At 40.4% G+C, this 144179-nt stretch overlaps 4 protein-coding genes across 4 annotated transcripts; 3 read left to right on the top strand and 1 right to left on the bottom strand.

Moving 5' to 3' along the window:
* Positions 1-2846: 2846 nt before the first annotated feature.
* Positions 2847-3812, top strand: LOC149277981 (olfactory receptor 10A7-like). Its single transcript, XM_089502475.1, has one exon. The coding sequence runs from the start codon at positions 2847-2849 to the stop codon at positions 3810-3812; it is 966 nt and encodes a 321-aa protein (XP_089358601.1).
* A 30881-nt stretch (positions 3813-34693) lies between these two features.
* Positions 34694-49194, top strand: LOC149277980 (protein NDRG2). Its single transcript, XM_089502461.1, has 15 exons — positions 34694-34756; positions 34853-34894; positions 37324-37429; positions 38052-38172; positions 38351-38413; positions 38504-38564; positions 40426-40512; positions 40807-40863; positions 40949-41052; positions 41158-41202; positions 41281-41332; positions 42666-42713; positions 42826-42861; positions 47137-47188; positions 49049-49194. Exons 1-15 carry the CDS (start codon positions 34694-34696, stop codon positions 49192-49194), a joined length of 1083 nt encoding a protein of 360 aa, XP_089358587.1.
* A 13845-nt stretch (positions 49195-63039) lies between these two features.
* Positions 63040-109246, top strand: LOC149277979 (rho guanine nucleotide exchange factor 40-like). Its single transcript, XM_089502474.1, has 23 exons — positions 63040-63090; positions 64794-64956; positions 70912-70966; positions 72741-72786; positions 80249-80446; positions 81207-82926; positions 84015-84200; positions 84326-84440; positions 85526-85622; positions 86573-86683; positions 88260-88346; positions 88879-89006; positions 90255-90378; positions 90743-90951; positions 91075-91150; positions 92236-92322; positions 96074-96304; positions 98463-98633; positions 103054-103231; positions 107987-108103; positions 108184-108357; positions 108562-108617; positions 108902-109246. The coding sequence occupies exons 1-23, from the start codon at positions 63040-63042 to the stop codon at positions 109244-109246; spliced, it is 4725 nt and encodes a 1574-aa protein (XP_089358600.1).
* Positions 109247-113184: 3938 nt separating this feature from the next.
* Positions 113185-115472, bottom strand: LOC149277978 (tubulin polymerization-promoting protein family member 2-like). The gene is made up of 3 exons (XM_089502473.1): positions 115303-115472; positions 114576-114723; positions 113185-113352 (listed from the first exon to the last, which is right to left on the bottom strand). Exons 1-3 carry the CDS (start codon positions 115470-115472, stop codon positions 113185-113187), a joined length of 486 nt encoding a protein of 161 aa, XP_089358599.1.
* Positions 115473-144179: the final 28707 nt, after the last annotated feature.

Below are 144179 nucleotides of genomic sequence, written 5' to 3'. Positions count from 1 at the left end.
ATTTAAACAATTTACAGATATGTGTGGGTGGGTGTGTATATGTCTGTGTGTCAATAAAGGTATATTTTAACAAACAACACAGTAGACTAAAAGAGCCGACTCTTCAACAAAAAGTATTTACATTAATAATTGATTATGAATCAGCATCAACCCACTGACAAAATGTACGAGAAAAAAATATATACTTTTCATTAGTGTTTTGTTTGAGAAATATAAATAGTATTTCCCCCTAGACAGCCAACAAAGGTTTTCAAGTAGACATTTATATATATGACTTAAAAATAAATCAAATAAGTTAATGTGCATGCACACACGCATTCTGTGCATTATTGTTTACATTCCTTAGTGAGTATATAACAGTAAGAGGTTACTGCAAGCTTTCATAATAGGAAGCATAGTCAGACATATGGACTATGGAGAGCTGCAGCCAAATGACATCTTCTGTAAGTAGTAATCAACTGAGTAGAGTGGCTGTTTTTTCATATGAATATCTGTTGGAAATATGATGAAATAAACTATTAAATATGTTAAAATTTTTATGTGCGCATTTTAAGTGTCAGGTAGGTAACAGGGAGTAATAAAATCTCCCTGTTTCATTTTTTTTTCTTCAGATTGACAGATAAACAGAATGCTTCAAATACTTTGCTAATTTCTGTAAATTCTCTGGAAATAAGCATTTGTTCCCTTTGGGTAGCATATTACTTTGGAATAAAAGGGGTTTTAGAGACGACTTTAATTGTTGTAGGACTCAGAGCAGGCCTCTCCACAGTGCCTACTAGCCCATTCATGGTGGTACAGTGTGATGGAGGTAGAAGTCTGTTTGGTCACCAACACAATTTTACACACCATGGATTCTTCCTTCTGGGGTTTGCAATTTCTAGTTGCGAGGTCAATGCTGCCTGCGGCACAGAAATCTTTTTTGGCTTGCACCTCCACCTCAGACACTAGCAGTTGTTAAGGGTGACCAAAAAAAAACAAAACAGCTGCAGTGGGAACTTAATGTAACCCGGAGTCCAGAGCTGATGACTTTTTTGACATGCATTAAAGACATGTAATGCATATTAAAAATCCATGTGCTGTTATTAGAAGCAATATTAGACGTATGACAATCTGTAGGTGCTTTTATACCTAAATCAGGAAATCTTGATATGATCTATTCTTCATATGAGAATAATCCAAACTAGTAGTGTTCAATTTTCATTTGGAGGATAAGTCTATGTGGATAGAATGACACTCTGTGGCAGGAACTGCTGAACCCAAACTACCTGGCAGAACGATCTCATCAGCAAATTGAGAGATCAGCAGCGCAAGCAGATAGTTCTGCACTATACGTGGTGTTTCCCAGATCCTTAGCCAGCTCATAAATCACACAAAAAATGAGATCTCTTAGGATGTTGTAAATTCTAGGATATTTTAAGCTGCATGGCATTTAGATTAATAACTCAACTTGTCCTTTCATTTCCATAGTACACAGAAGGAGTTAAGATGGTTTATTGCAGAGCAGATTAATAATAGGGAGAATGTGTCTGTCAAATGCCCCAGGACCCCAAGTGGCAGGGGCCCCCATTTGTTGCTTACTTGCTGCAGTGCAAGCAACAGAGGTATTTGCAGAGACACAGTAAAGCTCATTTTGAAGTCACATGCCAGCAGTCAGTAAATGGAAACTACATGGCTTGTAAGGAAAAGGCAAGGGTCGGCTACTGTGTCAGGATCCCCCAGCCATAAACCTGCAGCTACCTGAAGAAAGATCTTCTGCAAGTAGAAGCTGGGATCAGTGGTTTTGGCAGTCAGTGTGTTTGTATGTGTGTATGTATTTGTGTGGGGATATCGCTGTATGATTGCATAAGGCAGTGTCTATTGTGGATATATATATATGTGTGTATGTATATTATTCCTTTGTGTCAGCAGAACAAGGACAGAAGCCGCTCCCATGCCTTATATTATTTATACTGATTTATTTGATGGGTAATTTCTTATGTGTGGAAATTCAGTTAGCTAGTATAACTTTCATGCAGTTTTGTGGGAACTTTTGCCTGTGGCTTCATTCCTGTTCCCTCAAGTATGATTATATTGTCTGGTGCTTTCCAGTCCCAGTGAATTGTGATGTGGCTGTCTGTGGGTAACAAAAAAAAAAGAACCACATTCGTTAATGGGAGACGTAGTATACCTATTGAACAGCCAATGGATTGCTAATGCACTGTGTGTCTGTGTGTGTGTGTGTGTGTGAATGTGTATCCTCCCGTTTTATTGGCAGATGTAATTTAATCTTGACATTGCCTGAATGCTGCACAATGCATTACATGGTCAAATGGCTAACGATCTGATGAGACATGTTTGAAACTTTAGAATCCTGATGCAAAAAGAAAATTGTAAACCTTCTGCTATTCACATAAAAGCAACAATTCACATCCAGAATAAATAGCTCTTATTTATTATTATTTTTATTATTATTATCTTTTATTTATCTAGAGCCAACAATTTACGCAGCATTTCATACACTTACATATATTTAAGGGGTATGACAAGACAAGAATTGACAGACTAAGACAAACCGATACATTAGGTGGAGCGAGCCCTGCTCACAAGCTTACAATCTTGAAGGATTGGTGACAAATGCATTGGGTGCTACTGCTATGCTCTTAAAAAAACTTGTTTAGCTGTAATTTTAGTTGTTTTTCTGATAACTGGAGAAACATTCAGAGGTATAATTTTACCGGTTGTGGACATAGTAATGATGGTGATATCTGAATACACTGTGTACTTAAAATGTTGATGTAATGCACTTTCAATGAGAATAACAGCTGACCAGTTTAACAGCTCTAAATACATCTCTTTAATGTACTCAGATGACCTTCGTAAATGGTAATGCCTTACGGAACCAGTCTAACATTGAAGAATTTATTCTCCTGGGCTTCACAAATTTTTCTATAAAGATCCAACTTTTCCTATTTATCCTCTTTCTGTTCATCTACATCTTCACGTTATTGGGTAACCTTATAATCATATCAGTGACTACTCTGGACTCCCTTCTCCATACTCCTATGTATTACTTCCTTCGTAATCTCTCCTTCCTTGAGATTTGTTATATTACAGTCACCTTGCCCAAGCTGCTCCAAACTTTTGTGGACAAAAGAAAAACCATCTCTTTCTATGGATGTTGTACCCAGATGTACTGTTTTTTCACTCTTGGTGTTACAGAGTGCTTTCTTCTTGCTGTTATGGCTTATGATCGTTATGTGGCCATCTGTAACCCCTTGAGATACTTCTCTGTAATGAGCAAAACATTATGTTTAAGATTAGCAACAGTCTCATGGGTTTCTGGTAATCTTATATCTCTTGGACAGACCGCCTCCATCTTTAGCCTTCCATACTGTGGCCCTAATCTCATCAACCACTTTTTCTGTGACATCCCACCAGTCCTAAAGTTGGCCTGCACTGATATTTCTGCAAATGAAATTTCTGTTTCAGTTACTGGATTCCTTGTCCTGCCTTTGCCATTTTCCCTTGTGCTATACTCCTATGGGCGTATTATAGCTGCTATTCTCCGCATCAGCTCCAACACAGGCCGCAAAAAGGTCTTCTCCACCTGTGCCTCACACTTCGTATCTGTCACATTGTTTTTTGGGACAGGAGCATTCACTTATGTTCGTGTAAAGACCAGCAAAACTCCAGACAATGACAAACTGCTGTCCCTCCTCTACAGTGTGGTAACACCTCTACTTAATCCCCTTATATACAGCTTAAGAAATGAGGAGGTAAAGGGTGGCGTGAAAAAACTGCTTCATCATAAGGCTAGTGTCGAGAAGGTATAAAGTTGTACAAGTATAACCTATGGAATGGATGGAAAGAAATTAATTACGGTACACATAATGTTAAGTATCCCACATTCTCTGTGTCATTTTATTTTATCTCAACTATAGTTCTGTGACTATTGTAGACACTTGATCACAAGTACAAATAATTAAATTAAAAGGGCATTTTCACCTAAGTACTATTTACTTTTATTTTAAAGCATATACATTGATTAATGCATTGTGCTAATAGAAAGGCAAGTGTGTGTATATAAAGGCAGGTTTTGGATTTGCAATGATTCCGACATACAACATACTGAATCATAGGCAAATACTGTGCCGCAATATATTGCGCTTAACCTGGATTGGGTATCGCATGATGATGCCACAAAAGAGGGACAGACACAGACTTTTAATCTCTAATTAATAAACTTTAAATATGTAGCCAATGTCACCTAAAATTATGTGAAAATCCACAGCAGAAAAAAGGCACAAAACCCAGCAGAAGATCAGAAGCAACTCGGCAAGAACATAAGCCATTAATAAGGGATAAAGAAATTTGTAATTAAAATGTTTAACCTTAAACACTTTTCGTATAAATAAGGTAAGTCATATTTTTTTTCTACTTTCCACTTCATATATATTCTGTGTGTTCCAATTTGAGTCAGTAGAGCAAGGTTTATGGCTACACACCTGATAAGGAAAAAAATATTTCAAAGATTTGATTTTTTATTATTACTTTATTACTTTGACAGTATTTCTGATATAAACTTGCTTTTTTATTTGCATATACTATCTATATTTTAATGTATAGGTTAAATCAATTTGGTGGGATAACCCACAGAATTTTGTCTACTCGAAAGACACTGTCTCATACTGTGTAGGGTGTGGCATTACCTTTCAATGGTTAGACTCGTTTAACCCCTTAATGACAAAGCCCGTACATGTACGGGCTCAAAATGCATTGTTTAGTGTTTAGGGACCACCTATATGCAGGCACAGTAAGAAACAAAGTTCTGGACTATCTGTATTTCAGCCAATCCTTTTTGGTTCTGCACATATATTTGCTTTTAGAGTGAATCACATGCACAGTAAGCAGCAGACAACAAGGGCAATGCCTCTGTTAGAGTGTTTCAGACATGTTAATTAATGTGCAACAAATGTGAGTTTGTACCTGATCAGAATATCAATGTGAATGTTTCATTATAGTGCTTTACTCTGGGTGATGGATTGTGTAACAAAACACTCTGCTTTCTTAGTTTGCCTCAAATCTAAGCAAAAAGGATTAGCTTCAATGAAAACATATAGGGTATAAGAAAACAATCTTTCTAATGGAAGAGGGTTATTTCTCAGTGCCTGCTTACGATCCTAAATCCATGACATTTCAGCAATTCCCACAACCTGGAATTCTACAGCCCAAGATCAATTTGCAAGCCCTCTTGCATTTTCCTTGCCTGGACAGCCGAGAGGTGGATAAAAAAAGGGAAGCACTCCAACTAGCTTGGCGCCATAGGCTGTAGCATGAGTTTGCTACGTTGTTGGGTCAGCCTCTCACATGGCCACTTCTCTGCATATTTCAGTAAGCACCACAGTGTGGCTGGACAGGTAAGGTAGGTGGGTGGGTGATTGGTCCCAGGGTGGGTGCACTGCTTCTAACCACACACCCCAACAAAGGTGTCCAAACTCAGGCACCGGAAACATGTAAATTGTTACTGTAAAGAAATCAACATTAATTAATGTCATCTTTGTGAACTTCTGTAGCTCTTTTGAAACGAAAAACGGTAAAAAATGTAAAAAAAAGACGCGGGTCCAAATACTAAAGGGAAATTTTAAACAAAGAATGCCTATTAAAGTACTTAGTAAGTGCAAACCTGTTAGGTGCAGTTTGCACCAGTTACGTGGCTTTTATTAAAATTAATTTAATATGCATTCATTGTTAGGCTCTTTGGGACAGTAAGCAGTCGTTTTAATAAATGGACAATTAAAACTGAATGGCAGCATCAAACCATTAATTGTAACAGTCAAATGAATCATAACAGAAATTAGTATTGTGTGTTTTACTGTCAGCAGTTAAGATAAACAATTGGATTCTTTCTTTGGGGAAAGTTCTTTGCTCTTGTTAAGCTGTTGTCACACAAGTGAAATAACAGGTTTCAAAGCCAGTTGAACCAAAGAGAATACCAAAGGCAGAGTGGATTTAAGACCACCCCCTGCTCCGTCCTTCCCACCCAGGCTTTTGGCATTTCACACAATGAACCAGTTCATAAGATGTTCCGGCTCCACAGATCCCTTAGGACAAGGTTAAAGTTGGGGAAGACACAGAAATAAAGATGCATTGTTCTCTTGTGGACAGTGTACAGAAAGAATATCATAAACACAATAGGTTCCTGTCCTGAAGAGCTTACAGTCTGTATTTCATAATGCAAGGACAACTATTTTCACGTAACCATTTAAGTACCAGAATTAAACTAAGAACATATTATAATATTTAGAGTGGAATCGACAATACATACTGCTGGATGCCACTCTACAAAATGCATTAGTTACCCATCAGACTATATATTTTCTTGGATGCAATCCTACTGATGGGAGTTGTAGAGGGCTTGCTTTAGAATAAAATTGTATTCTGCAAAAAGCAAGTATACCTCTTGGATCTATATAATGGATGGCTAAATATTAACACCTAGGTAACTGCATCTCCCTGTTATTATTGGGCTTTAATACTATTGCTGGTCACAGTCTCAGCATCTCTCTCATGGCAGTTAAGTGATGTTGTTGCAATGAGCCCCATACCCAGCTAGGGACAACCCTGCCACCGGGCATTTGCACTGTTTGCCTGATGGTCAGTCTGGGAATACTTATTCATACGTATTCAAGGTGTAACTTCAGTTATGATGGATCATTAAGAACAGTAAGTGACAACCTCAGTTGCCATAAATGAATCATAAATCTCACTATGAAAATCTGAGAACTGCATTTGTAAACTTCTTTCTAGACATGGCTAATACTGTTGCGTGTAACATGCCTAGATCTTAAATACAGTAGATTAGCTACTCTCTCTTAACCAGTCAACTGGTTGGTTAATCCCACAAATGTCAACAGATCAACATCTTACACATGCATTGAGGTTTTTAAAATAATTCATTGCAAAGTATACATCCCAACATTTCAGATGTCCAAAGAAACATATATTGTTTTGTGGTCTGCAGTTAGATGCAGTGTTTAACGGTTTGGTTTTTTTTAACTTTCTTATTCAGAAATTAAATGTGTACCGAAATACATAGTATAATTATAATAATTTGCAAGTAGGGCGAGCACACTGATATTTAGAGCAAATAGCGTTAACATTAAAAGTTTCCATTTTTTTTTGTAGAGTAACAGGTGGAAGACATGAGGACTGAAGGAAGTCATCAAACAAGTGTGATCAACTTCAAACTTCACATTTGGTTGTCTAGCAGATAAATAAACTTTGAAGCGAAATTTTAAAAATTGTCTCAGTCTCCTTGTCTGGGGCAAATAGAAGAATATAAGTTAAGAATTTATTTATTTGGCTCCAATTATATTGAGAAGTATCTTATAGTAGGCTGGAGTCATGCCTATGCTGTTAGCAGTTTCTATACACCTACAGCTTATTTTAGTTATATAGCCCACAACACAGCCCCCATAGACTACATTAGAAGGTGCTGCATGAAGTGCAGGAACGTGTCATATGCAGGCCCTCCCTAAAAGCACGACGCTCCTGTTAAGGCAATACAGATTCCAACGAGAAAGGAGCGGCTGAATGTAAATGCATCACTGCTCTGGGCTCTTCCATATGATTGAAAAATAATCAGTGACAACCAAGGGCACATGTGGGTCATAGAGAATATTTGAGTCATGGGCAGTTGCTCCTTTCCCTCCTAAACAGGGATACATAGCAGGTTTGAACATGGGCCTTAAATATTACATGACCATTACAATACAACTACAAAATAAATAAAGTTATAACCACCACAATAAATCATTTGGAACATTATTACTAAACCTTACTTCTTGATGAAAGCGAGTATTGCTCAAGCCACAGGGCAGGCCAAATGGCACAGTATCAATGTTTAAACTGCATTGGCACAGTTCTTTGAATAAAACTGATTACAATGGTGAAAGACATTTCAATAACCTATGGCAAACCCATTTTTCAATGATAAGTGTAAAACGTGCTCAGTTTAATCTATGCAACTGTCCAGACTGCATTTTGCCTACACTCCTTTCAGAAGAATTTTAAGGTTAAGGTTATGTGGAACAGTGGGGTTCTGACCAGCTTAAGCTAGTAATAACAGAAAGCTGCCAAGTAAGCGATTCTAACCCTCTTAACATTGAAATTAGATTTTTTTTTAAACTCATAAATGTACTGTCATTCATGAATTATTGACAATCTATAAACAATTGCGGGTGATATTAATTGCTACAAAGTAATATGAGAGAAGATGAACTACAATAGCTTTTGAATGGAGATCCACCCGCAAACAGCATGTGTCTGTAAAATAATACATTTTAGATCTCATGAAGGAAAGCTTCTATAACACTTAGATTCGGATATTGATGCATGAAAATATTAACATAAACAATGTTAATATACAATTAAGTATAATTAAAGATAATTACCGGTGAATAGAATTTTTGCTAAGCTATGGCACATCTGCAGCTAAATACAGAATGATCACTTTGTTACAACAAGACAGCTATTCAGGGCAACGCCATTCCTATATGACCCTCTGCTTAGTAATCAATGTATCTAAAAATCCCCAGTTTTTATGTATATCTCAGATACACAAAACTCACTCTACAGGTCACAAAGGCTTGAGTTTAATACATTAATATGACGCTGCTGGCAAGGACATATGTCTAATGACCTTCTCTCCTCTTGCTCTACCTTCCTCATAGAAAGATTTGTGGGGGTAGACCTCCAGCAGAGGGCAGCTGAGAATGCACTTGATATACAGGAAAGTAAAGTAAACTGAATACATCATCAACTAATGTCAATTACAACTAAACACCAAAGATTTACATTTAACATCATGACAGGAAACTAATAATACATTAACATTAGCGCTTGATTTTAGAAGTTGGCTGACATGCAGCTTGGGATCTAACAGAAAGGGAAGAAGAAAGAGAGAGGTGAAATAATATGTAAATAACTTTACATATAAGTTCTTTTATGTAAAGAGGCAGAGTTATGGCTTATAGGAGCCCAGGGGAGGGGGGTCAAGACAAAGGAGTGTACACTTCAAAAGGTAAATACTAAGATTTGGCCAAAAAAGAAACAATGTCCCTAAAATACATATTTGGTACATTTAAAGGAAAACATTGATAATCATTGAAATCATACAAAATATGAATTAACAAACTTGCTTGCAGATCTAGAAAAGCAATCCAAATGTGGCTGAATACTTTTTGAATTCTGCAGGGGCCAGGTTTCAGTAGGTGGCCAGCACAAAGCTTGGGATGTAACAGAAAGGCTTTTGAATCCTGCAGGGGCCAGGTTTGAGAAGGTGGCTAGCAAACAGCTTGGGATGTAACAGAAAGGATACAAGTGAAGAAACATTGTTAGGGCCAGCATATAAAGGGGTTATTTCACTGATCCCAGGTTCTGAGTGGTATGTGTAGTAAATATGTCTATTTTACTAACAATGGTGTGCCATCACCTATATATTTTATATATTTAGACTTTCCTTTGCTGCCTTGGAACAGAAACCTCTTGATGATCCAGCACCATCATTCTTATGCGTTTAGGACATTTTTGTTTTGGTGTGCCCAGTACTTTAATACCTACTCACTGAGTGCAGTGCCAAATTTCCAGTGTCACACTTCACTTCCAGACACTTAGCCCTTTCAATTTGTGATTTGATTTTCTTATCTTATATAGGAGGGTCATTAAAGCAGGGATAAAAAAAATACATGATGCAGGACATTTTCAGTATACATTTTTACATTTTATCACAATAATGTTAAAAACCCAAAATGTACCAGTATCTTGATAGAACCTAGCATGTGCATTATGTATCATGTGGGCACACATGTAAGATGTATCTAGCACTGTCATAGTCACTTTTAGATATTACATATTTCATATAAACAAATAATAATGTGCGCACACTCTGTGTGTAAAGCAACGGAAAAAAATAATTAAGAGAGCACACTGATTCCACTATTTTATAAAGGGTAAAGGTCTGCCTCTCATTGAATTTCGATGATTTAAGTAACATATAACAATCTGTATGGTAGTAGCATAACGTTTTTACAATCCTGTCAAGCCTACAAATAAATCTTCCACAATTTGATGCAATTACATACTTATTTCACAATATATGTTTAGTTGTGGAGCAATATGATCCCACCCTAACAGTTAAAAACCTAGATTCCCCACCCTAGCAACATGCATGACCCAGCCTGTATTCTCTGCAGAATACTAGTATGGAGGGAACCATGTTAACTAACTATCCCCAGCCTTGTTTCTTGTACATGCCTTTTATAGGTAATCCCACACAACATATCACAGTGATGCATTATAGTGTGTGGATATAAGAAAAACATGATTTCAATAGATATGAAGAATAGTTGCTGTCACGGAGCTGGCTAGTCCGATCGACTACCTCCGCTGTCTTGTGCTCCCTTAGCCTGGGACAACACACTTTCCCCGGTTCCCCAGTCACTAGCCGAGACTCAGTGTAGGGTAAAACCAAACAAAGACTGATTTATTTTGGACACACAGGGCTGGATATATAACATAAAACAAGATATTGGGACACAAACCGCCCCCTTAATCTGCCTCTCAGAGACAACAGGGGCAGTAACGGGATTAACAATACAATGGGGGGGGGGGGGGGAGACTGATTTATACAACATTAAACTGAAAGAATGGCGGTCACTCCCTGGTTGCAGATCCTGGCTGTCTGCTGGAGATAATCCCCTCAACCAGTGATGAGATGATACTGCTGGGGGTAGCCACAGAAGCCTTTACAAACCCAGGGCCCATAGTCAATAGGGAGGAGGCTGGCAGTCAGGCCTCTCCAGTGGTCCCAGTGATCGAGGCTTCCGTCACAGTTGCCTACATGGCTATTTATATGTATACATACATCACGGTTCAAAAATGTTGTGGGTCACTTAGAAATGTCCTTGTTTTTGAAAGAAAAGCTAACTTTGTTCATTAAATAACATCGAAAACTAATCAGGAATACAATGAAGGCATTTGTAATGGTGTAAATGACTATTATAGCTGGAAGCGGCCAATATCTTCATAGGCGTACAGAGTCTTCTTTATCAGCAACCATCACTTCTGTGTTCCAATGGTGTTCCAAGTTTAAAATGCTAATTGATTATTAGAAAACCCTTTGCATTTATGTTACAGCTAGAAATTTCCTTGTTTTCCATAAACCAGCTATGTGACCCAAATGTTTTAACAGTGTTGTATGTATACATACAGTATATATATATATATATATATATATACCTTAATCTAGTTTAGCTCATCAACTAAATGTGTTCTGCCCAGGTACACAGTAAAGTGTCACTTTGCTATACTAACCTTGTGAGATAAAGAGCACAAATGTTAATATGAAACACAAAACTCAAGTATGGTATGCACATACACATACGTGGGAATTCTCACTGTCTCACAAGGTAGGGATGTAGGGGATATACCAGTGTGGAACTGTTTAGGACCTAAGGCTTCCCAAAGGCTGTAACCACCCAATAACAGCTCTACCAATAGGGAATATAAATACACATAAAAGAGCCATTTAGGGTGGGTGGCAAAACCTAAATCTTGATTGTTCACAGGCATAGAAGGGACCAATTTCACATGGATATTTTGTAAAAACCCACCTAAACCTGAGACCCATGGACACACATCTACCCTAACTAATGGTAAATTCAGCCGAGGAGGTATTCTTTTTTAACAGTTGGGGAGTCACTGTGCACAAAAAGTTATATCAATTACTATTCACTTGGAAGTAATATGGCTGTTGCGGATTGAGAAAGATTTTTTTTTATCTTTTACTCTTGCGACTGTTAAAGTGTTTGTTTTTGCCCAAAGGCAACTGGCAGTCTCAATAACAATGTAAAATTAGCTGTGTGAATCTTGCAACACATACCTCTGAAGGCTTCCTGACATAATAGCAGGATCAAGCTGTTACACAGGATATTTTTTCTGCACATACATGTATGTACACACTGTAAGAAATTATGACCCTCTTACAGGGATATTCTTTTAGGGAATGTGTGACGAATAAAGCACAAATACAAGCGTATAGAAAAATGTATATTGATATTGAATTAGGTTACTGTTACAGGTTATAAAACATATAACATACACAAAACATTTGATAATTATCCAAAACAAAAGGGATACTTAAACAAATTCTTGGGAATTCTGAGTCTCCTGACCCAGAACACTTCTGTTCACTGCGCTCTCCTTTCTCCGAATCTTCTTTCTCTGTCTCTTCTTTCTCTCTTACTCAGACTCTTCTTTCTCCCTGACCCAGCACTATTGCAACCCCTAACTATTCATCCCAGAATTCCTTGTACCTCCCAGAAAGTGGTTCACCCAACCCCTCTTTCCAGAGATTTCCTGTATGACCCAATTATGGAGGAGACAGGTAGTCTATGCAAACATGCACACAGTTATGTTAATATACATCGGCTATGTTGGAGCCTTTGTTCCAAACCCTTTGTAATGCATTACTATGCAAATTACCTTACATTGTAAAACCAGATATCTCACCTTATAGAAACCCAAATACAGGGCCGGCCGAAGACTTAACGCCGCCTGGGGCGAAGTTTAAAACGCCGCCCCCCCCCCCCCCCGCCGACGCCGGGGGGGGGGGGGGGGGCGGCATTTTAAACTTCGCCGACGGCATAATCTACGACCCCCCCCCCGGTACTTACCTTTAAACAGTCCTGCGGCGAGTCTCCCTGCTCTGCCACGGTGCCGGCTTGTAATGCTGAGCGCCGGAAATTGACGTCACTTCCGGCGCTCTGCATTACAAGCCGGCACCGGGACCGAACAGGGAGACTCGCCGCAGAGGAGAGAGAGAGAGGGGCGCCGAGCGGGTAAGCTAAAACCACTCGGTGCCCCTCTCTCTCTCCTCCGCTTCAAAAAAAAAAAAAAGCGCTTGGGGCGGCAAAGTGCCGCCCCTTCTAAAGTGCCGCCTGGGGCAATTGCCCCAGTCTGCCCCATTATAGGGCCGGCCCTGCCCAAATAGTCCCGAAAACATTATGCAATAAATGTAGTATCACATTTTAAAGGCACCCTTAATTTCTTATAACACTGCCATGTATACTTAAACCGACAGTTGTGTGATTTCTCGTTTTACATTGGTAATAGCAGCCTGTTATGGTATAGTGTATTAAATTTGACACTACTTAAAAAACATGACATGAAAAATTAAAGAAGAGAAAACTTGATTGAGCAGGGCCCTCCTCACCTCATTCTGGTTTATTTTTCTGCTATTCTCTTTCTCATCACATCTCCTTTTTATTGACCTACTGATTTCCACTTAATTTACACCTGCACTTACTGATGTGCCTTATGCCATCGTATGAACCCTTCCACTCAGAAGACATTGGAGAATTTAAACTGTTAATTTTCCTTAATCCCATTCCACTACTACTTGCTGTATTATAGTATTTACTAGTTTATACAACTTTTATTGCTTTATTCCCACTGTCCCATCTGGCCCTGCTCCCTTCTCTGGGACAGTGTGTAACATGTATTCTACATCAACAAGCTAACGACATTATTGGCTAAATTCCAATTTCTTCTCTGTACATAAGAAAAAACTTGGCTTGCCTCTTCTGCTGCATGTTCCTATTATTATTTGATGTACCCGATTTGTGACCTTGACGTCTATCCAGACTTTGAGCTACATAGGTGCTGGCAGCATCTTACTGTCTCAATGGTAGGTGTTTCATTAAAATGTTGTCATTGTACTGCTTTGAAGTTCATTGTGCATATTCCATTATTTTCACTTTTTATATACTCACTTTACTACATTTTAAATTGATTTCAAGGAAATACATTCGATATTCGATATGTCTGGTGCTCTTATACATAACTGCTTCCAAGTTCTTTTTAGTGACTGCCTCTAGGCATTGCTTAGACATACAAAACTCTATTGCCTTGGTACTCTCCATCATACAATTTCCCCTTCATTAATTGTTCCACAGCCCTGTTGAGAATCCCATGTGCATCAGGAGCCCGTAGCTTTGCGAAGCACTGGCATATTTTGGATGGTTCAGCACCAGCAATCCATTTTTTCTACTGCTTCCATATCTGCCAGGAAGGTATAGTAACTTACTTTTGTTACATAAACATTAATTGGTGTCACTTGGTTATCGCTGGCCAGACGATGGTCAATGGAGTTAAACTCATAAGAAGAGCAATCACATAAAGCATCATGTAAGCTTTGTTATAGGAATACCGTTTTATTTCTATAACTCTTACAACTGTTTGGCATAATTTATTTACTATACTGTATATTCAAAGTGTATCACACAAGTACCAAAATATAACGTTGAGAAAAGTGAAATATGTTAATTAGGACATTAAATTTAACCATATTTATTTTGTTTGTTGTTAAATGTTACACTTTAGAATCACACTCTCACCCCTTAATCAGAACTTCACACACTACCTGTCTTAGTCTGCACAAATGAGGTGTTTTAGTAAAACACTTCTTGCTGAGCGCTTTAGACTAAATTAAGATTTTCAAAACCTTAACTTGAAGTAAATAGGCAAATACTTAACCAATAACAGTTGGGCCTTTGAAAAACTGTCCAGTTTTCTCTAAATATACTATCAAAACCAAAGTCTTTTTTAAGATTATATGTATGGATTATAATGGTCAATGGTGGACAGAGAAATTTAGAAAAACTTGTTAAATATCTTTAGGTGTCAGGACTCGGGTGATCAGGTCGGGTAGGAGCCCATGCGCAGGGGATACTTGGGGTTCAGTATGTAACCCACAATGCATGATTATGCAAACAAAGACACCACAAGCAGAATTCCAGGTAATGTAGTGTATTTTATGTATAACAGGACCAGCAAATAAGGGTAATACAGTCAAAGCAAGAAACCAGACGTATGGCAAAATAAATACCGGTAATAAGTCTTTTGACAGGGAGCCCGCTTGGAAGGGCACGGAAAGGCACACAGCCCACTTGGAAGGACACAATAGCAGGGAGTCCACTTGGAAGGACACAATAGCAGGGAGTCCACTTGGAAGGACACAATAGCAGGGAGTCCACTTGGAAGGACACAATAGCAGGGAGTCCACTTGGAAGGACACAATAGCAGGGAGTCCACTTGATCAGGACACAAAACAGGGAACCAGGAACAGTACAGGTGCAGAGCCACAGCGGGAAGGTCCATAGACTTCAATACAAAGACCCTGACTGAAGGGCAGGGCAGGTTCATAAAGGCAGGGTAATCCAGATAACAAGGCCCAGCTGGATGTATGGACTAGGGCTCAACCCAGGTAACAAGGCACACCTGATCCCAGTAATTGAGTTCTGAGTGCTCCAGAGGGCGGAGGGTGGCCACTAGTGGTAGCGGAGTTCTATACAACAGGTATGAAAAATCGATGGTTCAGGCAGTGAAAAAAGTGGTTCCTGACATTAGGGTTTTATTGTATTATATTTTTAAAGGCATGAATGATTGCTTAAAACATTGGCATGAATTGAATGGCAGACAGGTAAATGCAATGCCGTGTCTGCTGCCAAAAAATCCTTCATGCATTTAGAACACAATAGGTTCATTAGGTGCTTAAGAAAATTATATCCTTAGTTTAGGAGGGAGAGGGTCACGCATATCCTGGTTGGTTATCTTAGCTAATCAAGGGGTGGGTGATCCTGTGTATAACCTAGAAGGTGGGTCTGTTCAGAGATCGCTAAGGCCAGGAGAATATGCTCAAATATAAAGACTTTTATAGTTAGAGCATTGTAGAGTAAAAAAGCAGTGCTGTTGCCTGACTCGAATAAATGGAACCTATTTTAAATCTCACCTATTGAGAAGACTCAATGCTTAAGCAACAGTGGATGTGGCTGTTAACCCCCTTGCTTTCTTGCCCATGCTTACAACATCATACAGAGCAGTAATCAAGACTGTAAGAATATTCAGTAATCAAGACTGTAAGAATATTCAGAACTTCCTGTCGAGTTACTGGTCATGACAAAAGTATTAATTCTAAGCACCCAATTCTTCATTTTGAATTGGCATTGGTCAGGTAATGTTAACAACAAAGGTTGGGTAGATTTTTATGCCTCTGGAGGCTAGATAACACATGTGCCAATGCTAACACCAGGAGCAGTTTTGGTAATGGTTTGAATTGATGCTAACATGTATTGTTTGTTAAATCAACCAAGATTGACTGAACCATATACATTGTAAAAATTACAAATACAGCCACAAAACAATCAACATTTTACTTATACATGATGTGTTGTTTACTAGGGTACATCATTTCTAAAATAGTACATCACCAACTGGAATAACATGCTGAATGCTTTTGTCTTATTGAATTCGCTTTATCTGTTTCTGGATTTAATACTGTGAGGAATGATTAAAAGGTTTCTCCAGCACCTGTTCCTCTTGATTGAAAGCATGTCATTGATTATGTACCATCTGCCCAAGTCATCAGGCGCAAGTACAACAGCAGGACAGTGGAACCTTAATGTTTTATTGAGTAGATAGCTTCTTTGGGCAGAACAAGGATGGTCTATAGAGTTTGTAAGCAATTGAGAGCCAATCCATTTGCACATTTATACATTCCCAGTGATTTCTATCCTAGTGGCTGGGTGCAGAAATCCGTAGGGTTCTCCTGAGCATTTTATATGCACTTCTCTGCAGGGAAGGGGGAACATTTTTTTGGGGTGATGGGTGTTAGTTAAGTAATAAAGAAAAATCCCTGCCTGACTACAAGCAAAGCATGTCATGTTCATAAAATTTCCTTCCAGTAACAGAATTATATAATTAAATGTAACATAATAATATTTAATGATCTGAATAATTAAAATCACAGGATCATTTTTTAAATGTTTGTGAGTGTAGTGGCTTAGTGTATAGTGTTGGAGTGAGGTCCATAAAGACATGGTTTGGTGAGTTTGGCATGGAAGAACTTGACTGGCCCGCACAGAGCCCTTATCTCAACTGCATCAAACACCTCTGGAATGAACTGGAACAGAGATTGTTATCCAGGCCTTCTTGTCTGACATCAGTGCCTGACCTCACAAATGCTCTACTGCAGGGGCGTCCAACATGCGGCCCTCGAGGGCAACTGATCTTACGCGGCAGCCAGGGCAACCGATCTTACGCGGGCCGCACCTCGAGCCCTGCTAGTTACCAGTGGGAGGGTCTTTTGTACTGCAAAGAGGAAGCAGAACCCAGCAGAGTTCACGTGACATCACATGACTCTGCTCCAGTCCTGCTTCCTCTGTGCAGTACCAGAGAACGCAGAGGGAGGCTGCGCCCCCTGCTGAAGTCTGTGAGCGGCATCGAGGAGCTGCAGTGCAGGTAAGGGGGTGGGGAGGGTGTTTGAATGAGTATGCGTGATTTAGGGAATGAATCTGTGAATGAATGAGTATATGAATGAATGAGTGTGTGTGTGTGATAGCATGGATGTGTAAGTGCTGGAAACTAGGCATGATGGGACTGTGATTGCTGTTGGCAATCACACTCTTATCATGCCAAGTCAGCCAGTACATGCTGAAATCTAGCTATCTGCCCCCTTGCGTATTGATGCTGCCAGCAGTATGGGGTCTGCACATCACTTACAGCCACCCTGTACCAGCATGTACTGGTTGAAATGGCATGATAGGAGTGTGACTGCTGAAAGGTAAGTGCAAAGGGGGGGATAGGGTAGATAATAGGGAGGGAGAGGAAGGGTAGATAATGACCCCTGGCTTCGGCAGGGGGGGTGGCATTTTAAACTTGGCCCCAGGCGGCATTATGTCTTGGGACGGCCCTAATTACAGGGCTGGGATCACTTTTAAAGCATTTGAATCACATCACAACATAATTCTCTTTTATTCCCTTTAACCAGTGGGCCATATAATGTAGTTCTTAATGACGTGGCTGTATCTTTGTGGTCGTTGACATGTTGTAGAATAAACTTGGGGCCAATCAGATGCCTCCCTGATGGTAATGCCTAGTGGATAAGTAACTGCCTGTACTTTTCAGCACTCAGGAGACCATTAATTCTAACCAAATCTCCAACTCCATTTGGAGAACCTGGCAAGGAACCCCCACCATGCTTCACTGTTGCCTGCACACTCATTCTTGTACCTTCTTGTTTAGCTTTTTATCCCTTTCTGATGACTGTTTAAGAAGAAAATTAATCAGAGCATTATATAAATACTTTCAGATCCTTGCCAGAATCACCAGAAGTACCTAGCAGCCAACAATACTGGCTCCTCAGAAAATATTCTACCTTTTTGAGCTATTAAACACAGTTACACAGTTTTGTTACCTATAATAAAAAATTCAATGTAGGATTTGGGTTTCTTACAGTTCCTATATAATTGATGATTGAAAAACTGTGCTTGGCAAAGTTGAATATTTATTCTAGCAGTAATCTGATTATATAAAATATCACGGTGTGGTTCACTATATTCCAACTGATTAGCACATATGATAATGCAAACAGGATCTGTGTATCCTGTTTAGCAGTACTATGTTATTGTAGTTTCAACCACAACATATTAGATTTATATTGGATTGCAAAAACATTTCCATTTTTGTGTAGGTTTTTAGCCTACAGAACTCCTAATGGGAAGATCACTGTTATACACTCCATTTGTTGCTTTTATTCTACATAGCTACAAGGCACTTGTGATCCTTAAAGGAAATGGACAAACATATCTCCAGCCAAGGAGCTTGTGGTGGGGGAAAAATGCAAATGCATATAGAGGATTCCAATGAATCCCCCCCCCCCCCCATGTATTTGCAAGGGGACAGAAACAATAATTTAAAATCATGTCACATCAGCTTCCACCAGAGCAGAGTCAATGCTTGTCATGCATGCATTATTTTATTTCCCATAACTTGACATTGGGGCTTATATCGGATTGCTTCTGTCAGCCCATGTATACACATTTCATGCTCTGGATGCATTTTAGTATCCCACGTATAAACCTTTACCTCTAAAACATATTTAAAATTTACAGTTTCTATGTGAAGTTACTATCACAAATATCCTAAGTTGGGGAACCATTTTAAAACACGAGATGCAGCAGCAAGATAGCAGCTCTACTACACAGCACAAGATAACAGAGATAACAGAAGATAACATAGGACATGCTTACATAAATTCATATATATATATGGAATATGTGTGTATATATGTGTGTTTTATATGTATATATGTCTGTGTATATGTATGAATGGGTTGGGGCAGAATAGAAGTTAGAAAGAGGATGAAAAATGTAAAAGGCAGACAAGATAGAAGAAAACAAAAAGGGAAAGAAAAGATGGAAAGGTGAAGAAATGATGTCAGAAGTGGAAAGTGAGGTAGAAAAAGCAAAAGAAATTGCCAACGAAGGAAGAAAGAATAAAACAGATGAAAAAAAGACTGCAAGAGTCAGAAGAAGCGCCTGCTAAATGCAGGAAAGCCAGACAAGGTGCCATTCCTGTATAATTATTCCAGGGCCCAAAATTCCTTAACCTGGTCTTGGGAAAGAAGTACTTGTGTAACAGGCCATAGCAGACGGGGTTGAATACAATACATTGACTGCTGTTAGGAACTGTTATGGAAAATTCCAATGGGACATAGTTTCTTTTATATACACCCAATGTATTCTATCAAACTCCCTCTTGGCATTAACCCCTTAATGACAAAGCCCGTACATGTACGGGCTCAAATTGCATTGTTTTCAATGGGTTTAGGCACCGCCCATTGTCCTTAAGGGGTAGAGACGCGAGGACCGTTTGGTTATTAGAATCCCGGATTATAGAAATTAACTAGCATTATCGGATGCTTGGTGCCCTATGACAAATCCTATTTGATTGGTATTTACTATGTATGGGAGTATTTTGTTTAATCTGGTGCCCAGAATTATTTATTTACTTTACGTATATGCACATATATCCATGTTGTATTCATGCAAGGTCTCAATTACTATTATTGACTCTGTTGTTTATTCTATATATGGTGCAGAAAAGCAAGTTGTCATGCATTTGTCCACAATAATATGTGTCCTGGGAAAATGTGAGCCTGCCAATACACTATGATTTAATAAATTCAAATCCACAGACTGGAGTAAAAACCCACTGCTTTGCCAGGAAAGTAGTCTGTTTACCAGAAGAGCAACTAGGAGCTGCCATAGCCAAGCTAGAAATAAGCGAGCAAGCTTCCGCTCTAGGCAAGGAAACTCCAATGCTTTGATTAACGATGCGATTTAAATAAATAAAGCCTTTATATTAATAGCATGTGTGCTGCTAAATGCCAGGTTACTCAGAAATGATATACATGAGTGTACTTTGTGACACCAAACTAACTCAATCCAGAGATGCGCTGTGACAACAGCACAGAGACACCCTAATTATAACTGCACTACTTAAAAACAGTAGTGTTAACCCTAAGGTTACATGATGTTTTGTCCCTTACCCCTAGACACTGCAAACAGTCCTGACACTGGTTCAATGTCTGTGTAATTCAGTATTATGCGTCCTTGGAATGACCTCTATTGCGACATAAGGCAGGAGAGATAAAAGCCTAAAGGTTTTTCCCCAGCCACTGAAATGTAACCCTTCTCTGTCAGGAGGTTTGGTTAGAGAAATGCTAATCATTGTGATTCCATGGTCACTCTTTGTTTACGGCCCAAATGAGCAACATCTGTTGTTGTGCCCTATATTTTGTGCTGGTCCTGGGCTCACATTTTCTTTCTTTGGCTCAAATGGGTGCAATTGTTAGCACTTGGTAACACTATAGTATTGCATTTCTATTACTTTACTACACAAAGTGCCAGCAGCCACTTTTGTTTTATTACACTATGTAAGAAACAGCAATCGAGAATTAGATACTTGTGTTCAACCAGATACTCAAGTAGGTACAATATTAAGGGTGTGCACAAAAGCATGTACACACATTTCTGCATTTTATTTGTATGTAAAATAATACAAAATATGAACATAATTTTAAGCACACAATTCTCTACATATGAACAGGTAGTTGTTATTTGAGAATAATTAAAAGTACATGTGTCCCCATGCTAGCATCGTATTCAGGTAAGGCAGACAGGTGGCCATGCTTCCACACTACAACACAGGTATCCCAATTTGGACAACAGGGATGTTGGGGGTATGCACTCTAATGCAAATTAGGAGTCTGCAGGTGAATTGGACTTTTAATTAATTTCCTGTTACAAGGGGCCAACACCAGCCTTACTTACTCACTAATTGAACTATGCTTTATGCAAAGTTATTTCCTCCCTTTTGCAACATATGTTTCCCAGGGTAATGATCAGCCTGGACCTATTGCATTGAAAGGTGTATCTGGTCAAACATGGATACATTAGTTTTAGGGTTGTGGTTAGACATGTGGCTGGGGTGAGGCTTTAGCAAGACTTTTTTGTGACTGTGTGCCTACTGATTTTTAGGTATTTTATATACACAACCTTCTTTATTTTACGTTTCTTTACACATCATTGTGGCTTTAAGGGTTGTAGAACACTATGATGCATTTATACCCACCAAACATTCTGAGCACCTAGAAGGACATCATGGGTGAAAAGTACAGAGGGATTTGGGGCCCAAATGGGTATTGTTCCTCTTAAAGAGAGAGACTTGGTATCTTTATATATAATGCATAATGATCTCAGTGAGTTAAAAAACTCAAATGTATGCTTTAGTGAATAAAACCCTAACACAGAATGCCTGTGTGTAAGCACTCACTTCTACAATTAATAACATTAATAATAATTAGTAATGCAAGCTCACAATACACACAACCAGATATATGGGTTTAATAATACATATTCAAACTTGAGCACTTGCACAGCTTTCACTCATGCTTTCCTACATAAGACTTACATGCCATCAGGCAAACAAGGGTCCTTCCTTTGTACATCCCTTCCATGTACAAATATACCACATACTACAGAACTGCACAATATCATGTATACACACCCTTAAACATATTGTTATACATGCTAAGTTTGGGTACTATTCATATTCATTGTACAAAGTGATTATGCATTATGCATCAACAAAATGTAGCTCACATTTGTAATTTTCAAATGACGCATTGAGTTTCTCCAAAGTAGCATACACAGACGGACAGATAAACACTGTTTCATGTGATCGTACTGTTCTGTGGGGATGTTGTTTGTCTCGCTGTAGTGTTCCCTTTGTCACTTCTCTTCTACCCCTCCTTCATCCCCACTCCCTCCCCATCTTTTTATGTCCTCACCTAAATGATCACTTCACACCCTCCTCTTCTGTCCTAGATTTAAGAGGGTTGGCTTCATTCCCTGTGGTAACTTGTTGTGAAACTCAAGAAAGAGAGACTGATGATTCTCTAGTAAAGTCTCTAGAAAATTCAAAAAAGATCTGGCAGAGACAGACAAACAGAACCATGGAAGTCAACAGGTCTCCACAGACTGTAAGAGTGAACCAGGAAAGAGAGATACAGGCAGGAGAACAGGTCCACCAATTGTCACAGAAAACTGTCACGGTCACACAAAGGCATTTAATGTTACAAGGTCAACAGACTGAAGAATTAATGTGTATCTAATCATTAGATAATACCCAATTCAATTTTTGTGATGTCAGTTTTAACCAATTTTACTAGAGTAAATATATATTACTTTTTTTAATTGTGGTGTTAGATTAAAGCCTTTTTCCATCATTACATTTGCTATGCCCTACCACTGTCTCTTTACTCCTGACACATAAATCAGAGTCCTATTGGAAATCAAAGACCAAAATGCCTTGAAGGGAAAATGAGCCATATTCACTTAGTGTCAGTCCTCTCCCATGTACCCTTTTTGTCCCTCTCTTTGTGGCCTCACAACTCTGGAAGATGTTCATGAGAGTGATCCTAATTCTTCGGCCACGATTCTTGGTGTTTGTCTTCTGGAAAATGGACACTGGAAATGTCGATATTGAGTTTGCTGTGATGATGTGAGGTGGAATGAGACAAAATAACACAACACGCGCTTAAAAGAAGACTGAAATATATTATTCAATAGACAGTAAATAAAGAAGCACTCCTATGAGGTATCTATAAGCAGCCTTTAAGAGTCTGAGAACTGGGAGAGGCATTCTTAAGTATTTCTCAAGAAAAAAAAGCATATATCAAATTTCAAAGGTAAGGAATTGTGGACCAGTGCATGTATATCTCTCTATTCCACACATTAAAGGTTCTTTTTTTTTCCATTTCTATGGCAACAACCTATCCGTGACTGCTTTTATGTCATGTGATGATTAAGTGTTACTGGCAAAATTACAAACAAGAAAAAAATACATAGTTAAGAGAGTATCTCTAGGAAGGGTTTGAACAGTCAACAGCAATAGGAATGATGTTTCAAATGCTGCATTCAGTTACAAAAGTGTTAAATTGAATGCAGAAGGTGGGACACTACCACTAACTATACTACTCTTTTTTGTCTTTTGCCTTCATACTTGTGAACTGTCTCTTTTAGACTCGAAGCCAAGATTTCACAGTTGGAAAATAACAAGAGGGAAACAAGCCAGAAAAGGAGAAAGGGAGAGGGAGAGAAAGAGGCAGAGAGAGAGAGAGAGAAAGAAAAAGAGGCAGAGAAAGACAGTGTATGAGAGAAAATTGTATCCCAAATGTATTTGGGATACTTTCACAGAAAGCTAATGAAATATAATTGATACCAGTGCAAGCAGAGCAATCAACTATTACATTCCATATGTTGCTATGGTGACTGCACAATTTTAACTGCCATGTTCCATAATTGATCTGAACTGTTAGTATACTGTTTTAAAAATTTAACTTGATTAAGTAAATAAGGGGGAAATATACAGAAGAATTATAATAAATGTGTTTATGCCATTCACCCTTTTTCCCAGGACATGTTGTTGACTACCACCTATGAAGTGTGTCCCTGCATTATGCAGGCTATATAAACTTGATTATATACTCCATATGCTGCAGGGTAGCAATACCGTGATGGTCAGCAACATATAAAGGTTAGATGTATCCTGGGGAAAAAATGAATGATATGACAACCCTTTATATAGGTAATGATAAAATGAATGTATGAGAAAGCATGCAACATAGAGAGAAGAGAAAAATAACAAAGTGCCATTACATAGTCTCCTCTCTTTTCTGATACACTCCCATCCCCTGGGTCCTTACTACAGGTGCAGTCTCGTTTAGACGGGCTGTGACCACAACTAGAGCCCATGCCTAAGATGATAGCCTTGGGGCAAGAGCAGAAGCCAAATCAAACAAGCGGAGGAAGCAGGAAAAAACATTATAAACCCAGCCTGACACACATACACTCAGATTTATGCACTGTAAACTATTAAGATGCATGCATGCTCATATACAACCTCTCAATGTACAGCCGTAACATACAATACCACATGGTTCATTTGCAAGTACACTAATCAATACATTTATACACTATAGAACATTGTCTTGTCAGTAACACACACTCATCCGCACACAGGCACTGCAAAACACTAATGCACACTAGCGCACATATTAATATAATCACTTATATACATACAGATTAAATATTCCTTGCAAAGCACAAACCCACTGCTACACCGAGTGTTTTTATACAGTAAGTGCAGGTATTTTAACGTAAATTAAAATGTTTAGATTACATGGCACAGAGTTCTTGAGCATTCTTCATGACAGCGGCCTGAAAAGTCAAATGGTACAGTAGGACAATATACAATGAACAACTATGAATTGTCCTGCCCACCCTTTTATTATATTGGGTTCACTCATTCTTCTATTCCTCGCGAAGAAACATTTAAATGTCATTCATCTAAATGTCTTTTAAGATCTGTAGGTATTCCTTCACTTGCTGCTAGCAAGTACAACAATGCAACCATGTATTGAAGGTTTCTTATTTAACCCAGCCAAAGATAGTCCAAGGAGCACTGATGGCACATTCAACACTCAGGCTAAATGAATGGCAGCTATAATATTTGTGTAATAAATAACAAGAGAAGGCAACCTTGGACCTCGACAGAGAACTGGTCTGCTACTGGACTGTACGATCCCAAACAAATATTAAGGGCCTTCACTCCTCAATGTAATCTATTTGAAGAGTTCCATACTTACATTACATAAGTATCACTGTTCTGTTGGATCATGCTCACTTGATTTTGTTTCTAAGAGGACACTTTTCAGTACAACATAGAACCAGATATCCCCGTAGGCAGACAGCAAGGCCTATGTGTTTGGGTGATATAGGAAGAAAAAGTGAGACTGTCCTAACGGTATCCTCAACTGTATCTAAGCTCATAGCCCACTTCATTTATAAGCATTCCTTAGATATATAAGAAAATTGTAAATACTATGAGCAAATCTGGGAAACATTCAGGTAAAAAATTATCCAAGAAGGATGAAAAGATTAAAGGGTGCATTCTATACCCTGCCAGCCAGGCTGCACAAAGTTACCCAGGCCATTATACTAGCTCACCCCAAACCTGCCATATTTCAGAAGTTTTGAATGGAAATCATACACAGGAGATTTTAACTTAAATCATTCTGTAGAATATTGAAATAATAATAATAATTATTATCCTTTATTCATATAGCACAAACAATTTATGGATCGCTTCTTACAATACATATATTCAAGGGGTATAACAAGACTAGAATTGACAGACTAAGACAAACGATACATTAGGTGGTTAAGGGCCCTGCTCACAAGTTTACAATCTAATGCTTATCCTTCCGTTAAATGTCCATGTCTCTTCCACAATAAATAAAAAAAAAAAATCAGGACAGGGTGAGTCAGCAGAATATTAAATATAATTTATCCTTAACTAAACATGACAAAACTTGAGTGAAAGAAATATTGAAAGGGAGAACAAAACAAAGGACAGGGCAGGGTGATTGTACAAACTGAAACATAGAGAGGGTGATATGGCATGAACAAGGGTCTAAAATATTCAGCTATGACCAGTTAGAAATAAAAGGGCAACTGTTTATAAGACAAGATGGGTGGTAGCTGCACAAATAAATAAAATTAAGCATATTAGCTTCCAGACTGCACAGCTCATTGCCTCATTGGTTTATTTCTTGATAGAGGTACAGCGTTTGTAAAATAAATAAAGTCTGTGAATATGGAGTGTCAGCTGTGTGTATGCTGGTTTGACTTCACCTTGTAATCCATCACTATTGATGAACCAGGCCAAGCAAGTTTGCCCAGAAATACTCTCTGATGGATGAGTTAATCGAAGATCTAGATTACGATAAGGAAATCGGATCAGCTCTAAGTATTTATTTACCGCTTTGCAAGAATAACTTGGCCTAACCGTGGTGGGAAAAAAGCCCTCTAGGAGTCCAAGGCTGCTATAATTGAATGGTTACCCATGTATCATGCCTTAGAGTCATTTTATTGACCAAAGCAGCTGGGTTTTTTTTCCTTGAAAAACTGGTCGGCCTGGAGCACGAGTATCACTATCTGCACTAATCTGCTCCCACTGACATTCATTCACCTTGCATTCTGTTTCTGCAAATAATTATTCAGCAACCCCAATGCCCTTTCTGGATACCTGCTAGACTCAGTAGGCTTTCATTTTATTCTGAATTATTTATTATTCTATGACACTTTAAAAAAAAAGATTGAAGTTATCTCTCCACCTAATGTATCGGTTTGTCTTGTCAATTCCAGCCTTGTCATACCCCTTGAATATATGTATTGCATGAAGTGCTGCGTAAATTGTTGGCGCTATATAAATAAAAGATAATAATAATAATAACAAATAATAATTTCTGCTAGATAAAGTTGTTAGTTATGGTCATAGTTTTGTTGGTAGCTTCTATGGAGATTTGAGCTGTGATTGTGCTGCCATATTTCAGATTTTAGCTTTGGGAAAGAGAGCCCACAATGTGATGACCTATGTCACCAAGAAGCAGCTAACACCAGTTACTAGGAAAGACAGCTTTACATGCGAGAGACAGAGACAACAGACTATGAGAGCAAAATGTCATATGCAAGAGACATGTCATGCAAAAGAGACTTTCGGTACACAGTTACACACAAACACACCTTTGTCTCTGCCCATTCAGTCACACTAACTGAGTCCTTGGCAGAAAGTTTAGTCTGCTTTGCCAATATTTCCACTTCCCATAAACATATAGCTCTTATTTCCCTGCACTTAACTGTCTATGTAAATGTTGTCTCTGTGGTTTGCTTTTAGTGATAAGATTTCAAAATGTAGAAAATCCGGTTTAGGGACCATCATGTGCCATACATTTTGAGAAGATGTGGGTTGGGCTCATTCTACTTCACCCTGTTCAGTGAGACTTTCTGACTCTCTACAAATGTATGGACTGCTATCCCTATCACCCCTAACAAGCCACAAACTGGACAGAATCCAAACAGAGCTGTGGGTTTTATTTGCCCATCCATGACATGGTCTTCTTCTGCTTGTGTTGTTTTCTTTTCCATGTTGTTCAGACTATTTGCAAACTATGTTTCTGTGAGGAGCACAACCACCTCCCGATTCGCCACCAATTATTACTTTGTATCAATCCACCTCTAAGGGTGACAGATTGTAGGCTGACACAAGGTTTTCTCCTGACAGTTTATCTCAACAGACTCTCTTCCGCATCACTATTTTCTTCTCTGTGTCTTAGAGGAACACCCCCCCCCCCGTGTACACTCAGTATCATCCTGTTTTTGACAGCTTCTTGTTGACATCTTGCTCGGCATCCTTGTTTATTGATTGCTACTCTATCCCTGTGCAGCCTGACTTTCCCTGCCTGATCTCAGTCTCTCTGTGATCTCAGGTTGTCTATCGTGCTGTCTCTTACTCCAAGGCCAGTCTCTCCCGTTGAAACTTCCCATTGCCCTCCCAATGATGTCTCTCTTATTCTCTTTTCTCTGTGCGGTCTCTCCAAAGCCCTCCCCCAACAGTCTCCTCCCCTTGCCGTCTCTTTCCCTGGGAGTGCCTGTGTGCCTTTGTCTAGGTGTCTCTCAGATCTTTCAGACAGCTGCACAGTGAGGACCCAGGAGACAAGAGACAGTCCACAGAGAGACTGCCCCAGATCACAGTGAGTGTCCCTCGGCACCTTATATTGCACTCCCGTTAACGTGACCTTCAGAGGCTGACTTTGTGTATCTGTATGTCGGGATCCTTGTGTGTGTCGTTCGTTTGTGTTGGTCGCTGTTTGCTGTTTTCTTACTGTGTACGCACGTCTCAGCTCCCTGTGTGTTGTTTATGTGCATGTCATTGTGCCTCTATGCGTGTGTATGTTTTTGTATCTTGGATATTGTATCTGTACATGGGGAATAGCTTGTATTCTTTGTTTTACCGAGAGCATGAGATGTGTCCTTGGGGATGGCTGACAATAAACTACGTGCATGTTGTGGTGTAACTCTAACCTGGATCTGGAGCCATTACGGATAAACAGTATGAACGTTGTGTTGTTTGATCAGCGTGTTGTTGATGTTTATCGATTGTGACAGATGGCTTGTGTGTAAGACGCGTTTTTTTGTATGTATCTGATACAGCTCGACTTTTACTGTAGCAGGTGGCCTGTTATGAAATTGTGGCGCTTCCCAGTGTATGACTGTTAGTGGCTGTGATTCTGTGGGCTTTCACCTTGACTCGGGTTGTCTTTGTGATTGTATGCCCTTGTGCAGAACGTCAAACAACTTGGCTAACCCGTACTGGCCATTTCTGTACAAACGTTACGTTTAAAGTACTAGAGGACGTGAGTACACAAGAGAGCAGCACACTGCGCGCGTATCTGCGTACGTATTCATAAGCAATGTCGCAAATGTATGTATGTGTGTGTATGTCTATTCCATGTAAACAATCTAACGTGTAATTATTCATGTATGCGCACACACGTTTATTCACACGCCTTTGCGAAGAATAACAAGCCAGTCCATTATCACTCCGCCCAACTGGTATAAAGCCACGCCCATAAATACTCACACTTCCAATAGCTCCTCCCACCAACACACTGTACCCACGTGTAATAAGAACACAAGAAGACTCGGTGCCCTGCCTCACCTGTGAATGTAAGCGTCAGACCTAATTAGTATTTATATACAGAATAATCATAACAAGCTTCTTCCATGCCACTTACCAAACTAAGGGGGAGGTTTATAAAGTACAATAATTATCCATGGAATTTTGAGGCCCTTTGTTCACCTCCTCACTGCTGGCAATGAGTGCACAGTATTTCCTCCAGCAAGAAAATCCTCAGTTGGGAGCAAAATACTGTTTAACTATGATCAGTAACTGAGTAGTACACTTAAGACTTGTTCCCAAATTTTCTTTTTTAATGAATAATATCCATATTGCTGTACTACATCACATTTGTACCCACTGTTCACAATCTTGGAGCAACCTGTTCAGAGATGTAGCACAACAATGATTATGAACTATGTACAAACCAACACCTAACTAATCACAGGGGGGTGACTTTGACTTGTCCCCAAATGCTTATGGACGCTTTGGCAAAAATAACTAGTCAACAGACTTATAGATCTAGACTTAGGCAGTCTGAAACTCTGATAAATAGGGAGACCAGATGGCTTCTAAGATAAATAACGAGATGCTTTACGCAGTACTTTCATTGCAATTCCTTTTAATGATCTATGAATGGATAAAACCAGGCTGTATATCCTAATGACAGATACAGGATACCAAATAAAACCGCTTCAAATCAGTATTAAGTGCACTGGGTTTTTACTGCTTATTTTTCATTATTTTTTCTCTATAGGATATAGCCATTTATTTATGCATAAAACTGACACCGTTTGAATACACAACTACGCTTGCAAAATAACACATCCCCCATATACATGTAAAATCATGAACCAGCTTCCAATACATGGTCATATTAACTTCAACCCCAATCATATAAATCCATCAAATAGTTGATGCATACACTAATATATACACCTATATGCACAAGAATTGATACCAATATTCTCCAATGTACTGACACGTATTGCCTCTACACACTGCTGATACACACATGCCTCCTTATAGTAAAATGCATGTGCAAAATGACAGTAATTCATTGTCATTTTAATAGTTAATAAGTACACCTTTTTACTATGAAATCATTTAATTTGAAACATCCCCTTAATATTTTAATACTTTTAAAAAAATGTTGTTTAGAGTATATTTTGTTTTATGCGAAAATAATTCCTACGTACCTTGAGAAAATGTGGACTAGTTGTAAAGCATAATTCTGTGGATTATAGGAAAGGATTACGTGAACCCTAGGATAGGTCATGCAAATTGTTATAGTGAGGGATTATATGCAGCAATGTATAGTATGAACAAGAAATGTTTGCACACAGCCTAGTGTGGCGTTCTAATGAGCAGAAAATCCTTATTTTTTTCTAACTAAACTTTGAACTGAAACATTTTAACTCAAAGACATCATTAGTATTAACAAAGGAATTTAATGTGAAAATTATGTTTGCTTTACCAATTGGTGCTTTACTCACACAGCTGGGTCTGGAAGGTACTCGTGCAATTCTGCACACTCGTGCATATGCTTCACGCTCTCTTAATGCTTTCCCCCTAGTGGTGAGGTTCAGAAGTGAAAGCAGGATAACACGCCATCAAGCTGAAAGGGACGGGGTTAAGTCTCCCTGCAGAGTGTTGCACATAATATCCCAACAGAGAAGAGAGAAGGTTTTTGAGAAATGGAACAGCAAGGAAGGGAATCTATTACTTATTGCAGTTGAGCACTTTAAATATGCTGATCAGCAACAAGTGCAAATTATATGTGTCATGGAAAACATGTGCGTTGTGGGCACCCTTAATAGAACAGGCGTCATGTCGAAAATTAGCTGTTGAATTGCAATCTTTTGGGACACATATCTATGCTTGTTTGCGCACCAGTAGCATACTGGCTTTGCAGGTCCATTTTGTGCGGTACAGGTATCTCATTTTCTGGTTTTTAGCTCGCATTGTGTCCCTGATATTGTACTAGATTTTATTTGTCGAGTCTTTGGCCTTTTTTGTAGAGGTGGGCATGTAGGTTGTGACGTCCACTTACAACATTCCACAACATACGTAGGCTACATAAGCTGCTACACACGCGAATGGTGTGTGGAAGCTAAGTAATGCTGTAGCTGAACATTGAAAAATAAATTAGTTGTGATCTTTGTGGAACTTGCCATAAGATATCCATTGCCTCATGTTGCATTATTTTTTTGTTTTTACTGGGGCCATATCTTTTAAAATGATCCCATAACACAAGTTAAAATCGAATCATTAATTGTGTATGATGCAGGTCCATTTCAATCCATCCTGCAGGAGAAAGTTATCCCCGCCAGCCGGCCCTTCCCAATGCAAAGTAGCGTTGGAGAGAAGTATGAGGATGAATGAAGAAAAAAAAACAAAATGTGTTTTATGATATTGATTTTAACAGAGGAATGTGCATAAAAGTCTGGTATATGTGTATATTTATAGCCACAGATATATAAATATGCACATACACCATAATACTATGTGTATATTAAGATTTTGGACATCAGTGTTTGTCTTCTACCACCTGATACATTTTTTCAGTGAAAATTTGTTACATATTTCATTGCAATATCATGCAGGCCAACCCAAAAGTAAATGGGTTACAATCTGTTTAAAGCTACAATAATTACTAAGTTTACCAGAAACAAAAGAGAACATAATGTAATATCCTCCCAGTAATGTTAATTGAACTCCAGACTTTATCCATGACATTAGCCTAGAGCAAAGAACAACATCAATATTGGCTGCATTTTCCGCTCTTAGTGAAGAGGGGCTATGTACTATCCTATAGTTTATATGCATAACCTTTTTATATACAAAATCTCAACATTTATACCAGGTTGTGCCAGATAACCTAGCTTTCCAGACGTAGATTGACTATAAATCCCACAATGCCCTGCCAGGCTCTAATGAAGGATCCACTGGTGAGCTATAGCCAAAGACTTACAGAGGGATTATGGGAGATACAATTCTTCTTGTTTAAGGGTTACTTAACCTTCAATTAAAGTATGTAGAGCCAGCTCTTACATATGTCGTGCACTTTTAAAGGGGTGGCAATTTGCATTGTCTTTTGGCATAGATTTGTGGAGAAAAAGAATAGTTTCTGCACCTCTCTTTTTCCATGAATCTGCCTGCATTATGCAGCCCTCTTGGTGCACTTCCCCAGAAAGGCAGAGCCACGGGGACAACCGCTCCTCCATTTATCTCATTGAGGGACGGGTGTGCCAAGAAGCTCCGCCTTATTGCAAAAGTACACCAGGGAGGCCAGGTCCACAGAGAAGTGGATGAAGAAAGAAGGATAGGCAAGAGAAGAAGCGGAAGCAGTCGGCGGAGATGGTAGGAAGAAAGCTTGAGAAGGAGTGAGTGAGAGTGTGAATTTCTTAATCATTTAACATAGATCTGGGCGTGGTTTTGATGGGAGAGGTTACATTTCATCCTTTGACCCAGGAAGCACAATGTCCTTGACCGGCCCTGAAAGCATGGTTAAAAAAGAAAGGATAGGATCAGGGCTGGAACATCAAGAGGCCACCTACTGCCAACATCTACACTGCCGCATCCAGCATGAGATTAGTTACTGGAAAAAAGGGGTGTATTCGCTAAATGGAAAGTTGAAATGAGAGTTGTGATTTCAACTCACTGACCTCACTATACATTATAAAGGTCCTACTACAGAAAGAGCTTTGTTGGCCCTGTATAATGTATAGTTAAATCAGTGTGATTTCTTCAGCCTCCTCACCCATCAGTTTAATTAGCTCTTCTTGCTGGAGAAGCCTGCCAGTGTTGGTCCTTCGTGATAGAACAAAGTGAGGGAGTTGAAACTACAATTCTTTTGCAAACTCTCCCTTTAGCGAACAAACACAAAAGAGCAGGGCTGTGTAAGAAAGTGTCCAATGTGACAATTATTTTCATAGTAAATTTGATCTTTTCATGTTGAAACGTCTCATGCACTCTCCAGGGTTGACTTTCTATGTAGAGTTAGGTCCGCTACATTATATTTTCATCTTGCCTCAACTTACTGTTTAATGAAAAAGCCATACTATAACTACACATGGCTGCAAGTTTATTTTTTTTTATTAATTTACTATATTGGGAAGTTATGGTTAGCTACCCCGATCAACTACTTTTTATTTGCCCAAGTGTACACAACATTCACATTAAAAGTGCAGTTTAAGAGCTTTTTTATTGCTCTGTATAGACAACTGTTCTGTTTCAGAATAACTAGTTTTAGTGGCAGGACGTATAAAGTGTTTATCAAACAGTAGAAGTGTATTTCAGTACATTTACATGCCTTGAATTCTCAGTAACAATTTGTTTGGAGGGAAGTACATTTGCAGAGTGATATATGTTCCAGACTATTCACAATTCACAACCGATTATATATAATATTTATTCTTTAGTTTTTGACAGTAGGTTAATGTGTCTGGTTTGTCCCTCCTGGGGGTTGATCTCATAACCTTCAAGATTTGAAGGGCATAAGCTGCGTAACTCCTGGGAGCAGTGCCACAGCTCCACCCTTGCTGGCAGGAACATACCATTATTTGCAGGGGGGCAGTGCCTTTGCCCACTTGTGGCAGGAACATACCATTGTGATGAGGATTGAAATCTATGTAATTGTGCTGTTCTTTGTATGAGCTCTATGTCAAAAGGAGGGAAGAAATTGTTGTAAGGGACATTCCAGGGAGGGTTATCAAAACGGATGGCCACTGTCTGCCCTGTGTTGGCAAAAACATTCCAGTAGAAGGATAGACAGTTTATTTTGGATCCAGTGCTGTTTAACCTGTTAGGAGCTTAAAATCCTATATTTTACAAAGATCCATAGGGATCATAATTTAGTTGCAGGTGTAGTGTGGTTTGGTGGTCAAGAGATGGAAGGGCAGAGCACTGGTCAAGAGGCTGAGACTGTCACATGTAACCTTCATACGAGATGATTTAAAGGGAGACCAAGGGGCCCTTTTTAATTTCAAGTGATACATCAGCAAAAAGCCATACTAAGGCATGCCATCCAAAATACGGGAGGCAGGTGAAAATTGTTTTCATGTAGAGTTATAGACATATAATTCTGTATGAACGTAAACAGGGAGGCAGTGCCATACTGGGGCAGTGATTGCTTTTAAGGGCACTGGGTCAGGAACAAACTCAACCACAAGTGAGGGACATGGGACAAGTGATTCTGTATAAAGATATGTAGTGAGTCAGTGTGAGTGCATGTGCCTAAAGAACATCAAGGTTGGCAGCAGTAGGCTTTTGCAAAGTTGCTGGCAGACCTAATCTGTGGGTGAGCACAGGGAGAGCTGGCACTGCCAGGTTCTGGGAGAGTGGTTCTATGTTAACCAGAAACCTTAGAACATCTCCATTTATGTCACGAGAAGATGATGACTCTGAGAATATATGCCCCAGCTGGCGAATATTTACATGCAATGTTGTGTTTTACCTTTATACAGTGTTGCTATTTCTCTTGCTATTAAAAACACCAGTGTACTTTTCACAGAGGGTTATGGGAGGTGAGGTAAGTGAGGAGGAGCTTTGGTGTCTATAAACATCTTCTGTTGTGGGGTGTCAGGTTCTATGGTAACAACTCTGTGGGCCCCTTCACTGTGAATACATAATACTTATTGGCACAGTTACAAAGTACAGATGATGGCTAATACTCACAGCAAGTGCCTCACATCGCATGTTACTCTCTATTTATTTTGTAGGTCTGAAGATGTCGGAGCTGCAGGAAGTTCAAATCACAGAGGACAATCCACTTTTACAGGACCCTTTAAAGGTCAGACCTGGATTCCTAAACACTAGCGTAAACTTGTGTCTACCCCATCCTGGAGTGACTCCTCAAAATATTTACTCATTTGTTTGTTTCTTTCAGGCAGCTGAACTTGCTGCAAAATTACTGCAAGTACAAGTGCAGGTATGGGAATTTTTGGGTGAATGTTTGTGCATTGCAGCAAATGTATGCATTAATGTAAATGTGTGTAAGTGTTCATATTCATTGCCTTGTTTAAGTCATACCACATACCCTATAGACCACCATTTAGTGATGTATTTATCTAGTTTGTTCGGCCAAATATAGAACGCCCTTCCCCCTTTTTGCACAAATGTAGGTCGGTGCCAAAGAAAAACATTTCCTACATTCCTTTATGAGCTGGCATTTGGCAGGTAGCCTGTCACCCCATTGATTGTAAAACCCTAACCCAAGGCTATATATGTTTAACTGTACTGTGCTGAAAGTAATAACAGAGTAAGGGTAATTAATTGCAATTGCTTAAAAAGTAGGCTTGTCAAGTGTTTGTCAATGCAAATCAGACATCATCTACTATAGTACTGAAGTCCCAGCTCCACAAGGACACACTGAACCAAGTCAAGATAATGACTAAATGAGTTCAACAGGTGTCATTTCAAGAAACAAAACAGACAATGGATATTAAAGAAACAAGGGGTTAAACATAGTGCAGGATGCAAGTATATTTTTAAAAAGAAGACAGATGCTAGGAGAAGAGGTTTTGGTCTGAAATTAGGGGTTCAAAGTCTTAGAAGCAGGGTAAGAAAGTCATTCTCTCACTAAGAAGGTGGCAAATATGTAGACCAGGGTTCCAGCAGAACTGCAAAAGTTGAATACAGTAAAGGAATATAAGGCTTCAAGGGAGAGGAATAATCCCATCCCGAACACACACAAGGCCAAAGACCCAGTAAGGTCTTACAGCAAGCATTAAAAATAGACATGGTGGTTCATACTGTTCTAAACTGTCATCAGATTCTATTTTTTTACTTAAAAATATTACCATGGCCTTTGCATGGCATTTACTGTGGCCCTGATGGTAATATTGTAGCAGATCACATTAAAGATGTTAAGAGTCAGCACATGAAGTAGAAAGTGAACACAAAGTTTTTCTTTTAGCATTCTCAGTCTTTTATAGCCCAATTGTTTCTAGTTAATTACAGCTTCCCTGTACATGTCACAATGAATTTCCCTTTAAGAACTGAACTCTTAGGACTTTTTCAGCAGTAAGACATTATAAGCATGGCAATTGTAATCAGTGCACATCACTGTATTGCTGTGCAACAAATTACAGCTACAGTCATGTGTACCAGATTCCTTGTTTAAAAATAAACTAAATTTGGTATTCATTATTTTCTATCAGTAGATCTATGCTCCCTTGGACCCCTCTGACTATCATACTAATACTTTGGTAGCAGACATGGAATTTAAAGGTGCTGTAGCACTTAGACAACACATTAGTTGCACTCTGGCATGTTTAGCAAATAAACCTTGGCAGATGCGTCATTTTATTTTGAGTACTGTGTGTCAGGACACTTTTTTTCCCCTGGGAGGCTGGGCTATGTTTGTAGCTTTGCTATTGTTAGACTTAGATGACAAACAGCTTGCACTTTACCTAGGAAAATATATATGTTTCAGGACAAATTTAAACTACTCATAGATCATTTGTTAAAATTAAACTATAATTTGCATAAGTTAAACTATGCACCCCATCACATGATCTGATGATTAAAAAAATCTTTGTCCCATTATTTCACTATATATACACACAAACCAAATATTATTATTATTTAAAAAAAAAAGAAGAAAAAAAGAGCCCCACACTCAATATATTTTCCCAATAGTTGTGGTTACACAAACATCAAGACTACCCATATAGGTGACAGTACACAAGATATTGCAGGGAAAGTATTCATGAGAAAGGAGTTAGCTGGCAGCATGCCATCGTAGCCTTCTTGTTCCATGGACCAATGCCTGCTTAGGCACAGATATTTTTAAGACTTTTTTATTGTTTCAACACTGCATTTGATGGTGGTGCTGTATAAATGTGCAACATAAGTTAATATTAAACAGTCGTTAGGGGCACAGCAAATAATGCCATTTAAACATAGTGAATAAGTTCTTATAATAGCTTGTGTAGTCGTATTCAGAAATAGGTGAAGCATTTCTTAATGAATAATTATTTATGCATATCAGTCCTTCCACTAATTACTATAGACCCTCATGAATGTTGTAGAACCCAAGTCACAACTGAAAATGTATTTAGGAACCAAGTTGTGTAAATGGAATATATTGTTTAATAGCCAATTCAGTAATTCTTTAAAAGTCATGTAAAAAGTCTTAGTAAAGCCCTGTCCCTATCCATGCCTTAACCACATGTCCTATAAAAATTGTCCCTCTGACCATTTGAAATGTCAGAAGATAAGTGTATGCTAACTGTTGTGAGTTGTAGGTTTGTTTGACTTGTGTACCAATTAGCACTAGTACACAGGAGTAGTTTTTCATTGTTCAATATTATGGTGTGAGCTCACTGCTGTTCTCTATGTGTTCTGTGGTAATAGAAGCACTCTATCGAGACTCCATATGGAGTGGTGACAGTCACGATTCAGGGCACCCCCAAACCCAAGAGGCCTGCAATTGTAACATTCCATGATGTGGGAATGGACCGTGAGTACGAGGGCTGTCTGTCCAACTGACCATTGTCTGTAATCCAACTTGTACGCCATGTGTTGTGTTGTGTACATCTGTGACTGACCACTCAATGTTGCTGTTTCTCTGGCAGCCGAGTCTAAGTGACTTACATTGTCTGTTATTTTTAAAAGTTGTCCTGATTGGCCATTCATGGTTTTCTGTTTTAGACTCATGGTCAGTCTACTGGTTCCCTGCGTAACTGTTGGTGATCATATGACATGGCTGCCTTTTTAATATAGGCTTTAGTCATCTGGGGTTTGTTTAACATGAATATTAATTGTAAACATCATCATCATAAGGTATTCATCTCTCACATCATGTGTTCCCCAAAAAGCCTTGCACTTAAGATGTTTATTTTACTATATAATTTGTGTTATGCACCCAGAATGAAGTTGTGATTTTTGTTCTTTATTTATATAACCCCCTAATCTACTTTGTTCTTGTCATCTGTGTTTGGGTCTTCTGGCTGTTGTGCCTTTTCCAGTTGCTCTCTTCCATATTCCATTCACTTGATTACCTCCCCTGTTCTGTGCTTTTACCTTCCTCTTCTGCTTGTCTGTACTCTGTTGTATGACATTCTCTCATTGCACTTTTTCAGATAAAACGTGCTTTGACACACTCTTTAAGTACGAGGACATGTGTGAAATTGTGAAGAATTTTGTTGTGTGTCACATCGATGCTCCTGGACAGGAGGAAGGGTCCTCTGTCTATCCCCTGGGGTGAGTCCAGTACCTTATTTTCCACTGCTTCGTAGATTTCACTTTGATGCTTAACCTTACCTTAAGAGATTGTAGCCCCTGTTTTTTCCTTGTCTTTCTGTTTCCTATTCCATGCATGTATCTCCTCTAATATCCAACCACCTGTATCTGGCTCTGATTTTGTCTGTTGTTCACACAGATATCAGTACCCCTCACTTGATCAGTTGGCTGAGACCATCCCATCTGTTCTGCAGTACCTGAAGTGAGTGATCCCAAACACGGAGAACTGTTCATTAAATAGCAACCTTTCATAGGATGAGTTTAACCCTCTGTTCGCCTTTCTACCCTGCAGTTTTCCCAGTATAATAGGGATTGGAGTTGGTGCCGGAGCTTATATCCTCGCCAGATACACAGTAGGTGACATCCGCTTTATACATTTGTGGAAAGCTATAGAAACAAGGAAATGTGTGCACAGAAATGTCATTACCACTAAAACTATACATACAGAAATGGTCTTTTTAAAATGTTGTTGATAAACTTGCTTTAAGTGGAGCTGTCATCCACAAATGTGTTGATGACAGGGTCCAGTATAAGTAAGTATGACACATTACTGTATATACACATTGTGCTAACCAAATCACTAGCGAATATATATATGAAAAGTTATGCTTGCCTCAACGGTGCAGGCATTGGTTCTCGGTCCTTTCCAATGTATATGAGGATGTGTGTACAGCCCACCCAGCAGCAATGTCAAACCTGACAGCAAATTGAATATTTTAAATAAACTTTAATGTAAACATTTTGCTAGCCAATGTATTGGTAAAAAGCTACCCCCACATAGTGACAGATGCACTTTAAAATCTTTCAATATATCATGCACACAACAGAATTTTTTTCCACTAAACCCACTTCAGCTTATTATTATTATTGTTATTTTGGGTTAACCTTATTTTCTGGTGCAAATTTATCTTTCCATCTATTTATACATAGACAGCAACATCATTTTATTGTATTTACATTATTTTTGTACTTTTGTATATTTTATACATCTCTCGCATACTCATATACAGACTTAAGAAGTTTCGGGCACTGGATCACTTATACAAAAATGACCTCTTTTTTTTTCTTGTGTACGAATATTTTTCCAAGTCCACATAAATAAAACATAAGGAATGTAAAATTAAACAAAACCAGTTTATTGCAGATTCCGCTGCATTACAAATTCATTCATGTGCTTTCCTTATTAAGTCTGGAGCAATTCCTCCATGTGCCCCTTGGTTTGCCCTGCCCATACTATCTAAACATACTTACACCTCTAGCAGTACCAGATCTGTCTTTGGATAACTGCCATCCATACTTTTTCATATCACTCATAGGACTATTTGTGTCTGCCCAGCGTGCATTTTAAAGTTTCCCCTTAACTGCTTCCTTCCTCCCTACAGCCATCCTAGTTACCCCCACTGGCCTCCAGTCCCATTCTGTATTGTCACATCTCCTATATTTTGAATGCTGTATTTCTTGCTCTTCTTTTCTACCTGTGTTTCTGTTACATTCTTCACCTTTTTGTTCTTTGTGTTTTCACTATCCTCTAAACTTGTTGTTACCATCACACCAGGCATTACTGCCATCATTGTCACCATTAACCAGCTTTTCTGTATTGCTTATCCTAAATCTAGACTTTACTTCTCGTATCACTTCCCTGCTTGTAACATTATAATCAAACTCTCCAGCTCATTTTCCTTTACTCTCGTAATACATTTTCTCTTACACTAAAACTTTCTTTTCTACCTTTTCAAGCTTGCTGTATTTTGAACTTCTACCCTCCATAATTTATCCCACGCAGTTATTTAATCTGATCCTGTTTTACGTATTCTATATTCTTCTCTCCCCTCTCTTCCTTGGTGTTATTCTTTTAGCCTTGATCTGCCCCCCTTCGGTGACCCACACTTCTTTGTTTCCCTCTTTCTGATGTTTCTTTTTTGTACTCCTTGTTTTTGCTGCCCCATTCACTGTGCAACATGTTGAATTTTCTCTTCCATACCCACAGTTTCATAATCATATTATTATATCCGATTGTTTCATGATGCAAAACTGCCATATGTGCTCTCTCCTCTCTAAATCAAGAGACATCTCTGAGTACTATTAACAATTTAATTATCCGTCCCCTCCCTGGTCATTTTTTCACTTCCCTGTGTTTTCTTCTTGGGCACTTATGCTATGCATTGTTCTCGTTGTTATCATTATTTACAGCTAAGTTTTTCCCTCTCTTACCAGCTCTCTCATCCTAACACTGTGGAAGGTCTAGTTCTCATTAATATTGACCCCAATGCCAAAGGCTGGATGGATTGGGCAGCACATAAGGTAGGTGCTATTTATGTGCCTGGCAGGCTGTCTGAGTCACGTTGGCTGACCTGCTACAACTTTCCTTCTCAGTATTTCTAGGACTTGCCATGAGTTTATCTATCCGATACTGTCTCATAACTTTTCCACCTCCTCAATCATCATGCCACACACAGTAGTTTGTTTGTTTGTGGCTACGTGTTTGGTTTTCTGATGTGATCCGTTTAGTTTATGACAGTCTCCTTTGGTTTGGTTTTCATTTTTTGACATGAAGTCATGTTTCTTTTTGCTCATATTCCTTTCTTTATTTCATAGCTAACAGGTCTCACATCCTCCATCCCTGAAATGATTCTCAGTCATCTCTTCAGTGCAGTGAGTAACACAAAGTTATTACGAGCAAATTAAGTTGTTCGTTGTAATTGTAACAATTCACTGAAGAGAATTTGTGTGTCCACAGGAAGAGATTTCTGGGAACTCAGACACTGTGCGTCAGTACAAAACAGCCATCTTTAACTCCCCCCTTCTCAGCAACATCCAACTGTACTGGAACAGCTACAACAGGTACCCAATCTAACCAATTTTTCAAGTAACACATGTATTTTCTTGGCTTTTGAGTACTGATATTGGAAAAACCTTGATTTACAACATTTTTCTGCTTCTCTACAGTCGTCGAGACCTGAACTTAGAACGTGGAGGGGACATCACTCTTAAGTAAATATCTCTGTATTTCCAAACCATTTTTTTTAATGTTTTGTGTATCCTTCTAAGTCACTTATCATCTCATTGTAGATGTCCTGTAATGCTCGTCGTAGGTGATCAGGCTCCTCATGAGGATGCAGTGGTAAGTCTATTTCTGTTTAAGTATCTAAAATGGAAGTAGGAACTTTTTTTAACCCCTTCAATCCCAGGGGTTTTTGGTACCTCAAAGCCCAGAGCAATTTTGCCATTTTTGGGGTATGTCGGTTTAGCGATTATTCTCCTTTCCTGTGAATAGTGTACCCATGTAAACTATATATTGTTTTTTCAAGGAGAGATAGAGCTTTCGTTTGATACCATAGTTGGATGATTAGCTGAAAATTTAGAATGAGAAATTTAGTAAAAACTAGCGAAGATTAGAAAAATAAACTAATTTTTTTTTACATTTTCCCTCTGAATCCTCACAAAATTAGGTAAAGTGATGGAAAATCCCCTCCAAGTTTATCAATTCAGGTGTCCTGATTTCAGAAATACCTAATTTATATAGATTTTCCAGACTTTCCCAGCACCAGGGAGCATACTATTAGGTGTACAATTTTGTATAATTTTTATGCCTATGGCTTAACGGGTTTGGGGGTTGTGAACGGGGGCAGGAGGGTTATACTGGCTAGATGTTATGCTAGGGCAATGGGATTTAAGGTTTTTTTTAAGAATTTTTTATTATTATCTTTTTTTATATATTTTTTTTAATTTTTTTTTTATTTTAATTTTTTTTACATTTTTTTTATTTTTTATATTTTTTTTAAACAGTAATGGTTAGAGGTCCTCCTAGGGACCTCCTGAACATACCAGTGATGTCACAGTGACATCACAGCTCATATTATAATTTTTTTTAGTATTATTTATATTATTATTTTAATGATTTTTTTAATATTATTTTTAAATGGACTAACGTTTTTTTTTTTTCTGCTTTTCTGTTTCAGGACGGGAGGGGGAGTGAGAGAGATGGTTTCTCACTCCCCTCCCCGCGATCCCCCTGCACCGATCACACTGTGATCTCTATGCAGGTCCTCACAGACCTGCATAGAGATCGCAGCGTCTCTGTGCCTCATCGGAGGGCAGGATATCCCCGCAGGGGATATCCTGTCCTCCGATGACCTTCCGGGTTACGTCAGCAGTGACGTAACCCGGAAGGGAATGCCCGATCGCGCGTTTGCAACTGCGCGATCGGGCAGTTTACCGGTAACAGCTTACCGGCTTTCATGCCGGAAGCTGTTGCGGGAGATCGGACAGCAGAAAGCCGGCAAAGCCGGCTTCTGCTGTCAGTGGGGAGTCCAGGCTGTCAAACGACAGCCTGGTCTCCCGTGCAGCGGCAGGGATGTGTCCCTGACGCTGCACGAAGGGCTGGACGTACCGGGACGTCCATAGGGGTTTCTTTGTGGGGTTAAGTTTCAATCTGACATTCTCTGAATTTGCAGGTGGAGTGTAACTCAAAACTGGATCCAATACAGACATCATTCCTGAAGGTAAGAGGCTGCTTTATAGAAGTTGTGAGAAAGGAGTATACAGCAGGTGAGGGAAAGTATGAATACCAAAAGGTCGAGAGATACTATTTAATCATGTTTGTTTTGTTTTTAGATGGCGGATTCTGGTGGACAGCCACAAATAACACAGGTAAAACAACTAAAACCACTAAGTCAAAATATACAAGCTAGACCACAGTTTGCCATGGACTAAACACCACTGTCCCACTACTTCTTAAAGTTTTATCCACTGCAAATCCAGTATTGCAAACTTCACTCAATATATGTTACAAATTCATCAATAATTCAAGGCTTCTTCAGGTCTGGTCTCAAAACACATATTCATTCTAAATGTTTTGAATATGTTAAACTGGAGATGCCTGGGTTTATACTTGCTCCTGTTGTGTTGTTTTTCCCTTTTCAATCAAGGCATCCATTCTGCAGAATACCTATTAAGTATTTTAATATGCATGCTTCTTTTCTGGGGCTGTCAGCAGTGGCATAACAAAAAAAATGCCAGTGGGCCCCTGCAAGACACAAACAGTAACACAGTTCAACACAGCAACTTACTTACAAATACACTCATAGTAACATACGCACACAATGTAACGTACTTACACACAGTAACTAACATACTCACACACACACAGTAACATACATCTAGACACAAACAATCACACACACGGTAACTTGCTCATGCACTGTAACATACTCACACATACTTACACACATATAGTAACACACTTGCACACTGTCAAGGGCCCGGCTGCCAGGTCAGGTGTGAGTCTATGTGCAAGGGCAGGGGTAGGTCTTGTAGAGCAGGCAGGTGTGAGCAGACTGCAGGTGGGTTCTGTAGCATGGTACCAGGAGATGGTCCAGAAGAGAAGTCAAAGTCCGCACCAAATAGGTTAAAATCCAGATGATCCAAATCAAACACAGTACAAAGGGGTAAAGCAAGTTCAAAGTCCACACCAAGGGTCAAATCCATATAACAAACAGAATTGTGGTACGCCACCAGATACAAGTAGGGCCAGCTGAGGCAGAGGCAGTCCTTCAACCAATGAGCCACAGGTGAGATAGACATGCCTCCAATGTGTCACAGATGACGCAGACATGCATCCGATGTCAATGGGAGATAGAGAAACCAGCAAACCTAAAGCCGCCTGTTGGCGTAATGGTTATCCTCAGCGGGTCCTGACACACACAGTAACACACTCACACATCCACACACACATAGCCACAGTAACATACTAACTGGCTGCGAAGGGGGAAATCGTCTGGCAGCTCTTCTGCTCCCTCACGGTTCTCACACACGGCTTGTGTCTGAGTGCCGGGAAATTATGTCATATTCCCAGTGGTGTCGCTACAGGGGGGCAAGGGGGGGCAATTGCCCCCCCCTAGGTTATTCCTTGCCCCCCATGTTGCCCCCCCCCGCCGAATTTGAAACCACCCAGGACAGTCCTTGATTGCTAACGACGGCATGGTGCCGTCGCTAGCAGTCCCAGTCAGATGCTAACAACGGCACCATGCCGTCACTAGCACTAACTTACCCCGGCGATCTTCCCCTCACACTGAAGGGCATCACCGGGGCCACCCGATCTGCCCGGTGACGTCTCGTGCAATTACGCGATGACGTCACCGCGCAACTTTATTAACAACTGACAATTGTCAATTAAAGAGGTATGGGGCATGCTTCTTAGATGCCTGCATCTCAGGCATCTAAGCAGTTACATACCCCCAACATATACCATTGGAAAGGTAATCGCCTCACCTTTCCAACGGTATATAGATTGTAAAAAAAGAATAAAAAATATTAAGTTAAAAAAAATAAAAATGTTAAAAAAATGATTTGGGGGTCTCTTAAGGCAGATAAAAAAAGATCAAAATTGCCTAGAGACCCCCAAATGAAATTATTTAAACATAAAGTAGTTTAACTTTAAAAAAAAAAAAAGTTTAAGTAAAATCAGCCATTTAGCCTGTGCGGTACGTGAGTAACCATATCATCCCTGGAGCGCCTTGCATTTTTACGGCAAAACTTATTTTTGCTGTAAAAGTGATTTTTTTTTTTCTCCCTTTACCATCATTTCTTTGGGATTGTAAGGGGAAAGAATGGTGTGTGCTACTGTGAGTAAATGTATGGAAAGAATGGCGTGTGCTTCTGTGAGTGAATGGAGATATGAAAGGCGTGTGAATGATCAGTAATTAGGGTTTAAGCCTTGACGTGGCATTACTGCTCACATAGGAAGTTAAATTATGGCACAAAAAGTACACATTTGCAAAAACGACATCCCTTGGCGCATCAAATGAGGGGCTGCATGTGTTTCTAGTACAAACCTGGAGTGCGCAAGACACAAATGAACATGTTGTTATGGTTAGAAAAAACATATTTTCAAGCCAAAGCAACATATTCCATCATTATTTGTGCACTCAACTTTTGTCCTAGAAATACATGTAGCCCCTCATTTGAAGCTCCAAGGGGTGTAGTTTCTTAAAATGGATGAATTGTCTGAATGAGGGAGAGCATGAGTTAATATGTGGATGATTTGTCTGAATGAGGGAGACCATGAGTTAATGTGTTTGTGTGTATCATAGATGTATAATTGTGGAAGGGCAAAGATGGCACTAGCAGGATGTTTGAGCCTTGGGGAACAGGATGGCACAGGCAGGGTGTATATGGGAAAAAGATGGCAAATCTTATGTGTGTTATCTGGGTGCTGGCCAGGTTCTATGTGGGCAGCGTGGTTGGGGTGTGCAACCTGTGATCTATGCCTGTAATTTAGGGGTTTTAAATATACCTTTAATGCCGTGTTTTTATGTGAATTCCAATTGATCTGTACCTGCAAAGCTTGGTTTGTGTGTTCTTCTGTAGATCCATATCTGCTATGCTATCTTTCCATACATTATTTATGTATACCTGCAAATACAGGGTTTGTATGTCTTGTTCAGTTGATTAATACCTGCAATGCTGTTTCCATGTATTGATTTGATCTATACCTGCAATGCTACATTTCATATATTATTATTGTATACCTGCAAATACAGGATTTGTATGTCTGATTCTGTTTATTTGTGTGTTAATGTGTTGATCTATGCCTGCTATCGGCAGCAGGGTCTAATATTTATATAAATATTTATATACCGTATTGGCTCGAATATAGGCCGCACTTTTTTCCCCCACTTTAAGTCTTTAAAGTGGGGGTGCGGCCTATATTCGGGGTCTAGCGCCCGAAGCCCGGGACATGCAGTCCCTGGCGCCGGGCAGGCAGCGGGGTTAGGATACAGATCCCCCGCAGCGGTGCAGGGGACCTGCATCCTACTCCCCGATACGCTCAGACAGCCTCCCCTGCCAGCACTTCCCACGGGGGGGGTGCCGGCACGGGAGGTTGTCTAAGCGCATCGTGCGGACCGTCCGCATGATGCGTTTTACCTCTGCCCCCCCCCCGACTTACCGGAGCAGACTCCCGGGTGTCTTGCGGGGCCGGCAGGGGACATCTACGCAATACGCGTATACAACTTCCGGTGCCGGTAGATGTCCCCCGCCGGCCCCGCAAGACACCCCGGGAGTCTGCTCCGGTAAATCGGGGGGGGGGCAGAGGAGGACAGTGGCAGCATATCTCGGGGGGGGGAGGACAGTGGTAGCATATCTCGGGGGGGGGACAGTTGTAGCATATCTCGGGGGGAGGAGGACAGTGGTAGCATATCTCGGGGGGGGGACAGAGTGGCAGCATGTTTTTTTGGTGCTTTTTTAAAGAAAAAAACTTTTTCTTTAGAAAAGCACCAAACTTTTAGGGTGCGGCCTATATACGGGGGCGGCCTATATCCGAGCCAATACGGTATATATCAGCAGCAGGGACTAATATTAGGCCCTGAAATCATTTAGTGGAAAAGTTAAGGTATTGTGTTGTTTAAAGGATTTCAAGGATTAGTCTATTAAATTGTGGCTTCAGGCTTCCCATGTTGAATGATCAAGTATTGTATTGTCCAATAACAAAAGTATCATTCCATAGCACATTACTTTTGGCAATATATATATATATGTGTGTGTGTGTGTGTGTGTTTTCAGTGGTATGATTTAATGGTGGAAATTATTAATGCCCCCCCAGTTTGACTGTGGTATCTTGTGTGCCCCCCCTATATATTGTTTCTAGAGTCGCCACTGCATATTCCTCAGACTCTAATGTGCTAGAACTGAGGGCAGGCAGCTTGCAGGCCCAGCGTTCCGCCCAGCTCCAATCCAGGGGCCTCTGTTACGTCAGTGGCTGTCCCTTTAAGGCCTAAGCGTAATATCTAAGCATAGTATAGTTATTTTTCTTTCATTCCATCTTGTTTTGTTCCCTATCCATCCTCCAAATTTTTCTTCATATGTCCTTGTCCCTATATCTTTCCATCACTTAACTTCTCTCTCTATGTCTATATCTCGTTATAGCCAGGAAAACTGACAGAAGCCTTTAAATACTTTGTCCAAGGAATGGGATACAGTGAGTATTTTTCTTCAGTACAAATGTATTATCTTTCACACCTTGTATGTGCAGTTTAGGAATGAATTTCCATCTCCATATAGTTAAGCTATATACAGTAAATAAGGTTTTTACCAGTTACATTACTCTTAGAGCCCTCAATACTCTGAGATGAATATAAGTGTAATTAAATGAACCACACATTATATGGCATAAGGTTTTTTTGTGGTGGTATTTTTAAGAAGGAACAGGTTATGTTTCATATTGTATCGGAGAACTAAGCTGTATATAGCTGTTCTTATGTTATGATCAGTCTGACCAAGGATCCGGCATTCACATTGCTAAGAACTGGCATAAGAGACAGCCTCTGTTTGTGACTGGCGTGAATATGCACAGATTTTAGAATTGTAAAACTTTTTTATTCTACAAACTCAATCATGTTATAATTTATCTTTGTGATTAGACAAATTAAGCAGATGTACTTTTCCGAGTATCTCTAGTTTTCCTTCCATTCTTTATTTGTCTTTTCAGAATTCTTGGGCCTTGTTTATTTAATGTAATAGCTATTGCCTCATTACTTCATGTCCCTTGCCTCTACTCTAGTCTTTCTAGTTCTACATATTACATCCTCTGGTGTATTTGATCATAACTGCTGTCCACCATTCATCAACTGTTTTAGGCTTTTCTAGAAATATCTTCTTTAGATGGGTCCTGATTTTATGATCCTTTGTTTATGCCATCTTTAGGATGGCTGAGGAGCCTGAGAACCAAATTTATCTCAATCTCCTTCCATAACTGACCCCGGTATAGCTTCTCCACCATTACTACACTGAATAGTTCCTGTAGTTCTTACTGTTCTTGCTGTCTCTTCTCTCCAGTCCCCCACATCCTGGATAAGAAGCTCAGTATGGGGTGACGTATCTTTTTAAAGTAGTTTCTTAACCACCCTTGTCCCCTCTCACTGCCCTGACCTGCTAGCCTTCCCATGCCACCCAATGTCTCACAGAGCTCCTTGGCATGGAGCATCCACTTCACCTTTTGTGTTTCTTAAAATCTCTGTATCTGCTTTAATGCCGGAGGATCTGGTAATAGAGTGTAGTCCTCTCTGGCAAGGAAGAGGTAAAGTATTATGGAACAGCATAGACCTTTTACCCTTGTGAATTATCACCTGCAGCATGACTAACTTACTTGAAAAAGCTGACCAAAAATGTCCAAGCCTATGTTTGCAGAATCCCACTTCACCCACCAACCTTTCATGTCCATATTGAATGTCACTGTGATGTCACTTAACACCTACACTGATTTTTGTTTTTCATGACATAGACTATTAAGTGCTGTATATTGTTATTGGGCTAATACCCTTTAATAATTGTTAAAAGGAGGAATTAGAAAATAACCTTAGGCTCAAGAGGCATACTTTTTGCCATGTAATAATATTTGCTATGGCACAGAAATAACCAAAGTTGACAGTCTTTGTAATAAAGAGATATTTGGGTACTTCCCCAGTTTCAACAATCAAAAATGGCAAATTTTAGCACGATGTGACTCTTATCACCCTGGAGTATCTGTATATGCTGGATACTGTAGGACTGTTTGGTGAAGAAGGCTTGGGGAACACTTTGGAAATATCGACACTGCCATTATATTAGGCTGAAGCTATCCTGTTAGTAAAATGTGCATTGCAAACTGTCAGGTATGATTTAGTGCATGTGATAAAAAGCAGGAACTGGTTAATTGATAAGTGTTTTTGTTACTAGTTTTTTGTTGTTTTTAAACACAATAGAGTGGGCCGAGCAGCCTGCAAAATGACTATTTTATGTAAAGCAGATTCTCTTTAAAAGTAACAATGTGTCTTTTACCCTCCCACTTTTCTAATTGCAGTGGCTTCCTCATGCATGACTCGTCTCTCTCGCTCTCGCACCGCCTCTCTCTCCAGCGAGGGGAATCGCTCACGCTCTCGTACCCTGTCCCAGAGCAGCGAGTCGGGGGGAGGGCCTCCAGGCCCCTTCACGGAGGTGACCTGCTGAAGGGCCGTGATTCTGGCGACCAGTGATCGCCATCTCTCCCTCAACGCATCTGAGGGAAAGGAGCATTTATCTGTCCCTAGGGGGCGGAGCTAATGATGCTGATTAGAAAACTAAAAACCAAACCCAAAAGTCACATGGGAGATAACCAGATTTTAGTATCATCTTATTTTGCCTTTTTTTTCTTACATCCTTCCTCTTTATTCTTTTACACTTGATTTCCTGTGTATTTCTTACTTGTATCAGTCCAACTATAGGGAGTCTGGCAATATATTCTGTTCCATTTATGATGCTGTGGGGACAATATGTCCAATCATTACTTACTACTTTTGCAATGGAAGAAATAGTTTGCCAGTGGGCAATTCCATTCTATTCACTTTAAACCCTCCTTTTTCCTATATAACCTTTCATCGTCACAGCTCCCACATGTGACACCATTGTCATATAATAATAATAAGTAATTCTTATTATCTTAGCTGGCTTATCCATCCTCTTTTCCTTGCACATAAATATAAAGCATCATGTGGAATTGCATCACCTGTGTGGCCAAGACATACTTATGGGGGGGTTGAGAAAGTTATTGATGGTCCAACCACTGGAATACTCATTTTGTGCATAGTACGTTGGGGTCACTAAACAAAGCAGCATTGTGCGGATGTCAGATCTGATGGTCACTACTGTTGTGTCTAGAAGATACCTTGCACCTGCTATCTATAAATGTCCTTGTTAGCTTCCAGTAGTATATTTAACAGACCATTTAACACACAGTAATACTCCCTGCTGTACTCACTCAGGGTAACTTCCATCTTCCATAGGGAAGATTTTAACCACATTTTACTTGGTTTTCATTTGTGAAAATATGTAAATAAAGCCCAAGGTAGAAAAAGGGTCTTCGGGTGGGAAATGGTAATATAGAAAATGGTTTGTGGTTTATTGGGGACGTGTATAGTGATATACAGTAGTTACCCCTGTCACAGTGTATCTGGAAAAGCTTCTCTATTTATGCATTTTGTTTATTTACCTGTGATACATACTCTTTCATTTCTGTATTAAATACTTTGGGGGGAGTTTAAATTGGGTTTAAATCATAGGTTGTCAAACCCTGCCACAAAAAAATGGTTGGAGGAAAGTGCAATGTATAGCATACCTGCTTTAACAGATAAAGTTTAATGCTAGACCCATGAAACGCTCATGCATTTTCTGTAGGTAGTCTGTGTTAATGTGAACAACTGGTCATTTTAAATGCATAAAAGATTCTGTGCTAAGCTAAAACTTACGATAAGCAATTGTGCTCGACTCATCTCATTTCAAATGAAATCATTCCAGGGTGCTAGAATGCTAAAGGGAATCTACTGTAAACTTTATGGATAGTCTTAGTACAGGCAGCTTTCAGTTACATTAATTGTCATTGATGTGCCTGATTGCATAAAATAACCTTTAGTAGCTTTACATCACCTCACTTGCAAAAGTAGATGCTGATAAACCCTACGTAAATGTGCTGTCGTGGGTCAAAATTAAGCCGGTGCACTATGTTCAGAAAGGAGTATGACAAATCTAAATGTTTTTAATAGAATGTTGAAAAAAGGTGATTTTATAGAGACAAAATGAGTATTGTATGGCTTCCATGTCAAGTTCAACACAAATTAAACCTTGTATGTTTCATGCAGTGGCATTAATACAGCAATACATTTAGAGATATAAAATGTTTTTGTGATAGATTTAAGTACATCTAACCCCCATAAAAAAGCTAATTTTGGAGTGTCTTTTTTGTCTGGCTGAAGATACCCTCTTTAGTGTGCATCACAGAATTGTATAATAAAGATCATTACAATAGCCAGGGGGCTGTGTAAACTCTTTTGTGGAAGGTATATTGGGCCTGCACTGCTACACATCAACTTTCAGCAAAAACCCAAAACATTAATGCTGTATAATATAGCAAACTATTATATATCTGTGCAGGTGCAGCACTGTTCATATTGGTTCATTTCAACACCACCTAACACTGCGGATCACTATGTGTCACCCTGTAGAGCTCTCCCTAGAGTTTCTTATATTGCTTCCTAGATTTACACCGTAGATTTCGGTGATTATCCATTTCGAAGGGTATCCTTCACCCGAGTGGATGCAGAATTTGCATGTTTTGGACAGGGGGAAAGGCTTATTGTGATAACAGATGGCAGCTCCATGATTCAGTATGAAAATTAGGAGAGTAGATGTGAGCTACCTGGTTAAGACTTATTTTGTTCATCATTTTTTTCTTTGTTAGTTTTATTTTTTCCTGACAAAAAAATAAAACTGATTAAACAGACATGTTTTTCATCTATTCTGTTTTGTTAAGCATATTTATATACATACAAAACATACTAATTCACAACATGAAGAGTTCAATGATCTATCTTGTCTCGTTCACACCCAATGCTTGTTCAGCCATCACTTCAACCTCCTCATGCTGCCACATGACACCATGAAATGTGATATGCCTCAGATCATTAGAGGGACATGCAGCAGTTATATATATATATATATATTTGGCTTTCAATCATAATTTATTGTAAATGAAAACAGATTTAAGAGAAAAGGCAGAGCTACATATCATGCATTTGAAGAAGCTGTTCAGTACACAGTGCGTGTTTGCCTTTAGTTTAGTTTTTTCTTTTTTTTTAATAAATTTATAGACACTGATCCTTTATGGGGCTATACAAGAGAAGTATTATTGTTTTGCATATGCAGTATCTCACAAAAGTGAGTACACCCCTCACATGTTTGTAAATATTTTATATATTTTCATGTGACAACACTGAAGAAATGACACTGCTACAATGTAAAGTAGTGAGTATACTGCCTGTATAACAGTGTAAATTTGCTTACACTCCCTTAAAAATAACAACACACAGCCATTACTGTCTAAACCTTAGCAACAAAAGTGAGTACACCCCTAAGTAGAAATGTCCAAATTGGCCCCAAAGTGTCAATATTTTGTGTGGCCACCGTTCTTTTCCAGCACTGGTTTGGGCCTGGAGTTCACCAGAGCTTCACAGGTTGCCACTGAAGTCCTCTTCCACTCCTCCATAACGATATCACAGAGCTGGTGGATGTTAGAGACCTTGCGCTTCCCCACCTTCCATTTGAGGATGCTACCACAGATGCTCAATAGGGTTTTGCTCTGGAGACATGCTTGGCCAGTCCATCGCCTTTACCCTCAGCTTCTTTAGCAAGGCAGTGGTCGTTTTGGAGGTGTGTTTGGGGTCATTATCATGTTGGAATTCTGCCCTCTGGCCCAGTCTCCGAAGGGAGGGGATCATGCTCTGCTTCAGTATGTCAAAGTACATGTTGGAATTCATGGTTCCCTCAATGAACTGTAGCTCCCCAGTGCCGGCAGCACTCGTGCAGACCCAGACCATGACACTCCCACCACCATGATTGACTGTAGGCAAGACAAACTTGTCTTTGTACTCCTCACCTGGTTGCAGCCACACACATTTGACACCATCTGAACCACAAACGTTTATCTTGGTCTCATTGGACCACAGGACATGGTTCCAGTAATCCATGTATTTAGTCTGCTTGTCTTCAGCAAACTGAAGGGCTTTCTTGTGCATTATCTTTAGAAGAGGCTTCCTTCTGGGATGACAGCCATGCAGACCAATTTGATGCAGTGTGCAGCGTATAGTCTGAGCACTGACACACTTACCCCCCACCCCTTCAACCTTCTGCAGCAATGCTGGCAGCACTCATACGTCTATTTTCCAAAGACAACCTCTGGATTTGACGCTGAATACATGCACTCAACTTCTGTGGTCGACCATGGCAAGGCCTGTTTTGAGTGGAACCTGTCCTGTGAAACCACTGTATGGTCTTTCCCACCATTATGCATCTCAGTTTCAGGGTCTTGACAATCTTCTTATAGCCATAGGCAATCTTTATGTAGAGCAACAATTCTTTTTTTCAGATCCTCAGAGAGTTCTTCGCCATGTTGAACTTGCAGTGACCAGTGTGAGAGCGATAACACCAAATATAACACACATGCTCCCCATTCACACCTGAGACCTAGTAACACTAACACATGACACCGGGGAGGGGAAATGGCTAATTGGGCCCAATTTAGACATTTCCACATGGGGGTGTACTCAGTTTTGTTGCCAAGGTTTAGGCATTAATGGCTGTGTGTTGAGTTATTTTTAAGGGAACAGCAAATTTACACTGTTATACAGGCTGTACACTCACTACTTTGCATTGTAGCAGAGTGTCATTTCTTCAGTGTTGTCACATGAAAAGATATAATAAAATATTTATAGAAATGTGAGGAGTATACTCACTTTTGTGAGATAATGTAACTTCCCTTTGGTTTTTGATATGCACAGTCACTTACTTGTGGAATTGGTCCAAAGTGCACCTGTAGCACTCACCAAAAAATAGGTTTTGTACACTGGTGGGATAATTTCTTCATAAATTACTTGCTGTGGAAAATGCAATGGCTCTCTACATTGCCAGTTATACAAAAAATTGAATCAACTGGAGAACATGAGAGGACAATATGCTGCTCAGTTCCTTCTCATTTGGTTTTGTATTACAATGAATTTTAGCTACATAACATAATAAACACAATGGGCTTTATTCAGTGGGAGCCAGTAGAAAAGTTGCAGTTTCAGATTCACAAACTTAACTATGTGTTATGATTGGCCAACGCTGTTAAGTTTCGCCTGCACGAGGATTGAAAGTGCTTGCCAGGGTCTCAAGTTTGGTAGGACTACAATTTGTTCTAATAAATTGGGAACTGCATTAAGATCAGCAAATTGCTACAGATCCTCGGATAGCCTTACCTTGGAGGTGCATGAAGCCTTTAGTATAAATGTTACTCCTTTGGCTACTCCTAGAAAATGGTTTCATTTAAACTTGTCTTCACAATTAATGAATTATAGATTCTCGTGTGCATGTATTCTGAAACTGGAATAAACATGGCAATGTATATCACTTCCCCTGCTCTTTAATTTTAATATCTTGTCACTGTCAGCTATTTTAATCTTCCTGGAAAGTACCTCAGTGTCTTGGAGAGATTTGTTTCATGCAGTTTGTTCAGACTAATGATTCTGCGTATCCAGGGTTCATGAACATTCAATTTTTCTTAAAATGTGCTTATAAAAGCTAAAGTTATATTAAAGATATGAATAGTACTTTAGAGTGAAATTGATCTAACACAGTGCTCATAACATGCTTCATCATCTCCTTGTAGATAACCTATCTCTCTAGGCTGTATAGAGTTCAGTGGAGGGCCGTGGCTATGTCTGCATGTATCAGGAGTGAGACCCATTTTTTGTAATTCACACAGGGGAGCAGAATCATTAAGGGGTAACAGGAAGAGAGAAAGCACTCTTATCCCTAATTTGGCCTAATCCTAATTCATGAGAAATCACCATCAACAAGAATAATTTACCTCACCTGGGTATGCGAGTCACTGCCCTCCTATCCAAACTGAGTGCCAGTCATCTAAGAAGAAGTTCTACCATACATTAAAGGTTTAAGCAGCTGCTTTGCAGTAAAATACCCCCATTAATTAATGATCAATTATCATTGTCATTACTTTAATGACTTGTATCACAGACAGGGGCACCTACATTTTTATCCAGGACCCTTAAAAGTCTAGAGCTGCTCCAAGTGAGCTGTGTGACTGACTGCCTGAAGGTATAGCAGTCAAGAGTTGTTAATCTTTGCAACCACTGCATTCCAAGATAGCTTTTGAATGACCACACAGCTAGCTTTACAGGGATAAGATCCACTTGGATCAAGCTGCAGAGAACCCTGTCAAGCAGGACTTCATGCCAAGGTAGAGCAAGGTCCCATTATTAAGCCCCATTTGTGTATAATACCTAAGGACTGCAAGATATGTCTTGGGTGGTATTCATGACTATTTAGTAAGGTGTTCTCCAGGATTGGGAGTGACAGCTTTAACAACATAGCTTCTATAATATTGGGTACAGGTTATATGTTGATGATTTGTAATGTATGTTATGTAGGTTTTATCATGATTCCTCATAAATGGGGTCACTGGTAGATTTATTTACTTCCATTGGGTATGACTTTAGTTGAAAATGTCTACTAATATAACAAAGCAGGAACTAGACTTCAATAAGTCACTCACACAACCAATGTGCCCACTTTAAAATGAAACCTCCCTGTGAAAAGGTAGTGATAAATACTTATTAAGGAATTGCGTCATGGCACTGGCTGCATGACACTGTTTTTCTGGTTAACCCTAAGTTCAGTAAAGGAAACGAAAGATATATGAAAAACAGTATGAAAGGGTGTCTCAAGGGAAAAGAGTATATACTTTCCTTTTTTACCGGATACCCAGCCGCAACCCGTAACGACACACTCCTGGTGTTGGAAAGATAAATTTGGTCCACTAGGGGGCGCTTGTGTAAACCGGTTTGTAATACAAAATAAAAAGAAAAACTATGGTGGTGTAGTAGTTAAGACCCGATGATATTATATCTGGTGTATTTATACACTCACAGTGTGTCTGTGCTGGTCAGAGTCCAATATGCCACCACCCCGCGGTTCGTATGTGAGGTATATATGTAAGGAAAAAATAACAACATAAAAAACACAATGGTGTAGTAGCGTTATGCGTTCTGGCACACCAGAATGGATGTACGCTTACAGTTACAACTGGTGTCTCAAGCGTGTAGAAGCTGGTTGTCGTTATGAAAGGTTAATCACCAACCAAGAGTGTAAAAGGCCCATGTAATGTTTCTAAAGGAGAGAAATGGAGGCTCACACGCCACTTACTATTTGACTAGTTGATTATACATGAATACTCAAGACCATGAAGTGCACCCATATTAAAGAGAACATTCATGTGGTTCTCACTGTTTGGTTACTAATATGATGCAGCCTTTTCACTGGAAGGCAACATCAAACACATGCATATGTAAACTGCTGTGACTCTTGGATCTCACTATCCCAAAATAGTGATAACATGTGTGAGGCTAGGTAACAAAGTAAATCGGATACTGTTGGCTGGAACTGACCCCCCTCAATCCAAAACCACATCCCAACATGTCCTGCTTTAGCAATCCAGAGGTTCCCTGGTTAAATTGGAAAAAGTGTGTCACAAAACGTCTAGCAGTGGTGGTAATGTGGACCATGTTTAACGCAGGATGTATACCCAAAGCTTTGATCCTGGTAATTTAAAATTATTTGTTACAATAAATTCAAAAACTATCATATGATCTGTTACAAATAACACAATTTATAGGCAATTCAGTTGGTTGATAATAACTATTTTAGCTGACTGCTGGTTAATATCAGCCACCTAACATGTTGATCAAGAGGTTTTAAGGGCTTATTCACTAAAGCTGGAATTTGTAGGTGAATTGGAAAGTTAGTTTCAACTCACCAGCTTCATTATTTATTAATAAGGGCGAACCCGAGAGAGGTTCTCCAGCAACAACTGGAGACATCTCGAAAATGGCCTCAGGCACTGACATCTAGCACCAAAAGCAAGGTGCTTCACCAGGGGACGATTTGGTGATTGACCTTCCTAGTGTTCCAAAACTCTTAATGGACTGGCTGGAGAGATTTCCCTTAAAACATGGCCAGTTGTACTACAGAGTAAAGCCTGAGCTGACCTCTATAATATTTTTTCCATGCGATCTAAAAATGTAACATATCAGCCCTGTATAGGAAGAAGGTCCGCAATGGAGGAGGTCCTCAGAGGTTTGGTAGGTTGCAGCTGAGTAGGCATCATCAGAGGTATAGCTCCTGCCCACCTTTCCTGAAGAGTCTCCTTGTGGCGTTTAGCTTAAGAGCCTCATGAGGAGGCCACGTATGTGGTGCTACAGTGCAGATCCCCATTGATTTTAAAGCTCATTGGGCCAGTCATAGGAAATCCTCTGTTGCTCTCTCCAACTGGCCTATGATCCCCACACATTTACATATATTCGCTCATGTGTAATAAAAAATAATGTGTTGCGCAGTAAAAAGTAATAAAGAGTATGGAAAAATACTTATCTATACAGACTAATCCATGTACATGTAAAAAGAAAGAACAAAAACAAAAAAATGTATGACTTCCTCCAAAATAAGCATCAACACTGGGTGATTTGATATCACTATTATGAAAAACTATAGAAAATGCAAGACATAACGTCAGGGCCGGCCCAAGACTTAATGCCGCCTGGGGCGAATTTTAAAATGACGCCCCCCCCCCTGCCGACGCCGGGGGGGGCAGCATTTTAAACTTCGCCGACGCCATTATCTACCCTATCCCCCCCCCTTTGTACTTACCTTTAAACAGTCCTGCGGCGAGTCTCCCTGCTCTGCCACGGTGCCGGCTTGTAATGCTGAGCACCGGAAATTGATGTCACTTCCGGCGCTCAGCATTACAAGCCGGCACCGAGACCGAGCTAGAGGGCTCGTAGAGGAGAGAGAGGGGCGCCGAGCGGGTAAGCGAAAACCACTCGGCGCCCCTCTCCTCCGCTTCAAAAAAAACCAAGCGCTTGGGGCGGCATAGTGCCGCCCCTTCAAAAGTGCCGCCTGGGGCAATTGCCCCACTCGGCTCTATTGTAGGGCCGGCTCTGCATAACGTAACAAATATTATATACAATTTTATTGTCCACTCTGTGTCAAGGCTTACTTTAAAATCGATAAAAACAAGTGTCCCATATAACTTGTATGTACAGTTCCTTCTTGGTAGGACGCAAAACGTTTCACACCAAAATGGACTTCAACCAGGTTACTAATATCTTGCTGCAAACTCATCTGTAATAACAACATTTCCCACCACATACAACATCAAGGGATCATATCCATGTACCGCTGCAAATGTTGTGTATATGTTACAGTGCTGTAAATGTAACACAGAGTATCATTTTGGAGAAACCAGCCAGAAATTTAATCTAAGGATAAACCTATATGGACACTCAATTAACAGACACAGTGAAGATAATAACTGCACCACAGGTTGTCATCACTTCACCCAGAAGGACCACTCCACCGAAAGAATCAAAATAAAAGCACAGGACAGGAACTTCAAGAATACACAAGACAGAAAAAAACATTTAAAATAAAGACAGTTCCAATTTAATTTGAACACTAAATACGCTTGATTAAATAGCGGCATATGATTCCTATCACACTATTACAGATTAATTTGCCGTTGCCTCTATTATATACTAGATTATACATCCATCTTATTTGTCAGGGTTCACTTTGTTTGGTTAAACCTATAAATATAGTTCTGTTTTGTAACAATGTGATTATCACGCTTGCATTCACGTTCTTCCCACACTGAGAAAAAATAAATTATGACCACCTAAAACTGTTTTCTTAACCCATGTACAGTACATATCTAATGTGGTTAGTAAAGCATTTGACTTCATAAAGGGAAGTTTATAGTCTCAAAAGCTCGGCCTTAAAATGGAATGTGAGTCTAACAAAAATATATTATTTTGTATCGTGGTACTCATTTCTTTCACATCTACACTACTGTACTAACACTTCCCAAAACTACACTGATATTTCTCAATACATATAAAATATGAAAGTGATCCAGAAATATAAGGTATGTTATTTATAGAAGGTTACTGACACGTGAAGAACACAAGCTACATACAGTTAAAAGAAAACACCACATCTTCAGAGACCTCTGAATTACTCAAAATTTTCAAGGGTAGATAACACTGAGTCTGTTCTCATTAAACGCAAATTAAAAAATCATACAGGCACTAGAGGGAGCCAAAACTCATGTACTTTGCGTGCATTGAGAAGGACAATTAAACCTTACTAAGCAGGGCTGTCTTTAATTTAAACGGTGTCCTAGACAAACACCCCAAAAATTTAGGTAAAAGAGGGAAAATTTAGTCTGAAGTTTGCAAAAACTAGGCCTAGGCCTAGGAGAGGGCAAAAAATAAATCATCAGGTTAGCAAAATATGAATTTATTAACAACGTATACCAAACTTAACTTGCAGGACAAGTATTACAAATGCCTTATGGATTTCAGTTGTTGGTTGAGGAATAGAGAGGAAAAAACAGTTCCCTGAATATGCCAGTGGGTTAAGGCCTATCATGGTCAGTAATAGACAAACATTTTCCTAGGATTTCCCTGAATGAATGAGCTGGAGTAATAGCTGGGGCCTGATTGGGCACACACCGGCAACAGGGCCTGCAGAGGAGGGAGGCAAGAAGGACCTGCACCCATAGGCCGGGACTCAGAATTTGCGTTGTCAACATGTCCCTTATTTGAGCCATGTCCACAGAGAGCTAGATTAAGGTCTGGAAAACAGCAAACAAAATAGTTCTGCCTTCTGGCTGAGGCCAAAAAGGGGATGAGTCTCCCTGTTAGCTCTACTGTTAGTTTAGAAATAGTCCAAGCTTTGAGGGATGGTAAAGCTGTAATATCTGACCCTGGAGCAGATGAACGAGGAAGCGAGGACTGTTGTTCTTGGTCTGACTGATGTAAAATATATACGAATAAGGGGACCTAATAAGGACAACCTACATCTAGACATACAACCTAACAAAGTCGGTAACGAAATGGACTCTGTGATCGAGCGGGAGTGAGACATATGGGACTGCCCCACCTGAAGTGAGACATGAAACCACTTGCTCAAGGGATGTAAGCTCAGACGAGACTTCCAGAAACAAAGTAAATTGTTTGAGTATAACTTCACTTAAGTTGATAAAATGACAGGAACATCAACTAAAATAATCTTTTACTCGGTTGATATCATTCTTTATAACAGTTTGTTATCACAGAACTATACTGTACGATAAAGAACATTTATTATGCTTAAACAGATCCATACTATGTAACAGAATTAGACTGTTCATAAAGAATGAATAAGGGAGAAGGGATGCCCACTCCCCAATTACCAGACAACCTGACCCCCGATACAGGTCCTGGACGTGTCCCCTGATAGCCACAACTACGGGCTAACTCATTAGCCTAAAAATGTATCCATAGCTAGCACTGGGTCTGCACTTGCTGAAAAGGCATATCCTGCAAGGGTCAAATATTGTGGGCCCTGTGTAGTAACTGGATCCAAGACACATACTGCTTTTGGCCTGGCTTAAAGAGGACCCTGTTAGCTAGCACAGTTTATGCTAGTCTTGTCGGCAACTTTACTTCTTTTAGCCATAGGTTTAGTGCACATGGATGCAAGCTTCTATTCCTAGTAAAGACAGCTGATGTAAAAGTGTAGGGTGCCCAATGCAGTATTATAGATGGGTTATCTTTATTAGCAGAATGAGCTATACAGGTAATAAATAAAATAGGGTGAGTTGGGGAGATGCCCATACACCCCATGACACCATGTACTAGCATCTGAGTTCTCTGCCAAAATGTTACATTGATTTAAGCGAAATTACTATTAAGGTGAACTGGAAACCGCCTTGTTGAAATATGCTGTGTTAGTCATTTCTCCACAGTTCATATTCCACCCAGTTCACTAGTTGGATATCCTCCATAGCAGCACCCCAGGCGGCGTCACCTCTCCTCCCCCAACCCGATTGGAAACTTGGATAGAAGCCTTTAATTGTGATATGAGGAAATGATGGCCGAGGAGGAGGGATACAGGATGCTAAACCTGATCCTCTTCTCTCTTCAATGCAAGTTTACAGAAGTCCACTTATCAGTCATTTTCTCATCTTCTCATCATGCTGTTTATGTTTGTAACCCTCTAAACAGTATGTGTTTGTCTTGTTGAACTTACAAACAGTAATTAGCTATATTTTTTTCTTATTTGTTATATTCTACAGGTTTCTACTAACATATATATATATATATATATATATATATATATATATATATATATATATATATATATATATATTACCCCTTTCTAAGTCTGCTTCCTCTGTATTACTGGTATGTCTCCACTCATAATATGATACACTGTCTCTACATCTATACATCTATATGCTACCTTCCTTTTCACATCTCTCAAACTTTTTTCTGTGGTGGTTTCTCTATGCCATACACCCCTGGATACTATTTACTTGCCATATTCTTCTTTCTCCTTCTTACACTTTTACACTGTGTAGGACCATCCGCTCCCTGCCTGTCCTCTACTCACTCCTGTCCCTGTCCACTCACTCCTGTCTCTGTCCACTCTATAAGAGACTCCACTCACTTCTATCACAGCACGTGCCCCTCCCCCCTCGATCAAGTTTTTCTTCTGCACCTAGGGACACGTCCTGTGGGGGGCAACAGAGAGGCTAATTGCCAGGGGTGCCATTGGGCTGCTGATTGACACTGCCTCTGTGCAGCCCCTACACACTGCCCTTTGACTTCATTCTCTGGATGCATCCTTGTCACATTCTCTTCTTTCACTGTAACTCTTTGTTACTCTTGTTCTTTATCACACCCAATCCCGGTATGTGTTTCTACATCTTTAGTAAAAAAGAAGCTGTTACAGAGTGGGATTTAATGTGTTTCTACATCTTTAGTAAAAAAGAAGCTGTTACAGAGTGGGATTTAAAATCTGTGGCAAGAATTATGTAACTCCACCTCCCCTCGCAGCTTCTTGTCCTTTAAGAGTGAAGCGTTGTGTCTCCCTCCTCCTCTCACTCTCCACAAACTTCCTTATCATATTAGCACATTATGTTTCCAACTATGGAGCTGTCTGTCCTCCTCTCCCTCTGACTAGGAAACTACTTTTCATCTGCTGACCTGCCTCACTAACTTTCTAAATTTCCTTATTGCAGTAAAACAGGAGATTCCGCTTGTGCAAAAGAACAACTGAACACAGAAGAACACTGAAGACAGCCTCCTAGACTACTGATCAGGTGAGATCTTCCATGATCAAAAGAGTTGGAGTTAGAAAAGACATACCGGTACTATGCTACTTAAAAATACATGTCAGGATGGTCTCTAGCTGTTATGGAACTACTGCACTCATCACTCTCAGCCACAATACTAAAAGAAGACTATATTTCTGTGGCAAGCTTAGCATCATGTGAATCGCTGCATTTTAGTCTGCCAGCTTTCCCAAGCAGCTATAGTTAACGTCAGAACATCTAATGTGCTCTTACTTAAGTTGGCACCCCATCTACAGGTAGACCACACAGTGGATCTGGAATAAAGGCAGATAAAGTTAACCACAGATACAATGCTGTTAAAATGACAGAAAATGCATATAAACCGCACATACATAGAGTCTGGGATTAGTACAGATACTTGGATTTATTGCAGGCAGAGAAAAGATCCTGGTAAGTATCTTTCTATATATCTAAACTGTGAGAGGATTTATGAATATCCTACTCACCCCAACATGACCATAGTTCTCCAAATCCATTTTGCTGCAAAATAATTACTCCAATCAAAAACTGTAAAGATTACATAATATTTTTATAGTGTTCATACATTCTGAGGCAATATAGGAAGAACAGGATTTTTCTTCCTATTTTTGCATTTGTGACAAATATACCACTCTCTTATTAACCATTATAGACCATTATTTAGAGAACATAAGCATTTCATCACTTGAAGTATCGGTGAGGAATGATCACAGAGAAAAGTTTATGACTCAGGAAAAAGGAGAATACAGGTAGAAACAAGAAAGTACACCTAACAGGATTGCATAAATAATAGTGTTTCCATCATCAAGCAAACTGTGGTACATCTCGCTCTTCCCCTCAGGACGGGCTCTCCACCCCACCTGCAACACCCAGCACCCTCTTGTCAGGGCAGGATCTGCAGGATAAACAGGTCTGCGATACTTAATTCCTACAAGAAGAAGACGATAAATCTACTCAGTACCACTTCCAAAGTACCTGTTGAATCTTCTGTGCAGCTGTCGGTTTCATCTAGGGAAATTCTTTGCTAAAATCTTTAAGGGGATTTAAGAATGCCAAGCTGCAGCTGCTTGCGACCAGAAACTGACTCCGAGGATGAAGAGGTGAGTAACATACCAAAGAGTTAAAACATACAACGCTTACACATTCATGTTATTACATTTAGGAATTCCGAGCATGTCAGACATGTATCCCTGAATGAAATGATATCCATCTACATAAGGCACAAGCCACAGGGGTGAGTGGGTTGCAGAATATGCCCAGGACTGCAGCCATTTGAGAGGTCACCACAGATATGAACGTTGCAGTGGCTTCCTTGCCTTTATGGAAAGTCCTCTTTACATCTTATACCTGGGACTATGCTGCTTGCTAGCTAGTATTTTGAAGTGTATGTCAAGTAAAAACTTTATAGAAGAAATAATATGAACAGGGATTTCGAAAGATAAGAGGGATCCTCTTATTGTAACAAAATGTATGTATTTCTTAATCATACATCCAGTCTGTGAGGTTTCTGCTCTTAAGTCTGTGTAATAATACTTAAGCAAATCAGAGTTGTGTGATGTATGCTACAAGGTTGCATGATTATTTCCCCTCTGCTGGGTCAACCAACTTTCTCATCAATATGTAATTTGCTGGGGATGAATAATTATGAAAACAGTGTGACAAATAAAATCTCTGCTGGCAACAGAAAATGTGTCTGTAGCGTACTTTAGGTTTATTAACTATTCTAAAGTGTAGGATTTACAAAAGGGGGATGTCCACTTTAAAAGAAGAATCATTTGTTATAGTATTTAATGGAACAGAAATGAGTTCCCCCCACCATCTACAGTGCAGCTAAGCCCATCTCCTTTGCTCATACCAGCACTTCAGCCTGTTTACAGGCCCTGTGCCAATGGCACAGACATAGCACTAAAGGGTTAATTTCTAATCCAAACCACAATGGGGGAAAAAGGTGTGTATTTAAATGAGCGTCCATGCATGCACAGTCAGCCACTGGGTGATAAGAGAGGTACTTTTCACTGAAATGTTTCTTAAATGTAGCTGAAAGAATGCTTTGCAGCAAAATCATGTGGTTTACAAAATCTGGTACATAGCAAACTTTGTAAACAGTTTTCTGACCTTGGAAAACAATGAAGACATGCTTCTATGCACACTAAAGAGCAACCTCAGCAGGCTTGCCTTTCATATGTTTACCTTCTTGGACTGAAATTTGAATCTGTGAATTTGTCTTGGTATTAAAAAAAGATCTGATCCTTATCATCACACCCAATGTACGGATCTTGGCTTTCAGTGTGCATAGGAACACATGCATGCACCAACTCATCTTTTAGCATTATATATATATCATTTCTTACAATGTCATATTTACCACCACTCATATGTGTTTGGAAATTTGAAAATGTATGTATTTCCATTTTTATAATAATACTAGAAAACCTCTATAAACTGTCACTGTCAGATAAATTATATATATAAAAAAAATCTAAAGTAAACTTTGGAAAGTGTTTTTATCACCATTGGAACCAACGGAAGGGTATAATCAGCACAACTATTTCACATTATTATGGTGGTCAAACCACATTTCAAAGTTTGTATATGGACCCATTGCTGGTGATATTATGGTTATCAGTCATCAATATGTCAGTTTTCTTAAAATCTGTTTCATCAAAGTTATATAAACTCAACGTATTATTGCTTAATTTTCTTATTATATGTCTATTTCCTTTAAACAATGCAAACAATCTGCAATGATGCACAATAGGCTATAATTTAATCGGACAACACTTTGTTATGATTTTTTTCTCAGAGACCACCCCGTCGGACCAGTGAAGCATCCGATGAAGAGCATAAAAAACAGCAACAGGCCAAAGTGGATGGAGATGGGGTTATTATTGCTGCAGCCATAGGTGCAAACAAAGTCCAATCCAACCATCGAGAGCGGGAGAGGGAACGCCACAATCTGAGAGAACGTGAGCGCAAGAGGGAAACAGAGAGGCAGAGGGAGAGAGAGCGCAACTCTGAGAGGGAAAGGGAAAGGAAGAGACAAAGAGACAGGCAGAAGCAAACTGAAAAACAAAGGCAAAGACAGGCTGACAAACAGCGTCAAAAGAAGAGAAATAAGTAGGAGTTGCTAAACCAAAACCCTCCAACTGTTAAGTAGATTCCCAAAAAAATGTGAATGCAGATCAAACCCATAAGAAAAGCATTCAATGTACCATGTGCTGTAAAATGCTCCTATGATGTGCTTTACAGCCTGAGATATACGGTACATATTCTCATAAGGACACTGCTTTGGGATAACATTACAATGCGTGTAGAGACAAATTGATTTCAAACTGTAGTGAGAGAGTATGGGTGGATAGAGACATGGGCAAGACCAGACATCCAACTTACCCAAAGAGCCACTTTGTGGAAATAGCAATTGCCAGTGACGTTTCTTGGTCAAGGCCCAGGCCAGGGCGACAGATCCCCTCTTAGCAGTCAGGTCCCCGGATGTCCTGCTGCTCAATGGGACGGTTACAGAGGAGCTCTTTGATCTCCCAAACCGACCCATTGACTCTGAAGGTAGTAATGGTTAATGGTTAAACAACCGAACAAAAAATTGAGGTTAGATTTACCTTACTAGAAGCTATAATGTATTGCCCATAATCCTGCCAAAAATAATAATTTTCTTTATTCAAAATGTGTGCCCCCGCTCAGCTATTTGGAAATGTGCTGCCCAATGAGACCACTTCCCCTCAAAATATTGTATGTAAAACTTTTGTGTATTAAACTCAAATAAATATACAATCATAATGGTTACATAGTGAAATGTTATGTCTTATGTTTAAGGCAATTGACATCTTCAAGTGATTGCTCTAATCAAAAGGTTTTATTATTATGTTCTATTCAAAAATACACGTAGAGCATTTGGGGTCAAGAAGTCTAATGGTTTTTATAGTACAGAAAAATTACAACATAGAAAATAAATATTTTTCTATTTGTTCTTGAAAGACGTGGGGCTTTGATTTTTCTTTCCCTCCTTATCTGCGCAGTTTAAGGTTTTTAACATATTTCTGGCCACAGCTGTATTCTGCTCACACACCAAAGTCATTGAGTATACTGCCATGAATTAATATCAGGCAGCCTTTTTCTTTCTGCAAATCATGTATAAACGCATTAAAGACATCTCTCCAGTGAGAAAATGTTAAACACAATGTTATTCTAGAGTCTCTTTTTCAGTTTGGGTAAACCTTTCTTTATAGAGCGCTACAGGAAATATCTATCTCGATATCTAACCCTTCACCCGGTTTACTGTCTTCACCAAGGAGGCAAACCTTGGGCTATGTGATAGATATTCTCCTACTCTGTCTCAAATGTATCCTTTCATTACACATGATACAACTGAAATACAACATTCACTACTGTGTAACATCTTACCCAGATTACCATAACCGTACTATTAAGCATTTGTCTCTTAAGCCTTTACTGGCTACCCTTAGTCTCCAAACTGACTCTTACTTGCAGAGCCCTGAAAAAATATTAACAGGCCTCTTTGTTCTGCCAACAACTCCTCTATCCTTCGCTGCCATCACGTGTTCTCTCTCACGTCTCTAGGGCCTCACCCTTGAGCCACCTATTCTTTGGAACTTCTAAAGCAATTTTGTCAGACTCTCCCCTAGCTCTCCTCTAGCTTTAAAAAGTCACTAAAGCTCAATTGTTTGGAAAAGCTCACAACATATCCTCCTAATACTTAACAACCTGGATTCCTAAAGAGACCGTCTATTTCCCCAGCTTTTATATCTTTAGACCACTGACATCTCTACTTGATCTTAGCTACAATCATATTATCCTTGCATATTAAACATTTAATAAACTTGAAAATGAGATAAGTCTTCTTCTGAACCAGGATGTCATACTAATTCATACTAATTTGTGTTGTCCCCTTATTATTACTGTATTATGGCATCTGCTAGTACCCTATAAATAAAATGTCATATATTGAAAAGCAATCTAATCACAGGTAAAAGGGATTTCTGTCAATTTAGTACCTAATTTGTACATTGTATATTCCAGAACAACTCCACAGCAGGCAAGACAAATGTACACAGGAAGACATTAATTCTCATAGAACCAAAATGTATTAAAGGGAATGCTGGGAATCATTTGAGTGTGGATTCAACTTTCCATCTGTTGTTTGGGAAGGGGCAGTTATATCAATCCTTTTAATCCTTTTAAACAACATACAGTATTGGGGCTTTAAAAAGTTTTTTTGACTAGCCGTGAAGGAGTATTCACTTTATTACTCCACTAATAGTTCCAGAGATTAAATAATGTGTGTATCTGGTGTGTCGGGAATTCAGACCTTTTGCAGTGTCTGTCTAGAATCTAGGAAGCAAACAAATCTAGGGAGTATGAAGTATCTAAGCTGCTTCTGCTTTACACAGAGGTCAAACATTCACAGAACAGGAGCAAGGATTTGGCTGTCTCTTCTTTAGGCAGCCAGAGAGATCCTTCAAAACAACATCTTGAAGAGCATCACTAATTGAAGCAGATTGTGGCTGAGACTTCAAATTCACAAACGACAGACCACCCACTTCCAAATTTGAAGGTATGGGTTTAACTGCTTGAAGTCTATTATGTCTCACAGTGTACAATCTGATCAGCAGAGGGCAGTGAAAATACTTTAAAATGCAATTCTGGACAACACAAGTGCGGGTGATATTTTTTTAAAGCTGGCCAAAAACTGTTGCTGTAGAAAAGAGCACTCTCAAAAGACTCATCATATATGATCAATCCATTCTTTCCTGGATGGTACAGGGTCATAATACAAATACATAGTAAATATACATAGTAAATACATAAAGGCAGTCAAAAAAGCCCCTCACCCACAGTCAGTTGGCATTTTAAAGGTTTATATTTATTAGGTTTGTATATATATTGTTTTCAGTACAAGCAAATTGTAAATACCCCCTGTTGGTTCACTTAGTTTACTCATAATAGGTTAGGTTCCATGCCATAATCTAGTTCCCAGGCTTTTAAAGTTGATCCTGCTACCGCTACCACTGCCACCAAAGTACCCCCAGCTGCATTCTCCATTACTACAGTCCTTACTGCTGAGAGGTAGGATATGATGGTCATATCATGGCGCTCTGCCTATTACAAACATGTAGCACCTGGGAACAGCATGCTACAGAGGCTGTGCTGGCTAGGCACAGTGCTTCATAGTGTAAATGGGCTGATTGGGGAAACCACAGTGTTTGTTAGCTTCATGTAACATATGTTCCAACTTCTAAGTGTTGCCGCTGCCTCAGTGCTAAACACGTGATCAGACCCATCATCACTTGGACATGAAAACAAACTGTGAAGAAATCAACAATATGGAAGTATTTAGCTGTTGATGTGCAGGCTGGCTGACATAGGGCCACATTCTGTATAAGCAAGCAAGAGTTAAGCAGAGGGAAGCTCATGTGTGACTTGTTTGGGCTCCTGTGGCCCCTCAAGCACACCACAGTAGGGGGTCATGCTGAATGATGAATAATTGACAAAGTTATTTCACCTGTGAAAAAGAAGGCTGCAGAACATGACCCAAAAAACCCACTGTCGAAAATAACAAGACATATACTGTGTGATTGAAAACAATCAGCTGCTTGTTTACAACATGATCCTCATATAATCTCCATGAAATGCATTCTGACGTGGCACATTGAGTGGTAAGGCAAGACACCATAGAGTGGCCGCAGAGGACCCTAGTTACACCATGTCCTATCCCAAATGACTGCCTATATCTACAGAGAGAAGACTTGCTACGGATGGTGGTGGAAGCAAAAAAAAACAGAATCTGCTTGCTCCCATAGTACAGCTACACAAGTCACTCTGTTGAAAGGAAATGGTAGCTGCTTACATGCAAGTCAACTGTTCACTAGGCAGATGTTGATGAGATGCTTGGTGGTAATCCTGCCCATTTTTGATGTGTTGCATATTTTACAGGATGATTTAAGTAAAAATCTGTGATTCCATTCAAAACTTAAGAAATATGGCAGGTTTGGGGTGAGCTAGTATAATGGCCTGGGTAACTTTGTGCAGCCTATAGAACTCGGCCTTCAATCTTTTCATCCTTCTTGAATAATTTGTTACCTGAATGTTTCCCAGGTTTGCTTCTATTATTTAAAATAATGTATATATTGCAGATTCGGGTTGACAATAAAAAGAGCATTGTATGTAAGAGGTTTTGGGACCTCTTCATAACTGAGATGCTGACTAGGCCAACATCAAGTATATTCATTTTTCTTACTTTTCCTAATAGTATTTTAGACTTTGAGGAAAATGTAAGCATTCATTTTTTTTCAGAGAGTTTCTCAAATGCGCTCTTTGCATTCAAAGTTCAGGGGGAATCAGAGGCAATGATGTGATAAATGGCCTAGGCAACCTGTGTGGTCTGGTCATCACCTCATGGAACTGGTGTATTGAAAGAACGCTGGCAGGAGAAGAGATAGATGAATGGCAACTCTATAGATGAGGAGCTTTATAATGAGTGAACATCTGACAGCAACCAACACATTTCAGTCACCACTAGAATAGGCTCAGCTTGTGCATGCCTTCCAACTGTCCCGGTTTGCCAGTCATTGATGGGACAGCAAGCGATTTGAGACCATATTTAATCTATGCATCATTAATGCAAGTTTTCCAAATATTTTTTTTACAGACATTTATCCACTGTATCAAAAAATCATGACACCTCCTGTTTCTCTCCTAGATTATAAATTCCTGCGGGAACAGGGCTCTCCATTCCTCTTGTATCTGTATGTCAATTGCTGTATTTTACTTTTCGTTATCTGTAACATTTTCATCTTTGTACAGCGCTGCGGAATCTGTCAGCAATTTATAAATAAAGTATAATAATAATAATAATGACACCACTACCAGTAGTCTTGATTGACTGTTGGTGCTTTCAAAGCCCTGTGCACATCTAAAAACCACAGATAATGATGGTCATTATATGAAATTATACCGTCCCTCAACTACTCTCACGTCCAGTGTTAGCAGACACTGTATTTACAGTTTTCTGGTTGCCGATGGCATTTAACTTTTATAAATTACATTCTGCTGAATTGAATATGGACAACTGTCAATGGAAAGCATTTGTCTTGGTATTTGTGGTTCATTATATGCATTAAACATACTTACAGTCTCCCCATGATATAGGAAAAAAACATTTTAACCGGTCAAATACCGGTATGCTGTTTTAATACGGAGAGGATGATCAAAAATGGTTAGAAAAAAAGTCAATAAAATGCAGAAAGCGACAAGTAAGATTATTTTCCCTTTTAATGATACTCTGTTTAAAAAAGACATGTACTGGGTTTTTTTAGAATGTAAACTCAATATTCAAGGCCCTTCATTCCACACTTCAAAAAGGTCTCTTATGCAGCAATTATTGTATTTATTAATAGAGCTTTAACTTTTATCTTGTAATTTACTGAGCTACAGTGAGATTCTCTTGTAAAAAGGACCGAGCTGGCCCTGCATAATGCATGGCTAAATCAGTTGGCAGTTTTAAGAAATATTACACATTACTTATGCAAAGCCAGCTCAGAACATCTCGCAGAAGTGCACTGAGGTTTGCCCTTGATAATGCTTATTGGTATCAGGAAGTTTGAATGTTTACCTCTGCATTTTATTATAATTTTCATTAATTACAAGGCAATGATCTAAAGGAATTGATTGTGTTTGTTATAGTAGCAAACATACAATACATACCAGGCAAACTGCGACACAGTGCAGAACGCAACCATCAGCAGTTTAACCAAGTATATATGGCAATAGCATTTGTGCAAGTGAAATGGGAACTGGCAAAACTTCAAGGGCTGGAGCGGTCAGGAAACTGGGATTAGGACTGGGATTAATTCTAAATGATAAAACATCATTGTGTAATTTCTTTACAGTTTTCTTTACAAAGAGCCTGTGTCCTGTCAGCGAAGAACAATGCAAGGCAAGCTTGTATGCAGGGGCGGACTGGGCCGGGGGGCAATTGCCCCCCAGGCCGCCCTAAATCCGGGCCGGTGGGCCGGACTGACGAGCATTCAATGCGGCTGCGGCCGCAAAATTAAAAACTAAGCGGCCGCGAGCAGGATTGAATGCGGCCGTCATGCGTACCTGGCGTGGGGGGGAGGGGGGCGGTCCGCCCCGGCTGCCGCTCATCTGAGGGGTGCCACCATGCCGGCACGCCTTCAGAAACGATGCGCGCGGCACAACATTGAAGCCACGCCCACCGTCTTCCGCGCTCAGTGCACCGGAAGGACAGGAAGAAGAAGAAGAGGAGGAGGAGGAAAAGCGAGAGTGAAAGAAGAAAAGGTAGGAAAGAGTGGATTAGTAAGTGTGTGAGAGTGATGGGTGTTATGCTGAATGTAAGTGTGTGAGAGTGATGGGTGTTATGCTGAATGTAAGTGTGTGAGAGTGATGGGTGTTATGCTGAATGTAAGTGTGTGAGAGTTATGGGTGTTATGCTGAATGTAAGTGTGTGAGAGTGATGGGTGTTATGCTGAATGTAAGTGTGTGAGAGTGATGGGTGTTATGCTGAATGTAAGTGTGTAAGAGTTATGGGTGTTATGCTGAATGTAAGTGTGTGAGAGTGATGGGTGTTATGCTGAATGTAAGTGTGTGAGAGTGATGGGTGTTATGCTGAATGTAAGTGTGTGAGAGTGATGGGTGTTATGCTGAATGTTTGTGAATGAGGGTTTCAGATAGCATGGATGTGTAAGCGTTGGGGGATAGCTTGGCATAGGGAGTCCGTAATCACATTCCTTTCATGCCCAGATTCCAGCATGTAGTGGCTGCCTAGGCATGATAGGAGTGTGATTGCTGTTATAAATTATTTTTTGGTCCAACTTCGGTGTGTTAACACTTTTATTGGACAGAATAATTCAATGACAGTATTAATATATATATATATATATATAATTGCAAACAGCAATCACACTCCTATCATGCTAAGTCAGCCAGCACATGCTAGAACCTGGGCATGATAGGATTGTGATTGTTGTTATATATATGTGTGTTTGTGTGTATATATATGTTAATATTGTTGATTTTTTTGTCTAATTTTGGTGTTACTTTTAATAAAGTATTTTAAAGTTTTTTTTGGGTTTTTTTTTTCAGTTTTGGCCAAGTGAATGCTGAATTTTTAGTTTCAGTCCAGAATTTTCATTTCGTTGCATCCCTACTATATACTATGCCAGTCACTAAAGTGGTAAGCCTACACCACATCAATGTTTGGCTTAGTATATAGTGATAGGGGTTGTCAGTGTCTGGCTCAATGTATAGGCACACATTGACGGTGGTACCGCATAATCCCTAAGCATATAATGATAACAAATATGCTGTACCCCTGTCAATGTTTGCCTAACCATAGAAACTATGCAGTTTTAAAGTGTGTGTGTGTGGGGGGGTGCCACATACAGGGTCTGCCACAGGTGCCAAATACTCTAGGTACCCCCCTGCATCATGCGGCTGTCAGACCCAATGGCCATGCCTCAGCTCCTCTTCCCACGTCTTAAAAGTGGTGGGATGAAGAGCTGAGGCATGCGGTGCGTGCACGCCGGCCACTTTAATTTCATTAGGCGCTGGTGGAGTGACTGCCGCACGACGGCCGCTTTCAATGTCGCTCGCAGCCGCTTTGATGGTGCAACGGGCCAGTTGACTAGACTTGCCCCCCAGGCCTTAGGCTGCCAGCCCTCCCCTGCTTGTATGGCCACACTTTTTAATTCTGTGACAGAACAGAGAGGATTATAGAAGCCACCAACAGGACCAGCAAACTTCAGGTAAGTATAACTTTTTGTATTTACATTTGCTTGGAAACACAATGCACCTAAACATGTATTAAATAACCGCGGTATCCCAGGGGGCTTCAGGGGATGGCTGGATGGGGCATCTGCCTCAGAGAGCCTGTTCACAGTAACAACTCATATGTTTGAAGGAATGGAGGAGCACAGACTTTGTGTGGGGATCCAGTAGATTTATAGGAGGAGACCAGGTTTAAAAAAAACTTTTCTGTTCTGTATTCTTTGTCTAATGTCGTTTCCAACCAATACATTTTAAATCCCAGAGACAATTTGGTATCAAGAAAGGGCATTGCAGTGGCATAGGGAGCATCTTTTGGTGTAAAAGGATCTGCAATAAACATTCCCAGGGAAATGCCTGAACCAATGTACTACCGTGTTTCCCCGATAGTAAGACACCCCCGATAGTAAGACGTATCGGGAGTTTCAGAGGGGTCAGCTAATATAAGCCGTACCCCGAAAGTAAGACATATGTCTTACTTTCGGGGAAACACGGGGGATTTGCCTACGGCCTACGGCCGCATTAACGCAGGGCATAAGGGGCGCCTGCCCCTTAGGCCCGCCGCACCTGCGACCGGGTCCGCCACTCTAAGGGGCCGGGAAGTCCCCACCAAGGCCGGCCTTACGTGTCTGCGGCCGCACAGGATTTAAATTAAAACATCGGGGTTTTTTTTTTAACTTTATTTAACATCCTCCATGTTAAATAAAGTTAAAAAAAACTTTATTTAACATGGAGGATGTTAAATAAAGTTTTTTTAACTTTATTTAACATGGAGGATGTTAAATAAAGTTGAAAAAACCCCCCGATGTTTTTATTTAAACCCTGTGCGGCCGCAGACCCCTAAGGCCGGCCCCTTAGAGCAGGGCCGACCTTTGGGGTGTGCGACCGCACAGGGCGCCACACTCCAGGGGGTGCCAACCTGCGGCACCCGGCACCCCTCCAGAGACGGACAGTAATGTCCGCCGCTGGAGGAGCAGGCTCGCAAGGGAGCGGTATCGGAGGTCTTTAACAGACCTCCGGCTCCCTTGAGTGATTTTAAGCCGGGTTCAACCCGGCTTAAAATCACTCAAGGGAGCCGGAGGTCTGTTAATGACCTCCGATACCGCTCCCTTGTGATCTGCGCGGCAACAGCTGTTGTGCGCCGGGGTTTCTTGTCAGATCCCGGCGCACAACACTGAAGCCGCGCCCACCGCTGTCCGTGCCCTCTGACCCGGAAGGAGACAAGAACTGGCGAAGAGGAGGAAAAGAAGCTGAAAGAAGAAAGGAAAGGTAGGAAAGCATTAAATTCGAAAAATTTTTCCCAATATAAGACATACCCCGAAAGTAAGACATAGTGGGGCTTTTAGGGATAAAAAGAAAGTAAGACGCTGTCTTACTTTCGGGGAAACACGGTATATATATATATTTAATTTTCTGATGTGTTTGAAGAGGTAGAAATGTTCTTTCCCCCTACTCGCTGTGATTTCCCAGCAGCCCTTGCTTTCTGATCACAGTAGGTGTTATCAGGGCATTGGAAGTAATGAGATACTTCACCTTCCTGTGATGTCAATGGCGAGAATACCTGAACCATTTATTTCATTTGAATAAAGAATTATAATTTCAAGAAAATATATTTTTTCCAATGAGCAGGATACCAAGCACTCTACATTTTGGTTATTCTTTTGTACTTAAGTAACATTTGTTTCATTCCCCTTTTTTTGCTCATGCTTATGAGACAGTGTTGTGTTTTTCCCTGCAAACCATTTATTTTTGAATATAATATTGGATTAAAATTTTTAAATGTAAACATATTTTTTCCCAAAAATCCTAATATGCAAACATGCAAAAACAAAAAAAAAAAGGTTACATACAAATATATTTGCAATACAAATATATTTACATATATCCAGAGGCAAATGGGTTAAGGGGTGTGTGGGCCTGGGGGTACCTCCTCTGCACCCACGCCCTTTACCTCTATACACAATGAGTCTCATTTACCAGCTAAAATTATGCAAATACTCAGTAAATGCTGATCCCACGTCTCCTATTTGACGTAGTCCAATTAATTGATGGTTAACCCTTACAGCACAAAATAATAATTTGCTTAATGATGCATTCAACATCTACACTATGGAATATGATGGCGCTATATAAAACAAAAATAACTTTACTGATAAAGTGAGTTGTTCAGGCCAACACAGAACCCAGAAGAAGCTAGGATGGGGGCAGCAGCAAATATGGGGGGGGGGGGGGGCAACTACAGACAGCCCAAGCTCACAGAAGTCTCAACAACCAGATTGGGTTTAGAGTGACAGACATTGGAAATTCTAGTGCACAGATTTAGCTGCAGAATCGTTAAAAGGCAAACGGTTAGTCACAGAAACCAGGGCTCTGCAGCAGACTTTCCATATGACTTTAGGCGTAGGAACAAAGGAGGGATTGTTAATTCTAGCAGTGCGAAAATCTGAAACATTTCCCTTAATATTTCTGTCTGACACAAAAATCTTTGAGGGGGAAAGACAAGTGAGAGGAATAGGGGGGAGGTAAAGTGGGAAGGCGGGAGAGAGGAAAATGGGGGAGCTAGGCTAGTCTGTCACAGCAACTTCCAACTCAGTGACTGGGAGTAAAGAAAGCGATGGATACAGAAATAACAGAGCAAGAGGAAAGGAGTACTGAAGGGGTGGATTTTGGAAGAATGAGAGAGAGTGAAGAAACTGAAAAAAGTTAATTGAGTAAAACTACAAAAAAGAAACAAAGGGAATGGTGAGTAAGAAGATTAAAAGGAAAGAGGCGGGGACTTTAAGGGACTAATAGGGTGAAGGTTTAGTTCCACTCTGAGAGAACAAAGAGAAAATAAAATCTGAACGGTTAACTCTTTGATGGATCACAGTTGCACACGCCTCGGGCAATCAAAGAGTCTCTAAACATTGAAAGGGGGAGGAAAGAGAGCTGATCAGAGAGAGAGGCGGTGAGGAAATAAAGAGGGGGGGGTGTTATTATGCAAACCCCCCTAACAGGTCCCCCAGTGTGAGGGAAGCTGAGAGAGAGAGAAATAGGGAGGAGGGATGCATTGAGAGCTGACTTTCACATAGTAACGACTGCAGACAGAGGACTGCTCGGGAGTGCGTCACCAGAAGAGAGCTGCAGGAAAGCAACCCGAGAGAGAGAGACAGAGAGAGCAAGCAAGCTGCAGAGCCGGCCTGCACAGAAATGTGACTGCACATCCGCAGCGAGACATGGTGAGGGGGGCACTCCTCTGCCTGCCACTGTCTCACTCCCTACATCCAAACTGACTGCCATAAACCTTCTGTCCGCCTTGCAGAGGTATCTGTCTCTGTCTGTCACCTGCTTTCTTGCCATTCACTCTTTCTCCGCTCATTCTTTCTTTGTCTGTTTCCACCTAGCTTTCTGCTTCCAATAACCTACTATTCCAGAAAAGAGGTATTGGGGCATCTGCCGTTTGTTCTGGAAGGGCTATACACCATGTTATACTAATTCGATGTATCCTATTAAATAGACATGTTCATTCACATACACACACCTACATATGAACACATACATATAAACATGCACACATACATATAAACATTACCACATATACATATAAACATACACACAAGCATACAAACATACACACATACATATAAACATATCTTGAGATTGTCAGCTGTATGCCAAAATTCTGATTACAGACACAGGTAACTTTGTGATGGACAGGTCTCATTCTTTGTGACCCTGATGTATACATTAATACCTATTCCTCCAGCAGAGCAGAGAATGGGTTAATCTGGCAGCAGTGTTAATTCTTCTGTCCAGCATCCGGCTTCTTTCCTCTCTTTCTCTGTCTTTTTCCTCCTTATCCCTTTTTCTTGGGTTTTTGCAGCTCAGAATCTTCTCTCCTTTCCTCTTTCTTTATGTCTGCATCGCTCTCCCTCACATTACCTCTCTTCTTCTGTCTGTATCCTCTCTTTCTCCCTCTCCAGGAAGAAATGATCTCACACATTTAATAACTTGCAGCTGGTGTTATGGCTGAGAAAGAACACACACGCACACATAAAATGTCTATTGATATATGCACACTCAAACACACACCTCCACTGTATAGTAATCACACAAAAAATATACAATGAAACAAAGTAGACTCTATCTTTATATATATATATATATATATATATATATATATATATATATATAATAAACACATGCACACTGAAATGAAGCATGCACGGAATGTAACGTACGCAAGCATCTGTAAATATTTATATATAACTTCCCTAACATACTCACAAACCCATTTTGAGTGCATGTACCATAAAAATATACATTGAAACATATTTATATTCATACATAAACAAATCAGTTTCAACACAATCAGAGACTACGCTATTTAGCTCCTACAGCACTTGTGGGTCCCATTTGTACACAGTCTGCGTAGTAATCTTTGATATACTAAAACAGCTACATGAATAAGGGTCTGTTCTCATCTTCCATGTAAAGACAATGAGTTTATTCTTTAAAGTGGGATTATGCATTTATTTACTAAAGTGGGAGATTGCAGGGGAGTTGTAGTTTCAACTCTTTGACTTCACTATGCAACCCCAGTGAACTTCTACAAGTGGGACTGAGCTGGCCCAGTATGATGTATAGATCACCTGGTAAGGTCACTTTGAAGAAACCTCACTGTTTCAATTATGCATATGACAAGCGAGGGAATAACAACAGCAAACTACCTCTTTAGTGAAATCCTTCAGAATTATTATTACATTATTATAGTATTATTACATAGCATTAAACTGTGTCCCTTAAAGAAATGTTATTACCAATAACTGCTGCAGTACATTTCTATGTTCTGTTTTTCACTTTTTCTATCTACTTAACTTTTACTAGTCCAAAGAGAAACATATACCCCACAAAGCCTCTTGAATAATACAATTTTTAATCAAAGAAACAAACTTTTCTTTTGTTTATAAAGCCAGAACTTTGAATTGATTGAGGATTTCTAAAATCCTTTGATATAAATCAAACACACATGCAATTACACAGAGGGATGGAAGAAATCTGATCCACACTATGACCCTTTGCACTGTTGGATAGTTCAACTTCCTTCTGATTTGTCTACTCTTTCATCTGGTACAAAAATGGGAAAAGGCAAGCAAGCATTTTCTTGGTTAACTGTTTTCTTATAATGGCAATCAATAATAATTACACATCCCCCACTAGCAAAACACATCCATAAACACACAAATACAGATGTAAGTGAAGAGAAGAAGGCATTTTAACATGCTGTGTTTGTGTGATGAGGGATTTTTGGCTCTAAAAATCTGGATCCAGAATATCCCCCCACCCCTTTAGAAAAAAAGTTTGCTTAAGTTCCGTTCAGTAGTTTGAGTTTCTAAAACTTGGACACAAGCAAAACTTATCTTGGCTAACAGAACGGAACAGCTGTAAGAGAGACCCAGACACAAATACATCCCACAGATTTTCACACACACACACATGACTAACATCCTTATATAAGACATTAGACAAATACCTTAACATATAGGATACAGATACAAAACATACTGGACTACAGAGACCTTCCCACATAACCAATGTCATTGTATACACGTGATGCAGATATAGTTTTATACAGGAAGACATTTACATATGTGCACAATAAGGAATACTGATTTATTCACAAACATGCAAATTTGCAGATTATTTGATGCTCAAAGTCATTGTTTATCAAATAATCTGTCTCAACAATTACACTATGATTGCACAAGCGCAATAGACCAAGACTGATGCAAGGCATGATTTTGCAGAAGACACTGGCTACGGCTAGACCACAATGCACAGCTGACTTAATGATTAAATGTTTCATCTCACATTAACTTACCAAAAACTGGTGAATAATGCATTATACCAGGCCAAAACTCTGCAAGTGTCTGCCTTCATAAAGCATAGTGAAGTGAGGGCGCTGAAACAGCTCTCCCTTTAGTGATAAAACCTAGGAGTAGAGCTTATAAACCACACACGCTCCATGTTTAACACATTCTACACTTCTCTAACTCTAAAACACCAGCTTTACAGATAATGGTTCGACCATTAACTACATCACCTCTGTTTTTTTACTCACACAAGCCAGTTTCTCCAGGAACCAATGTTCCCACCTTCAATTATTCAAGGAGGCTGGCCTACAACTGGTCCTATAGATCTTTGCAATGCCTCAGAATGTACTACAGGGACTCTAGTCCTCTATTAAAACTCACCACTATGTGTAAAGTGGCGAGAGCAGCCCACTAACTAGGCTCTCCCTACTGATTGGACCTTTCCATTGGCCACTAGGGTGTTGAAGAAACAGTAAAGTCCTTTAAATTGTGTTTAACTCTTCCACTGGCTACCTCTGCTTCCTGCCTATTACTGCGTAATCCTCCCAATAAAATTAGTGGGAGTAACAGAAGCGAATTGTATGTGTGGTAGCAAAACATCAGTGTTTATAGAGATCTATGAATCGCTAAAGCTACCAACATTGATTGAAAAGGGATCGCTAATGAGCATGTGCAAGAAGTGTACATACAAATGTTCCGTACTTTCGGAAGCGGCAGAAGAAAGAAGCCTTATTTTCTAACTCCATAACTAAGAAATGCTTGTACCTATTTGCATTTAAAGTGGAAGTTGCACCATACTTTTATATCTGTTTGTTATAAGCCTTTGTGATAAAAAAAACCACATATTTCCTGTAATAAGATGGTAAACACATAGAGTACAGAGTAAATCCTCCCATGTATTTTTATGTTACTCATCTCAAAAATAGTTACACAAATTTGGCATCTAGAATAGGGTAGTGTATAGTCAAAGCTGACTGTGGATGATTGGGTTATAAACTTATAATACAACAAGACATGTAGTGGTATAATACGCATTGTGGTTAGCATGCTACCTGGGAATCTAATGGTTAATTGAGACATGTAAGGCAAATAAGTGACACGAAATACATGTAATTACCTTCACAGCAGGTTAGGATGCCAATAAGTCTAAGGCTACAGCATTGGGTTAGGGTAGGGCCTAGGGATGGTAAGTGACTCACTCACAAACTCAGACAGTTTATTTAATGTCTCCTAAGTCTTATCTGTGGCTCACTGTCTAAATATTGTTTTGTCTAATAGTAGCTGTTCCAGTTATTCATAAGCTGTTTTCACTGGTGTGTTCCCAGGTAGCACAAAGCCAAGTGCATGTGGCTGATTGGCAGCACTTTTTCAACTCTGACTAACCTCTATGCAGAGAACTACCTAAAATCTTCAGCCTACACTCATAGGACAAAATAAGATGCAACAGTCAAAACCATGCAATGGAACATAAAATTAAGCATGACACAGCAAAAGTATTTTACTTCTATTGACATGAGAAGCCCATGAGCTTTTTAGTAGAATGAATGTTCAGTGAAGCGTGATATAACAGAGTGTCAATATTATCTTTCAGACCCCCCAGTCTGTTGAGGACTGTCTGCAGACCACTCTCTCTTCCTTGTATCCCCCCTTTGAAGTGACAGCCCCAACACTTTTGTCTCAGGTGTTCTCAGTGTTGGAGAGGACATATCGCGAGGATCCCCTGAGATACACTTTAGAATTCCTAATACCAGCAAAGAGAATCTTACAGAATGTACAACACCAAGCCTGTGTAAGTATCATGTTTGATAATTGCTGTATAATCTCGGATTACTGCCTCCCTAATTGTATCCTCATTAAAATATTTTTTACTTTCACCTAAATAGAAGTGTCAGCTTGCCAGCATTTCCTCTTCTTTATCTTACGATGATTATAATTTTAATCACGGAGCTTTATTTAGTGTTTATTAGCCAAAACTAATACAGCAGTGGAAAGCTTTTACCTTTTTTTGTATGTGCTTACATCGTTCTAAATTATATTTTGTTTAAAGGGACACTCCAGCCATCAATGCACTTTAGTGTCAAATGCATGTATTTGCCCCTCACCACAACCCCAGGTAACTGACATGCTAAAGATGTGTTCAGTGAACACATCTTCCTGCCCCCTATATAATAACTTCCAGTTAGCTCTAACGCTGGCTCAAGGAATGCTGTGGGAAGGGTCTGTTCAGACCCATGTGCGCAAGTGTTGCAAATCCTCCTGTTGATTTCAACAGGAGCACTTTCTTATCATTGATTGACTGCTTTAAACAGCCAATTAGTGGCAAGAAGTGTCAGACCATGAAGGAGGAGGACAACTGCTGCAGCAGGAGTGCAACATCTAGGTCAGGTAAGTGCTGTATTTTTATTTTGTTTTGTATGTTAAAGAATATTTTAATATGAATTTTTTCCATAGTGGGGCTGTCAAGGACATTAAACTATCACTTTAATATTTTTATTACTCCTCTCATACATCCTGTTTTTAATGGTAAAAATTTCCACCTTTTTTGGCAGTCTCAGTACAGTGGATTCCTGTTTTTCCATGAAGGCTGGCCACTCTGTCTTGGTGACAAGATCCTGATCCAACTCTCCTCCCTGCCGTGGCACTTTCTGAAACCTGGAGACTTTTACTTGCAGGTTGTACCATATCTAGAGTGCTCTCCACGCCTTGTGTTGAAGTGTCTCTCCCAAGATGGTAGTGGCATCCAGGAAATTGTGGTTCACGAAAGCTCACATTCCTTTATTTTCTCTGCTGAATGGCTTAATAGTATCAATAAAGATCGGAGCTCGGTACGACTGGAAAATTGCCTGGCAGCTGTGGAGGAGAAAGTTCTCAGACTACAGTGGGCTGAAGTTATATATCCACGTTTCATCCATAAGGAAGGTTTTATTGTAGGTAGGAAATGCCCTCCATGTCCTATACTGCCTCCTCTAGAATGCAGGAGCCCGGGTGATGGCGGCATTACTAGTGTTGACTTGGTGGAACCTCGAGTAACCAATAGTCAACAACATATAGAGAAATGGAGAGAAGGGACTGTGTCCCATGCAATGGGGTCTGTTTCTGGTACTATACTGGATTGTGTAGAAGGGGAATATGTAGAGCTGAGTCCCCCAAATAAAGCAACGGGAGAAAATACAGAGAGCTACAGGGATTCCTGGCTATCTAGAGCAAAGACTGCTCCAAGCAGAAAAGGTAAAAAGAAGGGGCATCAGGCTTGGCTGCATGAGAAAAGGCCAGGAAAAATTGGGTCTTTGAGTACTTTGAAAGGAATGGCTCAGGAAACCTGGGAGGAAAGGCTGTGTACAGCGGCTGCTGGAGGACAGTGTGAGTCCACAGGAGATAGACAGTGTTACTGGGATGTTGATAGCAGTGAAACAGATTTGATGAATGAATGGAAGAAAGACCTTGGTCTGTTCCAGAAGTGTGATGTGGATGACGTACCTTCTGACAGACAGGTTTGGGTGACCTCAGAAAGCCAATCATGGATGTTAAAAGACTGTTCACAGGATCAGAGGGAGAAAGGCTTGGGAGCTGACAAAACCATTTCCACGGGTGGACTTATAGATGACAAGATGTTATCAAAGGCTCTTGAAGGGGGTTCTCTTAAAATGGATATTCCTGGAGAAAGAGGGAATGTTATTTGTGCAGAAAATGTTCGAGACATTTCAAGTGATTGCCAAAGAGATCTCTCTGAAGACATTATACAACATTCATCTCTATATAGCCAAAATAACACAAAGGACAAAAATAGGGAAATGGTAGGCAACAGCCCAACAAGCTTTGAACTGGATTCCTCAGAGATACTATACAAACAAACTACAGAGGATACAAATGAGGTTGAATCTCATATTTTAGAGTCCTCACTGACCAAAAGAGATAGAACATGGGCAGATGGTCAAGAAACCTCAAAGGCAGAGGGAGGACCTGGAGAAAACATCTCTGCAGAAGTATTTCCAACACCTTCTGTTGAGACAAAACTGCACACAGAGAAAGATAATAGTCCTAATTTGAGCCAGATTACTGATACTCCACAGAAGACAGGCAGAGGACGAAGAAAAAAGAGAAACAAAAGGGGAAGGGGACCTTTAAGACCAGAAGCAAGGAAAGAAACCAGTAATGCCAATGAGGTCAATACTGATGCAAGTCAAGAACCAATAGAGGCGTTCAGGAAAACCAAAGTCAACGAAGAAGATAACATAGACCATGAGGAGATAGAAGATGAAAATCATAAGGGTAAGACTTGATAATATTGTACAAATAATGAAATGAAGATAGTGCTAACCACTTTGCAAACAGAACCCCTAGGAAAAAACGGGTTCATTATTGAATATCACATTCCTTTATTGTATACTAATAACATAAGTATGGTCTTAAAAGGAAAACTCCAGTTCTCACATTGACTTTAATGAAAATCATACCTGAGTCTTAGATTTTAATTGCTGTTAATTTTCCTCCAAATTTAGAAAGGGATTCCTTAGAATCCCTAGGGTTTATCCCAAGTTGCCAATTCCTGTCTTGCAAGAGATGTGTTCAGGACTGCGAAAGTGCAAGGTATCCACCTCCACCTATCTCAAGCGATAACCAGATTTTTCAGGGAGTCTATTGAGAACCCACACGTGTCACTTCTATTGAAATCAAGCAACCCAAACTGTTGGTAGTTATAGAATGGGACATTCCTCTGCAGCTGCACATTTTGACCAATGTAATTGTTTTTTTAAATACATTATTATGCCTTATGTTTGGTGAGACTGTTTTGAGCAGTAGAATGCCCCTTTAATTTCCAACTTAATTACATACCTTTGATAAGGGTTGTCCATCTCACACATTGATTTAATGAAACAAGGGAGCCATTTGTATAGGTCAAAACTGAGCCCAGCACTTATGAGGGCCCTGCACTCTCACCTGAATGTCATATATATTGATATATATGGGATAGGAATTGCAGAAAAAAACATGGTGCATTTCAGTTATTAATGGGCTTTACCCCAGATTGTTTTCAAACCTAGCAACACCCTTGGTTGCTGGGTAGTCATCATGAGAAAAAACAAGTTCTCTCAAGTTCTCAGCGTTTTCTCACATGTCAGTTACATGATGTTGCCAATGAGGGCCCTGCAAAAGTCAAGCTCTGAATAAAACGTTGGGAAATATAAGTCCTCCATGGACAAAGTTGAAAATCCCTACCTAATATTTACTGTTCTTTCCAAATAGTAATTTAAAAATTAAATAACATAGATTGCTATAAAAGGATTTACCATATTATAATATCCCTTGTTCATCATCTCAGTTTGCACATATAACTATGTTGTTCATTGATTTGTTAGCAGAGCTTCCTCTCCTGAGTGCAGTCAGCCAAGCTGATGAGTTGTCATGTTTGGAATTAAAAGATGACCCAAATCAGTCACCGTCTCAGAGTACTTTACCGCCAGAATCCTCCACTGCTAATTTCAAACGTCTGCATAAAGATGTTAACTGGGACTTACTGGAATCAGGATTTTTCTGTTTGACTGGTAAGAATTACTACTAACATTGTTGTCCAGAAATACAAAACGAAGTCCAGATCCCAGAAAAAAAAATGAAACATTGGCTGACATACTTTCCATTGTTTAGCGGGGTGTCTGTTTTTATTTGGCAGGAGGACAGGACAGAGACAAGAAAGCGCTGCTAATTTTATGCCCTGACAAAGCTCCGTCCACTTACAGCCAAAGTGAATTTGTGGATACACTTTCATATCTTCACTCTCTTCTCAGGTATGAAGACAGAATGAAGGCAGGGCTGAGAGAAAGTAATATGTAGATGTATAAAATCAACTTATATAAATTATTTAGGGGCATAACTAGAAACCACAAGGTCTTGGTGCAAACAATGCCCCTGGCCCCCCCAATCTCAACAAGCAACATGTGCCACAGTGCCACCATTGCCCCAAATAGCTTGAGCGCCTTCGCCCCAAGCAGCTTATCAGTGCCATCCTAACCCCGAATCAGCCTGCCTGTGCCGTCTTTGGCCTTAGTTTGTCAGTGACCCCAAGCAGCTTATCTTTACCATCTTTGTCCCAAACAGCTGGTATGTGCCATCATTGCCCTCTGCTTTTTTTTACCCCTCTCCCAATATTTACTCACACACATATGTAAACACACTTACACAAACTACACACACTTACTTACACATTTACACATTTATGCTAACACACACTCCATCTCACCCCATTTACACACACAATTACACATCCATGCTCACACACAATTACACATCCATATACACACACTTACACATAGACTTCCTTCTGCTTCCCAAAATAGGTGTAACATCACTGTGGGGCAGGATGTCTGCCACGACCCCAGGAACTAAACCCCCGAGTTATGACTCTGTTGCTTAAATACCCAAGCTACTTTAACGCTCACTGATGGAAGGTTGTTCCACTTACCCACCACACTCTCAAAGAAACTTTATAAAAATACTTTGGAGCCTCTTAACCTCTGTTAGATTATGACCGCTTATGCTCTTAACGTTTAAAATCCTTTTGTGTATTAAAATGCTACACAGGATATAGAGAACACCATGGTGACAGATATTGCTGTATCATGCCTCCCAACTGTCCTGTTTTATGTGGGACAGTCCTGATTTTGCCACTCTCTCACGCTGTCCGACCCAGCTCTACTTCTGTCCTGCTTTTTGGGACAGAGGTAGAGCTTGGTGGGATTTGAGGCTGGAAAATGCATACTGCACATGCACAGTAATGCTGCCAGTTTGAGTCATAATATTCATAATATTTTATTTATAATTAAAGTGAATCTCTAAATAAAAGACAAAGAGCTGACATTTTCCCATCTTTTAGACCCGAGCTTCGTGAATGGGGCATGACTCTTCTCTTCGATCTACAAGACAACACAATAAACAAAGAGGGTCTTCTCCAGTTGTTGAAAGACAGTAAGGTATCTAATGTAGCAAAAGTTCAGTGGGGGACAAGTCATGGGGTACTAACAAATAATATTTTTTTTTGTTTTACAATATACTAGCACCATTACCACTGGGTAACACTTGTGCTAAGCCCTCAAATAGTAACATTTATGATCACTTTATATCTTGTTTTTTTTATTTGGGATAGGGGTGGACTTTTCTTTCTTTATAGTCATGTATTAATATTTTATTATAAAAGTGCAGGGATTTTTTTTCTTGTTGTTTTTAATTATTCTTTTAATACATAGGCTGCTTAATGTGTTTTTTATAAACAGCAAGAGAAAAGTGATGATTTAAACAGTATGTGCTGCAAAGGTAGCCAGGTACAAAATGTACAGCTTTGTATGAGACAACATAATATATACATGGCTATATAGATGATAAAAAAGCAGAGTTTATACATTGCCATATACATTAGTGTATGTGTTATAAAAGTGGTCTTATCTACAAATACTATTAAATACTATTAGGTTAAATCATTAAAATGTCCTATATGTGTTTATCCACAGGACTCCACATGCCATTGTATGCACCGTACTTTATTTCTCTGTAACACAGAAAACTATCCTGCAGTTCCATGCGACATCTTTAATTCACAGGCAAGCTTCCTATATATACATTCATTCACCTGTCTTATAAAAGTTTTCTTGTGTTCTGAGATGTTGTTGTGCTGTGTTTTTGCCTGATCATTCATGTGTAGGTTGTGGTGGTTAAATAAGCTCTGTCTGATCCATGGAGAACTATCGTAGATTGAATTTAACAGTGTGCAGTGTCTTTCAGCTATAAAGTAGCTGTATTACATAGACTGTTAAAAAGTGCCTTTATTTTTCTATATAGCATAATACTCCATAAGCCATTCATGTACTATATACATATATTGTTTTACAGTTTTTATACTGCTCTTACAGACTTTCTTCTCCCACAGGTAGTGGTTCTACAATCAGAGTTGAACCAATTCATTGATTCAGAAGAGTTGCCAGAGTTTCTTGGGGGAGAAAGACCTTATATTCACACTGAGTGTGTGTGGGGCCAGCAGGTAAGTCATACAAATAGACATTTACTGTGTGTGGTGTTTATATGCAAGCGAGCATATCAAGTGCAAGTAGTACCCAAAAACTAGTCATTGAGTGGTGAAATCACCCCGTTGTATATCATTGCTAAATTGCTTAAACATTACTGGTATTCCAGCTTTACTTTAGTTGCACTCTCTAGGATGTCAAGCAAATAAACCTTGGTAGACCTGCCATTTTATTCTTTCTTCTGGACATTTAATCGCATGAAAACAACACAGAAATGTTTAAGATTTTTTATGTACTATGACAGGGGTGTCCAAGTTTTTTCTGCAGTGGGCCACTTCATCAGAATTGTATACGTGCACGGGCCGGGCTGTTAGCAATCACACTCCTATCATGCCAAGTCAGCCAGTAGATGCTGGTACAGGGTGGCTGTAAGTGATGTGCATACCCTATACTGCAGGCAGCATCAATACACAAGGGGGGCAGCTAGCCAGGTTTTAGCATGTACTGGCTGACTTGGCATGATAGGAGTGTGATTGCTAACAGCAATCACAGTCCCATCATGCCTAGGTTCCAGCACTTACACATCCATGCTATCACACACACTCATTCATTAATATACTCATTCACAGATTAATTCCCTCAATCACGCATACTGATTCAAACAACCTCCCCCACCCCCTTACCTGCACTGCACTGCAGGGGCCACGGCCTCCCTCTGCGTTCTCTTGTACTGCACAGAGGAAGCAGGACTGGAGCAGAGTCATGTGATATCACGTACATTCATGTGACTCTGCTGGGTTCTGCTTCCTCTGTGCAGTTCAAAAGACCCTCCCACAGCTAAGCAGCAGGGCTCTTGTGGTCCCAGTTGCCCTGGCTGCCGATCTCACGCGGGCCGCACCTCGAGGTCTCGCGGGCCGCATTTGGCCCTCTGGCCGCCCCTGTACTATGACATGGTTGAGCATTTTGGGAGAGCTTCCTGTTGAAAAGCTTAATGTTATTACATAGAATTTATATTTAAAATAGCTGAATAGGCTTAGGTGTTCTGGCTCTATATATTAAATAATATGTGTTCACTCTATAGTGAGCAGATCAAGATGGAGACAGCTAAGGATGACACCTTTAAAAAGTTAGGACTGCCTTAAGAGGACTCATTGTTTAATTTTACAGGATGTGGTTTTTATTCTGACAGTACTTTAGGGCTGCACTGTTAAACTTGGAGTGAGCACTGCTCAGCAGGAAATGAAACACAAGCAATTTAGAGACACAATAAGTGTCTAATTAAGTTGTAGAGCCCCGATCCCTAGGACTTTTGTCACCAAAGATCTCCCTGGACATGGGGTTGCAGAGGATGCCCTTCTTCGCCCCCATTACCTCTGCAGTTACATCACTATGTCCCCACCTAGAATCTCCAAACCGAATGGGAAACTATGCATGCTTTGAAAGCTATATGTTCCTTTGCGCTGGATCGCTCCTACCAATTATACCATTTAGAATATGTTTTCAAAAGAGTAATGCATAGAGCAAGCATACAGTGTCTCCGTGTGCTTGTCAACCTACCTTTGTATTTTATAATTGTTTTTTTTTCTTGTGTAGTCTCTGAGCAATCTGTATACATTGTGCTCTGATGTCTTACACTCGCTGGAAGAGGTCACACAAGACCTAGATTCTGACAGTATACAGGTAAGTTAAGCTTTCCAACACCTCACACCCTCAGCACGACACAGGGAATCCCAACGTCATTGCCAAAAATGTCTGCCCACTATCTTTGGAATTAAAAGGGAGAGGTCAAATATTTTCCTTTCTGTTTTAATTTTGCATTATCACTGTTGGAGAATAAAAACTACTATTTCAAAAATATTTTCAGAATTATCGGCATGTCTGAGAACTTTTTAAATTAGCTGAACCTTATACTTTTGAAATATTAGCCATGGAGATTCTACCTAGTTATTCGTCAAATATGTTAACCAGTATGTCAACCAAATACTGGTCCTCAGAAACTTTGACCTGTTATTTTAACATATATTTAATTGCAAAAGCATCAATTGACAGTCTCATATATGAATAGGAAAGAGTCAGTTCCGTGACCCTGAGAATCTGCCTCTTCACCCTGAGACTGAGTTTCCAGGTGTGATTTTTGGGTGTGTGCACAGATAAATGTAGCATATTAGCAGAACTATAACAATGTTATACATTTTTACTACTTATTTATCAGGATACAGAAGCATTGATTTGCCATCATCGAGATGCTATGAAGAGAGCTCTGAGTGATGAGAAACTGCAGATGCTGCAAAGAGATGGTGGTACTCTAGTAGCAAGGCTGCAGAAGTCACCATACTTGAGGTAATGGGATCATGAATGGACAGCACACAAGGTTTAAAGTTGTCCTGTTTTTTTCACTTTTGATGAGTCGTAAAAAAAAAGTCCTATACTTTACAGTAAAATGCTTTAAATTAGTTTTACATATGGGATTGATTGAACTGGATTTAATTTCAGTGATTACAAATCGGTTAATAGCAATCTCTATAAAGTCTAAAATTGAGAACAATACCTTAACTGTGGATGTTTTACCCTAACTAACATGGGATAATAGAGTTTGTTTTTCCCCTTTGCAATCTATGCAAGGATTGCTGTTCAATTAGTTGCAATAGATTTACCTCCACCAATGAATCCAACCCATTGTATGTAAAAAAACAACTTAATGCACTTATACAAAAAACAACAATACTGCCTGGGCAGACAGTATTTTGTTTTTTGTATACATTGTACAGCCAACACACTGTATTTGCAGCATGCTCATACTGTTTGGTAGGCCTCATATTATACATTTGTATTATTTGAGCTTGAGACTAGCTTAGCACACCGACATTTTTTCTTAATCTTAATGCACTTGTCTGGAGAGAAATAATAAAAAAAAATACACAAAAAGCTAATTCAATCTGATATAACATTATTATCACAATAATAATTATATATAAAAATCATATACTGTATTACCTTCTTGAGAAAGTGCACCAGACTTGTGCATTCGGATACGTCTGAATTGCAATTTTAATAAATTTCACCAATTCGTATGAATCTCTGAAAACGAATTTTGATTAGTTTTTCACTCTCACGCGCAGCTCCGCTTATCTTGCGCTTCTTTGCTGCTCTAAGATGTCTTAGTAGTTTGTCCACTTGTCCCTGGACAACAGGATATGACCTTCAGTGAACCTCTACAAAATGGCCTGGCTTCAGGACAAATCCTCTCCCACGAGTGGAGGAACACACGCTCTCTCCCAGTTCCTCCAATCGAGGGGGGGGGTTGCCCTGAAGCTCTGCCATCTTGAAGATCACCGGAGGTCATATCCTGCTGTCCACAAAGAAGTAAATGAAGAAAGTAGACTTTGGAGCAGCAAGTGAAGACAGAAGAAAAAGAAGACGCAAGATAATTCTGATTTCCGTCTGAAACATAAGAGCGGCTAACAGAATTTGTTTTCCATAAACGAATGGAACAAATACGAAACAAAAAATTTGGCCGAATCATTTTTGGTGAATTTCTTTGGAGTGTCTTCTTTGGGACTAGTATTGCAATATTCCTCTTATTAACAGGCTTTATGATACAGTTACATTTGAGTTGTACGAGAGAGTAGATGAGGCCCTGCATCGCCTTGTACAACTGTCTAATCAGAGATTGCAAGAGCTGGAGGACAGGCTTTCACCACAGACTCCCGAGGTGAGAATGTTATTGGCTTAGCATGTAAAGTTTAGCTTACAAACCTGCTCCTGTGCATGACCCTGAATATATTTACAGGATTCTCTGAGTTCTCAAGATGCAACAAAGCATCATCTACAACTAATGGAGGCCCAGGAAGAGGTGAGTACATGTGTTTAAAGATCCCATTATTACCCCAAATGATCTGCCATCCTGCAGAGAAATACCTAACAGTGCACAATGTGAAGGTTGTGTTGTTCTTGTAATGTCATGCAGACAATGAAGGTGTTTCCCCAGGTTGATGCACTCATTTAAATTTGTTAGCCAAGATACAACTGCAGAATCCTGACATTGAAAGTAAGATTCTTCATTCCTTCTCCTACAGACACGGTCATTGGAGGAAGGCCAGGTTCTAGTGCCAGAACCAGAAAGCAGAAGGACAGATGTTGGCGTTAGGATACGAGGCCTAGAGGTCAGCAGTCGAGAGCTAGCAGATCGAACCTGCAGCCCTCCGAGGGGCCATGTTCTGAGCAGAGGTGATGGAAGAGGACCGGATGCTCCTTGGGGAGGGATCACCAGACCAGAAGGAAGAAAGTTAGTTCACTAGCCTCCTCCTTTCAACCATTTCTCTTGTGTCTTGTTTGACTTCATATATTTATTAAATCACTGTTAAATCACTGTGAGTCACTGGAATGTCCTGTGTTTTTTTCCCTTTAGGTCCCCTCAGCGCTTGCTGTTAGATCTTTTATGCTCAGAACGCAGCTATGTGCAGTCCCTGCGCCGTTCTCTGGAAGTGAGAAGATCTTGTCCAGCTAGTTTGGCACTTAGAGGAAACCTGGAGCAGCTTCTGAATTTCCACACTTACTTTCTGCGTGAACTCCAGAGCTGTGTCTCTCAACCATTAACTGTCTCATTCTGCTTCTTACAATATGTAAGCCACCTCATTTAAAGTATCTCCCATAGTCACATACAGTTAAATGCCTTGAGTGTCAGGAAAGTAGGAAATACCTAGCAAAGTGGGCTCAGGTAGCCAGCAATTATCTCCTACGTAGTAGCACTATGTCCCTGCTAGTGATCGCTAAAATAATCTTTCTGTAGTGTAGTGTAGCAGCCTTCTCCTACCTACCTACCCCAGTGGAAATCTTGCATTATTCTGAAGTGTACACAGTAGTTCTATTAAAGATGGATTGCATTTCCTCTTAAATACAAGGAACCTTCTGGGGGAAAGATAAGCATGCTGATCAAACAGCTTCTCTGGTAACATAGCAGAAAAAAACGTTGACCACTGCCAAAACAAGAAAACAGTTTTTTCGGGTAGATTGAAGTATCTTCAACACTGATGGAATTGCGCATAGTGGAAATGGGGGAAACCTAGAAGCTTAATTTTGGAGCTATTTCCTGACTTTAAATACTTACGAAAAACCTATATATTAAAAAAAACATGCAAGCTTTCTTCCTACTACCCTCAACCACCATCTCGAAAAATGTATCCATCCTCCCCACCATTAAGATCTCTATGCCACTAAATTCTCCACATCACCCTCACTACAATCAAATTAACCTCACCAAAGCAATTCCTTTCATTTTGTATTATGCACATCCCACTGCTAAATAGTTATGAGATCGCCAGAGCAGTATGCTTTAATGTGTGTTAATCGTATTGTCAATCTGTAGATTGCAAAGTTATAGCACAATGGAACATGCCAGCACTTCACATATAAATATAGTGTAATGGATGGCATCTGAAAATACAAAAATGAAAGCTTGCAATTTTGTGTACTTCCTAAGTCCTACACAGGCCTGAACTTAGTATTTTATTTATGGTGGCATGTCTTTTTTTGCTGTTAAGTTTTTTTATGGTTTTGCTTTTATTTTTAGGCGGATCAGTTTCGTTTATATTCTCTGTATGTAAAAAACAGGCAGAAGGTGGAGCTCTTCCTCCCTGCACCGAGCGGAAGCTTAAAGGTAAAACATACAGACAGATGTGATTGCTGATAAGGTGGGACTGCCACATTTGTGAATAGTATTTTCTTTATATATATATATATATATATATATATATATATATATATTACTGTGGACAGTTCCATTGTCTGTCACATTAACCTATTGGAGATGAGAAACCTTATTCTGTTTTCATAGTATTCTGACGAAATAACAGTCCTTCTGTACAGATTAACCCAGCAGAATACTCTGGCGTTTCATAGATGAAGGAATTAAAACACTAGAGGGCCACAAATAGGCCAGGATTTCTGGATATCCCTGCTTCAGCACAGATGGATTAATAAAAATGACTGAAATTGATTTAATGTCCCTGATACCCCACTATAAAAGAATCCATATTAAAGTAATCTATAAGCTTGTGAGAAGGGCTCTCTTTTACCTAATATTATCGGTTTGTCTTCAATTGGTTTTGTCTAGTTAAATGTATGTACTGCAAGAAGCTCTGCGTAAATTGTTGGTGCTATATTATTATTATTAACATTTATTTATGTAGCGCCAATAATTCGCACAGCCCTTCTTAAAATACATTTATTCAAGAAAAATTACAAAACCGATACATTAGGTAAACAGGGCCTATATAAATAAAATAATTCTTCCAAAGTGGAAAAAAAATATTAGTGCACTTACCTGATACAGAAGCTGCCGCTGCAGTTGCCCTCATTCTCCATGGTTTGACTATTTCTGTTACTGAGCATTGAAATCAATGGGAGCGCTTTCCATGCAAGCACACTGGGGTTGGAACAGACCCCTGCCCACAGCTTTCCCTGAGCGAGTGCTGTAGTTCACTGAAGGTGAGTATATCCTATACACAGAGATGTGCTTGGTGTAACACATCTCCTGCGTGGCATTTAGCAGAGATTTTGAGAAGGGGCAAATGCATGAAGGGGGATTTTGCAGGACCCCTTTTGCAATAGGGAAAAACATGAAGATTTAAAGAGAGCACACAGCTATGATATACATTAAGGTGTATATGATGGCTGGAGTGTCCCTTTAAATTTTGTTGAATTAGATGTCTGCAGTTGATCATCCTTTGCTAAACACTTGTTTATCCTGCTCCCATTATGGTTGGTTCCCAAACTACCTTTTTAGAAGGCTGCCTCCTGGTGGTCAATTGATGTTATGTCAATGTGAATAGGGGCTTGATAACTTAAAATAAATGTCATGAGAGAGGTTTGCTTTTAACCAACTGCTGTAGCTAAATAAAATGAACAAACATCAAAATATCTATACAACAGTGCATCTGAAAAGCAAGGCTAGAAATCAGAGATCATTTAGTAAGTGAACTGCAAGCTTGTGTGACGCCATCTGCTTTCGTCTGGCTGGATACTGGCTAATCTCATGGGAGAACAAAGCAGAACATACAAGTCCCGGAAAGCAGATATAGAATGGAATATAGCTTTTTGAGTTTATAATTTTACATAAACAAATATATATCATAATATCAATGACCACTTTAACTATTTCCCTGGTGGGTTATTTATTTCAAAGGACACTGCTACCAGGTTACTGATGGTAATATACTAGTTAGACGCTAAAAATACAAAGCCTTGTATAAATAGATGTCTGTTTTGCGTTATCAAGGAAGTCTGCACCATGTATAAGCACGTACAGGTTGTCAGAGTCCCAGGCTCCCATTTTCACTATTAGAAGAGAAACCCATAGGAGACAGCCATGTTGCCAACAATAAACAAGCAACATTTTTAGCCCTCTACACTTAGATGCTAGCTTGTTGAGATTAAATGTTTTGAGCATGACTTGTCCTTGGGACTCCCATATAATACAAGTATCCCACTACTGTGGGGGATGTGGAGATGGCAGAGGCGTGCGGTTGGTTAGCACTTACAAGCAAAGCAGAATAATAATTTTCAATTTACGCTGGCTATAATGAAATAAAAAGTCTGATAACAAATTAAGTATATATTTTGTATGTATATATATTTATAACACTTTTAGTAAAACATGAGGTGTTCATTGCATTATTTAAAATATTTAAGGACCACTACATTTTTTGTGTTTGTGCTATGTCTCATAGGTGTCATTTAATGAACTCACACAAACTATATTTTTTTATTCTGGGCAAGTAAGGCTGTTTTTTTTATTATTATAAATAATTCATTTTAGAAATGGGATTAAAAACCAAATCTATGCAGTTTTACAGGTATATAAATTATACAAGGATAGTATAAATGGGTGAAAAATAACCAAAACTATATGTGTTAACCTGCCCTGATTTGAAGCCCACCCCATATTGCTATATCATTTTGATTAATTTTATGATTAGTTTTAAAAAAAATGAGTTATTTTTGTAACTTCTATAAGCACTAGCTAACTAATTTCCCAGTAACTAACCGCACTAAACAATGACAATGACACAATTTATTAAGGCATATACTAAAAATTAACTCCTTAGGGCCAGGTAAAAAATATTTTGTAAACCTGGGTCTTGGGACGTATGAATCACTGTTTCTTACTGTTCTCTGTCTTGTATCCATGCATCTCATTGGCTGTAGAAGTGGTCACATATGAATGGAAGTGCACAAAGTCAGGAACAGCGGTGACCACATGATCATGACTATGTGTAACCATTTCTAACCCATGACTTACCAGGTACGTCTTTGGTCTGCTAGGGATATTTTTTTATGATGTACCTGGACGTCACTGGTCATGAAGGGGTTTATCTTGATTAATCACCAGTAAACCCCTTTAGATTTACCGTATTTGCTTGATTATAAGACGACCCCCATAATCTGAATATTAATTTAGGAAAAAAGAAAAAGCCTGAATATAAGACGACCCTATAGGAAGAAAAGTTTTACCAGTAAATGTTAATTCATAATTCAAAGGCATTTCACAGAGCACTCTGCCTCCAGAAATGCCTTATGCCCCCCATTTAACACTCCCTTCTCCCGCCCCCCCCCAAACTTACTGGAGCTTCTGAGTCCCCTGTCATGTAGCCGGGGCAGCGTGTAGAGCTCTACGCGATTCGCGTAGACAACTTACGCTGCAGCCGGAAGGAGGTGCGGCTAGCAGCGGGGGTTGTCTGCGTCCATCGCGCAGACCTTCCCCGACTGAGAGAGAATTCACCCCACCGGTGCCGTACCGGTCCGGGGAACTCTGATCTCTGACAGCCGGGGAAGGTCTGCGCGATGGACGCAGACAACCCCCACTGCTAGCCGCACCTCCTCCCGGCTGCAGCGGGAGTTGTGTACGCGAATCGCGTAGAGCTCCACACGCTGCCTGGTGCTTAGTCTGGGCAGCGTGTAGAGCTCTACGCGAATCGCGTAGACATCTACACGCTACCCCGACTACACACCAGGGACTCAGAAGCACCGGTAAGTGGGGCGGGGGGGGGACAGGAGGATCCAGGTCCCCTGCAGCTCTGCGGGGGATCTGGATCTTAGTCGTCTCATAGTCAGACCTATTTGAGGTCTGATTATAAGATGACACCGATTATAAGACGAGGGGTATTTTTCTGAGCATTTGCTCTTATAATCGAGCAAATACAGTAAATCTTCATTTGACGTGTGTCAAAATCTCTGTGAACTTATGAACCCATTCAAGGGCCAAAGCAAGCTAGGGATACATGCAGCAGTCCACAATATTTGGAAATATTTTCTATGCGTGCAGGGAAATGGGGTCCTAAAAGGCCTGGTGCAGTTTTAATACAGTTGTAGTCCTATGTGTGTAGGCTTTCACTAACTTATTCTTACAGGGTAGAAGAAGGGATCAGAAGGAAAAGGAAGAGGAAGAATCATGGGCAATCTTGCAGAGACCACTGGAGCAACTGGACCAGTACCAACGGTTTCTGGGCGAAATGATACAAGAGTGTGATCAAGATAACGAGCAGGAACGACAGTCTCTGCACACAGCCCGTGACCTTGTGGGATCCCTGGTGCATCATGGGAAAAATCTGCTGGCTGCTGAAGCTATCAGAGGGTTTGAGGTAGTACATTCCACATTCCAAGTTTAAGTTTAAAATGCTAATTGATTATTAATTATTAAAACAACCCTTTGCAATTATGTAAGCACACCTAACAATTTCCTTGTTTTCCATGAAAACAGCTAAGTGACCCCAAACCTTCGAATGGTAGTGTATGTAAATATTGTAAATATACCGTATTTGCTCGATTATAAGACATGCTCTGAAAAATAACCATCATCTTTTATTTGGGGTCATCTTCTAATCAGATCTCAAATAGAGGTCTGACTACAAGACTAAGATCTAGATCCCCCGCAGCGTTTCCGGAAACCTGGATCCACCTCTCTGGCAGCCGGTGGACATCTTTGCGATGCGCTCAGACAACCTCCGCTGCTGCCGGTACCTCCTCTGGGGGTTCTATGAAGGAGCGCCGGCATCACATGACCTTCCGGCACTCATTCATAGAAGCCCTGAACAAGTGTTGGCAGTTGGCAGCAGCAGTTGTCTGCGCGCATCTCGCAGACCTCCACCTGCTGCCCCACTAGACACCAAGGAATCTGAAGCACGGGGGACAAGTCTAGGGAAGCACTGGTAAGTCGGGGGAGGGTAAGAGTTGCATATGGCATATGGGGGGGTATAAGGGCTTTCTGGAGGCAGAGTGACGTAAAGGGGGTCAAAAGGAATATCAGAGTGGCAAATAGGGGTTTAAAAGAATATCAGGGAGGCAGAGTGGCATATAGGGGATTAGAAGTAATATCAGGGAGGCAGTGGCATATTGGGGGTTAAAAGGAATATCAGGGGGCAGAGTGGCATATAGGGGCAGAGAGGCATATAAGGGGGGTTAAAAGGAATATCAGGGAGGCAGAGTGGCATATAGGGGGTAAAAAAAGGAATATCAGGGAGGCAGAGTGGCATATAGGGGGAAGAGTCGCATATAGGGAGGTTAAAATGCATATTACGGAGGCAGAGTAGCAAATGGGGGGTATAACGCATTTCTAGGGGCAGAGTGGCATAAAGGGGGTATAAGGCATATCTGGGGGCAGGTTGGCAAATAAAAGGAAATAAAAACAAAAAATGCATTTTTTTCTTAAAAACTTTTTTCTTATAGGGTAGTCTTATATTCAGGTTTTTTCTTTTTTTTCCTAAATTAATATTCAAATTTTGGGGGGTTGTCTTATAATCGAGCAAATATGGTATATTTATAGAAAGTTAAATGCATCATAGTGTAAACTAATGGCAACTGTACCAATTTGAGGTGAAGTCCATGCAAAATACATTCTGCATAACTGTGAGGCCCAAAGAAAAAAATAAGCACATATTTTGTTAAAATAAACCTAATGATGCAACAATAAACACAACTAGTTATTGTGTGTTAAGTTAAAATATAGCCTTGCATAACATATACGTAAAGTACCTATTTGAGCAAAATAACTTTTCCCTAGAACACAGATGTGTAACTGAAATTCTAAAGATGGAAAATGAAATACAGTATGTCCCTGTATTTAAAGCAGACCTTCAATGGTGAGCCCCTCTCCATACTCATTCTGCTGACATTCTGAGAAATATCAAACTTGGGCTCAAGCTTTAAAAAGTAAATACATCTGCACGCTCTCTTGGGTAAATGGAGATTCTCTAGAGCCTAGATAGCTTCTAGATAGACAAAGGAGGAATGTCCCCACTATTAGCATTAGACGGCGCATACAAGTTAAACTGCCCATAAAGTAACATAGAGAAAGTAGGCACTCCTCTCATTGGTTGCCCATCTCCATAGAGTAACATGGAGAAGGTAGGCATTTCTCTCATTGGTCACCCTCCCCTGTAGCATTACATGTAGACCCCAGGTGCCCTTCTCATTGGTAAGAAAGTCGAAAGTAGGACACTAATGGCAATGGCCAGTGAATCTCTCCCGCAGACCCCTTATTCTCATTTCAAAACAGCTCTGGAAATCAATATTAAAATTGTTACAAGGTACTAATAAAGTATTTAAAAACTACTATAACTGTAGATTCACAAAAAGTACAAAAAATTCTACATTAATATGCTATGGTTTTATGCTGACATAGCGTACGAACAAACATATCCATTTGCCTGGTGTGCCAGATGGCCGCTCCGGGCCTGAATGTCTCGCAAATGTAATATAGATGGGTATCGCCAGTTGATCACGCTTCTTGATTTTACCTAGGTTGATGAGAAAGAGCATGGTCGTCTTCTCCTCAAAGATGTCTTTATAGTTTGCTCAGGGAGAAAGAAGTCTTTACGGCACGTATTCCTCTTCCAGAAGCTTCTGCTTTTCAGTAAACTAAAGACAGCTGAAGGAGGAATGGAAACGTACAGCTTTAAACAGGTTTACAAGGTAAGGGGAGACTGAATGTGGAAAACCAGCCACAACAAATTGGATGTTGCTGTTTTTCTGCAAACCTGTAAAGGGGCTTAAGGGGTTTTAAATGATAAGAGGGCTCGCTTTTATTGGAATATAAAACATCACATATTTAAAATACAATAAAAAGGGAACAAACACATCAAAGATAAACCCATTATTAAAGTCAATAATACAAATCACTTGTGTCTGTTTAGTTTTGATATTTTTTTATATATAACACTCATCCACCAAGTCTGATTCACCTTCATTTCCCATTATCCCTCCATGAACAATGCCCTGTAATCAGTGGCGGAACTACCAGGGTCGCGACTGCGACCGGGCCCTGGAGTTCTGCCAGTCAAGGGGTGCCGAGCGGTCGTTTTCAGCAACCGCTCGGCACCCTTCTGTCCAGTGGCGTCGCTAGGGGGCAAGGGGGCCCCCCCCCAGGTTAATCCTTGCCCCCCCTGTTGCCCCCCTGCCGAATTTGGAATAAATCCCGTCTTTTTTTTTATTTTAAAAAAAATTTTTTACTGCGGAGGAGAGAGAGGGTGCGGCCCGCGTAGGATCGGCAGACAGGGCAACCGATCTTACGCGGGCCGCACCTCGAGCCAGGCTACTTACCTGTGGGAGGGTCTTCTGTACTGCATAGAGGAAGCGGAACCTAGCAGAGTTCACGTGACATCACATGACTCTGCTCCAGTCCTGCTTCCTCTGTGCAGTACCAGAGAACGCAGAGGGAGTCCGCGCCCTCTGCTGAAGTCTGTGAGCGGCATCGAGGAGCTGCAGTGCAGGTAAGGGGGTGGGGAGGGTGTTTGAATGAGTATGCGTGATTGAGGGAATTAATCTGTGAATGAATGAGTATATGAATGAATGAGTGTGTGTGATAGCATGGGTGTGTAAGTGCTGGAACCTAGGCATGATGGGACTGTGATTGCTGTTAGCAATCACACTCCTATCATGCCAAGTCAGCCAGTACATGCTGAAACCTAGCTAGCTGCCCCCCTTGTGTATTGATGCTGCCAGCAGTATGGGGTCTATACATCACTTACAGCTACCCTGTACCAGCATGTACTGGCTGACTTGGTATGATAGGAGTGTGATTGCTAACAGGGGTGTGCAACCTGTGATCTATGCCTGTAATTTAGGGGGTTTTAAATATACCTTTTAATGACGTGTTTTTATGTGAATTCCAATTGATCTATACCTGCAAAGCTGGTTTTCCATACATTATTTATGTATACCTGCAAATACAGTGTTTGTATGTTTTATTCAGTTGATTAATACCTGCAATGCTGTTTCCATGTATTTATTTGATCTATACCTGCAATGCTACTTTTCATATACTATTGTATACCTGCAAATACAGGATTTGTATGTCTGATTCTGTTTATTTGATATATACCTTCAGTGCTGAGATCACAAGTGAATTTCAGTTGATCTATACATGCAAAGCTTGGTTTGTGTGTTAATGTGTTGATCTATACCTGCTATCGGCAACTGGGGCTAATATTAATATACCGTATTTGCTCGATTATAAGATGAGGTTTTTTCCAGAGCAAATGCTCTGAAAAATACCCCTCGTCTTATAATCGAGGTCGTCTTCTAATCAGACCTCATTCTGCTGGGGCCAGGCTGCTTACCGGGCTTTGGTCGCGAGCAGCGTCGCTCCTACTAGCTGCAGGAGAACAGGAAGCTAGCACAGTCCTCACATAACTCTGCCTCCTTCCTCTGGGGGCGGGGCAAGAGAAGTTGCTCGCACAGCCGGGCCCCTGCAGAAGTCTGCGAGTGGGAGATCTGCAGTTCAGGTAAGGGGGTGGGGGAGGGTTTTTGTGATTAATGTGTGAAGTATGTGTGATTGTGGAATGAATGAGTATTTAAATGTTTGTGAATGAGTGTGTGTGTGTGTGTGTGATAGCATGGATGTGTAAGGGGGTGGTGGTGGTAGCATGGCATAGGGAGGCTGTAATCACACTACTATCATCCCTAGGTTCCAGCATGTACTGGCTGCCTTGGCTTGATAGGAGTGTGATTGCTGTTAGCAGTTATATATATATATACCTCCAGAAATGCATTTTAACCCCCTATATGCCACTCAGCCCCATGATATGCCTTTTAACGCCCTATATGCCAGAGTGGCATACAGGGGTATAAGGCATATCATGGGGCAGAGGGGCATATAGGGGGTTAAAAGGCATATCATGGGGCACAGTGGCATATAAGAGGGTAGAAGACATTTCTGGAGGCAGAGTGGCATATAGAGGGTTAAAAGGCACATCAAGGGGCAGAGTGGCAAATAGGGGGTATAAGGCATTTCTGGGGGCAGAGTGGCAAGCCTGGGGGCAGATGTGCATAACGGGGGGGGCAGGTTGGCAAATAAAAGGAAATAAAAAATATATATTTTTCTCAATCATAGCTTTTATTAAATATGAAAAAATAGTTTACATTAATTAATATTTACTAGTAAAACTTTTTTCCTATAGGGTAGTCTTATATTCAGGCTTTTTGTTTTTTTCCTAAATTAATATTTTGATTTTGGGGGGTCGTCTTATAATCAGGGTCGTCTTATAATCGAGCAAATACGGTATATGGGCAGCAGGGGCATCAATACACAAGGGGCAAAAACACTAAGGGGGGTATAAACGACAATGCAGTGTGAAAAATCCATCCTGATGTAGACGTCTGTGACATAGATTGTGTCCTGCTGTTTGTGTATTTTTGGTTATCAGTGTAGCAGAGCCTGTCCCCGGGTGTGTGTGTATAGGTGTTGGTGTGGCAGAGCCTGTCCTGGTGTGTGTTCGGTTGTCAGTGTGGCAGAGCCTGTCCTAGGGTGTGTGTTTGGGTGTCAGTGTGTCAGAGCCTGTCCTGGTGTGTGTGTGTGTGTTTGGATGTGGGTGTGTCAGAGCCTGTCCTGGTGTGTGTGTGTGTGTGTGTTTGGGTGTCGGTGTGGCAGAGCCTGTCCTGGTGTGTGTGTCTGGGTGTCGGTGTGACAGAGCCTGTGTTGGTGTGTGTGTTTGGTCATCTGTTTCCTGGCACTTAACTTACAGTAGGAATTATTTAATTTATATTTATCCAGAGATAAAATGCCCTCCTGAAGTTGTAGTGACTTCAGGGGACAAAACATTCAAGGCCCTGAAATTTAGTGGAAAAGTTATTTATTGTGTTATAATATTTATTTCAAGGATTAGTCGCACTCAATTGTGGCTTCAGGCTTCCCATGATCAAGTATTATTTTAGCCCAATAACAAAAGTATAATTCCATAGCACATTACTTTTGGAAATGATGAATGCCCCCCCCAGTTTGACTGTGGTATCTTGTGTGCCCCCCTATATATTGTTTCTAGAGTCGCCACTGCTTCTGTCTCATCTGCTCCCTGCCACCATTGCCTGCCTCAGCGCTGCCCCGACTGCAGTGGTGGGAGCGTGAGGCGTCTGTCTCGGGTGCCGGCGCTTCACGCTGAGCGCCGGCATATGACGTCATATGCCGGCGCTCAGCAGTGAAGCCGTGCACACCGCGGCAGAGCAGCGAGACAGAGGCCTTGCGTCCCCACCGCAGGACTGCACGGTAAGTGACCTACAAAGGGGGGTAGGGAGAGGGTAGATAGTGAGAAGGGGGGCTAGGGAGAGGGTAGATAGCCTGAGAAGGGGGTAAATGGGTTGGGGGGCCCTTAACAGATTCTCGCACCGGGGCCCTGAGGCTTCTAGTTACGCCCCTGTCTGTAATTCCACTGTCAGCCAAACCTGTTATATCTAACATATGTCCGGGACTGTGCATGCTTTTTTTTTCAACAGTGTGTGTGAACCTTCGGTACTAGAAAATAACAGAAATAAGTTCTAAATTCTAGTTAAAACAATAACAGCATTAACTATACAGAGATGTAAGGATCAAAACATAATCTGGAAAGTGACAGTCCACTTTTACGTGTACAAAGACAATCTTGTATGAAAGGAACAGGGGTGGGCTGCTCCAAAATTCTTCAAATTTAAGTAGTAGTTCCAGTTGTGGAAGTAAGAGACTGCCAGGGTCATGAGCAGCTATTAATAAAAGGGTTTAAACAAAGTAAGGGAGTGAGTGAATGAAGTAGCAAGATATTGAATTGTAAGGAAGGGAAGAAGCTAGTAAGTATTTATGTTTGTTGGAGTGAGTGTGTGTTTGTAAGTGTGTTTTGGCATGTGTGCTTACTAAATATCTGTTCCAGTGCATACATTTGTTACCAGGATAGAAGATATCAGCCTTCCACTGCAAAGGATCCTTTCTGTGTACAATTTTTTCAATGGTCTATACCTAGACATAAAGTACATTATTTATATTTAAAGACCTAGCTGAAAGCCACATTACTTTTGTTGGTTATATTGCTATTTTAAAAGTACGACATTTAAAATAATACATTTGCTTTATGAATTTCTTTGCATATAGACTGCTGACATGGGTATCACGGAAAGTTCTGTAGATGGAGACACAAGAATTGAACTTTGGTTTCGTCGTCCAAAATCCAGAGAGACAGTGGTCTTACAAGCTGACAATGCTGCAGTAAAAGAGATCTGGACCAATGAAATTACCAAACTGCTATGGAACCAGGGAGACTTAAGCAAAGGTAAGCTCTGACTACTGCCAGAAGCTGTTTTGTTTTTATTTCAAAGTCTACATGTAGTCACTCAGTCTGGTGAACTTGGTGCTGAAGTAGATTGGATAGCCTACATTATACATACCCATCTATACATACAATGTCCCTTCCTGCGGAGACCCACTGTGCCACTGTTACAGGGTCACCGTACCCAAGGCTGGGTACCCCTGTTTGAGGGCTGAGGAATCACCAGTCAGTCCCTCATACGGATAGCACTCAGCTATCCACGGATCATCCAGACCACCATTCGTAGCAAAACAAGAAGAACTCTCTTTATTACAAACACACAGAACTTTATACAATCTCAATGCAATGTGTACCGAACCCAACCCCCAATCCCATCAGCCACATCCCATCACAAATCCCATCAGTATACAGGGGATGTATCAGGTGAGGGGATTACAGAATACAATGGGTTCCCCCACCTGTGTTATCCCCCCTGTAGTGCGGGGGCCGTCTGGGCAGACAGGGCTGTGTTGGTTGATTAAGAGCCCCAGCCAGATTATAGGATCGTCTCTTTGAAGGCTGGGGCTGAATCCACATCAGTCTCTGGGCCGGTTACACAATAAACACAATATAATATATTACCGGGTCACGGTATACGGAACCGGACACAAAAGTGCTCCGTGACCCGGCTAAACTTCATATGACACCTGAGCCAGCTAGCCTGGCCCTGTCACAGATCTCCCCCTTGACCAACGGTCCGGCAGACCAGGCAGATCCACACGGGTCTGCTGCAGGCTGTCCGAGTGGACAAAGTTCAAAGGTGCAGGCCTTAGTTCATGGCCCCCTTTGTCAGAATCATCCATTGAAGGTGGGCCAGGGCCCTGGTTGCCCAAAAGGATAGTCAGTAGTCCTCTGTGAATTGGAGGACGGTCCCAGCTCAGCCGGGGGCACATGGCTATCCCCCTCACCGGAGTAACAGGGGCACGTGGAGACTCTTGCTCCCTAGTCTTGGGAACTGAGTCTGGGGCAGCTGCCAGGCTAGGGTGGTTGCATGGAAGGAAAACCCTGCTGATCGGGCCGGGGGCACTCGGGGAACCAGGGAAACACGTAGAGGTAGTAAGAGGGGCCTCTACCGGGACACTGGAGTGACCTAGGGGACACTCTGGGACAGGAACAGGTGCCCTTACAGGGTTATTGGGCGAGCTAAGCAGCTCTGCGGGGTACTCAGGGGACCCAGGGGAATACTCCGGGGCAGGGACAGGTGCCAATACTGGACCACCGGGAGGGTTAAGCAGACCCTCGATCTTCCTCTCTGGGACAGATGCCTCTGCCTGGGCACGGGGAGAGTCAGAGGAACACTCTGGGACAGTGACCTGGGCTTCTAGGAGGACACTTGGGGAACCAGGGATCACTTCGGAGAACACAGGGATAGGAACCAGGGCCTGCGCCAGGCTACTGAGAGGACCCAGGGAACTCGGCAGCCCCTCTGGCGTCCTCACTAGGTCGGGGAAAGGTGCCTCTACCGGGTCACCGGGGACTTCAGTGGGAACCTCTGGGGCAGTGACCCGGGCTTCTCCCAGGACACTCGGGAAATCAGGGGGACAATCTGGGGCCCTGGCTTCTACGAGCATAGATAAGGGTTTGGTGAGGGGGATTGTGCCACTTACTCGGGCGGTGGGGACAGTCATCTCTTCTGCCGTGGTATAGCAGCCAGGGTTGTTGGTGAGGACTTGGGTCGGAGCTTTTGGCTTCCTCCTCCGCTTCTTTTTGCTGGCGAGGACCTCGGTTCTTCTCGCCAGGGCAGGGGCCGAGGAGTAGGTGAAGAGGACCTCGGTCCCACTCCCGCAAGTTGTAGTACCATGCTCCCAGTCTGCTTGTAACTCCTGGAGCTCCACTCTCCGCAGCAATTCTTTATAGTCCCTCTCGAGCTGCCATTCCTCTTGGACCAGGCAATCCATAACAGCCTCCAGCTCGGGGGGAATAGCATAAACCAGGACTTCTGCACGGTTGTCCCAGATTGTATCCCTGCGGTACTGGCAGGGGCTTCCGAAGGACGAGTCAAATTGGAAGGCATCATATATCAGTCCTGGGTCGACGGGGCTATACAGCATCAGAGGGTCGCTGTGGTCTTCACCTGCTAACTGCTGGGAGAATCCCTGGTAGCGGCTCTGGAGGTCGAGCTCTGCATATATGAGACCCCTCAATTCGTCTTCCCACTCCGGCAACGGGTTGTCCCCCAGGAGTGGAACTCGTAGATCCCACATTGTCCAGTACTGTGCCCAGTACGTGTCAAAGTGGGGATGGGAGAAATCATCCCTCCAGTCTGCAGGCGCAGACTCTAACTGCCTCTGCTGGTGTTCCAGCTCACACACCTCGGCTGTAACCCGGTCTGTCTCATCCTCTGGTTGTCGGAAGGGTTGGATATCCTGGTATGATATTTTGGTGGTCTGTTCCCCTAGTCTGGGAGATACAGACCCACTCTGGCTCAGTTCCTGGTGACACATTTTAATCACCGCCGTCACTTGCTCCGATGTAGCCCCTCCTGGGTACAGGGATAAGTGCCATAGAATGTTCTTTTGTAGAGCACTCAGTCCGAGGCTCTCCTCTGGGGCATCCTGGTGCCGGTCCATCTCTCTGCAGTCCGCAATCAGAGTAGCCTTTCCTTTGCTACAAACCTCCAGGAGCTCTCTTGGTGTCTCTCGTCTGCAATCCCAGTTGGTGGTTTGGATTTCACCCAAGTCGTGGGATTCTTCCCACCGCTGCCAACCAATGTTACAGGGTCACCGTACCCAAGGCTGGGTACCCCTGTTTGAGGGCTGAGGAATCACCAGTCAGTCCCTCATACGGATAGCACTCAGCTATCCACGGATCATCCAGACCACCATTCGTAGCAAAACAAGAAGAACTCTCTTTATTACAAACACACAGAACTTTATACAATCTCAATGCAATGTGTACCGAACCCAACCCCCAATCCCATCAGCCACATCCCATCACAAATCCCATCAGTATACAGGGGATGTATCAGGTGAGGGGATTACAGAATACAATGGGTTCCCCCACCTGTGTTATCCCCCCTGTAGTGCGGGGGCCGTCTGGGCAGACAGGGCTGTGTTGGTTGATTAAGAGCCCCAGCCAGATTATAGGATCGTCTCTTTGAAGGCTGGGGCTGAATCCACATCAGTCTCTGGGCCGGTTACACAATAAACACAATATAATATATTACCGGGTCACGGTATACGGAACCGGACACAAAAGTGCTCCGTGACCCGGCTAAACTTCATATGACACCTGAGCCAGCTAGCCTGGCCCTGTCACAGCCACTGCCTGTCTTCTACCTCGACGGCACCTGCTTCACTGTGCCCCTGCAGCCAAGCAGGGGGCTCATATTCCTGGTAGTTAGCCAAGCAGTATCTGGCACAACTGACCATTACATCAACAGAGACTTTAATATGTAACTGGTCCCCCCATTGCAACTATAACAGCTTCCACTCTTGTGGAAAGGCTTTCCACAAGATTTTGGAGTGTTTCTGTGGGAATTTTTGCTCATTCATCCAGTAGAGCATTAGTGAGGTCAGGCACTGATGTTAGATGAGAAGGCCTGGTTCCAAATCTCTGTTCCAGTTCATCCTAACGGTGTTCGATACGGTTGAGGTCATGGCTCTGTGCAGGCCAGTCAAGTTCTTCCACACCAAACTCTTCCAACCATGCCTTTATGAACCTTGCTTTGTGCGCTGGGGCACAGTCATGCTGGAATAGGAAAGGGCCTTTCCCAAACTGTTCACACAAATTGGAAGCATTGCATTGTCCAAAATGTCTTGGTATGCTGGAGACCATTGTGTATGAGGTATATTGTTGGTCTTCTAAGCCCAATTTGCCAACAACATATCTTATTAAGGTCAACCAAGTTGTTTAAAAGTTGCCAGCCCTTTAGAAAGAATAATATGATGACAGACATAAGGCCTTAAGCAGTTCTTGTCTTAGATTCAGGGCAGCTATGTGCCTATCCCATGAATGTTTAAATTACCTCACTGTATTAGCCTCTAATACTTTTGTTAGGCGGATGTTCCATTTATCTACCACTCTATCGATAAAACTCCCTTACATTACATCTAAGCATCTGAATGCCCTTTTCACTACTATACCCTGACTAGGGGTGGGCACCAGATGCATTTTTGCTTTAGGGTAGCATAGAATGTACTGTTTGTAAAAGATATGTATCTTAAAAATTGTAAAAAGTGTTGCTCTAACAGAATTATCACAGGTGCCACCACCACTCCCTGCTGCATGAAGTATACAAGCACATTCTGGTAACCTAACTGCCAACAAATATAAAGGTTTTTCACACTACTTATAGTTTAGGCCCTAATTGGGTTATTTTGGGAGTTTCTTTTCCCTGTTAATGAATTTATTCACAGGGATAATATCCTGCGTTAGCAGATCACTGCTCCAGTTTTATCAGACACTTGGCTTGTTATGTTAGAGGACTATATTAAGCTTATGCTCCTTTTACCATTATAGCATTAAAGATGAGCTGTCATTTATGGCAATGTCACATTAATCTGAGTAGAAAAACTGTTTATGCATTGGATCAGCATTCAACTTGTTGTTCAGGTATCATTTACCAGGAGTGTTTTGTGTTGACTGGAATGGAGACAAATGTGATGCCAGTTAGCAGACTGGCCTAGTCACAAGTATGAGCCTAGGATAATTCACAAGCTTAAATTTTAAAAAACAGCCAGGCTGTTTTGACCCATGTCATCTCAATGTTATGCACAGACAGCAGATCTCCAGATACAACCTCTCTTGGTTCCAGTCACCGTTCGTTCCTCGATATTAAAGCTGGATTCAGTGCAATAAGTGAGAGGACAGTTGGAGCCCTGCTAACAGCAAGAGGTATGTTTGATGAGCCTGCATGCCTAGAAGAGTGAGGCAAGTTATAACAAAGTAATAAACCAAGTGCCTGCTCTTTATAGGTTCTCGTGCTCGATCAACGATGGCTCTCTCTTCCTGTGAGCACAGCTCACCATCTCCACCATCCTCTCTGAGCCTTGCTCTTACATCAGGACTGAGTCCACGAAGATTGCGTTCTCCTGGAGGGAGTTCTCTGTCAGACAAAATCAGTGAAGAAGGCAGTGAAATATTTCCAGGCAAGAAAATACATATTTACTTTAATTGTGGGCATAGGTTCCAGTAGCCAGTCAGGTTTTAGCTAGTTTACGCAAAGATCATGTTGTGAAGTAAGAAATACTGTTCAATTGTGTAATTTGTTTAAAATACAGACATGTAATTGTTATTTATAAATTATTCACGTTTTTGTGATTTTTGTTTACAATATGCGTGTCATTCTTTAGGTGGACCTGTGTGCCTCAAGTCAATCTCGCCTATCAAAGATGGAGAAAAGCCAAGAGTGAGTTAGCCAAGTACTTTTCTGTGCAAATGTATGTTGACTACTCCTCATGCAGACTTATGATCACTCTCATTTGTAACTCTTCATTATAGGAGTTCACTATTGAAAGTGTCTTCCCATCCACCTCCGTGTGAATCACCACTCCCCTGGAAGAAAAAAATCACCTTCTGAGGTACCAGAACCACTGAATATGATGCAATGAAACAGCTAAAATGCAATAATGTAAGTGACAATTATAACAATGGTGCTAGCAATAAAGTCATGAGATTTCAACACCGGTACAGCAAGGACATAAAACCACTCAAAAAGGTCCAGGCTTTACTGCAAGTGGAAAATGGGCAACTGAACCTGAGAATAAAAACAGTTACATGTCGCTAAGGTTACAACGAGAGGAGCAAAGGGGAATCTACACAGGACAAGTCTCTCCCAGAACTGGGACAACAGAGAAGATGGTACAAGCGACACGTGTCTATCAGAAACGGAATATAACTGCAGATATACAGGAGACAAGTGTCTACAACAACTGGAACCGCAAGGCAGCCAGAATAACTACAAAGGTTAATTATCTACCAGCAAAGGCTTTGATTGTAGATTTTGTAACAGAAGTATCAAAGCTGCCAATTGCATGAACATCTCAGAACTTAGCATCTCAAAACATTTAACTATAAAGAGTTTCAAGGAAGAGTTAAAATGGCACCCAAAGGAACTTCAGCGATGCCCTTTATGGTAATGGAGGAAAGTTCATTAATATCCTGGTAACTCCCATTCAGAGGTAACGGTATACCGAATGGATACATGACGAGCCAGAACAGCAGCATCTACCAGAGTCGTGATTATCACTAAAATCAACCCAGCAATTATATAAAAGAAACAAACAAACAAAAAAAAACAGTATTAATTTTAGTAGCAAACGTAAATATCAGTATTAATAACCACATGAATGTAATTAATTAACAAATGAATGGTGAGTGTGTGCAGCAACCCTATGTTACGGTTTCCAACCTATCTTCTAGTCGCAGGTATAATTATAGCTGCTTAATGAAAATGTAATCAACAATAAGATAAATATACCAAGGAAGGTCTGCTCTATAACCCTACTATTAACTCACGTAACTACTCCATTGCACGGAATTACATTAACAAAGGTTTATTTTGAGCAAAATAAGTCAGTAGCAATTTTACTAATAGGGCAAGTATACAATTGGTACGAATGTACATGCTGGTAAAAGCTATAGAAATCCAGGAATACAAAGCATCTAATATAGGAGTCTAGATTTTAGTGGGCACTTTACATGTGCTAATTTGTAGTATCAGGAAATATGTAAATGGCCATATTATGGCATAAAGCACTATAGGCTAAAGAAAGACTACACACGCATAACTAGATTAAAAACACAAAATTGGCTGCAAATAATTGAGCATGCAGTGTGGCATTATGGGTAATGATTATTAGAGATAAATGGATTACCCACTATTATAAAACAGCAGAAGTCTATATGATTGTGGTCCATAAGAAAAGTATCTGAAGGGTTTCCTTTTAGAAACGTGATTGAAATGTGTTTGCTCCAGTATGCAGCGTTGTAGTTCAGCTTCTAAGAAGTGCATGTTAGGAAAAATGGCACTATTTTCTATGTTTGTTTGGTACAATCCAATTGATTACGCACTTTTTACATTTTTAGGCACTTCTCAAAGTAAGCATATCACGTGTCATAAGATTATAAGACAACATACTTATTGTTTTATTAGCCTAAGCCTCTTAACATTACAGACTGGCCTAGATCACTTCACCAGCGCTGGATATTACCCAAACTCCTCTTGGGTCAAAATCCAACCATGCTAGAATAATGACTTCTAGAAAAGATTGCAAAGGTCTAATAAACATATATACCTATATGTAGATCTCTATTTAGTGGCACACATGGTACATTTCAAGCTCGTGTCCTTTAAAACAAACATTTCCTGATATTCCATAAGTATATTATTAATCTCCATTTAGTCTTTTTTTTATATATATCTTTTTTACTTCAACGGTACGTTCTTAACCATACTTCTACATGAAATGGTGGTACACTACATACAGGAATTTCCATGTTATTGGAATATGCAGTCCTCTGCTGTTACACTGTTGGACAGTTTATCGCATTTATTTGCCTTTAACTTTATTGCAAAAATGTATAATCTGTAACTCATAACTTTTACTGACTGTGTTCGCTCTCACTATGTTAAAGGCGCTGTTCCACATAAGGGGCATTCCATATTAGTACATAATAAAGACCTGGCAATGTTGGAAAAATTGACTGTGTGGAACAACACAGTTAAAGGGTGGTTAAAATGCCCATGTCAATTTAATTGCTTTTGTCTGCCACTCTCCTTTAGGGAGACCACTTTTGTGGCCATGTTTTCTACTCCACATAATTTTCACATGTTGCTGGTAATTCACAGGTAAAGCAAGGCCCTGCCATGCATGAGATGTATAAGTAATGGGTCCCGTCTATGAGTCTATACATTTAACACATACTGCGGGGAACCTCACCTGTGGCTGGTCAGCAATATGAGAAATGTGTGCTGGAGAACATGGCTGATGTGGTCATCCTGCTCTGTGTATTATCCGTGGTCAGTTCTTGGCACGTTTTTTTAAATATATATAAATATATAACTTCACTTATGACTTGATCCTCCTTTATTCACATTTATCATTTTTTCTCAGCACACTTCTCTCTCAGCAGCTATCCGCCATAAACATTGCTGGTACTTTTAAGTGCATTTACTGCACAACTCAGTACAGGGATGGATATGCTTATATTAAAGGATAGTTTGCAAATGGACCTTATTTGGTTGGAACAATCCCAACAACACTTATGTCCCACTGACAGGTGTCACAATTTCTCAAGACTTCTGGCAAGTTTCATGGACAAGTCAATTTGAATCTGTCACAGGTGCTGCATATGTTCATGGCAGAAACAATGTGGAATTATTAGGTTAGGAATTTTTAGGGTGACTACATCAGACACTTTTTGCAGTACACATATAAACTTCAAATGCTGATGGCCAGAACATGTAAAGAGATTCTCCGGCAGTATATGGGATGAATAACATAGTTTATGCCAGCATGCTTTTTGCTTGCTCACATAATGGAGAACATGTTAATTGTGCTCAGTACTCAAGACAGGTGCTGGTCAGCAACACCTGAAATGATCCTCTCCCTTTAAAAAATGGCTAGGAGAACCAGTTAGTAGAAGCTGCAGATCCAGAGACCCTTCCACTGTCCTGAAGTTTTGCGGTGCTGACCAGCTGCTTGAAATTAATGGGGCGCCCTCCGCACACGAGGATCTTGTTAGATCCCAATCCAGAGCATCTGCCAAGATAGAGCTGGATCTGACTGGTGGTAAGTAAACCATGTATCAGGAGATGTGTTTTGCAGAACACATCTCCTGCACTGTACACAGCAAGTGGACAGGGGAAGGGGCAAATAAACATGGGGTGGGGGGTTACAGAACCACACACCACTGTGTCTGTTGCAGCTTTCATATCCCAGTGCTCCACCTCACAATGACAAATGGTGCTAGTTACAGCATACAAGGAGGTTGACCCAGGCAGAGCATTATAGTGTAAATTGGCCTGTTTTGAAGATGAGATTCCCCCATGTAACGGCTCCACTGAGAATTGCTGCACTGCGGATTCTACCGCTGTAGGCCTAGTCAACTTTGGTCAATTTATGCTGCTAAACAAACAAAAAATAAGTGTATCGCATACAAGCAGGCCTCTGGATGTGGATTTGGTTATTCAGCTTCAGAAACCGCATCCAACACACCTCAATTTTGGTACAAACCTTGTTCTGTACACCTTGAGCTCGGCAGCTCCTTTAGTTTTAGTCACTTAGACTTTTGCTATCACTGTGTAAGTGGGTAGACAAGTAAGGATTCACAGGATGAGACAACATTTAAGTGTGTGGGTAAATGTTTGGCCACAGCGCAGCCCTGTCTTCATTTCTATTGTCATTTGGATTTAACACACTTACTGTGTTTCCAGGAAACATTATGGTGTTTTTTAGTGCGATTGTAAGTTACAGTCAATCATATCTACAACTTGGAAACCTATTGCCTTAAACAATAGTAAAACAATCCACTATGGCAAGCAGGGTAAAGTCTACTTAATCTTGATGGAACCTCTCGGTGCACAGCAGCACTTTGCAAGTTCTCACAAGACTGTAACTACCTTTAATCTGAATTCCAAGACCATTTAGAGGATAAAGTAAGATTTAAATTCTTAACATGCATTTCCTTAACATGGAGCTTCTGGTAAACTGGTGGATAATTGAAATATTGAACTTGCACAGGCTAATGGAACACTATAGATTTGTTTAACCCTTTGAGTACCACATGAGCAAGCAATCCTGTTTAATCTCAATAATTAAATTTAGGAGTCAGCATTAAGGTGGTGTCTTTTATTTTAATGATACTACTGACAGGCTGATGTTACATGAGGAAAGCAGTTAGTGTGGTGGAGGCGACGAATGTGGTTGTAGATAGTCCAACTGTTCTTTCTTAAGATGAGGAGCCCTTAAAGGCTACTGTTTCATTTCCTTCCCCTTGCATGCCTCAACGTGTCCAGAGTCATGTGTGACCTCTTCAGAGCCAGACGCTCCTTTCCCACTCTCATTAAAACGCTCCTTGTGTGTTCCACCATATTTAGAGATGTCTGTCAGACGATCTACTGCTCCAACTGCTACAGTTTTCTATAAGAGTAACAGTAACAACAACGCTAGCATTAACATTTTGTACAGTTTTAAAACGCATCATTACAAAGAACCGGAATGCTGATAACAGTCCTCTCTTTTAGGCCCATACAGAGGTTTAAATGGATATTAACGGGTCTCTGAGTCCTTATAAATACCTTTCAGACCAAATATGCAATACGATGGCTGGGAAAATGGCAACTTGTATCGTTCTGTACCGTTCGATAATTTGAGAATCAAACAGACATTAATGCTATTGCTGAATAACAATTTGGTCCTTCAAGTTGCTTGGGTAGCCATAATATTTATCTGTCAGTCACACACAGTACAATAATTTATCTATAAATAAATCTACTGTTAAAGACTAAGATGTGAAAAGATGTTTCAGGGGCATGGGTGGCTCCAGTGGCTTTTGGTGCACCACTAGGCAATTTGAAACTCACCATCTGTTACTAATTAATCGTGGAATCATTACCAGACACATACAGGGTGCTTGTTACCAGTGGAAGTTGTCAGTGGCTTGGTGAGGTTGGTGACTGTGCCCAGGCATCAATATGACACAGATGTCAGGGCTGATTGGAGAGATCAGATCTCCCTCACACACATCCTAAAGCTGTTGACCAAAAAGGAGGCCTAAACACAGACCTGAATCTTCCTCCCTTGCTCTGCCAAAGAACTCTCAAAGGCTAAGCACCTGGATATGATATCATCATATCCCAACACTCAGCCTTCTAAGTCAAGTTAAGAGCTAGAAAGTGCAGGCACCAAATGTGACAACAAGGACAAAGAGCTCAAATATACAAACCCGTGCTAAGTTTAGTACGTGACAGTGAGACAACAATGATGTGCCTAGGAATGGAACTTGGCTAAACTTTACTCGTGCTATGGGCCAGTAGAGGGGCTAAAATGATTAGGAATATATATGCATATGTAAGGATGTATGTATGGTAGGAAAGTGTTTAAATAGAAGTAATACATGACTATAACAAATAATATAGGAAGGGGACATCCTACCACCTATTGCACCCAGGCATTATTAATGCTAGGCTCACCACTGGGAGGAGGAAGTCGCCCACAAGTACATATTAAAGCCATTGATCTTTTCCCCCTCCAAATGATTCCTAGGTTACCCACATCATAGAACAGCAGATATTATGTAAGTATTAAATATTTAAATAAAAAAACAGCATTGTAACAAAATGTTCAATCACAACCCTTCTCACCGTGGAGCCAGGACTCTCTGGATCTTTGCCTTCCACCAGTTTGTGGATGGCCGGAACAGCATTTCCCATTCCCTGGAACCTTTTTCTTGAGAGCTGTTTTAGACCATCTTGAAACTCAGAGAAGTTGATGACTCGGGCTCCTTTACTCCTGTAACACAGATTTAAGAGGCAAGAATTAGTTAGTTACTGTATGTGAAGGGTGAAGGAACGAGCAAAGTATTACACAGATGAATGTTGAATATGTAGCTGTGGGGTGAATTTTAGGAATTGGGCTTACAATGATGCGTATACAGCTAACCTCTTACTCTGAGATACTGCCCTGTAAGTAATTGGATGCTATCTGGGAATAAGTTTCAGACGGTTAAAGGATAGATTTTGTCTGTAGCACAGAGATGGCACCAAAATCAAAAGGAATCAAAAGTTTTAAGTAGAGTGGTGTGGATAAAGAAGAGTAGGTGTCAATAAAGACAGTATCAAAGAGAAGAATGTGATTGAGAAATAAATAAAAGCTAGAAATTACAAGTCTGCTGGAGAAGGGTGTGATTTGCAGTGTCAGATGCTGCACAAATGTTCAAGGCACCTAGTGAGTTCTGAGGCTGGAAACCACATTAGAATGGGTCAAATAATGAGTTAGAGTTCAAGAAATGGGTTAGGAGGTGGTAGCCAATCCAGTAGTAGGTTGGTAGGGAGAGACTGCAGTAACATGGAACTAAGATAAATGACTTACTTGACTTTGCTGAAGACAACGTCCACATCGGCACTAGTGCACCCATTCTCCAGAATATTGCATTCCTTGCAGAGTTTGGCAAAATTCTTTCCACTCATTTCATTTCCATATGCCTTGGGGTCCCCATACTTTGCATATTTATGGAAAGTTGTTTCTAGCTCCTTAGACATCTGTTAGAAAACCAACAAAGGCAATTTTACATGGCAACTTAGAACCTGCAATAAAAACCTGAAAACACTGAATACTACAGATAAAGTAGCATCACTACAGATATGCTAGCATATTACAATTATCATCCTAACATTATTTCTAGTAAAGGATTTTTACTCCCCTGTATTGTCGTTTTATGATTTTATTTTGTAGGACCAGTTTCACTTTAACTATGTTTAACCATGACACTAACTAAACAGTATGTATGTTTTTATGCAGCAGCATACAGTCCGTTATGCAAAGTTTAAACGATGTTGTCTGTAACCCACTCATTATACTAAAGGAATAAAGGCTGTAACAGAAACAGGCATGACCTAAATGCTTGATTGACCATTTAAATAACAACAGATAAAGACATAATGTCTCCTTAGTATTTATTTTATTGTTCTGGGAACACATATTTGAGTAGGGAAATGGTAGCTGCAGAATCAGCAAATTCTAACAACTGCAATGAAATGATTGAAACCAAAAACACAGTGGGACTAAAATGAGGCAAGTTACAGAAATAATAATTTTAACAAGATATCATGCCTTTCCTTACTGCTTCTTCCTCCTATGATGTCTCTTCTGCCTTTGCCACAGCATGATGTCAAACAATCAGTTTGATATCATAGGCAGTGTGACTTCATGGATGATGCAACAGCTTATAACATGGAAGCAGATGAGATATGTCACTTGAAAATGAATATCACAGTGCAAATGAGAACATTGTCAAATAAATAAGCAGAGTAGCCTGAAGAATGATACGATATGGTTGTGTTGTTTATGAAAAGCAATTCTGGTTCAATGTCGTCACAGCAACAATTTCATAATGAATATAGAAACATAGAATATAATGGTAGATAAGAAACATTCTTTCCAAACAGTGAGATGTGGTTAAATGAAAGCCATGCTATTACAGAGAGACTTTTAGTGTATTCACACAATGATTTTGACTGGGGTGCTGTCCAAGGCCTAACCCAGGGCAGCACCCCCCCTCCACCCACACTGTTGAATGTCAGGATATGACATTATAATCTGGTGCTCCTTGAGTGCCTCCGGGCTGCTTCTCCATCTTCACTGCTTCAGGATATGATTAAATATTCCTGAGCTTTGTGATTTAATGGTGCCCACATGTCACAGTCCTCCGTACTGTAAATGGGCCGGAAGGGGCATACAGAGATCTCACTTGTAGCTGGCACATTGAGCATTAGTGCACCCAGCTGCCTGATCACCCGAGTGGGCGAGCTGCCCTCTGGTTTTATGATACACTCAAACATTGTATCACCATAATACATTTAAACAGTGACTATGTCAGGCTGAGCGTAGCGCGAGTTATAGTCCATGTGCTAAAGGCCCCTTTCCAGTGCTTAGTTATAAAATACAGATAATTTATAGAGGTCAGTGGGACACTACGTGGTTAAATTTAAAATAACTGGATAGGTACCAGTGAGTGAAATAATTAAGAAGACTTTGATAGCCATATGCATTCCATTTGGTGACAACTGCATGTGGGTCATTAAAAGATGGCAAACACTTCCTGCGTCACTCTGGTGACTTTGATAGAGAAACACACTTGGAGGCTGCAGTGTTAGTATTCCATCTGCAGAGCTGCATTAGGAGAAAAGAAGCCCTGATTATTCAATCAATCTTATTAATATTCATTAGAGATGATAAATATTCATCGTCCTGTTTTAGACGACTTGTTTCTATGGAAACCAGCTACCCCCAGCCTCCCCCCCACCCTGCCCCAAACAAATACACAGCTCTGTCACAGCACCTCAATCAGGCGCAGATGCACCCTGTGATATGACTACAATCCCCACAGATAAACTGTACCTCAATCAGAACACGGCTGTGTCTCATACAGGCATACATGTCATGTGTATGTTCTCTGTGTGTGACAGTCATGCCCACATTATGAGTTACTTGACTGTAGGTTAACCAGATGTTTACAAAACATACATAACTGAAGCTGAAATGTCTGCCTATGATACGGACTTTAATGTATGTAAGTCTATATGATATTTTTAATGCAAAGTAAAATCTGTTGCAAAGCAATCGTATTAAGGTTCCTTAACACGAATCAGTTGAAGACAGGAACCCCTCAGATTTCACATGACCCAATTACAGGGATCTGTTTACATCCATGTAAAAATCTATGTATATGAGACACACATGTAATGCAGATGACAGGATAAAATAAACATACCGAAATGATTTGTGATTGCCTAAATGAGAAATATGTATCTGACGGGCATAAGAATGTGTATATTAGGGTAAATCGGTTCCAGTCATGTTTTACAGAGCAGTATTAGACCAGTATCATTAGCCTGGCACAAATGTGATCTGAAGAATGATTTCATGGCTTCAATGTGCCACAATTAACCTCAGGCATAAATGAACAGACTGTGAGGATGACAACAACACAATGAATGACTTGGTGAGCTTCCAACAAGCAAAGAGTACACAACATTGTATTATATGACTTTTCACAGGGACCTGAAATCATATGGAAAGCATGTTTCTGCCTGTACGGAAGAGAGAGCAGGAGCGTACAGGGGCCAGCTTTTCTATAATCTCTGTGACAGCTATTGTCTAATCGCCTAGCTGAATAAAGACATTAAAATATTATAGAAAAACACTTGCAGCAGACCTATAGATGTCTGCAGTTAATGATCAGTCTGGATTTGCACAATAAACAATTTCAACAGAACTATATACCTCGTTATTATAGCAGGAAAAAATAAGATCCCTTTGCTGCTATCTTAACAGAAACAAAGCCGTTGGCAGTATTGATTGGCATTAAATGTACACTGTGTTAGAGAAATGTGGGATTAGGGAATGGAGGAGGAGAGACACAGGCACAGAAACTGGTAAGGCTGTGAAGTGAATGCATTTTATTTATCAAATATCAAATGACTCACTTCATTGCAGAGGAATTCTATTTAGGTGACACTAAATACTATTTAGTGCCACACATCACCACACAACCATGGTCATTCTAGGGTCTTACAGCCACGTGATGATGTGTATACACTGTGTGTGTGTGTGTGTGTGTGTATCTATATATGTATATGTGTATATATATATATATGTGTGTGTGTATGCACGTATACAAGTTGTTGTGACCACAAGAGCAATGCAGCATACCTGACAACTGTCCCTGTTAACTGTCTTGCTTTCCTTTCCCAATGTCACCACTTTCCTAGGCGGTCAGAATATTTGTTTTCTATGAAAGTATAAAAGGGTTCTAGACCCCTAAAAGTCACGACAGAAAAGGACTGTATCAATAGAAATCTAATTGTTGTGTGGTTGACCAGGAGTGGTTTAAGGGTTGCATATTGGAATAGCACTCCATTTATCAACGCATATAACATATAAAATTGTACATTGTGCCCAATGCGAATATCACCAGACACAACCTATAAAGAGATGAGGAGGCCAGCAAAAGTACCACAGTGTATTAGACAAAGAAGACAAAACTTTATGTCTGAACTTACCTGCCTAATGGGCCACCACTTAGGGCAATCCTGCTATACACTCTAAGACCTGCATTATCGGATTAGTTAGCATTCCCTCTGACAAAGCACTGTGTAAATACAGTATAGTACATAGTGGCTAGTATTTGTATAGTGGCTAGTATTTGTATAATGACTATAATGTAATGTTGGCTTCTACTTAAGTCCTGGGGTCATGTGAGGGATCGGCTGTGGACCACAAGTACCAAGTCTACTCACTGAAGCTCCCCCGCTATTGTGGATTCAAGGGATATGTACAGGTAGGGGAATCGAATTTGGTACTGCCATTTTCACCTGGTAAACAATCTAACCCACCATTTGAAAAAGAGACCTTGGGTGTAAAACAGCATAAATGAAAATTATTGAAAGACTAGTATTCATGATGTTTAAACCTTTTCAGATCACAAGAAAATGCCCATATCAAAAAATGCTTTGTGAAATTTTGAGAATCGCATACCAAATAGCAGTCAAACAGCAACTATTATGCATAATAAAACACAGACTAATACAAAAGGGTGCAGCAGAGAAGGGAACCTTATTTATTCATGCCAAAGCTGTTATCATGCCCAAACATGATTAGTCACATGACTATTTCATGGACATGCCTTCTTGGGAGAGACAGCAGAGGGGGTGAGGTATGTGCGTCAAATGTCTAATAAAAACAATATGTCTATGAATCAGGGTATGCATGGCACAACAATGTCGCTAAGAAACAATCCCATGGCGTGTTGCAATTAGCACAGAATGCATTAATCTATCTTCACACACAGAATTTTCAGGGGGTACGGATCTTGCTAGTCCACACAATATTGCAATGCAGTGGATAATACTACTAGAACCACACCTCCCCCGGCTCTTGTGGGATTATAAATCCAAGGATAATTATACTGTTAACTCTAAATGGTAAGGTTTATTGCTGAATCCACTACATACTCATGTGAATGAATGCATCTTTGACTTGTCAGGTAAAGAGAAAATACAAGTGATAGGGAGACTCACATGGGGGGGACAGGATTCCTCAAACCTAAAAGTGAGCCAGTCAGGGAGTGGGCACACAGATTGTTCGTAAAAAAAGGTGTCACATTATATACAGAAGTGCATAAAGAAAGAGGATAGGGGATTATAATATATATATATATATATATATATATATATATATATATATATATATATATATATATATATATTCTGAGTCACTTGTAAAGTCTGATTTGAAAACACATGAAGTGAAAAATGAAAATAAGTCATGACTTGCCTTTATTGGGACATCATGATGTAATGGGTAAAATTAATCATACTTAATGGCATTTACTCTATATTATGCCATTCACTGGGGATATCAGTGCACAGTATTTCCTTAGGTCCTCTTAGAAACAAATCAATAAGTTGAGGTTTATGAGCAAGGAAAAGGTTTTATTTAATGTTCACTTACAGCATTCTGTAACCTTTTTCTTGGACAACACGCCATCTTTAAAGACCCTGTAAACAACTACTTACACCCTCAAACCCAGAAATATATAAAACGTATTTATGGTGTACATCATAAGATAATATACACGCAATCCAAAAACAGAGCACTCATGGGACATTTAAAGAGTTTTATGTCAGCCTATCATTGTTCCTGTCTATACACAGTCGAAAGCAGTTGTAGTTTTATATCTCCTAACAGTCATACAGACATTCACGCTCACACACAGAAAGCAAGCAACAAATATACAAGCAGCCGCACCTACAAAAGCATTTACAGTTACATAGTTACATCCAACAAGGATGAAATTACCTGCCAGGCAGAATGTGATCAGATCAAATGTTACTAAAAAGTAAAAGCCCTTGTAAAGTTTCATCCACTGGTTAATAACTTTAAACAGAACTTTTATTAGTTCTTACATAAAACACAATTCCCAAATAAGAAAGAAAAATAACGAACTTGAGGTATACTGAAAAGTGAAATGAGACTAGTGATGTTATATGTATGGGATAAGGGGTTTCTACCCTGACTAGTATAATAATATGTGAGGTGCCTGCTGAAATACAGAAGAACATATATAATAGGTACCACTGAGGTTAAAATTAACAGTTTGCCTTGCTTTATGATAACATGACATATCTGCCCCAAAAGTGTATTAAGCTGTGGTTGGAAAACACGATCCTCAAATGAGGTGCCAGCATTTAATAGAGAAGAGGCATCCATAACCTGCTAGGTTGAAGTATATTCATCTGAGTTGCCTCCAAATTTTGGTTTGCCTCATCTTTGTTCATAATTTAGGCATTTTCTTTTTTTGTGCGACAATTGAAAAAGAGACACCCAGGTATTTTTGCTGTTTCTTGTTATTATGTTATACATGCAGAACGTCATCTGTTTGGTATTTTTACAAGCCATGTACAGAATTATTCATAAGCGTTATGAGCATCTATAGGATTTGAGAAGTGTGTGTCTACTGGGATGACACGAACGTATGATGTCATTCTATATGACAAACAAGTTGTACCTGAGGAGACTACTCATATCCCCTCCTCTGCAATAGTGAGATATGAGATGCATATTACGTGAGCTATGTACTTGTGTATTGGGAAATGTGTGTACATCAAAAATTGGTGATTTATGTAAAAAATAAAGAATCCGGGATAATACAATATGCACTTCATATACTCAAAATATCTGTGTAAAGCAGATTAAACAAGGATTGCAATACCTTAAACTAAGTGAGTATGTCATAAACCGCTTCAGATGGGCAAGAATATAAACTCCTCTTGTTAGGCAAGAAACCCAAAGGAACTTAGAGCTATATGTGTATGTAAAGACAGAGTAACATACACTGATCAGCCATTACATTATGACCACCTGCTAATACTGTGTAGTTCACTCCTTTTCTGCCAAAACAGCCCCCACCTGTCGAGGCATGGACTCCACTAGACCTCTAAAGGTGTGCTGTGGTATCAGCAGATCCTTAAGTCTTGTAAATTGCGAGGTGGGGCTTCCATGGATGCATCCCGGCACCATGTGTTCTCCAGGTTAGTGATGCACGTGCACCATTATAGGCGCTTTCGGCAGTGGACAGGGGTCCGCATGGGGACCCTGACTGGTCTGCGGCTATGCAGCCCCGTATGCAAGAAACTGCATGCCATGATAATAAGATTATCAGTGTAGTCATAATGTTATGGCTGATCTGTGTATAATCTCTGCTTTTTATACAATCTTAAAATGTATATGCCAAAAACATGTACCAAATCATATAGTTTTCAAAACCTGCAATATTTCAAAATGATACATTCTAAGAGGCAGAGTATTATGCTATTCTTGCTTCTCAGTTACATTTCCCAATAATTATATTTTACTTTGTATATATATACCGTAATTTTTTTTTAAAAACTAACCCAAAGAGAGGATTGGGTCATCAGTTGCCCAATGGCATTTTGACAACTAACCTTTGCAATAAATTTGCCTTAGTTATCCAATACACAAATATTTTTAATTTGAAATTTCAGAATGATATACATAGTTTCTTCCAGTCCATGAATAATGTTATCCTTATCCTATCCTTATCCAGGGGCTTAAGCCCCACCATTTTGTTTAATTTAACTATTGAGGTTTATTGACTAAAAGGAGAGTTGTGGTTTTACCTCTCCAACTTCACTATACTATTAGGAATATAGCAATGACAAGGTTCTACAGTAACAAGGGCTGAACTGACCCTGCTTAAGGTACATTTTAATTACGTCCTGTGCTTTATTAAACAAGCAGGCAAACCTCCCTGCCGATGCACAGCAGATAAGGCTCATGGCAAGCCTGGTTCCCTGTATCAGGGGAGGACGGCACCTTGCTCTAAGACTTGGCACTGTTACATTGTAAGACAGCAATCACTCAGTGGGAGGCAGACCATGCTAAGCTCTCTGGACACAGTGTGATCAGCAGGTAGAAGGTTTTTAACACATACTTTCGAATAGGTTGGTGGGACGATGGCTGCATGAAAAGTGATAGTACGGCCTTTGTGCTTCAGTTGGATCATTTTGCAATATCTGCCTGTAAGTACCAAGGATAGACAAAAATCCACAAAGGTGTACAAGGTTTTTTAAACCCAAGGCGTAAAAAAGTAAATGGATATATGTTAGGTTTTTTTTTTTCATTTAAATTAGCTGTATACAATGTATAATGATTAAACATTAGAAGGAAGCGTTTCTAAACTTTCACTTTTTCACATTTTATTCCTAATAACAATATTGTGTTGTATGACTATGGTACTTAAAAAAAACACCCTACTTGTTCCAAAAAACAAGATACAAATTGGATGGGTCATCTAAGTGTAAAAAAGGGAAATTATGGTTGAACAAAGATGTTGTGAAAGTACAGAAAACAAGTGTAAGAACATGAGACAGCATTTATCATTAAAGGCTGTCAATGAAGTTCCCCAAAAAACCCATGGTACTATTGACTGGAAAATTCTGATCTAAACCTTCACCTAATTGTACTTTCTTCTGTACTGCAGTAGAATTAAACAACATACGGAATAATTTTACTTTGTTTTATTCTCTATAAATCCTAATGAAATCAGATCCAATAAGATGTTTAAGTTCTCTTGAATGGCAGCTACAATGGTGCTCTAGCAACAAATAAGACTACCATCTTCTGCAATGCATATCATTATGAATTACTAGCTGTCAAGTTCTGGTGACATATTGTATAAGGTATAACAACATCAACCAATTCTAATAGACCAGTGCATTTGAGAATAGTTCAGTGAAGCTTTGGTAAGCCTGTTTGGCTTTGTTCTTTTCTGAGTTAAAGTTCTAATTTAATTATAGGTGCTGTAATGCATACAATTTTAACAAAAAGAGATAAAAGCAGAAATAATAGGCCCTTTGATTTCAACAATTTTGTTGCCATCACAAACTGTTACATTACTGGTAGTCAATGGTGGTACAATCATGGATACCTATTCTTGCAATGTAAAATATCAATATATACTTCAAATATATTTTTCTCATATGAATTCATAAGGGTGCCAACTAGGGCTGCAACTAATGATTATTTTCATAATCAATTAGTTGGCCGATTATTTTTTCGATTAATGGGATAAAAAAATGTAAATTTTTCATTTATTTAAAATTTAATAAAGCAACGTAGGATGTTAAAAACAAACGGCAGAATAAAAAAAACATTGATAAAAATGCATTTTATGTTTTTATTTCCCATCCTGCCCCCCAGTTATGCACATTTGAGCCCAGGCTTGCCACACTGCCTCCCAGATATGCCACTCTGCTTCCCAGATATGCCACACTGCCTCCCAGACATGCCACTCCGCCCTCCCCACATTTGCCTTATTTACCCTATATGCCTTATACCCCCAGATATGTCACTCCTTCCCAGGTATGCCGTATACCCCTTGATATGCCATAGTGCACTCATAGATTTGCAGACTCGTTCACAGACACAATACTTTTATAAGTAAATTCAGGGTTAATCTTCACTGCCCCCAGGATTTAGATTCCCCTCAGTTTGCCCCCCTTTAACTCTAACTGCACCTTAAATTAACCTTATTAAATTAATTAAATTAACCCTCAGTCCTCAGCAATAAATTAATCCTGAAGACCCCATCAGCCACAACTGCCCCTAAATTAATCCTGAAGACCCCATCAACCACAACTGCCCCTAAATTAACCCTGAAGACCCCATCAACCACAACTGCCCCTAAATTAACCCTAAACACTCCCTTAACTTTCAGCAGCCAAAATATAAATTTTATACTCACATTTAGAGGAGTTCCTGAGCCAATCGGCAGTTTAACTGTAGGGAGGGACAAGGAGAAAGAAATGGGCGCGGCCAATTGACAGTTTGACTGCAGGGAGGGACAGGGAGAAAGAAAGGGGCGGGGCAACAATTTTCATTATCGATTATTATGGATTTTATCGATTAGTTGTTGCAACCCTAGTGCCAACAATTGTGCCACACATATATTTAACTATTTTTGGGGGATAAATTTGGGTTATGCTTGCAATTGTTTCATATCCATGAGAGCTGAGTATTTTGTGTATTTTTTGAGAGGCTAACTTGTGGTAACTTGCACTAGATAAACTACATTATACGGTTTACATATAAGGACATAATAACAATCATCTGTTCCTTATCAGGTATAAAAATTAGGAATTAAAATGTTAAGTAGCAGACAGTTGCTTCTAATCAAATGCTAGGTTCATTAATGATCAGCAAATGTGACCACCTCTATAAAAGCTGAAGTTTTAGCGGTTTGCTGGTCTGGAGCATTCAGGTGTGTGTTAGCACAATGCCAAGGAGGAAATACATCAGCAATGATCTTAGAGAAGCCATTGTTGCTGCCTATCAATCTGAGAAAGGATATAAGGCAATTTCCACACAATTTAAAGTCCATCATTATACAGTGAGAAAGATTATTCAAAAGTCGTAAACATTCAAGACAGTTGCCATTTTGCACTTATATCGGTGCAATATGGATAGAGATTTAGGGATCTCCTGTGCATGTTATGTATGCTAAGGAAATGACAATCATATCAATCAGCTTACTTTATTTGTTTATTTTTCATTTTTGTTTTTTTCATTTAAAAAACACTTTTTTTTTCTTTTTCTCTACGTAGGAAGAGGAAGCAACCTTGATTCTCACTCTCTTCCCTCCGATCACAACCGTGATCAGCAAACAAGGCTCCACAGGCCCCTTGCATTGCTGACTGCAATGTGTGTCATTAGCCACCAAGGGGGAAATTAGAAATCCCATTCCCTCCTCTTCTCCAAAGACCTTTCTGTGAGTGTCAGTGACACCTACCAGAAGGGAATGCCCAATCACGGAATCAGGCACTCCTTATGTCACAGTGTAAAAGCGCTTGTACAGAGCGCTGTTACACACAAACTATCAGCAGGAAGCCAGCGATGGGGAGTCCAGGCTGTCAGCAGGGAGATGTCCCCACTGCTGTGAAAAACGTATGATGCACAGGTACGTCTTGCCAACTTTTGTGGACATACCTCTACATCTATAGAGTAACAACGGGAGTTAACCACTGAATGACCTTAGAATGTACTAAGAATGCTAGACTACCTATAGGACAAAAATAAAACGTCTTTGCGGGGACATTTTCCCACCAAAAGAGATCATGCTATCATAAGAGTTTTCCCTGTGGACAAGAACACTAACTGCTGGCTCTGTCACAAATTAGGTGAAACGGTACTCAGAGTGAGCACTGGTTATTTTAATAATTTTCAGTACCCTAACTATAGTTTGGGTATACTCTGTCTGCAGTGGTGCTGGCACCACTGGAAACAATGCTCAAAGTGAAAGAGTCCCCAGAGAATGGGACCTCTGATGACCTCCCCACTCCAGATTGATCAGCTGCAGTGGGAATCAAAGTGGGAAAGAATGATATATCTTAAAAAATAAATTAAAAAGCCCCAGTGATGTCAACATGACATAATATCTCAAAGCGATCCATGGTCAAAAAAGTTTAAAAAGTAAACAATGATAAAAGTCAAAAATGTAAAAAGTTTAAAAATAGCAAAAATAGTGTAGTATGCATTGAGTGTTTTTAAGGGGAAGAGTGTGTGTTTCAGAGGCTGTCTGCTTATGTAGACTTCATCTGCCACCTATACAGGGTGGCCAAATTCAAAAAGGTGCTGCCATTGCTTACATACCATCACACTCACAAAGGTTTGCACATCAGTGTTGAAAAGATTAAATACACAAACGTTCTGCACTCCAACCAGTGGGGTCACTACAGGGGGGCAAGGGGGGGCAATTGCCCCCCCCTGTTGCCCCCCTGCCGAATTTGGAAAAAAGTCGCAACGCGACTTTAAATTCCGTCTTTTTTTTTAAAATTTTTTTAATGCGAAGGAGAGAGAGGGGCGCCTAGCAACCGCTCGGCGCCCCCCATTCTCCTCCACGAGGCCTCTACCTCCGTCGCGGTGCCGGCATTTCATCCTGAGCGCCGAAATATGACTCAGCAGTGAAGCAGCGGCCACCGCAGCAGAGAACGTGCTCCCGTCCTCCCCCTTTGTAGTTCTCTCACCTTTAGGTCCAGCGACGGGAGAATGTGCTCCCGTCGCTGGACCTAAAGGTGAGAGAACTACAAAGGGGGAGGGTAGATAGTGAGTAGGGACAGGGGTTAGAAAGTGATAAGGGAGGGAGAGGGGGTTAGAAAGTGATAAGGGAGGGAGAGGGGGTTAGAAAGTGATAAGGGAGGGAGAGGGGGTTAGAAAGTGATAAGGCAGGGGCGTTCAACTTGCCAGCCAGTGCAATCGATCTTACGCGGGCCGCACCTCGAGCATGTACTGGCTGACTTGGCATGATAGGAGTGTGATTGCTAACAGCAATCAAAGTCCCATCATGCCTAGGTTCCAGCACTTACACATCCGACCAGTAAATGCTGGAACCTAGGCATGATGGGACTGTGATTGCTGTTAGCAATCACACTCCTATCATGCCAAGTCAGCCAGTACATGCTGAAACCTAGCTAGCTGCCCCCCTTGTGTATTGATGCTGCCAGCAGTATGGGGTCTGCACATCACTTACAGCCACCCTGTACCAGCATGTACTGGCTGACTTGGCATGATAGGAGTGTGATTGCTAACAGCAATCAAAGTCCCATCATGCCTAGGTTCCAGCACTTACACATCCGACCAGTAAATGCTGGAACCTAGGCATGATGGGACTGTGATTGCTGTTAGCAATCACACTCCTATCATGCCAAGTCAGCCAGTACATGCTGAAACCTAGCTAGCTGCCCCCCTTGTGTATTGATGCTGCCAGCAGTATGGGGTCTACACATTACTTACCAGCATGTACTGGCTGACTTGGCATGATAGGAGTGTGATTGCTAACAGCAACCACAGTCCCATCATGCCTAGGTACCAGCATTTACTGGTTGCCTGGGTATGATAGGAGTGTGATTGCAGGGCTGGCTTTGGGGTATGCAACCTGTGATCTATGCGTGTAATTTAGGGGGTTTTAAATATACCTTTTAATTCCAATTCCAATTGATCTATACCTGCAAAGCTGGGTTTTTGTGTTATTCTGTAGATCCATATCTGCTCTGCTATGTTTCCATACATTATTTATGTATACCTGCAAATACAGGGTTAATATGTCTTATTCAGTTGATTAATACCTGCAATGCTGTTTCTATGTATTTATTTGATCTATACCTGCAATGCTAAGTTTCATATACTATTGTATACCTGCAAATACAGGATTTGTATGTCTGATTCTGTTTATTTGAGATCACAAGTGAATTTCAGTTGATCTATACATGCAAAGCTTGGTTTGTGTGTTAATGTGTTGATCTATACCTGCTATCGGCAACTGGGGCTAATGTTAATATATATGGGCAGCAGGGGCATCAATACACAAGGGGCAAAAACACTAAGGGGGGTATAAATGACAATGCAGTGTGAAAAATCCATCCTGATGTAGACGTCTGTGACGTAGATTGTGTCCTGCTGTTTGTGTGTTTTTGGTTATCAGTGTAGCAGAGCCTGTCCTCGGTGTGTGTGTATAGGTGTTGGTGTGGCAGAGCCTGTCCTGGTGTGTGTTTGGGTGTTGGTGTGGCAGAACCTGTCCTGGTGTGTGTGTTCGGTTGTCAGAGCCTGTCCTGGTGTGTGTGTGTGTTTGGATGTGGGTGTTGCAGAGCCTGTCCTGGTGTGTGTGTGTGTGTCTGGGTGTAGTTGTGACAGAGCCTGTCCGTGTGTGTGTGTGTGTGTCTGGGTGTCGGTGTGACAGAGCCTGTCCTGGTGTGTGTGTCTGGGTGTCGGTGTGACAGAGCCTGTCCTGGTGTGTGTGTCTGGGTGTCGGTGTCACAGAGCCTGTCCTGGTGTGTGTGTCTGGGTGTCGGTGTGTGTGTTCAGTTGTCAGTGTGGCAGAGCCTGTCCTGGTGTGTGTGTCTGGGTGTCGGTGTGACAGAGCCTGTCCTGTTGTGTGTGTGTGTGTCTGTGTGGCAGAGCCTGTCCTGGTGTGTGTGTTTGGTTGTCGGTGTGGCAGAGCCTGTCCTGGTGTGTGTGTCTGTGTCACAGAGCCTGTCCTGGTGTATGTGTCTGGGTGTCGGTGTGGCAGAGCCTGTCCTGGTGTGTGTGTGTGTCTGGGCAGAGCCGGCCTTAGGCGTTGTGGCGGACTACTCCTCTGGCGCCCCCCTCACTACCCCCCCCTCTCTACCCCTTCAAACTACCCGCCCTCTCTGCCCTTTCAAACTACCCCCCCATGCCCCTTCAAACTACCGCCCCTCAAACTACACCCCCCCTCTGCCCCTTCAAACTACACCCCCCCTCTGCCCCTTCAAACTACACCCCCCCTCTGCCCCTTCAAACTACACCCCCCCCTCTGCCCCTTCAAACTACACCCCCCCCTCTGCCCCTTCAAACTACACCCCCCCCCACTTACCTTGTTGCCGGAGTCCTGCGGTGAGAGCGGGAGGCATCCGTCTTCTCGCTCTGCCGCGGTGCAGGCATTTCATGTTGAGAGCCGGAATAGTCCGGCGCTCAACATGAGATGCCGGCACAGCGACGGAGTCACGGAGAGTAAGGGGCGCCGAGCGGTTGCCGAGAACTTCACGAGCAACCGCTCGGCGCCCCTGACCGGGACATGAATGATGTTAAATAAAGTTTTTTTAAAAAAACCCGATGCTTTAATCTAAGTCCCGGTCAGCCGCCCCTGCAACCATGGCGCCCTGTGCGGTCGCACAGGTCGCACACCCCTAAGGCCGGCCCTGTGTCTGGGTGTCGGTGTGACAGAGCCTGTCCTGGTGTGTGTGTGTGTGTCTGTGTGGCAGAGCCTGTCCTGGTGTGTGTGTTCAGTTGTCAGTGTGGCAGAGCCTGTCCTGGTGTGTGTGTGTGTGTATTCAGGGGACAAAATGTTCAAGGCCCTGAAATCATTTAGTGGAAAAGTTATTTATTGTGTTATAATATTTATTTCAAGGATTAGTCGCACTCAATTGTGGCTTCAGGCTTGCCATGTTGAATGATCAAGTATTATTTTAGCCCAATAACAAAAGTATAATTCCATAGCACATTACTTTTGGAAATTATTAATGCCCGCCCAGTTTGACTGTGGTATCTTGTGTGCCCCCCCTATATATTGTTTCTAGAGTCGCCACTGACTCCAACAGTGAAAAGGTTCATCAAACACACAACTGTTTTCAAGTATAGCAATGAAGAGGCTAACTATACACATGGACATTTTGCACTCCGGCAGCGAAGATGTTAAACATTGTACGTCCGCATTAAAGACGTTAACTACAAACATATGCAAGTTTTATACTCTAGCACTGCACCCAGTCCACAACAGACTGAAACAGCAGAACAACAGAGAAGTTAGTGGGCACAGGGGAAGCTGCCTGCTCCCTACATAGTAGCACTGTTACATTAAGTCTGTCAGTGAAGAGCCACCTATGTCAGTTTCTACTGTCAGAGGGGAAACCAGGATGCCAGAATACAGCATTCTCCCAGCCCCTTGCCCAACCTTATGTATGTGGGATTTTTAAACTCACAGCATGGAATAAGCTATGCCGTTACCATTATTTCCAAGACATAATTATAAAGAGCTGTCCTGCAGTATGAGGGGTGTATAACTGAGCAACTAATTCCCTTCTGTTAATACATGCCACACACTGCAGGTCAACACCTTACATGTGTTGGTCAGCCACAGGTGAACATTATAAGCGAGAATAAAATGGTAACCTGTTTATTCTATTTTATTCTTTCAGTATGTTTTGTGCCCTATTTTCAGTCTAGTTACAAGTTTCACTTTCCATATCGGCCAACTTTTATTTTCTTTTTTGTATTTGAAAATTATAACTGTTCTGTAAAAAAATGGCCAGTGTGGTCAACTTAATGTTGCAAGGCACCAAACATTCATCTTCATCCATCTTTACCATTCCTGCACCCCCCATTGTTCAGTCAGTGATATACCAATTAATCTACCTACACCAAGATCACCAGATTTTTAAAGCAAAATCTAAGGACATTTGTTATTCAAATATATACATAACTCAACTAATGTATCTAATGTGCCAACCACGTATCCTATATAAGGTGGGATTCTGATTTCCCTCTCCATAATGGATAAAAAAAATTGTATGTGTGTGGTGGGGCTAAAGATGAGTTCCAGGCGTGGTTGGTGGCTTTCTCTTACCTTGAACCCAAATCAGAAGTCTTGTATGCTTAAGTGACCACAAGATATTTTCCTTACAAGTGGATGTCTTGTATTTAAACTTTAACACTGAGGTTCTGCTCATGAGAGGGAGAAGGTGAGAAAGAGGGCTGCTGATTGGGGAGGGATCTGGCATCTTAAGATAAAGAAAAGTGAAGAAAATCCCTTAAGGTGATGCATGGGTCAGCTTAAATGACTGCCTGCTACCAAATTACAAAAGTGTCTATATACGTGATTTACGATAAAAGTAACAGGCACTACCCACCTGTCAAAGTCCCCAAAATAAATCATCATATAAACACACACATATATATCGGGCTACAAATGAAGCTCATCCAATAATGACTGTGTATAAATAGTCAACGAGTTTGTTAGCTCTCACGTGTTTAGTAAAAGTATATAAAAAGATATCCAAAGCCAGTCAGTACTGTTCCACTGGGAACGTTTGAAACCAATTCAAGGTCAGGTAGACCAAGAAAGATTTCAGCCACAATTGCCAGAAGAATTCTTTGGGATACAAAGAAAAACCCACAGGTAACCTCAGGAGAAATACAGGCCACTCTGGTTGTTTCAAGGAGCGTAATACGAAGATACTTGAACAAAAATGAGCAGCATGGTCGAGTTGCCAGAAAGAAGCCTTTACTGCACCAATACCACAAAAAAAGCTCAGTTATGCCCAACAACACCTCGACACACCTCACAGCTTCTGGCACACTGTAATTTGGAGTGACGACACCAAAATAGAACTTTATGGTCACAACCATAAGCACTATGTTTGGAGAGGGATCAACAAAGTGTATGAAGCATGATGGTGGCTCACTAATGTTTTGGGGGGGGTGCGAGCTCTAAAGGCACAGGGAATCTTAAAAAATCGATGGCAAGATGAACGCAGCATGTTGTCAGAAAAAAATAGCAGATAATTTGCATTCTTCCACACGAAAGCTACGCATGGGATTCACCAGGCCAAGCTGACCTCCCAGTGGTTACAGCAGAAAAAGGTAAAGGTTCTGGAGTGGCCATCACTTCATATCACTAAGCCACTCGGGAGATCTTAAACGTGCAGTTTCTGCAAGTCGACCAGACTCTGCATGAACTAGAGGCATTTTGCCGTGACGAATGGGCAGCTATACCACCTTCAAGAATTACAACTATTACAAAAGACTGCACGCTGTCATTGATGCTAAAGGGGGCAATACACAATATTAAGAGCTAAGGGTATGCAGACTTTTGAACAGGTGTCATTTCATTTTTTTCTTTGTTGCCATGCTTTGTCTTATGATTGTGTCATTCTGTTATAACCTACAGTTGAATATGAATCCCATAAGAAATAAAAGAAATGTGATTTGCCTGCTCTCTCATGTTTTCTTAAAAAAATGGTACATAGATTACCAATTCTCTAAGGGTACGCAAACTTTTGAGCACAACTGTATATGCAACTACATGTATTGGCTATATTTACGAAGGGGGTTCTAAAACTTCAAGATAATTAATTTTGTTGCTTTTATTTTTTGTTTCCCTTGCACAAGAGAATCCTGGCAAAAGTTACACTTGGGGCAAGTTCAGCTAAGTGGCCCAGTAAAAAAGCAAATATATTTGACAGACAACACACTTATTCTTGTTATTCTTATTTACTACATGTAAAACTGTAGCAGCCCATGGAGGGCAACTGCTCTAATCTTGCCAGTCCTTCGCAGAGTATACAGGGAACAAACATAGGAAATGTGTTTTTTGTGCATTTAATTGTTTGCATTTACATCATTATAGCATTTGATGTGATTAACGTTTGACCTTAAACGATCTCTGAATAGCTCAAGTTGTAAGCTGTAATAGCAATAGAAATTCTGTGAAAATTGTCTTGGCCTCCCAGAGGATAATGTGTGTATAGACCTGTTCCCTCTAGATGGGTTAAATGGTAAAAATATTTAGTTCTGGTCCACTAGCATAACTTTTTTTTAAAATTCCATATGGGGAGTTTTGTAGCGACCGAAAAATAATATTTTATGACATTTAAATGACACCTATTTGTGATATATATATCATAATGATAAAAGATATCACCCAAATGGCCCTAATCCAAAGTTTACATACCCTTGAATGTTTGGCCTTGTTACAGACACACAAGGTGACACACACAGGTTAAAATGGCAATTAAAGGTTAATTTGCCACACCTGTGGCTTTTTAAATTATTGTCTGTGTATAAATAATAGTACTTTGATACTTATAAGATACTTTGCAGGTTTATGGGAAATGATCATTCCACTGCTATTCATCTACACTTCTGACAACTAAAATGAAATGTACTGCATTGCCAAAAATAATGCTTTGTTGTTTTTACTGCGATGACCAGTGACCAGTGTGTGGGTCTAAAGAAATAACGATTCAATATTTTTGCGCATAGATACACCACAGCCATAACATTATGACAAGTGACAGGTGAAGTGAATAACACTGATAATCTTGTTATCGTGACACCTGTCAGTGAGTGGGGTATATTAGGCTGCAAATTCGGCCTCAAAGTTGATGTGTTAGAAGCAGGAAAAATGGGAAAGCTTAAGGATCTGAGTGACTTTGACAAGGGCCAAACTGTGACGGCTAGACGATGGCTAAACGACTGGGTCAGAGCATCTCCAAAACTAAAGCTCTTGTGGGCTGTTGCCAGTCTGCAGTGCTCAAAAGTGGTCCAATGAAGGAAAAAAACGGTAAACTGGCGACATGGTCATGGGCAGCCAAGGCTCATTGATGCACGTGGGGGACAAAGGCCGTCAAACCCAACAGACAAGCTACTGTAGCTCAAATTGCTGAAAACGTTAATGCTGGTTCTGATAAGATGTCAGAAGACACAGTGCACCGCAGTTTGTTGTGTATGGGGCTGCGTAGCAGCAGACCACTCAGAGTGCCCATGCTGACACCTGTCCACTGCCGAAAGCGCCTACAATGAACAGGTGGGCATAAGAAGTGGACCACCGAGCAGTGGAAGAAGTTGGCCTGGTTGATGAATAACGATTTCTTTTACATCATGTGGATGGCTGGGTGCGTTTGCGTCTCTTACCTAGAGAAAACACTGCATCGGGATGCATCCATAGAGCCCCCACCTCGCAATTTACAGGTCTTAAACAATCTGCTGTAGAACTTGTTGCAAATGAGAACTATTTGGCCCACATAGTCTGCCCATTTTTCCAAATGTAAAGATTCAGACCTTAATCAGTCGTTGATCTAGTGTTAGATTCAGGATAGCTTTACATATATATCCCTTCCTTTACCGTATTTAACTATACCACTTCTACTGGGCGGCAGTTCCATTTATCTACTATGCTAATGTGAAACTACATTACCTCCTGTATAATGTTTTCAAATGCTGCTCAACTTTATAAGCTTAAGGGGCTACAGACTATGTAAAATCTCAGGGACTGGGGGGCACTATTAAATTAACAACTCAACAGAAATAGTGTGCTCAGCAGACAGCATGGGGCCACACAGAAACCTATGAGAACCACATGGGGCCAGCATGTCTCCAGCTGGACAATGATTCACCTTGCTGATTTAGTTCAGAAAGCCCTGTAATATTTGTATTGCTTGCAAATATTTGTATATAAGCAGATGAGTGTGTCCACATATTTCAGGGTATATATATATATATATATATATATATATAATGTGTGTGTGTGTCTGTATATTACAAAAACAAATCTGTATGCATGTGAAGAATTAGACATGTATGTGTGGGAGCAGACATGAGTACTATATGCAAGTGTTTGTACTAATGTGTGTGTGTGTGAGGTGTGTATGTCCCAGTCTGTGTGTAAGGTGATAGCAGCTCGTTCTTCCCAGTCTCTCTTCTCTCCGTTGTCATTCAGACTGTGTCCTCATTATCTGTTGATCAATAAATTGAGTCTTCACTGAGATGTGAAGAGAAAAAGCAGCAAGGTATAAACAGGAAGAGAGAGGAGAGAGGTGGGGGGAAACACAGCAATATGGAGACTGAAAAGGGTACAAAAAATTGGTAGAGACCAGGTGAGATTTAATAGAAAAAAAGATAAATGATAAAATAGTAGAGGAAAGAGTGAGAAAATAGAAGAGACAGTATGTGTGTGTAAGAGAAAAAAAATAAATACATGCAAGATGCAGCTTTTACCAAAAACAGAGAGGGTAGATAAAAGTAAGAGGTGAGACAAAGGGGGTAAGGATAACTAGTGAGGTGGAAAACAGGGAGAGTGTGAGAAGAAAGGCTGGGTATATAACAAACATAAGGGGAATCAGAGTCACCATCTGAAGGAGAAGCGAGAGACAGGAGGAAGGAGTGGGGCAGGCAAAACACAGGTGAGAGACATTTAGGAACAAATTACAGGGAAAAAAAAGATATAATAGGAGGGAGAAAAAGGGATAACAGTGAAAACCAAAGGAGAGGAGAAAAGAGGGCAGGGTAGCAGGTGAGAGATTAGGAACAAGCGCTCAGGTGCGAGACAGACAGATGCAGCAGAGTTATACTGGGCAAAGCTGACTGATCAGTGGGAAAAAGAGTTGGCTAAAAAGAGAGTGCAGATGTCAGGCAGAGAGAGGGAGAGAGAGAGTCTTAAAAAAATAAATATAGGTATAAAAGGGAAGGGACAGGCTGAAGTACTATGAGATGAAAGGAACACCAGTGAGAATGCAGAAATCCAAATAAAAGTACTCAGAGACAGATCAAAAGCGACAGACAGGAGTCAGGAGAGTAAGGGGAAAGAGGTAAGAGAACAATCAGGAGAGAGAGCAAAAGCATAAACAGTAAAAGAGTGAGAGAGATTACAGAGTGAGAAAAAAAAAATCAACTGACGGAGAGAGACAGAGCGGTGTTGACAGACAGAAATTAATCAATAGGCAGACAGGAAGAGAGGCAGGAGAGAAAAGAGGCAGTGAAAGAGAGACTGTTTATAAAAGAGAGGGAAAAGGAGAGAGAGAGAGAGTGAGAGGCAGCGAGTGAGAAGAGAGAGATAGAGGAGGAGAGGGGGGAGGAAGGGGGGCATCCATTTTTGTGGCGGGGATTTGAGCTGCTTTTGTGTAACTCTCCCTGAGAGATCGCATGCTTGATGAAAGGCCCTTAGAAAATGCAAATTGCAGCACGCATGAAAAGCACAAAGAGGCATCTCGCTGTCCCTGCCATGGGTTTAATTCTTCACCAACCACGTAGCGCTGACGTCGGGAGCAGATAATCTCTTCTCTGCCCGGGAGTGTGAGTATAACACACAGACTTTCCTGCTCGGGGAACACTATTTTATCCATTTATTGTACAGGATTCATGGCTCTGATCCATCTATAGGGTGTTGGGTGTGCGGATGGGACAGGGAGTGGGGAAGGAATGTATATTTTTTAATGGGTGTGATGTTGTTTGTTTGTTTAATGGGAAAAGAAGGGAGGAAAAAAAATGAAATATTGGTAAAAAAACTTAGCAGGTGCAAGTGAGGAGGGGGAGAGAGGGAGGGTGGAAAGAGTAACAGAAATAGAGAGGGAGAGGGAAAGGAGAGAGAGAGAGAGAGAGAAAGAGAGAAAGAAACAGAGAGAGAGAGAGGGGAAGGAAGAAAAAAGGAGAGAGGGAAACGGAGAGAGGGGGGCGGAGAAACGGATGGGGAGAGAAGGAGAGAAACAGAAAGAGGATCGGGAGACGGGAGTAAGGAAAAGAAGAAGAACGAGAAAAGACGGAGGGAGAGGGATACATAGAAACACAGTATAGAACCGGGGTGGGAGAAAAGAGACAAGTGTCAACATGCAGAATTAGAAATAGTGTAGTTAAGAAAGAAAGATCCTCTAAACCAGGGAAAGAAACATTATGGAACAACAGGGTAACTTTTTGTCCTAGAAGTGTGTGTTTTTCTCTGTCCCTCTCTGTTGAGAAGGGGAAAGAGCGGAAGGGGGGTAGGAAGAGGGGGAATGTGAGAATAAAGAAGGGAGGGTTAGGGGAATGAGAGGGTCTTTGTACTGAGAATCGGTAGGAGGGGGTGAGCAGAAGGAGGGAGGGGAACCACAGAATAAGGTGAAAGGGTTTTTTGGTGAAAGAAAGAGAGGACAGGGGTACAGGATGAAGGGGGAGGGATGTCATTTTAACCCTTGTGATACTGGGGCTAGAAAAAATAATTTATCAGCTATTTACACACTTTCACTGCCAGAGGAGTCTGTAGTGAAATGTACTACATTGCTTTCAACTGTCAAAAGGGGTTAAATGGGGTGCAATAAAGGGTGGGATGTAACCCCCGCCCCCATATACATTGCCCGCCTGTCTGTCTGGGGCCTGGGCAGGGAGGGGGTAGAATGAGGCCTTGTGATTTTCTGTCTCTCGCTCTCTCTGTCTCTATTACATGGCTGAGTGAGTCTGAGTAATGAATGTGTGATGAAATTACATGGGCACACACATGCATACACACAGATGAGTATAGAGACACATGGGGATATACAGAAATAGATCAACACACACACGTACACGTCTACCTATACACATAAACACAGTTACATACACAAATGCCAAGAACAGGAGATAGGATGGATATACATATGCATACATAATTTAATGCAGCAGCACACACATGGGCAAATGCACTGTATATGAATACATGCACAGATATTAATGCAGAGAGGGGTACAGGCACTTAACACAACAAATGCACATATACAGACATGAGATAATAAGTGTGCCCCGTGATGCACACACACAGACACACTACGATCATACACTGTTAGACATAGACATGTCTGGTTAAACAGATCCTTTGTGATTAAGACAAACGGTAACACAGACACAGTGGGATGAACACACAAATGTTAAACAGACATACTATAATACAAACAGATAGTCACAGTGACGCACTCAGGGTGACTATAACAGATGGGAGAGGGTACAGCTGTATTGTATCCAGCTGGTATGGGGGTCCTGGGCATGATATCTATGATATTGCATCATCGCTATTCAGCCTGACCCTCATGGTAGATCAGAAAAGGCAGACGGACAAATATATAACATAAACACACATTAACTGAATTAAAAATGCACATAGCAATACATACAAAAAAGGTTACATCCAGAACCACAACACAGGTGACAGTGCTTTATAAATGAATATAAATCAATAAATAACAATATCGATCGTACAGTGCATGTAGCTTTACACATAGGACCATTAAACAGATTATATATATATATATATATATATATATATATATATATATATATATATACACACACACATACATACATACATACAGAAGATAATTATCAAGACAAACGTTACTACAAACACATAATGTTACAAGTAATAATTACTTTAAAAATGACACACTGATAAACAAACTAGCAGGCACTCAGAATCCCATATTCAGGATTAAGTATACAGACAGACAGGGTATTATACACAGATGCACAGGATTACATGCCTGGATGCACACTATGGGTCACCATAAGGAGACCGAGGTGTACGGTAACCGTGGGTTCACACAGTATGACATCCCTGCATATCAAATTCAGACTACTGTTCGCTAAGAGACATTGGGGATATGTATAAAGAGCAGTTCAGGTGCAAAACAGAGTCTTGGACAATCTTAAGATTTAACCCCATATTTGTCTCGTGTATAACTGCAATGACTTCAAATACATGTGGGACAATCAAACATTTCAACTCTCAGATACCATAATTCATTATGAAGGGCATATTCCAGTGAGCTTCTTATAAAAGGGGGTGAGCTGGCTCCCACATTACCTACACATTATGCAGAGCCAAATCAGTCCTACAAGACGAAGCTCCTTATGCTAGATGTCTTTCAGCTTTGCCCTTGATAATGCATATTGTTATCAGGCAGGTAATATTTCCCCACAATCTCTTTCTTTAGTGAATAGACCCTATAATGTGTTGATTACATACACACAATGCTCAGGCAGTACAGACAACAAAAACACACATGGATTTGCAGTAACATACTATGTGACGAAAAATGTAACATTGTTTCAAACATAAATACTTAAATATACAGTGTTTCTACAAAAACACATACATACAAACTATATGTTAATATATTGTTAGTCTGTGACAGTGGGTTGTATTTTTAAGTATATTACTTGCATGATTGTACGCATAAAAGATATACAGATCAAAATTTTCCATAGGGATAAATGTAGACAAATATTGAAACCGACTGGATTGTATACAGAAATACAAGGCAATCAGTGATTTCAAACACCCAATATGTATAGTCATGTGCATTGTCATACACAACATTTAAATTACAACATGCAGGATACATATAAGATACAAAAGAATGAAGGTGCACATTGTATATTGCGCAATAACCCCACATAATCCACATAGAAGTTCACAAATATAAATAAATAAGGGCACAAGAGGCAAAAGCAATGCCACTAAATATCACCCAGTAGATCCAGGGGTTTTGTTGCTCAGATGAGTCTACAGTCATAGTAACAGGGGCCCAGCATGAAGAGCTGTATAATGTATACCTAAATCAGTGAGATTTCTTCATTGCCATATGACATATGAGTTAACCATGCCGTATTATGCCTTATTACACCTTCTGATGCTCCACTTGGATATTCCCTGTAGGTATCACAAGTGCCACCTGAGTTCCCAACATTAGAGTCGCCCAGGATTAATTCTGGAGATTTACCTAAGTAGTAACACAGACACCCTCTAGCAAAAATGTAAGCAGACAAACAGATGCCCCCAAACAACAATGAACGTTGTCAACACAAGAGCCACCATAACCGATATCCTAAAATATCAGTTTGTGTGGATAATCACTACAGCCTTTCTATTACACACCTATAGAAGTGATTCTTGATTTTAAAGGGCCTTTAGAATAGTTGTAGAAATGGTCACCAAAAAGGAGAAGGGAGATTTTTATTTTAGCCGTGCCTAAAACCTTATTCTACCACATTCGCATGTCTCTGCCTTGTGCTCTGGGGGGCTGTTTCTCATTTAGGGACGCAGGGTTGTCCTCTATATTTAAGTCTGAAAGCTATATTTTTTTTATTATTTTTTTCAATTTCAGTTAAGTTCCCTTTATTTCAGTCGTTAATAGATTTTGAAGTTCTGTGTGCGTTTCATTACGATGATTATTGATAGTGAACTGTTTTTGGGACATTCTTAAAGGGTGTTATTATGGGTTTATTTACTAAAGCAAATTAGCCTTATAATTACCAACCAAGTGTATATTATGTAATATTAAAAGCAACACCAAAATAAATGGACTTTAATTACTGAAGATTGAGTTGGTCCTGAGAATTTAATCTCTCGGTATATTCTCTACACCCATTACAGGCATACCCAAGCCCACATTAGGAATTCAACTAGCTGCAATCCTCACAAACTGACATGTATATCATGAATTAAGTACTAATTATTTTGAAAGCTTCTGAAAAGTTAGGCCTCTGAGATGAGTCCCTTTTGGGACACGTCATGATGTAAGGAACATAGCGGATTCACCCAGCGCTCAGACAGTAGCGGCAAGTTGCTCAGTAAAAAGTCTCCATGACCAGACATAAACATTGCACTGTAGCTTCAAGTATTCTTGATCTATCTAATAATGAACATTGTATAGTGCTCTGGGCCTCTGATGACCCATAGAATGTGAAGAAATCAAGCTCATTAAGGAAGGTTTTAAAATAGAGTTTCTGACCTGAACAAAAAATCAAACCATGCAAACATGCATAAATATAAACCCCAAAAAACAGACCCGGCTGGTTATACAACCATACCCAGGGATATAAGGATATGTCCTCTGTATAATTGTAGTGTGTATATTCAATAACTACTTGAAAGTAAGGCTTACGTACCTTATCACAGCCACTGTTCTGGTCAGCATCAGCTGAAATCTACATATGTCCCGGAGAAAGTAATACAGAACATGTAATATGCACGCAGGGAGATGATGAATGTATGCATAAGGATAAATGAAAAGACACTAAACACATTCATGAAATACATAAAGTTATTGCCACAAAACATTACAATACAGCCACACATACACATAAGCCTTTGGACACTTCATATAGGAAATGTCATCCCATGGACTTAGTTTTGGAGCCCAGAAACAAATTATATATTTTTGAAAAGAGACTACCAAAAGATATCTCACTAGTGACTTATACGTTTGTTTAAATAATATTTTTAATACACAATGCAACGTCAGTGGCTTCAACTGTCAGTTCTTTAATAAATGCCCAAGATTGACAAAGACATAAAGCAACACAGACATACAGGAATATATGGACGTGATTATACAAACATGAAAAATAGATCAAGCAGGCTCTGACAAACCTAGCTAGGGTGTAATGGTTTGGGTATAACTGATGATGAATGTAGAAAGCACCGTTTTTAGGTAAAATGCAAAGGCAAATTAGACATCTGCAGTTTTGGCTACCTGTCTTATCAGATCTGCCCAGTCATCATCCAACACAAGCTAATATTATATATATTATAAATATTATATATACCATATATATTGTATATAGTATGTGCTAAGGTATGATATTGTTTTCCTGACATATGCAATTCTAGTACAGACTACTAAATATTTCTATTAACTAAAAATTAAAAAGAAACATTTCATTGGTTACCATGGTGATTGCTCTATATTTTAGAAGTTTTCCTAAGAATTGCTCTTTATAGTTAATTCCCTGTGTGCCTATTCACACCGAACGAGTAGTAGTGGCATGACTGAAAACTCTTGTGATTGTTATGTCCTCAAACCAGACCAGGAAGCAGAGCTGAATTTGTAGTTTACTCAACAAATTCTGAGATAGAAAGATAGTTGTACATTTCAGCTGCTTGATCTTTGCTATCCACAAAACAAAATATGCGCACAAATGTATTGAAATGAATGTATTAATTACAATACAAAAACTGACCAATAGGCTTATGCGGACTACAATTCAAATCACCTAGCCAGATGATAAGGGTGATGAGAGCTGCTGTCCTCAAAAGCGGGTAGGGACATTTACGAAAATTATTTATTTTAGTTTTACTATTTTGTTAGGTATATAAAGGAAAATTAAGTTATTTTTACCATTACATTATGGGATCAGATACACAATTGGTCATATGCTTGGTACTGTTAAAACGATTACCGTGTCCAATATATATATATGAGTAGAAGCATTATTAAAAACTCATCCACATCTACCAGACAAGCCAGAAGGCTTGTTTTTTCCCCAGAAATCCCATGGTTATTGGTGTGTGTATATATATATATATATATATATATATATATATATATATATATATATATATATATATATATATATATATAATTACACACCTATTTGATCGAATATAAGACAAGGTTTCTTTCAGTGCAAATACTCTGAAAAATACCCCTCCTCTTGTAGGGGGATATAAGGCATATCAGGAGGGCAGAGTGACATATTGGTGGGTATAAGGCATATCTGGGAGCCAGAGTGTTATATCAGGAAGGCAGAGTGGCTTATAGGGGAGGAATAAGGCATTTCTGGGGGCCGAGTGGCATATAAGGGGATATAAGGCATATCCGGGGGGGGGGGCAGAGAAACATATAGGGGGTAAAGGGCATATCTGGGCGGCAGAGTGGCATATAGGGAGGAATAAGGCATTTCGGGGGGGCGAGTGGCATATAGGGGGTATAAGGGACATCTGGGGGCTAAAGTGACATATAGGGGGTATAGAGCATATCTGGGGGACAGAGTGGAAAGCCTGGGGGCAGATGTGCATAACTGGGGGAGGCCAGGTTGGCAAATAAAAGGATATAAAAGCAAAAATTCATTTTTTCAGTTTTCATTAAATATGAAAAAATAGTTTACATGTGAATTAATGTTTAGTAGCAAAACTTCTTTCCCTATAGCATCGTCTTAAATTCAGGTCTTTTCTTTTTTTCCTAAATTAATATTCAAATTTTGGGGGGTGGCATCTTATAATCAAGCAAATATGGAATATATATATATATATATATATATATATATATAAAATTTATATGAATGGCTAATTACGGTTGTCACCTAAAACTATAGCATTGTCAGAAAATGTGCCTACCTGCATGGGGAAGAATATATCCCACTTTCTGGCCATTCAGGGGTTAACCATGTATTTTGAAAGACAAAATCAGCCTTTTACTGGAAATAGCTCACTTAGAAATACTAGGTAAGGCCAGAAGAAATATTAGACTACCCTATATACTATATACTACAGGTTAGCGCCTACTTACCTCTTGGCTCCACATACAGTCCAGTACTCTGCCTGAGTAATTTCATGCTGTACATTTAGATTTTTAAACTTTATTTTTAGATATTTTTTCACTCAACAAAGTAATACATGTAGAGTGAATAAATACAATTATAATCACAATGAGCAATGATTATCCTTTGTGACCTTAATAAGCAGTTCAATTGTATCCTAAAATTGGCTGAATTATTTTAACATGTACTCCAGAGATTTGCTTACCTTGATGTTGCCCCAGGCCTGACTCCGGCCCTCGCCCCCCCCAGCGTCGGGGCCGTGCTCATCGCAGAGCGCCTGGATGTGACAGCATATCCTGGAGGTCTTTAAAGGCATGCACGGTCTTCTCCAGTGTTAAATGCCCTGTTGGGAAGATCAGAGATAAAAAAAACAGAGGATTCTGACCATCCCGTTTTGGGGCAGAGAAACTGCCTCCCCTGGGCCTGCTGCCCCAGGCCTAGGCCAGAATATGGGGCTGTTTGTTTCTGCTATATACAACTTCACTCTGAAGTAAGACTACCTGTGGCAGTTATTTTACTTTTCTAACAGGCAGCATTGTGAGGACATCAGTCACAGTATGAGGCAGTGTTACTGATTTCACTCACTAAGTTTTGATAATACCACTTATGCTCAGGGTATTGTCATGTTATAAACCTCCTCCAAAAAGCTTTAGGAAGCTTTGGGATTTTCTTCGGTGGTTGGTTACTTTGTATGACAATTATAATAATGACATACATGTACACTGATAGTATAGTTAAACAAGCATGCATAACTATAGTCAAACTGATCTTCA

Source organism: Sceloporus occidentalis, unplaced genomic scaffold (genome assembly GCF_023333645.1).
Source record: "Sceloporus occidentalis isolate IW3139 unplaced genomic scaffold, rSceOcc1.0.p SCAF_204, whole genome shotgun sequence".
NCBI lineage: Eukaryota > Metazoa > Chordata > Lepidosauria > Squamata > Phrynosomatidae > Sceloporus > Sceloporus occidentalis.
Note: the sequence above shows the minus strand (reverse complement) of the source record. Positions and strands in the feature narration are given on the sequence as shown.

Excerpts from the sequence above, each read along its gene's own strand:
- LOC149277981 (XM_089502475.1), top strand. The coding sequence starts at position 2,847 with ATGACCTTCGTAAATGGTAATGCCTTACGGAACCAGTCTAACATTGAA.
- LOC149277980 (XM_089502461.1), top strand. The coding sequence starts at position 34,694 with ATGTCGGAGCTGCAGGAAGTTCAAATCACAGAGGACAATCCACTTTTA. Across the intron at positions 34,895-37,323 it reads TACTGCAAGTACAAGTGCAG|AAGCACTCTATCGAGACTCC; the intron begins GTATGGGAATTT and ends CTGTGGTAATAG. Across the intron at positions 38,173-38,350 it reads TCCTCTGTCTATCCCCTGGG|ATATCAGTACCCCTCACTTG; the intron begins GTGAGTCCAGTA and ends TTGTTCACACAG.
- LOC149277979 (XM_089502474.1), top strand. The coding sequence starts at position 63,040 with ATGCCAAGCTGCAGCTGCTTGCGACCAGAAACTGACTCCGAGGATGAA. Across the intron at positions 90,379-90,742 it reads TTTCACCACAGACTCCCGAG|ACACGGTCATTGGAGGAAGG; the intron begins GTGAGAATGTTA and ends CTTCTCCTACAG. Across the intron at positions 103,232-107,986 it reads CCAGGGAGACTTAAGCAAAG|ACAGCAGATCTCCAGATACA; the intron begins GTAAGCTCTGAC and ends TGTTATGCACAG.
- LOC149277978 (XM_089502473.1), bottom strand. The coding sequence starts at position 115,472 with ATGTCTAAGGAGCTAGAAACAACTTTCCATAAATATGCAAAGTATGGG. Across the intron at positions 114,724-115,302 it reads GTTGTCTTCAGCAAAGTCAA|GAGTAAAGGAGCCCGAGTCA; the intron begins GTAAGTCATTTA and ends TCTGTGTTACAG. Across the intron at positions 113,353-114,575 it reads CAGAGAGTCCTGGCTCCACG|AAAACTGTAGCAGTTGGAGC; the intron begins GTGAGAAGGGTT and ends TTACTCTTATAG.